Source organism: Delphinus delphis, chromosome 19, assembly GCF_949987515.2.
Source record: "Delphinus delphis chromosome 19, mDelDel1.2, whole genome shotgun sequence".
In the NCBI taxonomy this organism is placed as follows: Eukaryota; Metazoa; Chordata; class Mammalia; order Artiodactyla; family Delphinidae; genus Delphinus; species Delphinus delphis.
In genome coordinates, this window is record NC_082701.1 from 21,541,626 (window position 1) to 21,661,546 (window position 119,921).

The 119,921-nt window shown below is 39.6% G+C and overlaps 2 protein-coding genes across 2 annotated transcripts; one reads left to right on the top strand and one right to left on the bottom strand.

The window, feature by feature from the left end:
• Nucleotides 1–2,527: 2,527 nt before the first annotated feature.
• FBXL20 (F-box and leucine rich repeat protein 20) lies at nucleotides 2,528–118,317 on the top strand. The gene is made up of 15 exons (XM_059996969.1): nucleotides 2,528–2,859; nucleotides 46,449–46,510; nucleotides 82,352–82,406; nucleotides 85,029–85,103; nucleotides 86,800–86,894; nucleotides 87,389–87,457; nucleotides 97,152–97,247; nucleotides 98,881–99,007; nucleotides 100,293–100,367; nucleotides 103,738–103,868; nucleotides 105,799–105,859; nucleotides 107,005–107,049; nucleotides 108,865–108,921; nucleotides 109,926–110,138; nucleotides 111,607–118,317. Exons 1-15 carry the CDS (start codon nucleotides 2,818–2,820, stop codon nucleotides 111,712–111,714), a joined length of 1,311 nt encoding a protein of 436 aa, XP_059852952.1. The 5' UTR covers nucleotides 2,528–2,817; the 3' UTR covers nucleotides 111,715–118,317.
• LOC132414180 (small ribosomal subunit protein eS27-like) lies at nucleotides 34,148–39,202 on the bottom strand. The gene has a single exon (XM_059996555.1). The coding sequence runs from the start codon at nucleotides 34,811–34,813 to the stop codon at nucleotides 34,559–34,561; it is 255 nt and encodes an 84-aa protein (XP_059852538.1). The 5' UTR covers nucleotides 34,814–39,202; the 3' UTR covers nucleotides 34,148–34,558.
• Nucleotides 118,318–119,921: the final 1,604 nt, after the last annotated feature.

Consider the following 119,921-nt stretch of genomic DNA (forward strand, 5'->3'; position numbering starts at 1 on the left):
ATCAATTTCTTTTAAAACAAGTATTGGGGGGGGGAGGCGGTGGGAATGAAGCAGGATATAATTGCCAAAACTAGGCTTGAGGTTGGTGGCTCTTGGAAGGATTTTCCTTAAGGCCTAGGTTTGAAAATTTAGGGCAGCACTATTATGAATTCTCAAAAGAAACCTTCCAGGGAGCCAGTGAGTCATAGTATCCAGCTGAGTCACTTAAAGCAGATTCCAGTATAGGAAACTCATTATTCACAATCCCTAAGCAATCTCATCTTCTTTTACCTTTTTTTTTCCCCCCCAATCTCCCTCCCCCCTGATTTCTACCCTTGAGTTAGTTTTTTGAGGGGTAGGAAGTACTTAACATATCAGAAGCTAGGTTGGGAAACATGCTCAGTTGCAAAAGCTGAGCTTTAAATTTTGTTTCAAAAATGTACATCAGGAGCAGATGGGGAGGGTCTTTTCTAAAATCTTTTCAAATTTGATTTTCTGTGCATATGGCCGTTCTGTAAATACTTGGGGGTTTTTCATTTTTTTGAAAGTAGATAAAAATCTGTGGGATTTTTCCCCCCAAACATTACAAAAACGTGTTTATTTACATGCGAATAAATTTCTTTGATAAAAAGCAACATGCCTATGTGTAATAAATTTTTAACCTTTGAATAATTTTTGTTTATTCAGCTTTTTAAAAGTCCAGTCAAAAAATTTTAACTAACAAAGTAAAAGTCTTTGCTGAGTATTACTTGAAATTAACTGGAAAGTATAATTGAAATTAGGGAAACAGACCCGTGAAAGTTTTCATCTGATTTATCTGCTCAAGCCAGTTTTACTAACTTTTGCAGGCCTTCGTCACTAAATTCATCAGCAGTGCTTGCTGGGAGAAAACTGCTCTTAGATGAGATGCAACTAAAATGCTGTTCTTATTTGGCTGAACTGAAGCAATAACAGTAAAAGTATCTGGGACGGGAGGAGGCTGTAACATCTAGACCTGGCTTTGTGGGCCTGAGAATGAGTTTCTGAAGCTGGGTTCCTTGCTTAGGAAGCCCTTTCTAGGATAAAAAAATTTTAAAAAGTTCTTGAAGAGTTGGTTCATAAGCCTTCCAGCAAAAATATGCCTATTTTAAAAGATCTCCAGCACTAGTTGCTCTTAAATAAGCCCATCTCTTAATCAGACATTCCTAATAAGCCAGTCACTGAATGTGCAAGTGAAAAGAGGTAAGAAGACAAACTCATCTACTTTGTAATACAGTTAGAAGTGGTCCGGCCAGGACTGCTAGAATTTATGATAGTTTCTAATATTTTATCTTTGGGATACAATTCTGTAGTTTGTCGCTCTAAGGGTAAACTCTTATTCGTTAATTCATAGAAATTAGATCATAAGTTTTGAGACCTTGAGGGCTGAGGTTGCTAAAATATGACACAATCTAGCTTCTATAGAAAGAGTCATAATGAATGTTACGGCTGGGCAAGCGCCCCCGCCTGCTACTTCAGACACGCTTGTTTCTCCCGCCAAAGTGGCGTCAGGATCAGGTTCTCACCAACCAGAGCCCTGATTGGAGGGCGGGTAGGCACTAGAGCCCATTGGGTGCCTGCGGCGGTCGGGCGGCGGAGGAGCGGGTGAAGCCGAGGCCTTTCTGCCTCACCCGCCCCCACCTCCACCAAAGCGCGCCCCTCCCCCGGCTAAAGGAATGGTCGCCCAGCTCCTGCACTGCACCCCCTGACCCCAAGGCACGAGGTGCGCCTTGCCGCACGTCCCCGGAGCAGAGGGCAGCACAATTGTCCCTCTGTCCTCCTGATCCATGCACAGGAAGATCCACGCTCCGCAGCGGCCCCCCAAGCCTCCCTGCAACACCCGGTAATGCAATTCACGGGGGCGGGGGAGGCGGCAGCAACGGCGGCGGCGGCGGCGGCAGCAGCACTGCCCCAATCTAGAGACAACCAGAGACGAGGAAAATGGCTCCGAGTAGGGACCGCCTGCTGCACTTTGGGTTCAAGGCGACAGTGAGTGATAGGGGAAGGGAGTTGGGTGGCTGGGAAGGACATGTGCGCCAGCACAGGCTATCGGGGAAGCGACAAGACTTAGGGGGCTGGGAGGACAAGACAGACAGCTCAAGTGCTTAGTGAGTTGGTGCGTGCTGTTTGCCCGCGGAGGAGAGGAGAGTGGGCTCGGGTGCTGTGTGCAGTTGTCCTGCTTTCTCTTCTCTCACCGGTCGGCGAGCACGCGCGCACTCGCATCCGCCCCACAGCCCCTCCCATACATAAATACACACAGACACATAGGCACTTCCCTGCCTCTCCTTCTCGCGGTGGGCTTTCCTGCCTTGGAGGCGAGAGCGGGCTCGTGCCGCCGCCGCCGCCGCCGCCGCCGCCGCCGCCGCCGCCGCCGCCGCCGCGCTCCGGCTGCTCCCGGGCTGATGGTCGCCGGCTGCACCCGGGGGTGGGGGAGGGGTGGTCCTGCGCCGCCGCCGCCGCCGCCGCCGCCGCCGCCACCACCGCCGCCGCGCGCTCCTCCTCCCCCTCCCCACGCAGTTCCGAGGCCCGGGCGGCTCTGCCCAATGAGGAGCGGCGTTGCTGGTAGGTGGGGAGTGTTTTTGTTTTGGGTTGAAGTTGAGGCTGAGGAGAGAGAAGAGCTAGCGACGAGCAGTCGTCGCCACACCGCGGGAGGTGGAGGAGGCCCTGCCGGAGTCGAGAGGTCTCTCCTCCCCGCCGACGGCCCCTGCCCGCAGCTCCTCTGCCTCCTCTCGGTGCCGGAACTCACGGGCCTGCCCGGGGCCCCCAGTCTTTGCACTCCGCACGCCGCAGCGCCCGGCCCCGGCCGCACCCGCCGGCCCCATGAGGAGGGACGTGAACGGAGTGACCAAGAGCAGGTTTGAGGTGTGCGCTTGGAGGGGGCTAGGGTGGCAGGAGGAAGGCGATTCCCTCTCTCGTGCCCCGAAAAATTCGCTCCGCACTGAGCCTCCTCCCTTGTCTGGCGCCGTCACCCCCCGGCCTCTAGGACTGCCAGACTTCTCTCCCCCTTTTCGCGACCCGAAAGCCCAATGCAGCCCGGCTTCCCTCTTCCTCCCGACCGGTCGCCTCCTGCCTCTTCCACCAGCGGGGCCCCGGCGGGGGATTAGCTCTGGCGCCCTAATTCCCCCTCCCCCCAGTATCACTCAGCTTTCCGTTCTTTACACAACCCTTGGCTTGCCTCCCTTCACCCGGCAGAAAAAGCATCACAGCTCCGATCGACCGGAGGGAGCTAGCTTCTTTTCTTTCTGCCACTTTCTTCGTGAAGCGAGGGGGAAATTATGGGCTAGGGGGCTTTTCTCCGAGTTTGAGAGACCTTGGTTAAACTAGGGAAGTGGGGGTGGTAGACTGAGATGATAGAGACGACCACGAGTTTTCGGTGCTGTTTGCTTTGGGTATTGTTCTGATACTTCCTCTTCTTTCCCGTTTAGTCTGTACTTTTGTAGCTCATTGTTTCTGGGAACTCTTAGACGTGTACAGGCTTTGAGGTTGGGACGAAGGTCTGAGAGACTTAAAATCCATTCAAGTCTCTTTGTCTCTAAGAACTCCACCTCTGGCGAGAGAGGTTTATAGTAATGGAATTAAGGAATGGGTGAGGAAATAAAACATCCGAAAGCGTCTTTAGAGAGTAGTCAGTGTCAGGAAGTGGTTCCTTTGGGAAGTGAAGTATCGTAGCTACAGGTGAATTACAGTAGTATAGTAATATACGGGAAGGTGTTTTGAGGGGATAAGAAAGAGAAAGAAACTACAGCAAGAAGAGTAAATGTTGCCTGGCCTTTTTTGGCAGAGAATCAGGCTGACCTGGGATCACTCACAGCTCAGTGTACATCTCACTTGGTGTTTTTCTTCATTTCCATTTGAAGGATGAAATTGTAAGACGGTGAGACAGAAGTTTCAGGAAGCTTGCCAACTAGTTGCAGAGGATGAAATTGTTACCCAAGGTCTTCAGTTTAGTCTATTCCTTGATTTCTTTTTATGCTTATGGGAAAAATATTTTAATTTGCCCGTAAAGATCAAGACAGGGAGTGTTGGGGAGAGTTTAACTGCAGAGCTACAGTGTTACTGTTGCAGGCCAGGAGTGGAGAAAAATCAAGGAATTGGTCTCCTTAGAGTCTTCCTATTTACCTTCATCATGGGAAGGAATTATTATAGTAGATATGTTTTGGTGTTTAATAGAATTTTATGTTGCCCTAGTGTAGAGAGACCCAGTAAACTTAATTTATGATGGTTTCCTATTCAGTACTACTGTAAAAGTCCAGACTGCCATTAAAATTACTGAATAGATATTTAGCACTTAACAGAAATCTTCAAAGGGAAACCCAAATGCTGAAGAATTGAGTGGAGGGTGGCCTTTTGCCATTACAGTCAGCTCTTTATCATTTTGCTATTCACTTTTAGGTTGTGTGAGTAATTGTTGGAAAGAGTTCTTTGTAGTTTGTGCTTTAAAAATGCATTGCTATATCCTGTTTTTGTAATTATCTTATATTTTAATTTGTAGTTTATCTGTACTGGTGGTACTAAAATAATAAGAGAATGTATTGCTTTCTTGAGCATGTCTGGGTCTTTAAAATAAATTTATTTATTTTTAATTTATTTTTATTTTTGCCTGCGCTGGGTCTTAGTTGCTGTGCGCGGGCTTTCTCTAGTTGTGGCGAGCGGGGGCTACTCTTCATTGTGCTGCGCAGGCTTCTCATTGTGGTTTCTTGTCTTGTTGCAGAGCACGGGGTCTAGGCACGTGGGCTTCAGTAGTTGCAGCACACCGGCTAGTTCTGGCGCACAGGCTTAGTTGCCCCGCAGCATGTGGGATTTTCCTGGACCAGGGCTTGAACCCATGTCCCCTGAATTGGCAGGCGGGTTCTTAACTGCTGTGCTGCCTGGGAAGTCCTGCAAGCATGTCTGTTTACCTTGATTGGTACAACTAAAGTTTTCTTAACGTGTCTAAGATAAAAAGGGAGGGAAAACTCCTTCTTCTGCAGTGTTTATTTGTAAACAAAAGGCTACTCTTATTATGAAGTGAAGTGTTCATGCTGAAATAAAAATGAGAAGGGACTGGAAATGATATGTGTTAATGAGTTTCATTGTCTGATGTTTCTTAAAGTCATTTACCCCTTAATGACCTAATTTACAGGTAATAAAGCAATAAACTTTGGTCTCTCATGAAGTAATAAACCTTGCTAATTCGTTGAAAACATTTTAAATGTTTACTTTCAATGGATAAAAGATGTAGATAAGATGAAGCAGCCTTTTCATATCTAAAATATTTACATTATTTTTTTAATTCTCAAAAATCACAGGTTTTTAAAGGACTGATAATTTTATGATTGTAAGCAGATAGCTCTGAAAATTTTTGTGAGTGCGGGAAATTTCTATAGCAAATATATAACAACTAATTTCAAATTGGTTATGGTTAATACAAAAAGTGAAAGATTGTTTTCTTGGCCACATTTTTTTATCTGGGCAGAAGATAACTAAAGCTTATTGTTTTTTATTTAATTCTTTAAAACCTTTTTTAGGGAATGTTCTGTGTATTATGCTTTTGGATGTTGTAAGTGAAGGCCACACACTTTAAATCTCACACTCAGTGGTAGAGTTGTAGAAAAAAAAAATTTTAAGTTAAAATCAAGGGAGAAGAGTATCTGTTAGGCAGCTATGTAGTATCCTGTAGAATAGCCAAGTAGATGACTGTTGGATAAAAGAGTTTAAAAAAAGATATGGAGGTGTGAAAATTATTGTTGTTCTTTGCTGTATCACTTTGGCATTAAATCTGTACTATAATAACCCTTATAAGTTAACGTAATGCGTACTGAATTGTCTCAGTCTTCTAATTGAAATTCATTAAAATCCTTTTTTTTTTTTTTTCTTCGGTACGCGGGCCTCTCACTGTTGTGGCCTCTTCCGTTGCGGAGCACAGGCTCCGGACGCGCAGGCTCAGCAGCCATGGCTCACAGGCCCAGCCGCTCCACGGCATGTGGGATCCTCCAGGACCAGGGCACGAACCCGTGTCCCCTGCATCGGCAGGTGGACTCTCAACCACTGCGCCACCAGGGAAGCCCCAAATACTTTTATATTACTTGCAGTACACTTTGTTTTGTGGCAAATTTTGATAATTTCCTTTCAAATTTAATAATGATTATTAAATATGTCCTGTATGCCAGGTGCACTGAGCTAGATGTCTTACCTTGGTTACTTCTAATTCTCACAATTCTCTTTTGAGGAAAGCTAGGGCCCAAGAAGTATTCAAGTTGCACAGCTAGTATTTTTGGGAGCCAGGATTCCAATCTGCAATTTTTTTTTTACTCCACTCTATCATTCTGCTCTGTTTTTAGCATAACATAGTATAAAAGCCCATAAAATGTGTGGAAAAGAGCTTTCCTAAAGTTCTTCATCCAGTATATTTTATTTTGCTTTTGCTATCGAGAGAATACAGCTATCCTTCTTTTTAAGTGCTGTAGCCAATGCTATCTTAACATAGTGAAATTAATGACAGACATGTGTAAATATCTAAGCTAGCCCTTGAATCCAAGTTTAGATTTTTTTCAGTTAGGACTCTCCACTTGTCATACTCTTAGTAGCTCCATTATGAGAATGTAGTATTATTGGAGGAAAAAATTCTTATTTGGGTTTATTAAAAAGTATAACTTAAAAAAAAAAGTTATAGTGGTAACATTCACTGACATTCACATACCATTTTACAGTTTAATCAGTCCCCGGAGATGTTAAGACTCACATAGCTAGGAAGTGATGAGTTCCAATTTGGGTATTTTGAATCCCTGTTCATTATTGTTTTTCATTATACCTCACTGCCTCTCTGATAAATCTGTAATACTACAGTTTGTATGATTAGGTTGTAATATTTCTTTACCTGCTTCATTTTATTGCTTCAATTTGTCCAAAATAAGAAAAATCATAAACTGTTCTGTGGCAGAAAGAAAATACTTCTTTGGGAGTTAAGAGAACTGGATATTAGATAACCTTGATTTTTGTCACCAACTAACTGTAGCTTTGGTCATCTCTTTTCACTTCTCTGGTTTGGTCATTTACCTCTTCTGTAAGAAAAGGGAGTTAGAATCAATTATTAAGGTTCCTTTTGTTCCAGATCCTATGAATCTGTAATTTTTGAATAAAAGCCGACCTTGGTCCTTTCTTCTGAAATAGCCACTCCAGTATTTTGTTAAAGTTTGTAGGCTCAGTCACACAGTACAGTTAAGACTGCAGTAATGACCCTTTTTCTCCCTTAAGGTTTTATCTTCTAACCTAAAGAACATTCTGCATAGTAAATAACCATATTTTCCAAGTTGGTGCATGTGGAAAATGTTATATTTTCCAGTGGGTGAGAGTCATTTGTGTCACTCTATTTGAAAGGCCTTGCAATGGGAAAGAGTACTAGTAAAACTAAGGAATTTTGTTTTTAATGCTTTAGAGATTGGTTTGAAAGCAATTATCTAACATTACTATAGAAAATCCAAATTAAAAGTCTGGGCTTTTTAGGCCCATTCAGACAATCTGTCCTTTTTTGAATAATGTTACTGATATTTCTTTATTGTATAATCATGGGTCCTTTTGAAGCACAGTACACTGTATCATGTACTTATATTGTAGTCATTCATTATTTAAAATAAACATATGTTTGTGTCTTGCTACAGTATATATAAGATAAACAGTTATGTATTGAAAATTATGCTTTCCATTAAGTCATTAAATTTTTTTAACTTGGCAAAAACTTCACAAGATGTATTGTTGATATTTAATCCTAGTTATAAGATGTGATCTATTTCTTTTTTAAAAAATAAATTTATTTATCTTATTTATTCATTTTTGGCTGTGTTGGGTCTTCGCTGCTGCGTGCGGGCTTTCCCTAGTTGCGGCGGGCAGGGGCTACTCTTCGTTGTGGTGCACGGGCTTCTCATTGCGGTGGCTTCTCATTGCGGAGCATGGGCTCTAGGCGCACGGGCTTCAGTAGTTGTGGCACGTGGGCTCAGTAGTTGTGGCTCACGGGCTCTAGAGCACAGGCTCAGCAGTTGTGGCACACGGGCTTAGTTGCTCTGCGGCGTGTGGGATCTTCCCGGACCAGGGCTCAAACCCGTGTCCCCTGCATTGGCAGGCGGATTCTCAAGCACTGTGCCACCAGGGAAGCCCCGATGTAATCTGTTTCTACATTGAAGATTTTCATTCATTAAAGCAGTATTTCTGTTAGAAGTATCCACACTTTTAAAGTCATGTCTTCATGTTCTAGGCCTTTTGTCAGTTTTAGCTGTTAGTATTGGTGTTGTTTTTTAATCTTAATTTTAAAAAATCCTTCAATTTTCATCCTCAGAGTTGCCTCTTTTGAAATTTTGGTCTCATATTTCTTCTAAATTAATGAGTACTTTTGTTATTGCTAGCCCTTAGATTACTGTTTCCCAACTGGTGACAGATTGGAAACTAAATTAAAAATTTCAGTAATCTAACTAATACTGTGGTCTTGCAAGGGTATTTTTAGATGTCCAAAATAAAATATTCCGTTACACCAGGAAAATCCAAGGGAGGGAGGAAGAAGAAAGAATGCCCTTAAACTGACCAAATTTAGCTGCTTGTGCAGTTGTCTTTACACTGTTTTCCTATTTAATATCCCAGACTTAGTGAATTCTTAGATCAGACCCCTACCCAAAAATTGCCTCAGAAAAATGAAGGCATCCACCTGTGGTTTTATAGTTTTATGTCTTAATGCACTTGAACCCATTTGATAAAAAGATTTTAACTTAATAGCAACTACAGTAGGTGGTGGTATTGAACTATGCAGTAGTATTTATGCTTGATTCATGTTGCTTTATTATATAACTTTAAAAAGAAAGGTATGTATTCAAAGGTAATAAATCCAAAACAGATTTGCATTAGCTTTTGAAGACTATTTCTGTTAAAAGAATGGCTTTGCTGGCTAGTTATTTTCAGCACATATCAAGTAACGATTTAGCAGGCATGTGATTTAAAGCTATAGGTAAGTAACCTATTTATTCCCGAATCATATTTCCTCCAGTTTGATTTTATGATATTCTGTTGGCTTTAATAAGCCTCATATCTGACAGTTGTAATCAGGTGGAAATGTAAGTAATTTAATCCATTTTGCTGTCTTCTAAGTTGCTCTGAGGTAAAAGTCACCTATTAAAACATGGTAGACAAGGGTTTAGTCAGTTATGAAACATATATTGGCAATGTCTTCTGTCATTTTTATCCTTGATCCCAGGAATTTCTAGTAAAAAGTAAAAAAAGGGAAATAGAACACTGAAAGTAAATAGTAAATTGATTTTATGCATTACTTTGGTGCTAAGACAGAAATCATATCTAATAACAAGGAGGTGAAGGTTGGCAATATATCGAATGCCTGCCCAGTTTTATATAATCAAATGTAAAAGCTATTGTGATATTTGTTGGTGAGTGTAACTTTCTGATTAACTGAAGGATGCAGGCAGATATAATTTCACGATCATTTATTTATTTATTTTTGATTTATTCTGCTACTTTATTTTTATATAATATTTCCTACATGACTTAAAGAGTTATAAATTAATTATATTTTAACAAGAGTGGATAATTATGGGTACATGCACAGACAAAACTCAAGAATTCAGAGTCAGACTGTGGTTTATTCCCTATCTTAGAATTTGTAGCCAAGGGTTTCTTTGTTTTTTTTTTCCCACCAAGAAGAAATAGATATCTCGGGGACTGAGAAAGTGGGAGATCTTTGCTGACATGAAAAGAGTTGTACTTTCAGAATGGGTTAGAACAACAAGGGGTGCATATACTAACTCTTCATGATCATTCAAAAGTAAAAAATGGAAAAGCATTCTCAGCTTTACTACAATTTACAATAATAAGAATATGCCATAGGTATAGCTATTCTAAGTACTTTTTTTTTTTTTTTACTATATGCAGTATGAAGGTATTTATGTGGCAGGAGGGACAGGCCAAAAGAAAGCAGTAAATTTCTAGATTAGGGCATGTTTTTAAATGTAGAGTACCTCTTCTTTTATGCTTTCTTTCTGTCATCCTTGGTTGACAGCTTAGGCCCTGGAAAGGTCATCGCCAACTGCCCGTGTCCTGAATTGCAGTTACCAGCGAAGAGCCAGATTTGTTTTGTTCTTTGTTTTCTTTTTTCCTTTTTTGAGGTGGGTGGGGTGAAAGGAAAAAAAAGAGAAGGGATTTGCAGTTTCTTGAAAATTAACAGTTAAAAAAATATATTTCTGAAGAACCTAGGGGCAGGACAGGAATAAAGATGCAGACATAGAGAATGGACTTGAGGACACAGGGAGGGGGAAGGGTAAGCTAGGACGAAGTGAGAGAATGGCATTGACATATATATACTACCAAATGTAAAATAGATAGCTAATAGGAAGCAGCCGCATAGCACAGGGAGACCAGCTCCCTGAGAGCACCTAGAGGGGTGGGATGGGGAGGGTGGGAGGGAGATACAAGAGGGAGGGGATATGGGGATATATGTATACGTATAGCTGATTCACTTTGTTATAAAGCAGAAACTAACGTAACAGTGTAAAGCAATTATACTCCAATAAAGATGTTAAAAAAAAGAGAAAATTAACAATTTAATATTAACTATAAATGTTAGCTGCAAGGTTTTCCAGAGTTTTTTGTTAGAATACGTTATCCATTTTTTTGTCATCTTATTTTTTGAACTAGATCATCTATGTACTTTAATGTTCTAATTTTGAAATTAATTTGAGTAAGGAGAGGACGGAAACATTAAGATGGGACTTCCCTGGTGGCGCAGTGGTTAAGAATCCTCCTGCCAGTGCAGGGGACATGGGTTCGAGCCCTGGTCTGGGAAGATCCCACATGATGCAGAGCAACTAAACCCATGCGCCACAACTACTGAGCCTGTGCTCTAGAGCCCGTGAGCCACAGCTACTACTGAGCCCACGTGCCACAGCCACTGAAGCCCACGCCCCTGGAGTCTGTGCTCCGCAACAAGAGAAGCCACCACAATGAGTATCCTGCGCACCGCAATGAAGAGTAGCCCTGGGGCTTCCCTGGTGGCTCAGTGGTTGAGAATCTGCCTGCCAATGCAGGGGACACGGGTTCGAGCCCTGGTCTGGGAGGATCCCACATGCCGCAGAGTGGCTGGGCCCGTGAGGCACAATTACTGAGCCTGCACGTCTGGAGCCCGTGCTCCACAGCAATAGAGGCCACGATAGTGAGAGGCCTGCGCACCGCGACGAAGAGTGGCCCCCGCTTGCCACAACTAGAGAAAGCCCCCGCGCAGCAACGAATACCCAACACAGCTAAAAATAAATAAATAAAATAAATAAATTAAAAAGAAAAAGAAAACCAGGGCATGGTATTGATAGTTCAGTTCTGTTCAGATTTTATTTAGCACCAATATGTGTCAGATATTGATAGGTGTTAGAGGTACGAAGCTGCTCCAAAGCATTGTCTTTTCCTCAGGGAGTTTGTTGTCTAGTTAAGAAGAAAACTGCATGAGAAAAATAATTTAGTGGGTTCTGGTAAATGCAGAGATAGCTATATGGGAGCGTGATAAGAACCAATTTCATGAAAAGCATTCATACTTTCTGTTATCCTCATACTGCTTATATGAGACGCATTACATTTTACTTAGTGCTTTTAAAAGAAAAAATCCATTGAGGCTGCTTTTAAAAAATATTAGCACTATACTGTCAGGTGTAAGAATTTATTTTTTTAATAAATTTATTTTTTATTTATTTATTTTTGGCTGCATTGGGTCTTCGTTTGCTGCACGCAGGCTTTCACTAGTTGGGGCGAGTGGGGGCTACTCTTCGTTGTGACATGTGGGCTTCTCCTTGCAGTGGCTTCTCTTGTTGCAGAGCATGGGCTTTATGTGCGTGGGCGTCAGTAGTTGTGGCACATGGGCTCAGCAGCTGTGGCTTGCGGGCTCTAGAGCACAGGCTTAGCAGTTGTGGCGCACCAGCTTAGTTGCTCCGCGGCATGTGGGATCTTCCCAGACCAGGGCTCGAACCCGTGTCCCCTGCATTGGCAGGTGGACTCTCAACCACTGTGCCACCAGGGAAGTCCAAAATTTATTTTAAAAAGTACAGGTATGAATTACTTATACTTATCTGTACCAGGGACAACCAAGGGAAAAGAGGTATGTTTTCATTAGTAATTTCTTTGGTTTTACTGGTACATCTTTAGGGAAACAAAACAGTGGGACTACTAATGATAGAGCTAATCAGAGTAACTGCTCTTCTCTAAAGCTGGACATTTCTCAGAGATGTAAGCAGAAATTAAACAGGGTTAGAAGAAGAGTAACAGGAAAGTAACACTTTCACCAGTAATTCCAGGAATTAATTATATAGTAGGTAGTTATATACATATTGTTCCATTTGTTTTTAAAGCAAAGAATAAATTTTGTTAAGGAATTTATGAATGACTGAATAATACTGACCCTCATTTATGGAGGGCATCCTGCTAACCTTCCTTTAGTAGGGCAGATATTTTGAACTGCCTTAAATAACCACTTAATATAGTGTTTTACACATTAAAGAGCATGTTCCCATTTATGATTTCATTTGAACTTAAAAAAAAATCTTGTATGTTAGGTAGGGGATATTTTTCTGCTATTTTATAGGTAGGAAAGCAGATACTCTGGAAGGCTGTTATTTTACCAACATTAAATAGCTGAGTATAAAAGCCGGAACTTTAATCCAGTTGACTTGAAGTTTCTTATACTTGCCTCTAGGGCATGCTGACTGAGAATATTTTTTTTTGCTTGCTTGCTTTCTTTTTCTTTCTTTCTTTCTTTTTTTCTTTCTTTCTTTCTTTTTTTTTTTTTCTTTCTTTCTTTCTTTCATTCATTGGAGTATAATTGCTTTACAATGTTGTGTTAGTTTCCGCTGTACAGTGAAGTGAATCAGCTGAGAATGGGTTGTTTTTTTAATTTTATTAAAAAAATTTTTTTGGGCTTTCCTGGTGGTGCAGTGGTTGAGAGTCCGCCTGCCGATGCAGGGGACACGGGTTCGTGCCCCAGTCCTGGAAGATCCCACATGGTGTGGAGTGGCTGGGCCCGTGAGCCATGGGCGCTGAGCCTGCGAGTCCGGAGCCTGTGCTCCGCAACGGGAGAGGCCACAGCAGTAAGAGGCCCGCATACTGCAAAAAAATAATAATAATTATTATTATTTTTTATTTTTATTTTTGGCTTTGTTGGGTCTTTGTTGCTGTGCACGGGCTTTCTCTGGTTGCAACGAGCAGGGACTACTCTTCATTGCAGTGCGCGGGCTTCTCATTGCAGTGGCTTTTCTTGTTGTGGAGCACGGGCTCTAGGCGCACAGGCTTCAGTAGTTGTGGCACATGGGCTCAGTAGTTGTGGCTCGCGAGCCCTGGAGCGCAGGCTCAGTGGTTGTGGCTCATTGGCTTAGTTGCTTCGTGGCATGTGGGATCATCCCAGGCCAGGGCTCGAACCCATGTCCCCTGCATTGGCAGGCGGATTCTTAACCACTGCACCACCAGGGAAGCCCCGAGAATGGGTTGTTGTGAACAGTTTACCCATTGTTATTCTTTTGATCTATAGCAAGTATTTATAAGATGTTTGGTTAGGGTTGATTAACACTTGAGTTTGTGGCGAAAGAATTGAGCAAAGTTAATTTTGTGGGGACTGCAAAACATGGGCATTGAACCTGTACTTTGGCTTACTAGCCAACTTAAGTAACTCTTGAACAGCCATGAACAAATATTCTGGATAAATCACGCTAAGTTGTAAATTCCTTTCAGATACCTATGTAATAAATTACATTTGTAGCAAAAGCTGTTAGTGTATCATTCATATGTTGAATAAAACTGATTTGATTACCTTCTTTACTATAATTCTTCCTCATGAGAACTAGGAGTGAGATACTAAAAGTTTTATAATAAGTATTTGTAGAATCTTGAATATAAGTTTATAAGGCTTCATGTTCAGCTTCTTTGCAAGTTTTGCTCTTAGGCTTGATGTATAAAGTCTGGGCAGCATTTTACTCAATTTATCATAATATATTATTAAAGATGAAAGGTAGCAGTATACCACTGTTGAGTGAAAAATAGTAAACATTTAGGATATAGTATTTTATGAATAAACAGACATGTCTAGATAAAGATCAAGTAGGTTTAGTAGAATAAAAAAAGTTTAATATCAGAAAGAATACCAAGAAGCAATATTATCATCTTCTAGAGTGTTTAAATTATTTAATCTGAAATTTGCATTAAAAATGATCCCATCCATAAAATTCACGCTGTTCTGGAGTTATGGCCAAGATCTATCTGACCCTTCTAACAGCTATCAAATATATATTTATATGAAATGTGTGATAATTCACTACATTACCTTTTTAGTCTTGTCTATACTATATACCTACCTAGGATCCAGTTTTATTTTTCTATACTTTACATGTTCTGGCTGTTGTCAAGTGACTGGGGTCTTGTCGGTATTTCCAGTAACGATATTGTTTCAGAGATGAATTAACAAAATGAAAAACTACAGGATTCAATTCAACATTAGGCTGGGAACCAGGGGAGAATATATATGCTCCACATTATCCTTTTTATTTTTTTAACATCTTTATTGGGATATAAATGCTTTGCAGTGGTGTGTTAGTTTCTGCTTTATAGCAGAGTGAATCAGCTATACATGTACATATATCCCCATATCTCCTCCCTCTTGGCATCTCCCTCCCACCCTCCCTATCCCACCCCTCTAGGTGGTCACAAAGCACCGAGCTGGTCTCCCTGTGCTATGCGGTTGCTTCCCCACTAGCTATCTATTTTACATTTGGTAGTGTATATATGTCCATGCCACTCCACATTATCTTAATTGGAAATAATGTTTTTCTCTTGTGGAATTAGGCCTGGATACGCATTCAAGTTGAAGGTGCATAGCCAGCCAAATATTATTTGTAAGTAGTTGTTTTGCTTAACGCCAGTGGTACTAAAAAGGAAATGATCAAATTGAAATCTAAGTAAAACTTAACCAAGAATTAGCCTAGTAAACTTTCTTGTAGCTTTTATTTACTGTGGCTGGGTTGGACTATGGCTTATTAAATGGCATGCAGTCTCCGTGAAGTGTACCATTATTTTAGACAAAGTCAGTTTTAGCATCATCTGCTTTGGCCGTCCTAAAGTAGCCTCAGATCTCTCAGTTTAATGTGTTTCAGGGACGTGTCTTTCTTCTGCCTACTTGTATTTTGCAAAAATAAGACAGTTATAGGCCTATGATTTAATTTGGGACTGGTAATGGGGGTTAAATTAAGTTGTTGCTTTAGTATTTGTTCTTGGAAGAGAAGTTAAATTATAATTTACTATGCACCTTAAAGTGAGTTTCAAGTGAAAAGCAATTCCTCCATCTCTCTGTTCTCTAGAAGAACAATTGTTAACTGTTTAATATGTATCCTTTTAAAAATTATTTATCTATTTAATATGTATGGATATGTTCACATTTTATGATCAAGCAAAATTATGCTGGACATACAGTTTAGAAACTCGCTTTTTTCTTCTTTTAAAAAATTATAGTAAGTTTTAATTTATATAAGAAATATGTGGATACATTTTTATTTAAAAATTAAAACATTTTGAGTGTGATAATTCCTTTTTATACTGCTCATAATCCTGATCCTCTCCACCTAAAGAGATAAGGGCCAGATAAACAACAAGATCCTACTGTGTAGCACAGAGAACTATATTCAATATCCTATGATAAACCAAAATGGAAAAGAATTAAAAAAAAAGAATGTATGTATATGTATAACATATACACATTGCTGTACAGCAGTAGCTAACACAACATTGTAAATCAACTATACTTCAGTAAAAAATTAATTAATTTAAAAAGGGGGAAACCAAAAAAAAAGAGAGATAAGGACCAATTTTAAATTTGATGAGTGTCCTTGCAAGTCTTTTTCTGTGCTTTTACATAGCCTTAGTTTTCTGTGTGTGTGTTTATGTAAGTTGCCTCATACTGTATCTGGCATTCGGAAATTTTAACTACGATATGTCTTAGAGGTCTGTTAGATATATTTCTTTTCACAGTTACATAATATTCTATTATATGAATATTCTAGTTTGTATAGCTAGCTATTAATTAACCTTTAGGTTTTCTCCTTTGCATCACAAACACAAATGCAATGAATGTTCTTATATATGTGCAAGTGTTCCTTTATGTTAAATACCAAGAAGAGGGTTTTCTGGGTCATAGGGAATATATGATTATTAAGTTTATCAGATATTGTCAAATTGCTTTCCTAATTTATGTTTTGGCCCATAGTGTGTGAGTGAACTTGTTTCTCCACATCTTTACCAACATGTGATGTTTCCCAACTTTAAAGTTTTTCAGTGATAGAAGGAAAATTGTGTTTTATTGTATTTTGTATTTCCCTCATTACTACTGAAGTTGAGTATCTTCTTGTTTTAGTCTTAATGTTTTAAGTCGGGGGTCGGGGTGGGGTCGGGAGTGGGGAGCATGGGAGAGCAGGGCAGGTCATAAATGGACTTATTGGCCGTTTTGCGCTCTGGATTTTATTCTGACAAGGGAAGCCATAGGGATTTTTGAACAGAAGAGGAACATTCAGGCTTTGAAAGGATCACTCTTGCTTTGTAGAGAAGTGGTATATATATAACTGGTGTTAAGGGTTCTTGGAGTAATTCAGAAAAGTAATAGTGGTATCTTGTATGAAGTTGATTGTGATGGAGGTGTAAGAAGTAATTGGATCCTGGATATATTTTAAAGGTAGAAATGATAGGATTTACTGTCATTAGGAACCTATAAAGTTGGTGTATTGATTTTTGTGTATTCATTTTTGTATCCAGTTAGCATGCTCCGACCTGCAAATAGTAGAAAACCCTTTTAGTGGCTTAAAGAATAAGGTGTTCCTTATCTCACATTATAAGGAGTCAAAAGCAGAGCTTTTACCAGGATTAAGAGCCTTGGTTCAGAGAGGTGGTTTTCAAACTTCAATTTGCTTGGAAATTGAAAACTGGAAAAATTGAAAACTGGAAAACTGGCAAATCACCTGGGCCCATGAACTTGCATTTCTAAGATATATAAAGGTGATGCCTAAATGAGTACCACACTTTGGGTAACACAGACTTGGAGCCTAATAATTAGGAGGACTTTAGGGTTTGAGCAAAACAATGGAACCATACTGACTGGGTTCAAATCTTAGCTCTGCTATTTCCTATCTATTTTAAAATTTCAGGTATATTGATCTCAAGGGGCTTTTTTGTTGTTCTTTTCTAATTTTATTGTGTTACATATAAGTGTATTAGTGGTTTATGATAACAGGTGTTTTTTTTTTAAATTTTATTTATTTATTTATTTGGCTGCGTTGGGTCTTCCTTGCTGTGCGTGGGCTTTCTCTAGTTGCAGCGAGCAGGGGCTACTCTTTGTTGTGATGCATGGGCTCTAGGCGCTTGGGCTTCAGTAGGTGTGGCACGCAGGCTCAGTAGTTGTGGCTCGCAGGCTCAGTAGTTGTGGCTCGCAGGCTCTAGAGCGCAGGCTCAGTAGTTGTAGCGCACGGGCTTAGTTGCTCTGCAGCATGTGGGATCTTCCCGGAACAGGGCTCGAACCCGTGTCCCCTGTGTTGGCAGGTGGATTCTTAACCACTGCAGGCAGGCAGGTGGATTCTTAACCACTGCGCCACCAGGGAAGTCCCGTGATAACTGGTTTTTGAAAGTTTCTTTGTGGCCAAGTACATCATCAGTTTTTGTAAGTGTTCTGTGTTGGAACAAAGTAAGATTTTGTTTATTGAATGCTTGGGTTTGATGTGGGGAAAAAAAAATCACAGACACAAAATTTTAAAATTAGACTGCCTTTTTAAAGGGTGCATTGTAGGAAGGAAGAAGAGAAGTACTTACCAGTCAGAGACTGGAGACCAGAATACCCCGTTTTCTTAACATTTCTTAAAATTATGGTTTTTCTATTTATATCTAAATATGAAATTGTGATGGATCAACACAGGAGGCAAGCCTCAGAACCCTTAAGAAGACTCTTAGGTAGAAGAGGGAAAAGCCTAATGATGAACCCTAAATACAAAGGGGACCTCATATTTCTGACTTACAACATTTTAAAAAGTCAGTTTAAACTTGGAAAACTTCAAAAGGGCTGATGACACTTTTGAAAGGGATCATACTGTTTGTCCAATAAAACATTAAGGATTTATTATTTTATTAGAGTCTTACCAATCCCTAATTACTGACATGCAGTACTGTCGAATTATGGCAAAGCTAAATTTTTATCAGTTCATATTTTGGCTGAGATTGCTATTTAAAGCTGTGTGACTTTGGAATACATTTAATCTCTGCACCTCAATTTTTTAATTTAGGAAATGGAGACAAAATAGAATCTTTCTATCCAGGGTCGTTGTAAGAGTTACATGATATATAAAGTGTTTACAAGGCCGCAAGGTATACAATATACATTCAGTAAGTTTATTGTTACTATTTGACTCAATTCATTACACATATCTCTTAGATCAAACTTGTAATATGTGGTATTCAAATCCTCTAGGTTTTTATTAACTTTTTGTCTATTTTGTCTCTCTTTTGTCCCCTAATTAATTAATTAATTTTGGCTGCGTTGGGTCTCTGTTGCTGCACACTGGCTTTCTCTAGCTGTGGTGAGCAGAGGCTACTGTTCGTTGCCGTGTGTGGGTTTTTCATTGCAGTGGCTCCTCTTGTTGTGGAGCACAGGCTCTAGGCATGCGGGCTTCAGTAGTTGTGGCTCGCGGGCTCTAGAGTTCAGACTCAGTAGTTGTGGTGCACGGGCTTAGTTGCTCCACAGCATATGTGATCTTCCAGGACCAGGGATTGAACCCCTGTCCCCTGCATTGGCAGGCGGATTCTTAATCACTGTGCCACCAGGGAAATCCCTATAGATAATTTTAACTCTCTACCTTATAACTACCCTTATTTTATTTTATTTTTTTTTTGCAGTACGCGGGCCTCTCACTGTTGTAGCCTCTCCCGTTGCGGAGCACAGTCTCCGGACGCGCAGGCTCAGCGGCCATGGCTCACGGGCCCAGCCGCTCCGCGGCATGTGGGATCTTCCTGGACCGGGGCACGAACCCGCGTCCCCTGCATCTGCAGGCGGACCCTCAACCACTGCACCACCAGAGAAGCCCTCTCCTTCAACTCTTAATGATTTTTTCCTTGAATTAATTTTATCTAATAATATTGCTGTAAAGTCATTTTATTTTTGAGTATTGGGCTTACTTTGGGTTCTCACATTCTAGATTTTGGACTGGTAGTTCTTTATACTATTTTTTGCTCATCCGTGCTTTAAAAAAATCTACTATTATTATTGTCATTATTTTTAATATTTCACCAGAGTTTTTAGTGGTCCTTAAAAGGTTCATTAAAATAATCTGGTCCATTACTCCCAAAAGCAGGAGAAGTACCTGGTTCACTTTTCTTCTTCTGAAAGTAGATCCTTTTAAAAAGGTTCTTTTACCGTGGACCTAAGTGGTGAACTTACCTAATTACTTATGTGTGGAAACATCTTTTTTTCCTCCTCATTGCTAGGGTCATCTAGGGTGGGCTGGGTACAAAGTTCTCAGTTGCAGTTATTTCCCCTGAGTACTCTAAAGATATTTCTCCATCATCTTCCAAGTTCTGTTGTTACTGAGGAGAAGTTTCCTGTGAATTTATTTTTATCTTTCTTCTTCAAAGAGCTTGTTGAGTACACATTTTTAAATTATATTTTTTATTGAGATATAATTCACATTACAAGAAAGTTCTCTTTTTTATAGTATACAATCCAGTGGCTTTTAGTATATTCACAGATATGTGCAGACTATCACCAGAGTCAATTCTGGAACATTTTCTGCACTTCAGAAAGAAACTTGTACCCTTTATCCATCACTCCTTATCCCCTATCACTCCCTTGTTCTAAGCAACCACTCATCTGCTTTCAGTCTCTGTAGATTTCTCTTTTCTGACTTTCACATGAATGGAATCATATAGTATGTGGTTTTTTGTGACTGGCTTCTGGACTTTGCATAATGTTTTCAAGGTTCATCCATGTTTTAGCATGTTTACCTTTTTATGGCTGAATAATGCGTTGTATGGCTATACCACATTTTGTTTATCCATTCATTTATTAACAGGTATTTTGATTGTTTCCACCTTGCGGCTGTTGCGTATAGAGCTGCTATGAATATTCTTATGCATAAGTATGTGTTTGAAACCTTTTTTCAGTTCTTTTGGGTATGTACTTAGGAGTGGAATTGCTGGGTCATGTTGTAATTCTATGTTTAACGTTTTGAGGAAGTGCCAAACTATTTTCCACAGCAGCTGCCCATTTTGCATTCCCACCAGCAATGTACAATGGTTCAGATTTCTCCATATTCTTACAGTTATTCTTTTCCCTTCTTTTTTCTTTTTCTCAAATTATAATATCCTAGTGGGTATGAGGTGGTATCTCATTGTGGTTTAGCTTTGTATTTCCCTAATGACTAATGATGTTGAACATTTCATGTGCTTGTTGGCCATTTGTATATCTTCTTTGGAGAAGTGTTTATTTATATTCTTTGTACATTTTTAAATTGGGTTATTTGTATTTTTATTGTTCAGTTGTGAAAGTTCTTTATTTTGAATACTAGACCCGTATCATATAATTTGCAAATGACTTCATTGCATGCTTTGTAATTTTTTGCTGAAAGCTGAACATTTTGAATATTAAAATATAGCAACTCTAGAAATCACATTCCCTCCCCTCCTGGGTTTGTTGATGCTGCTTATTGTAGTAGTATTGTTTGTTTGTTTAGTGTCTTTTTCTGAACTAGTTCTATAAACTCTATTCTTTGTCGTGTGTGGCCACTGAAATCTCTGTTCTATTAGCTTAGTAGTCAGCTAATGATTGTACAGAGATTTCCTTAAACATCTGGAACCAGAAATTCTCTCAGTCTTTGCTGAGGGGCTTCTTGTACATGTTAGGGCATGCCTTCAGCACTCAGCCAGGCAGTTTACAATTATGCCTTAGCCTTCACTTCCTGTTTCTGCAACGCCTCAAGATCAACCAGAAGTGACAGCTTAGGGTCTTCTCAGGTTTTTCCTGAGTGTGTGCACAACCTTGGGCATGCATGTGGCCTTCTAGATTCCCAGGATATAGGAGCTTTTCAGTACCGTTATGGACATCTCATTCTCTAGCCCTTTCCCCTCAACCTCTTTGGTTAGTCTATTGTTTGCCCCAATTGTTATCTGTTCCTTAGGCAGCAGTGACTAAAACATTTGCCTGTAAATGTTTTGAACAAAGTGGAGTAATTTCTTTAGCACTAGGCCCCTTTTGAGTTGGGCAAAATAAAGACAAGCCTTTTGAGCTGATCTTCCAGGGAGCAACCAGACAGGTCAAGACAAATCATTACAATACTTTGAAAATGAGATATGTTCTGGTTCCTCAGTTACCAGCAGTGCGGGCTGTTATTTTCAAGATAGTGCTACTGCAAATGTGGGGATTGGGGTAACTTAAAATGCCTCAAAGCTCTCTGTTCTTACTGAGATTCAGCCTTTGTTCTTGAATATACACTCCGTGGACTGTTGCAAGCCTTCGGTTAGTTTCTGAAGTTCAAAAATATTTGATTTTGTCAGTTTTTTGGTTACTTTTATGGGGAGGTGGGATTTCAAAATTCCTTATTCCACCATTTTTGCTGATGTCACCTCTGAGTACGCTTTTGATCTGAGGTTTTAGAAGAAACCCAATTCTGGCTCCCTAATTTTGAAATACTCCAATTATACTAAAAATGTACTTTCTCAATTTCTAATTTTTATTCTGCAGAAGAGTGACCACAACCACTAGTTTGGCCATGTCGTCTCCTAATCATTTTTACGTACTACTTATTTTTAACCACTACAGTTACTGATGATGATTAATTAATACAGTGAATTTGAGTGGTTATTGTCTTTGTCCTATATTATAGAAAGGTATCTTGAGATAGCAGCTTAGATTCTATCCATTTCATTTGAATTCATCTCCTCAGTGTAAACTGAATTATTTTCAATTTTAGGTTTATAGGATGTATAATTAGCTTTTATTTTTTTAATAAATTTATTTAGTTATTTTTGGCTGCATTGGGTCTTCGTTGCTGTGCAGGCTTTCTCTAGTTGCGGCGAGCGGGGGCTACTCTTTGTTGCGGTGCGCAGGCTTCTCATTGTGGTGGCTTCTCTTGTGGAGCACGGGCTCTAGGCGCGTGGGCTTCAGTAGTTGTGGCACGTGGGCTCAGTAGTCATGGCTCGCAGGCTCTAGAGCACGGGCTCAGTAGTTGTGGCACACGGGCTTAGTTGCTCCATGGCATGTGGGATCTTCCCGGACCAGGGCTCGAACCCGTGTCTCCTGCATTGGAAGGTGGATTCTTAACCACTGTGCCACCAGGGAAGCCCCTAATTAGCTTTTAAAATTCCTAGAGCATGCAGACAAAAAAACAGAACTGGTGATAATGACCCAATGTATTGCAGAGGAAATTTGACAAGGGAAAACAACATCTTAGTTATAAGATTAATTATAATCTGGCAGTCTTTGATATGCACTTGCTGTGACTTTAGAATGAGTAGAACCTGAAATAGCTAGAAACCATAAAATTCTCTTTACTTTTACTTTAAAGAAACATTTAGCCCTTCAGTCAGTCAGTGCAACAAATATTTATATTATGATTTGTCATGTGTAAGGCACTGTGGTTAATCCACTTTCTAAAAGCTTACAGCGTAGTAGGTTAGAAGATTGTCAACACAGTAAGAAAAAATTTAAGATCTATAATAGAACTATAAGCAAAGTTCTGGATTATAGGAAAGTAGGAAAACATTTCCACCTAGAGATTGGGATTTCTGAAGAGGTTTCAGGTAAAGCATCCCTTATCCTTTCTGAAGTTCTGAACAAATAAAGAAAACAAGAGTGGCAGGTAGGGGTCAAAATACCACTTTTATTACTAACAGAGACCAGGTTGGAGGATACAACTTTCAGTACGTGAGCCAAATTGTGCCTTTTAACTGAAGTCCTTTAGGTAGACCAACCTGCCTCCAAGCAGTGCTATATTGACTCAAGCCTCCCTATGCAAGGGAGCGTCTGGCCCTAAATAAGCGGCGAATGCTTGCTCCACACCTTGGAAAGGTAGAAGCACAGAGATGGGCCAAGTTTGCTCTTCACTCTTCTAAGATTAACTAGTCAGACAGGTTCAGATAAGTCACTCTGTCTCTGTAAATAAAGAAGTACAGAGAAGTCAGGAGTGTGTTTAGTGCAAGTCCTTCCTTATGAAAACCTGAAGTGGGAAAAAGGCATTCCCTCCTAGGAGAGAGAATCAGTGAAGCTTTCATGGAGGATATGAAATTGGAGCAGAGCATTTAAAAAATGGATTGATTTCTAGGTAGAAGACATAAAGCCATAGAGATGAGAAAGTATAGGCTTTGTTTGAAAAAGAGGTAGTAGTCTAATTTAACCGAGCATTTGAGTTCTTGGTTTCAATAGTGTTATCCTTTGGGGGTTATTATCAAACATAAACATTTAGCTCTTGAACAGTAGTTGGCTCTATTTCAAGGTTATTTGACTTAAAAGATTACAAAAACCATCCCTTTCAGGTTTTAAGACAGCAAAGTAAAATTATTTCCAGGCTTTTTTGAAAATCACCTAAAGACAGGAATAAACTCCATTTTGAAAGGATAAGACATCTGTAATCCTACTTGTATAGGAAGAAGGAAAGCAAAAAGAAGTAGTAAGTGACCTAACAGAGGAGAGGAAGGTCAAACTCTATAGAGGAGAATACTGGCAAGAGACAGATCATGATTTCTCTGCAAGACCCCTGAAAAGCTCAGTACATGGAAGTACCATGTACCACAGATGGAGGCTGAGAACAGGGAGCATTGTCTGAAAAATCTATAATGGGGGATGGACCCCTCTCTGCCACCACCCCCACCCCCATACTCACCCCATGCACCCTGATCAGTTGAATGACTGCCATCAGACTTACAGAAGTCAGGACATTATTCTTTGGAGGAATTGAACATGAGAAGTTCAGGACCTAGGACACTAAGCCCAGAGGCGAATGAGGCTAAGATGCCACAGTGAACAGTGGAACCTGCTAGTCTCCTTCCCTCACGTAGTTGCAGAATTCCATCAGGCAGGTAAGGGATTAGAGTCTTCCTTCTAGTAAGAGAAGGCTCCAGAGAAAAGGTAGCTGAATTTAAAATTCTGCTTATGTATCAATAGGCTTGTGCCTATCAGTGTTGATTTTTCAAAAAAAAATCTGTAAACATGTTTTTGTTTATTTTTTATGGCTGTTGGCAGACAACCTTGTAAAGTTATTCATGACCAAACTCTTTATAGAACTGTCCCATAAAACATACATTCTAGGAAATCTTCAAAAGCCTTGGATTAGTAAAATGGAGAGAAAAAAAGGGAGGGGGGCTAACTAATAAAAGATTGCCAACATTTTCTTAAATGTGTCATATACCATTGATATTTTAAAACAAAATACAGATTAATTTAAACCAACTCTAAAGGGTATAATCCCAGCATTTAAAAATGGAATGCATGTAGATTTATGAAAAATATCATTGTCCTAATAGTTTTTGTTTTGTCTTGGGTCACCACTGGTTTGGGGAGATAGGGTCAAGCATACTGCCAAAGAACGGAGTTATCAAGCCTGTGTTCTAGGCTAAGTCCTAATTTGTTTGTACATCCGGTAATGACACTGGCTTGCTTTTTCTCAGTCTGTGTTGATTTTAATTTTGATTTTTTAAAAAGATTTATTCATTATTTATTTATTTTTGGCTGCATCGGGTCTTACTTGTGGCAGGTGGGATCTTCGTTGAGGCATGTGAGATACCACGTTGCGGCGCGCGGGCTTCTCTCTAGTTGTGGTGTGTGGGTTTTCTCTTCTCTAGTTGTGGCGCACAGGCTCCAGGGCGCATGGGCTCTGTAGTTGTGGTGCTCTGCTTCCAGAGCGCGTGGGCTCTGTAGTTTGCGGCACATGGACTCTCTAGTTGAGGCGCGTGAGCTCAGTGGTTAGTTGTCCTGCAGCATGTGGGATCGTAGTTCCCTGACCAGGGATCGAACCTGCGTCCCCTGCATTGTAAGGCAGATTCTTTACCACTGGACCACCAGGGAAGTCCTAATTTTGATTCTTTTTTAATGTTTAAGAAAAATAACTAAATGTAAACCTATTTTAGTATATTCTGTATGCCTATGTAAATTACATTTCTTTATTTATGTTGGTTCCCTCTTTGGTTTCTTTCTTTTTTTGTATCCAGCTTTACTGAGATATAATTGACATATAACGTTGTGTGAGTTTAAGGTACACAGCATGATGATTTGACATACGTGTATTTTGCGACTACCACAGTAAAGTTAGTTAACACATCTGTCATCTCACATAGTTAATGATGTTTGTTTTGAATGTGTTTTTATTTTATTTTATTTTGGCCATGCTGCATGGCATGTGGGATCTTTGTTCCCTGACCAGGGATCAAACCTGTGCCCCCTGCAGTGGAAGTAGAGTCTTAACCACGGGACTGCCAGGGAAGTTCCAGTGATGTTTGTTTTGTGGGAGAACATTTAAGATCTACTCTCAGTGGGCTTCCCTGGTGGCACAGTGGTTGAGAGTCTGCCTGCCGATGCAGGGGACGCGGGTTCGTGCCCCGGTCCGGGAAGATCCCACATGCCGCAGAGCGGCTAGGCCCGTGAGCCATGGCTGCTGAGCCTGCGCGTCCGGAGCCTGTGCTCCGCAAGGGGAGAGGCCACAACAGTGAGAGGCCCGTGTACCGCAAAAAAAAAAAAAAAAAGATCTACTCTCAGCAACTTTCAAGTATACAGTATAGTAATTAATGTTCACTATGGTCACCATGCTGTAGATTAGATTTACAGAATTTCTTCAGCTTGTAACTGGATATTTGTACCCTTTAACCACCTTCTCTCATTTCCCCCACTTCTCAGATCCTGGCAACCACCGCTTATGAGATTATACAGTATTTGTCTTTCTCTGATTTATTTGACTTAGCACCATGCCTTCTAGGTTCATCCGTTTTGTTGTAAAAGGCAGGATTTCCTTCTTTTTTGTGGCTGAATAATATTCCATTGTATATATATACCAATGTTTTCTTCATCCATTAATCTGTTGACAGACACTTAGATTGTTTCCATATCTTGGCTGTTGTAAATAATGCTGCAGTGAACATGGAGGTGCAGATATCTCTTTGAAATAGTAATTTCATTTCCTTGGATATATACCTCAAGTGGGACTGCTGAATTATATGGCAGTTTTGTCTTTAATTTTATGAGGAACCTCCATAGTGTTTTCCATAGTGGCTGTACCAATTTACATTCACACTAACACTGCTCAAGGGTTCGCGTTTCTCCACCTCACCAATACTTATTATCTCATGTCTTTTATTTTTTGCGGTATGCGGGCCTCTCACTGTTGTGGCCTCTCCCGTTGCGGAGCACAGGCTCCGGACACGCAGGCTCAGCGGCCATGGCTCACGGGCCCAGCCGCTCCACGGCATGTGGGATCTTCCCGGACCACGGCACGAACCTGCGTCCCCTGCATCGGCAGGCGGACTCTCAACCACTGTGCCACCAGGGAAGCCCCCTCATGTCTTTTTGATTATAGTGATTCTAACAAATGTGAGGTGATATCTCATTGTTGTTTTTTTTAAAATAATTTTTAAAAAATAACTATTTATTTATTTCTGGCTGTGTTGGGTCTTCGTTGCTGTGCCTGGGCTTTCTCTAGTTGCGGTGAGCAGGGGCTACTCTGTTGGGGTGCGCGGGCTTCTCATTGTGGTGGCTTCTGTTGTTGCAGAGCACGGGCTCTAGGTGTGCGGGCTTCAGTAGCTGTGGCATGGAGGCTCAGTAGTTGTGGCCCACAGGCTCTAGAGCGCAGGCTCAGTAGTTGTGGCACACGGGCTTAGTTGCTCTGCGGCATGTGGGATCTTCCTGGACCAGGGCTCAAACCCGTGTCTCCCGCATTGGCAGACGGATTCTTAACCACTGCGCCACCAGGGAAGCCCCCCTCATTGTGGTTTTGACTTGCGTTTCCCTGATGATGTTGAACACCTTTTCATATACTTTGGAAAAATTTCTGTTCAGATCCTTTGCCCATTTTTATTTATTTATTTATTTTATTTCGTTATTATTATATGAGTTTCTTATATATTTTGGATAATAATCCCTTATCAGATATATAGTTTACAAATGTTTTCTCCCATTTTATAGGTTGCCTTTTCATTTTGTTGATTCTTTTGCTGTGCAGAAGCTTTTTAGTTTGATGTAGTTCCACTTGTTTTTTGCTTTACTTCTTGTGCTTTTGGTGTTATATCCAAAAAAATCATTGCCAAGACCAATGTTAAGGAGCATTTTCACTATATTTTCTTCTAAGAGTTTTAGGCCTTACATTTATTTAAGTCTTTAATCCATTTTGAGTTAATTTTTGTGAGTGATGTAATATAGAGGTCTAATTTTATTCTTCTGCATGTGAATATACAGTTTTCCCAGTACCTACTGTTGAAGAGACTATCTTTTCCCCATTGAGTCTTCTTGGCTCCCTTTTCAAATATTAGTTGACCGTATATTCATGGGTTTATGTCTGGGCTCTTGATTCTGTTCCATTGGTCTGTGTGTCTGTTTTTCTGCCAGTACATAATGTTTTGATTACTAAAGCTTTGTAATGTAGTTTCAGGTCAGGAAGTGTGATGCCTCCAGCTTTGTTCTTCCCTCTCAAGATTACTTTGGCTATTCAGGATCTTTTGTGGTTCCATATAAACTTTAGGATTGATTTTCTATTTCTGTGAAAAATGCATTGGAATTTTGATAGAGATTGCATTGCATATGTAGATCACTTTGGGTGATTTGGTTTCCAGTCCATAAACATGGATATATTTCCATTTATTTGTGTCTTCAATTTTTCTCATCAATGCCTTACAGTTTTTATGTACAGATCTTTCACCTCCTTGCTTAAATTTATTGCTAGGTATTTTATTTCATTTTTAATTTTTTTAATTGCAGTATAGTTGGTTTACAGTGTTGTGGCAATCTCTGTTGTACAGCAAAGTGACTCAGTTTTATACATATAGACATTCTTTTTAAAATATTCTTTTCCATTATGGCTCATCCCAGGGGATTGGGTATAGTTCCCTGTGCTATACAGTAGGACCTTGTTGTTTATCCATTCTAAATGTAATAGTTTGTATCTACCAATGCCAAATTCCCAGTCCATCCCTCTCCCTTCCCCCCTCCCCCTTGGCAACCACAGGTCTGATCTCTATGTCTGTGAGTCTGTTTCTGTTTTGTAGATAGGTTCATTTATGCCATATTTTAGATTCCACATACAAGTGATATCATACGGTATTTGTCTTTCTCTTTCTGACTTACTTCACTTAGTATGATAATCTCTTGCTGCATCCATGTTGCTGTAGATGCCATTATTTCATTCTTTTTTATGGCTGAGTAATGTTTCATTGTATATATGTACTACATCTTCTTTATCCATTCATCTGTCGATGGACATTTAGGTTGTTTCCATGTCTTAGCTATTGTGAATAGTGCTGCTATGAACATAGGGGTGCATGTATCTTTTAGAGCTATAGTTTTGTCTGGGTATATGACCAGGAAGTGGGATTGCTGGATCATATGGGAATTCTATTTTTAGTTTCCTGAGGAACCTCCATACTGTTTTCCATAGTGGCTGCACCAATTTATATTCCCACCAACAGTGTAGGAGGGTTCCCTTTTCTCCACACCCTCTCCAGCATTTGTTATTTGTAGACTTTTTAATGGTGGCCATTCTGACTGGTGTGAGGTGGTACCTCATTGTATATTTGATTTGCATTTCTCTAATAATTAGTGATGTTGAGCATCTTTCCATGTGCCTACTGGCCATCTGTATGTCTTCTTTGGAGAAATGTCTGTTAAGGTCTTTTGCCCATTTTTTGATTGGATTGTTTGCTTTTCTGTTGTTGAGTTGTATGAACTGTTTCTATATTTTAGAAATTAAGCCCTTGCTGGTTGCATCATTTGCAAATATTTTCTCCCATTCCATAGGTTGTCTTTTTTTTTTTTTAAATGGTTTCCCTTGCTGTGCAAAAGCTTGTAAGTTTGCTTAGGTCCCATTTGTTTATTTTTGTTTTTATTTCTATTGCCTTGGGAGACTGACCTAAGAAAACATTGGTACTATTTATGTCAGAGAATGTTTTGCCTATGCTCTCTTCTAGGAGTTTTATGGTTTCATGTCTTATCCTTAAGCCATTTTGAGTTTACTTTTGTGCATGGTGTGAGGGTGTGTTCTAACTTCATTGATTTACACGCAGCTGTCCAACTTTCCCAGCACCACTTGATGAAGAGACTGTCTTTTTCCCATTTTATATTCTTGCCTCCTTTGTCAAAGATTAATTGACCATAGGTATGTGGATTTATTTCTGGGCTTTCTATTTTGTTCCATTGATCCATATGTCTGTTTTTGTACCGGTACCACACTGTTTTGATCACTGTTGCTTTGTAGTATTGTCTGAAGTCTGGGAGAGTTATTAGGTATTTTATTTTTTTATATTATTTTAAATGAGATTGTATATTTTCATCTAGTTTGTTCTTAGTATATAGAAGTGCAACTGATTTTTGTATGCTGATTTTGTAACCTGCAGCTTTAATGAATTATTAGTTCTAATGGTTTTATGGTGTAGTCTTTAAGATTTTTCTGTATAAAATCATGTCATCTGCGAACAGAGATACTTTTACTTCTTCCTTCTGATTTGGATGCCTTTTATGTCTTTCCTACCTAATTGCTGTGGTTGGGACTTCCAGTACTGTGTTGACTAGGAGTGTTTAGATTACCTTTGTCTTGTTTCCGATCTTAGGGGAAAAGCTGTCAGCCTTTCACCATTGTGAAGTCAGCTGTGGGCTTGTCATATATGGCCTTTATTATGTTGAGGTACATTCCTTCTATATCCAGCTTGTAGATGGTTTTTTATCAGGAAATGATGTTGACTTTTGTCCAGTGTTTTTTTTTTTCTATCTATTCAGATCATATCATTTTGATCTTTCATTCTGTTAATGTGGTTTATCACATTGATTAATTTGTGTGCATTGAACCATCCTTGTGTCACAGGGATAAATCCCATTTGATCATGGTGTATGATTCTTTTAATGTGCTGTTGAATGTGGTTTGCTGTTATTTTACTGAGAATTTTTGCATCTAAATTCATCAGGGATATTGGCTTATAGTTTTCTTACAGTTTCCTTCTCTGGCTTTGGGTAATGCTGGCTTCATAAAATGAGTTTGGGAGTGATTTCTCCTCTTCAATTTTTGGGGAAGAGTTTGAGTAGGATTGACATTAATTCTTTCTTATGCTTCCTAGAATTTCTCAGTGAAACCATCTAGTCTTGTGCTTTTCTTTGTTGGGAGGTTTTGATTACCGATTCAGTCTCCATACTCATTATTTATCTATTCAAATTATCCACATCTTCATGATTCAGTCTTGGAAGTGTTAAAAAAGAAAAACAAAACCTGTTGCACATTAAAATGTTGAAGAGTTTATTTGAGCAGACATTAATTTCAATTGCATAGCACCAGTCCAGAAGTGATTTTAGAAGTGCTCCATGCACAGGAGCTACGGGCAAGGTTTTTATAGACAAGGCACCGAAGCAAAACAGTTATTTGATTGGCTGTATCTTAAGGAGTTGCCTTACTTGGGATTGTTCTTAAGTTTCATTTTCTCAGATTCCAGTGCATGTATGCTGGCTTAGGTTTTGGTTTGCAACGTGGGCTACCAAGGCATTAGAACCACCTCAGACAATTAAACCCCAATTGCCTCCTTGTTTAATTACCTTAACAGTAAGTGGTCATGCTTCTAGGAATTTATCCATTTCTCGTAGGTTGTCCATTTTATTGGGGTATGATTGTTCATAGTAGTCTCTTATGATCCTTTATATTTCTGTGGTATCAGTTGTAATGTCTCCTCTTTCATTTATAATTTTTTTCTTTCTTTTTTCATTTATAATTTTACTTGAGTCCTCTCTTTTCCCTTGGTTAGTCTAGCTATAGGTTTGTCAATTTTGTTTATCTTTTTAAAGAACCAAGTGTTAGTTTCATTAATCTTTTATATTGGTTTCCTTTCTCCATTTCGGTTATTTCTGCTCTAATCTTTATTATTGCTTTTTGCGGACATTGGGCTTAGTTTGTTCTTTTTCTAGTTCCTTGAGGTGAAATGTTGGCTGTTTATTTGGGATCTTTCTTTTTTCTTAATGTAGACATTTATAGCTATAAACATTCCTCTTAAAACTGTTTTTGCTGCATCCCATAAGTTTTGGTTTGTTGTGTTTCCGTTTTTGTTTGTCTCAAGATATTTTTTGATTTCCCTTTTGATTTCTTCTTTGATCTATTGGTTGTTCAGTAGTGTGTTGATTGAGTTCCACGTATTTGTGAATTTTCCAATTTTCCTTCTGTTACTGATTTCTAGTTTCATGCCTAGTTTCATGATATTGTGATTTATAACACATATATTTTGGTCTTTGTTCTTGGTTCCTGACTCACAACTCCCAAAAACCCTTGTAATTTCCTAAGCAAGCAGTAGGAACATCTTTTGTTCTCAGTTCAAAGCCATAAAGGTGAAATGAGTGTCTTTTTGTTTACAACAAGCCCCTTTCAACCACACCTGAGTTTGTTAATAAGGTGAATTTTTGAAGGCCCCTAGGTAACTGAATGATGGAGACCAGTTGCCAGGGGAGCCAACTATGATTAGAGGGTTGGAACTTTCAGTTCCACTCCCCATTTCCCCCTTCCCCGCCTCTGGGGAGGAGAGAGGAGCTGAAGGTTGAAGCAGTCACCAATGGCCTGTGGTATAATCAATTATGTCAATGTATTGGAGCCTCCATTAAAAAAACCCAAAAGGATGAGGTTCAGAGATCTTCCATGTTGGTAGCATCTGCATGCCAGAGGGGTGGTGCACCCCAGTTCTTATGGCGACAGAAGCTCCTGCACTCAGGACCCTTCCAGACCTCACCCTGTGTTACCTCTTTATCTGGCTGTTCATCTGAATCCTTTAAATAAGCTGAGAGGGCTTCCCTGGTGGCGCAGTGGTTAAGAATCCGCCTGCCAATGCAGGGGACACGGGTTTGAGCCCTGGTCGAGGAAGATGCCGCGGAGCAACTAAGCCTGTGCGCCACAACTACTGAACCTGTGCTCTACAGCCCGCGAGCCAGAACTGCTGAACCCCTGAGCCTGTAACCTGAGGACGAAGAGTAGACCCGCTCACCGCAACTAGAGAAAGCCCGCACGCAGCAACAAAGACCCAACGTGGCCAAAAATAAATAAAAATTAAATTAAGTAAATTAAAAATAATAATAATAAACTGAGAGACATACGTTAATGTTTCTCTGAGTTCTGTGTACCACTTCTAGCAAATTAATTGAACCTGAGAAGTGGGTTGCAGGAACCTTTAATTTATAGCCAGTTGGTCAGAAGCACAAAGTAACACCCTGGACTTGCAATTGGTGTCTGAAGTGGGGGTAGTCTTGTGGGACTGGGCCTTTCACCTGTGAGATCTGATGCTATCTCCTGGTAGATAGTGTCAGAATTGAGTTAAATTTGTAGGACACCCATTCAGTGTCTGCTAAGAAATCGGGTATTGCTTGGGTGTTGGAAAACACACATCTGAATACCATTGTGAGCAGGAAAGATACTTGATATGGTTTCTGTCTTACTGATCTTGTTGAAATTTGTATTGTGGCCTAACATATGTTCTGTCTCGGAGAATGTTCTGTGTATGCTTGAGAAGAATGTGTATTTTGCTGCCACTGGATGGACTGTTCTGTGTATGTTTATTAGATCATTTAGTCTGTGATGTTGTTAAAATCTTCTGTTTGCTTATTAATTCTCTGGAAGATCTGTTATTGAGAGTGAGGTGTTAAAATCCCCTGCTACTGTTGTATTGCTGTTCGTTTCTCCTTTTAGTTGTTATATTTGCTTTATATATTTAGGTGCTCCAGTGTTGGGTGCATAAATATTTACACTTGTTGTATCTTCTTGATGAATTGACCCCCTTTATCATTATACAATGACCTTCTTTGACTCTTGGTTTCTTTATTTCTGTCTTCCTTTAGTGGAACCAGGCTTAATGTCATCTAGTTAAAGCTCCTTCAATGGAACAATCTACTCTATGACATCGCTGATATTGGAGAGACTGGCTGACCAGTAATGGGGAGAGCTCACAGCTTTACACAGTTATTTAAGCCAAATCTGTCTTAAACACATTGTCTCCGCTTCTCCTAGGTTGGTTATCTTGAACAGTATAGAGCTACTTGATTGTAAAGGACAATTCTTCAGCTCTTCAATAGCAGCTATAATGTTCTTCCATTGAACATTTTGAGTATTCCTCTTATCTTTACCATCTTCCACAAAACTTAGCTTTAGAACCTCTCAGTATCCTGGGATCCATTTTCTAAATGATATTTAGTTGATTTCCTTTCTCAAATGTGACGTTAGAGTTATTGACAACCACTCAGAATATACAGTAGTTTTGTCCCTTGGTCTGGTCTGCTTTCCATTAGTGTATCCTAAGATACAGTTTTTCTTTTCTTTTAAAATTTGTTACAGGAAGTCACATAAGTAACTCATGATAAACTAAAACTCCCTGTTTTTTGTGAAACTAGGTTTCTAGTTTCATATTTATATAACTGGTAATTGCTTAATTTTAGTGAGAGATTTAAAAAAAATTTACCGTTTAGTTTCCTCATTTTTTAAAATTAATTAATTTATTTATTCATTTTTGGCTGTGTTGGGTCTTCGTTGCTGTGCGCGGGCTTTCTCTAGTTGCGGCGAGCGAGGGCTACTCTTCATTGTGGTGCACGTGATTCTCATTGCGGTGGCTTCTCTTGTTGCGGAGCACGGGCTCTAGGTGCATGGGCTTCAGTAGTTGTTGCTTGCAGGCTCTAGAGTGCAGACTCAGTAGTTGTGGCACACAGGCTTAGTTGCTCCGTGGCATGTGGGATCTTCCCGGACCAGGGCTCGAACCCATGTCCCCTGCATTGGCAGGCGGATTCTTAACCACTGCGCCACCAGGGAGGTCCCTAGTTTCCTCTTGATACAGTCCTTTTAAAACCATGTTGAACCCTGATTCTGTTATCCTAGGTTATTATTTATCCTAATGAGTTTCATGGTATCCAGAAGTTTAGTAAATATGCTTATGACTTTATTCAAGATATCTAAAACTATTGCATGGGTATTTTGGCTAAACATGGGAGTTTGACTTTAATACATTTATTTCCTTTCTTTTCAAATAGCACTAACATTATAATAAAAGAATAAAAAGGAGTATAAGATCACAGGCACAAGAATGACAAAAAAAATTTTAGAAGATAAAAAAATTAGTAGAAAAGTGTTAAATAATTTAGCCAAGTAGAGGGAGGTACACTCTGGGTTGTCTGCAGAGACTAGCAAGCAAGTTTACAAAACCTCCAAAAAGACTCAACACTTGGTAGTAAAAAGTGAAAATATAAGAATGAGGCTTGAGATTAAAAGTAGGTACTGGTTGAAGAAAGTCTTTTTTTTTAATCCAAAATGTGTTTATTGCGATGGTTTCCCGTTCATCTTGATTCTGGGGGCTTTTAGTGCTGCTTCCGTCTGAAGGAGCATCCTTCGGTAAGCCTTGCCTTTCCTCCTGTGGGCTGGCAGAGGACAGTAGAGCAGCCAACACACAGAACTACTGTTTGTGCATGGCCAAAGACAGTGGTGGTTTTATAGCATCCTGAGCATTTCACATCCATGAAATAGGAATTAGGGCACTGCACCAGGCTCTTCTTCTTGTGTTTCCTCTTCTCCTCTTCTGGAGAGTAACGAAGGAGATCCTTTGGGAGAGGCATGTTCTCATGGAGAGGTCGTCACCGTCGGAAAGGCTGAAGAAATCTTAAATTAAGTGGTTGAATCCTATGTAAACTACTTCTTCCCCCTCTAGGAAACTGGGCATTTTTTTCTTCAAGAAAATGGAGGCTGAGGGTTCTGGATCCAGGAATATCAGATGTATGAAAAGGATAGGGATATGGAGCCAAACAGTGAACTTACAATAGCTTCTTAATGCCATGAAAAGGAGTGGACAGCCAAGGATAACCTGATAGTTGAGGAAAGCCTCCAAAATGAGAGGCCAGACAAACACATAAAAGAAACAAGGTAGAGAGCAGAGAGGAAAAAACTGCGGGTAGGGCAGAGGGGAAGAGGTATTAATCTCTAAGAAATGAAATGTTGCATCTTCAAAAAACAGAATGCTCTTTTGAAACTCTTTCAATAAATAAGAAATAACTCTTGGAAATAAAAAATGATACCCCCCCCCAAAAAAATTAAAGATTGGAAGTAAAGTTGAAGCAATTTCCTAGGAATTAGAAAGAAAATATTAAATGAGGAAAATAGGAGACAAATAATTCAAAAAATTAAAGATAGACCAGAAGGTCCAATATTTGACTAATAGGAATTTGAGCAAGAGAGGACAGAGAAAATAGTGGGAGATGATACCAACAGATTTCCAAAGCATTTTCCAAACTGAATCATAGATTTGCAAGTTGAAAGATCTGATAGAATAATAAAAAAGACACAGACCAAGAGGACTGATTATGAAATTTCAGTAAACTGGGGATACAGAGGCTGTACTAAAAGCTTCCAGCAAGAGTAGCTAGAGGTTACATTCAAAGGACTAATCAGAATAGCATTACATATCACAGTAGTAACATAGGAAGACAGAATGCATTAAGCAGTATCTTCAGATATCTTCAGTGGAAAGGATTTCCAACCTATAATTTTATTCAGTCATATTATCAATCAAATGTGAGTCTAGGATAAAGATATTTTTAGACGTGCAAGTGACCAGGATTTCAGTTCTCATGAGCCTTTTTTCCCCCGTAAGTTACTAGTGAATGTACTCTTAAATAGCAAGGGAAAAGAAATCGGGTCCAAGACTCAGAATTCAGTCAAAGAGAAGAGCCAGGGGAGAGCCCAAGGTGACAGCTCTGTACCTAGTCTAGAGAGTCCCCCCACAGAGGGAAGCAGAAGAAAGACCAAAGGGTTCTGGGAAGTTATGGCTCTGGGAAAAAGCAATATCTGGTGTGTTTGAGCATATGGAAAATATTGATAGACGTGACAGATGCTGGAGCATTTGAGGAAAAGTTAAAAATATATAGAAAGTAGGAAAAATGAGGTTGTCGTTAATTTGTAGGGACAAAGAGTACATGGTCCTATTGTTCTGCTGGCTCAGCACTCAGTAGTATCTGTCCAGTATTACATTCACACTCACTCTTTATTTAAACAAAGATTGTCATAAAATTACATAGGGTATGGAGGCTAGAGGTAGAGGTTGATGTCGATAGGTAATATCTAAATTTGATAAATCAAGCATATTTAGAAAAACAGAGGTAAATATCAAAAGAACCCCCTAGAAGATTCGATAGGGTATAGGGGTAGGGCGGACCCTACTGTTTTTCCAATGTCCTTTTGTCTTGGTTGAATTTTTATATAAAAATTCAGTTAAGTTATATGGTATATTATAGAGACCTCTTTCTAGATATATATATATCAATTAATAACAGCCAAATATTTAGCTATATCATGCATCCTTTGTTTAGCTATCTTGTTCATAATAGCACCACTGTCTTATTCATATCATGGCCTAGGAAGTCTAATAGATTTCCTTTGTTAATTTGGTATCACTTTTCCTTAATGACTTTCTTACAAAGTTATATCTTCCCTTCCTTTTTAAAGAATCTTTGTTCTGATTTAACATATTGTTTCTTTTGGTTCCTTTTAAATCTAAAATATAATTTCTGGCATGCAGTTAGGGTATCTAGGGTACTGTGTACTTTGTTTCTTACATTATCTAAAACAGGGGAATGCTTTTTCTACAAATAAGTAGCATGGCTGTATTAAAATACCATTGCTTTGGAAATATTTCCATAGCAGTAAGATGATTTAGAATGTGTGTTTGTGAGTGAGTTGTAAAATTACTATCTGACATATGTCTTGGAAAATTCCACAGATTCTGCCAGTTTTCAGTTTCTGGCACATCGACTAGAATTTGTACATGAGGAAGTCAAACCCTACTTTCCTCTGATTTACCACCCGCTCTGGCATTTTGGAATATGAGATTCAGTTAAATGCTTGCTAATCCTGAGTCAGATCCCATCATGGCCTTGTTGTATCTACTAGTAGTTCTTTTGTGTGTATATAGTGTGGTGGAGCTGGGGTAAGTGGAGGAGAAAAGGGGAGGACATATAATTATATTGCCACCTTGACTTTAAAATTCTTTCCTTTCACTTCATAACTTCAAAAGAAGTTTTCAGTAGGGCATGGAAGATTTCCAGGATTGAGCAGTACCCAAAATGAGTTCCAGTCATATCCAGTAGTTCATCGAAGTTCATGGAGTCGTTGGTGCTCTGGAATGTTGCTGTGGATAGTTAATACTGATTAAGTGGAAGAAATTCTCAACAGAAAACAGAATAAAAGTGTATACTTATTTTAGACTGAGAGCAATGAATTGGTAGTGGATATTGATTTCGGTTAAAGAAACAGAAGTCAGGATAAAAGAAAGCTTGTAATATTGACTCAGATATTAGAAAGTGTCCATAGCAGAAAGTTTGATCTATTAAGTAATGTATCTGTTTTCTAAATGTATCCCTTCCTTGGTGTTTTTATCTAGGGATTTCTTTCTTAAGATAAATTTAGTCATGATATGGTAATGCACTGACAGCAGTTTGCTTCTAAAAAGCAATTATATTTCTACTAGGGACAAGATGTTGGGTGGAGGAATTACAAACTTACTTTGTTTTAGGTTTATTTAGGCATACAAAAATGTTTTCCTCTTAGATTTTGGCGAGAAATCAGTTGGAAAAACATCTGGTGTTGGTTGAGTGAGGGAATGGCATAATCAGTAAAAACTACTTATAGGAAAAAATCGTTTTAAAAAAATCTCTGCAGCTTCAACTCTGGATTTCTTTATGATGGTTCATTCTTAATCTCTCTCAGAAATTTTCTTCCCACCAAAGATTTTACCTGTGTTGGGCTGCTTCAGTATGTCTCAAATTTTATTCAAATCTATGAAATTTAGATCACAAGTCATGAACTTTTAAAATGTAGAATGTTTTCATAGCTTTTGCTGTCTAACAACTGCTCTAAAACCTAGTGGCTTGAAACAGTTATTCAGTCTGGCACTTCTTCTAGTCACCCAAAAAGGTTGCCCGTGAGGCTGCAGTCCTCTGGTGGCTTGACTGGGACTTGAGTGTCTAAGATGGCCTCATTTACAGTCTGAGACCTTGGTGTCACTGTCAGCTGGTACTCTTTTTCCACAAGGCCTGTCATCATTCACAAGTTTAGCCTGGGCTTTCTTACATGGTGGCAGGAATGTTTGAAGAAGGTAAAGTTTTGGTTAAGGCTTAGCTTGGAAATTGCAGTGTTATTTTCACCACATTCTTTTGGTCAGATCAAGTCATCATATGAACTCAAATGCAAAGGGTGGGAAAACAGACCCCCACTATTGAAGGGAGGTGCAGCAAAAGCCCACTGCAAAAGGGTATTGTAGCAAGGAGATAAGATTCTTCAGAAGCCCTTATTATAAGGTTCTACCATGGTCTGCCCTCTGGCTCCAATGGTTCGCATTCTTGTCTCATGCAAATCATTCCCTCCCAAGACATCTGAAAGTCTTATATCCAAAAACAACCTGTATAAATACACAAATAAATAATGGTGAAAACCTGTAACTTGTTATCTGCATCTGATTTAGAGGTAGATGAGGGTCCTCACCTGCAGTTCCTCTTGATCCAGAGACCTATGAACTAAAAAGAAAAGTTATCTGCCCCATACACTCAACATATACCGTTATTCACAGAGATAGAATAACGGCAATATACATTCACCCTAAAAAGGGGAAGTAACAGGAGGCATATAGCATATATCGATTCTGAAATATAGCATATATCAATTCTGAAATATAGCAGACGCATTGTCAGGTCACCTACTCCAGGTGAAATGGAACAGGACCCTATGGTCCTTCTCCACCATGTCCTCTGCCTCCTTTTGTCTGTAGAAAAACTTTAGCTAAAGAGTTTAATCAGAGAATTGAGAAAATGCAGAAGCAAAGGAAAACAGTCAAAAAGACCAAATATTGATAGTTCAGTTATTAAACAAATTCAAGGACCTTTAGTTCCTTCTCATGGGCTGTAGGTAATATTCTGTCCTTTGAGCTGTTTTGTAGATATTGCAACCCCCACCAGGTGGAAGAAGTTTACTACATGATGACCAGACTGTAGCCATGGCATGAGCTGCCATAATTCTGAGAACTGTTCTCAAGGAAATGGGAACAAACCGACCCTGGAACTGAAGATTAACTGTACTTAAAATCAGGATGACGCTGATCAGACCACCGCATGACCAATTTCAAGATGACTGTCAGAGCTGACTATTTGGTTCCTGCATGTAGCCCCCTACCTCCGCCTATACACACCTGAAACTCCCCTTTAAAAGCTCTTGCCCACTGATTGTCAGTGGGGAGTTGGCCTTTGGGCATGAGTCCACCCTCTCCCCTCGTTGCCGGCCTCTGAAATAAAGCAAATTTTACTTTCCACCAACCTTGCCTCTCAAGTATTGGCTTTCGAGCAGCAAGCAGCTGGACCCTACTTTTGGTAACCCAGAAGCAGGAAACGTGCCTTGATTGGGGCCCATTTCTGCTTCCTGGGAATGGTTCCCTAATCCGTTGTTCTCTGTGATTCTTGGTACTGCATTATGAGCTCTTAACACTGCTTTCTGAGAGGTCTCTCCTTTTACATAAGAAATACCTTATGAAGCTAAGTAGCTTTCTCAGGGTACTTCCTCCCTATAGAAAGTTGGGAACCCAGTGGCCTTTTTTCATTTTAAATAGTTTCTGTCCCTTGTTGTACCCAGCAGGTACAACTTCCTTTAAAATTTCTGAAATTTTCTGTGAATCTGGTTTGTGTTATTCCATGTCCCAAAAGCTACATCATTATAACTCTTTAAAGACAGTCCTCTCCTGACTTTGGTTGTGTCTATCCGCTGTGGCATAAGTTCCCTTTAGCTTCTTAGAGGCCATTATGTCTAGTCAAGAGAGTCAGCTAGGTATGGCTTTAAAAGTTTCTGAATTAAAAGACAATTGTATAACCTTTCGTTAGGCAGAGTTCACATGTATGATATTTAGAAGCATGATGTGTTAAAAAAGGATAAATTGGACTATATCAAAATTAAAAATACTTGTTCTTCAAAAGACACCATTAAGAAATAGAAGTGATGACACACAGAATGGGAGAAACTATTTGCAAGTCATAGAGTAGATAATGAATGTGTATTCAAAATATATAAGGAGCCCCTAAATCTCAATAGTAAGAAGATAAACAACTCAAAAGGGAAAATGATTTGAATACACATTTCACCAGAGAAGTCTTCTGAATGGCTGAAAAGCACATGAAAAGATGCTCAACAGCATTAGTAATTAGGGAAGTGCAAATTGAAACCACAATGAGATACCACCCCATTAGACTGACTGAAATAAAAAAGGCAACAACAAGGAACGGTAAGATGGGGACAGACTGGAAACCTCGTACATTGCTGGTGGGAATGTAAAATGGTGCAGCTACTCTGGAAAACAATTTAAAAGTTTTAAATAAACTTAACCATAGGACTTCCCTGGTGGCGCAGTGGTTAAGAATCCGCCTGCCAATGCAGGGGATACGGGTTCGAGCCCTGGTCCGGGAAGATCCCACATGCCGCGGAGCAACTAAGCTCGTGTGCCACAACTACTGAGCCTGAGCTCTAGAGCCCGCGAGCCACAACTACTGAGCCCACGTGCCGCAACTACTGAAGCTCACATACGTAGAGCCCATGCCCCACAACAAGAGAAGCCACTGCAATGAGAAACCCGCGCGCCACAATGAAGAGTAGCCCCCACTCGCCGCAACTAGAGAAAGCCCATGCGCAGCAACGAAGACCCAACGCAGCCATAAATAAATAAATAAATTTATTTTAAAAAAAACCAAAAAACACTTAACCATATGATACAACCCAGAAAATATCCACCTTAGAATTTATCCAAGAGAAATGAGAACATATTTCAACCCAAAGACTTGTATGAGAATGATCATAGCAACATTATTCATAATAGTAAAAAAAATTGTAACAATCCAAATGTCTGTCTGCTAGGAATGAATAAACAAAATATAGAATTCCATACACTGGAATACTATTCAACAATAAAATAGAATGAACAACTGGTACATGCTATAACATAGGTGAACTTAAAAACATGCAGAGGGCTTCCCTGGTGGCTCAGTGGTTGAGAGTCCGCCTGCCGATGCAGGGGACACGGGTTCGTGCCCCGGTCCGGGAAGATCCCACATGCCGCGGAGCGGCTGGGCCCGTGAGCCATGGCCGCTGAGCCTGCGCGTCCGGAGCCTGTGCTCCGCAACGGGAGAGGCCACAGCAGTGAGAGGCCCGCATACCGCAAAAAACAAAACAAAACAAAACAAAAACATGCAGAATAAAAAAAGATGCAAAAGATGACATATTTTATGATTCCATTTTTTTTTAATGCCCAGAAGGGAAAATCTACAGAGACAGAAAGCAGATAAGTGGTTGCTTGAGGTTGGGGATCAGCACAGGGATTGATTATAAATGGGCATAAAGGATATTTTTGGGATGATGGAAATTCATCAAAACTGAATCGTAGTGATGGTTACACAGCTTTATAAATTTACTAAAAATTATTGAAGCGTATAATTAAAACCAGTGAATTTTACGATATTTGCATTATGCCATAATAAAGCTGCTAAAATTGCTGTATACAGATGAAATCCCGTGATGGTGAAAACTTAGGAATTATTACAACTTTTTTTTTTTTAAACAAGAAATGTATCATATCCCTTGAAATAAATGGGCCATAAGTTGAATCTTCAAACTTTTTTCCTCAGGTATTTTAATCGTTATTTTTGTAATGTAGTCAGTCTGTTGCTGTGTTGATGTCATTTGCATGTTATTTGCTGAATTTAGAGTAACATTCAGTTTATTAAATTTCTTTCTTCCTCCCCTCCCCTCCTCTTCCCTCCCCTCCTGAGATACAAAGTGAAAAAACCATGGACACCTGCTGGGAATTTACAGTCAAAAAGTATTTCCTGATCTATTTAGTAAAAATGACATTCATTGGTTGAGGAATTTCTAGGCATTGTGTTGCTTACCGACTATACTGGGTTGAACTAAACAGACAAGGCCCCTTTCCTCTCAGAGTTTACACTCTGATGTAATGGACACATCATCCTAGAGGAAGGAGTAAAGAAAGGGCACACTCTCTCTCATTAAGGATCCTCCTGATACCACACACATCACTTTTTCTTACATTCCATTGGCCAGAACGTAATGAGAAATAAAGTCTTCTTTCCACACAGCCATGTGCTAGCTAAACATTGGGAATTCTGTTACTCTAGATGAGTAGAGAGGATATGAGGGGATACTAGTATTCTATTGCCAAAATACATATATTAACTTTTGTATTTCTTCCATAATGCTTGAATAACATAGGTCAGACCTTTTAATTTCCGTTTTTGGAGTTGGTAGCTATACTTTAATCAGCAGGGGTCACTGTTGCGAAAGTATTTCTTTTCCTGTTTCCTTTGTTCAACCCATCTGCATTTCCCACCCAGATCCTGTATTTAAAGCCTCTTGAATTGGTTTCCTGTGTCTTTTTTGTGTGCTAAGCATTTAAGTTTACTATGTTAGTAAACTAATACCCAGAATGTGCCAAAGATTTAAAAACTGATCAGAAAGGCTAAAATAATAGCCAAAAAAAAAATGCTTCTTACTCTTCAGGAACTCTATGTTGTAATTACAGTTTGCAACAAGTGGTTTCACAGTTATATTTCTCAGCTAGGTTATTTATAGAAAAACGATTACAGTTTTATACAAAACAACAATAAATGCTAATGTATGACAAAACAAATCACTTAGTTTTTTAAAAACCTGAATATTTAAGAATGTCCTATCCCTGTAAGACAGGGGGGCTGTTTCAGTGTCTGTTTTTGTTTGTTTAGGGGATGATGTCCTACCTTGAAAGAAATAATCAAGAGAGAACAATGTAGTTGTTCTCATGTTCCCCCCCACAATATCCTTGTAATTTTTTGTGGATAGATTATTAAAATATATAATAATCTATCCACACATTAATATGAAACCAGATAACCTAAGAATGTCAAATGTTTGAACAGTGACTTTCTCTACGATTATATCTAAAACCTTCACAAATTTGTTATAATTCATTATATCCTTGATATAATTGGATTTGACACCCTTTATATTTTGTATGAGAAACCTAGAGTTTGGATTCAGCTGAAATAGTAAGATATCTAAAACATGTGTTCTATTGCTTCTGTGAAACATTTATTTTACAAACAATACCATGGGGACTTCCTTGGTGGCACAGTGGTTAAGAATCCGCCTGCCAGTGCAGGGGACACAGGTTCAACCCCTGGTCCAGGAAGATCCCACATGCCCTGGAGCAACTAAGCCTGTGTGCCACAAGTACTGAGCCCACGTGCTACAACTACTGAAGCCTGCACACCCAGAGCCCTTGCTCCGCAACAAGAGAAGACACCGCAGTGAGAAGGCCATGCACCGCAATGAAGGGTAGCCCCCACTCGTCACAACAAGAGAAAAGCCCATGCGCAGCAACAAAGACCCAATGTAGCCAAAAAATTAAACAAACAAACAAAAAAACCCAATACCGTGAACTGGAGCAGAAACCATTTGGTTTTCCTAGAAAACATCTAAAATTAATGTGTGTCTACCTCTAGGATTATTTTCTAAGCTCCATTGCTATGTTACTTCAAATAATAAAATATTCTGATTATGTGTTATAACTGTAATTTCTTAAGTCCTGAGATTCTCAATCTATTTTATCTGTTCCATTGGTTCTCAAACTTTAGGAAGCATCAGTATAACCTGGAGGGCTTGTTAAACTACAAATTGCCCGTCTTTCCCTCCACCACCCCTGGCATCCTGTTTCTGATGCTATAGGTCTGGAGTACAGCCCAAGAATTTGCATTTCTAACAAGGTTCTGTTTGATGCTGATGCTGTTAGTCAGGTGACCATGGTTTGTGAACCACTGATCTTTTTCTTGCAGACTTGGAGTAGGATACATATGTGCAGAAGGAATTGGAGGGAAATATAAGCCTGGACAGATATCCTATACACATGATGTTTCCCAGATACTCCCAGGACACTGTCTATTCCTTTTTTTCTTTTCTCTTTTCATATACCTCGTGTTCTTACAGAGACAACATTTGGTCTATTTAGAGTGACTTAGGGGAAGAAATTGCTGCTGGGTGTGACTTTTTTTTTTAATAAATAAATAAATTTATTTATTTATTTTTGGCTGAGATGGGTCTTTGTTGCTGTGCGTGGGCTTTCTCTAGTTGTGGTGAGTGGGGGCTACTCTTCGTTGCGGTGCGCAGGCTTCTCATTGCAGTGGCTTCTCGTTGCGGAACAGGGGCTGTAGGCATGTGGGCTTCAGTAGTTGTGGCACGTGGGCTCAGTAGTTGGTGGTGCATGGGCTTATTTGCTCTGCGGCATGTGGGATCTTCCCGGACCAGGGCTCGAACCCATATCTCCTGCATTGGCAGGCGGATTCTTAACCACTGCACCACCAGGGAAGCCCCTGGATGTGATTTTTGTTCCTTTTTGTATCTAGAATTGCACAAATCATGTGAACAACACATAACAGATTTATATTTTTTATCAATTTAATTACCCTGTATATTCAAGTGAACAAAGTGCCTTGGTGGGTGAGGTACGTAGCATTCAATTAAATACTTTGAATATACAAGATAAAGAGCTTAGTATTTCTAGTATAAAAATGATTATCTTTTATATTTTGTGGATTTGAGTTGGGCATAGTCTAGTATATTGGGTGCTTAGCTTAGTGATATTGTTTTATACTTACTAACGTGATTTTTCCCCAAGATCTCAAGCTTAAGATATATGTTGTGTGCTAAGAAGTCCCCCAGGCAGGTCTCAATTTTGGATACATTAGCTGTCTTTGCTAATGTTATTTATGTCATCATAAATAACATAATGTTATAATGTTATCAACAAATAACATTGTTATTTATGTCATCAACCCTAGATTATTCAGGGTATACTTTATAACTACTTCATGCATTCTTTCCTATAAGTGTACCTGAAGAAGAATGATCTTAATGGTGTAGAGTCTTAGAAACCGTGGAATTTGAGAACTTGTTTAGGAGGAAATGTGATGGCTTCATTTTGAAAGTCTGCCTTACAGAAAAGGGATATGATTTTTTCTTAATACCTTCCATTAATGGGTAGAGAATTTAGGGAAGCAGATTATTCTTTGATGTCAGGCAATTTCCAAAAACATGTAATTGTCAGGCAGCATTACTTTTATTTTAACATAGTGTGTTTGTTGCACTGAAACTTGGTAGATGATCCAACTTTCCATCAGCAAGTCCTGTAGCTTCTTTAAAAATCCTTTTGTCTACTTTTTTTATTTTCCACTTCCACCACCCCTGTAATCTTACCTGCATCATCTTTTACTTGAACTATAATTTTAATATATTTCTAGCTTATCTCCTTGATGCCAGTCCAAAATTAGTATTTGCTTATTTCTGTGTTCTTCATTGTAGAGCAGGGGCTCCTTAAGTACAGAGATAACATCTTACTGTTTTTGTATTTCATTGCCTAGAAAAGTGCCTAACACAGGGTGTTCAGTAAATGTTCATTGTATGAAGTCAAGAGGCATCTATGTAATACCTAATAGCAGGGACTGAACATATTCCTCTCAGCTTCAGTGACATGTGTATTGTTTTTAGTTGCTTTTTATTGGATATATAGATATTTGGTTTTTTTATGTAGCTTACTAGACGGCTCTGTTAAAAGTACCCATTGTGAGTGATTTCATTAATTTGTTAAATGATCCTGCATTCATCCAGAATGCATGTGGTGGTGGTTATGAGGCATTATTACTCTTCTGCATGATATATAAAACTTGAAAGAGAACATTTCCTATCCTAGGTTTCTGAACATCTCTGTGAACAAATAAATGTGAGTTAGATTTGGAGAATAACCTTACCTTAATGGCATTTTTAAATGGTCACTCTGTACTGATATGCAAATAAACCTTTTGTAACTCAGTTTCCTTATATGTACAATGAAGATTAAGGGTAGTATGAAGATTCAGTACACTAATACATAAAATACACTTAAAATAGCATCTGGCACATAATGTCATCCTTCTGACTGCTATTAGTTCATTTTTTTCTAAAGACAGGGAACAAATTAAATGTCTCAGACATTTTTTAGCCTAAAGAGTTTCTGAAAATATGACTTTGGCTTATAACACCCACTGTACTTATTCACCTCTCTCCTAAGAGGATTACCTCTAAACTGTTGAGTTGAACATAATAAAATGTTAAGTGACACTTGACACAATGATTTTGTTTTTGCAGATGTTCTCAAATAGTGATGAAGCTGTAATTAATAAAAAACTTCCCAAAGAACTCCTATTACGGTAAGTCTAACTTTATGCTGTTTTTGTGTGTGTGTGTGTGTATCATATTTGCCTGTTTAAAAAAATTTTAGACTTGTTGCTAATTTTCATATATGTATAGGATCTGGATTATGTAGATTTTAAAATTTATTGATTCTTTTGTTAAACAATCTTATTCTAGGGGTTATAGCCTTTTAAAAATTAAAAAGACAAGTTATTTGACACTTTGCTCTGTTAGACTTATGATTTTACCATCCTTATTTTTAATGTGTAGAAACTACATTTGGGATCACTTGTAACATAAAACACACAGCTCCCAATTTATATACCTCTGACTTAGGAATCACCTGGAAAGAAACAGGCATCCAGGGAAGTTATTTTCAGTGCCCATTATTTGGGCACATAATCATACCATTCTTTGTTCACTTTTGTAGAATATCATGACTGAGAAAGGCACATTCTCTTTGCAAATGTTAGAAGTTAACAAGATACTGTGCTCGGGACATTTTTTTCTTGCTCATAGCTGCTACTGCAGTCTAGCCCATAACCAGCCCAGTCCCTGCTTCAGGGTGAAAAATTCTGCACTAGTGCTGGTAAAGAGTATTCCTGGCATTCCTAAGTATTTGCATGCTGAGTCCTCCACTAGATTGCAAGATCCATGGAAGCAGGGACAAAATCCTATAAATCTTTACGTAGGACTTACACTTTGAAGATGCTAAGAAAAAGGAACTGAATTGAACTTGGAATGAATGTTTTCTGTGAAAGCAAAACATACATATGTGCTGGTTGACTATAGTGTAAAGAACCTCCTAGACTACCCAGAACCATTGGAAAAATGTATCCTGAATATCTTGGGTATCCCTCAAATTTCAGCGAAATTTTAGCCATCTTAAAGAAAGATATTTTTAAAACAGGTTATGTTCTTCACTGTTACCATAAACTGAGTACACTAAGACTAAGACACACTTATTTTCAATATTAAGCATTATTTTGTACTGCAGTAGTTTACCTTGAGACTCAGAAAGATATATGGAAGTTATTTGACTCTTTGGTAACTGGCTGCATCCTGTTGTGGTTATATTTTTATATTTTATTAGAGTTTTTCTGTTTTTGCCATGAAACTCAAATTCCTTACTGTGGCCTACAAGACCTCTCATGATATGGCAGGGGAATAACATGATCTGGTGTATATTTTTAAAGAATTAGTCTGGGTACTATGTTCCAACCAGATTGGGGGATTGGAATGGAAAGCAACAAGAAAACTTTTAAAGAAATCCAGGCAGGAGATAAGAGTAACACAGATAACATTTTCTGTAATTTTTTACACTGCATTGCCTGCCCTGGCCATTTCTAGCTTTAGTCACTGTTTCTTTCTCTTTTCCCCTCCCTTCCCCTCCTTCCTTCCTTTTTGAGATATAAATTGACGTATAATCTATTAGTTTCAGGTATACAACGTAATGATTCAATATTTGTATATATTGCAAAATGGGGGCTTCCCTGGCAGTCCAGTGGTTAGGACTCCATGCTTCTACTGCAGGGGGCACGGGTTTGATCCCTGGTCGGGCAACTAAGATCCTGTATGCCATGTGGTGCAGCCAAAAAAAAAGAAAAAAAAAAGATATATTGCAAAATGATCACAACAATAAATCTAGTTAATATCCATCACCACAGGACTTCCCTGGCAGTCCAGTGGTTAAGACTTCGCCTTCCAATGCAGGGGGTGTGGGTTCGATCCCTGTCGGGGAGCTAAGATCCCACATGCCTCGTGGCCAAAAAAACCAAAACATAAAACAGAAGCAACATTATAATAAATTCAATAATGACTTTAAAATTGGTCCACATCAAAAAAAAAAATCTAAAAAAAAAAGAAAGGGACTTCCCTGGTGGCACAGTGATTAAGAATCCACCTGCCGGGCTTCCCCGGTGGCGCAGAGGTTGAGAGTCCGCCTGCCGATGCAGGGGACAAGGGTTCGTGCCCCGGTCCAGGAAGATCCCACATGCCGTGGAGCGGCTGGGCCCATGAGCCATGGCCGTTGAGCCTGCGCGTCTGGACCCTGTGCTCCACAGGGGGAGAGGCCACAACAGGGAGAGGCCCGCGTACCGCAAAAAAAAAAAAAAAAAGAAAAAAGAATCCACCTGCCAATGCAGGGGACACGGGTTCAAGCCCTGGCCCAGGAAGATCCCACATGCAGTGGAGTAGCTAACCCCGTGCGCCACAACTATGGAGCCTGCGCTCTAGAGCCCGTGAGCCACAGCTACTGAGCCTGCATGCCACAACTACTGAAGCCCATGCACCTAAAGCCCATGCTCCGCAATAAGAGAAGCCACCGCAATGAGAAGCCTGTGCGCCGCGATGAAGAGTCGCCCCCGCTCACCGCAACTAGAGAAAGCCTGCGCACAGCAATGAAGACCCAATGCAGCCAAAAAAATAAATAAATAAACAAAAATTTATGAAAAGAAAAGAAAAATATCTATCACCACACATAGTTATAAAATTTTTTTTCTTGTGATGAGAACTTTTAAGATCTACTCTCTTAGCAACTTTCCAAACATATGTTACAGTATTAACTATAGTCACAAAGCTGTATGTTACATCCTGAGGACTTACTTATAAATAACTGGAAGTTATGTGTAACTTTTGGCCACCTTTACCTATTTCACCCACCCCCCACCTCTGGAAACCACCAGTATGTTCTCTGTATCTATGAGTTCCATTTTTTGTTTTTTTGTTGTTTTTAAGATCCCACATAAAATGGGATCATAGTATGTGTCTTTCTCTCTCTGACTTACTTCATGTAGCATAATGCCTTCAAGGTTCATTCATGTTGTGGCATATGGCAAGATTTCTTTCTTTTTTAGAGCTGAATAATATTCCATTGTGTGTATGTATACGTATATATATACACACATATACATTCACACACATATCTCACATTTTTTTAATCCATTCATCCACCAGTGGACACTTAGGTTGCTTCCATGTCTTGACTATTATAAATAATGCTGCAACGAATATGGGGGATGCAGATATCTTCTCAAATTAGGGTTTTTGTTTCCTTCAGATAAATACCCAGAAGTAGAATTGCTGGATTATACGGTAGTTCTATCTTTACTTTTTTGAAGAACCTCATACTGTTTTCAGTAATGGCTATACCAATTTACATTCCCACCAACAGTGTATGAGGGTTCTCTTTTCTCCACATCCTCACCAACACTTGTTATTTCTTGTCTTTTTGATAATTGCCATTCTGACTGGAATGAGGTGATATGTCATTATGGTTTTGATTTAGTTGCTGTTTTGACTTTACTCTAGTACCTGTTGATGAGCTGTAAGGTCTATAGTTGCCAAAACAGGTGGTATTTTGGGGAAGATTGGATAAAGAGGAATTTCTGTATCAACCAGTTTTTGTTACCACAAACAACTCCTAAATCTCAGTGGCTTTTTCTTACCATTACATGAAGCTATGGGTTAGCTGAGGCTCTCTTTCAGGCAATGGGTCAACTTTTTGTTTAAACCATTTAAGCCAAATAGGAAAGAGGCTTTTGTGGTATCTTTGAAATTACACTAAACAGATAACAATAGTTTAGTGTAACTATTAATAAATTCTATCCAGGGCATTTGTAATTTTTTGAAATTCGTTGAATGTAATATTTCCTTAAGAACTTTGAATACCTTGATAAATATCTTGTGGGGAGACATGTGTTGTTAGACCTGTGTTATCTTGTGGGGAGACATGTGTTGTTACAAGACTATGTGTTGTTACTCATTTTTGTCCACTAATTTTAGCATTCATTGCTGTTACCTGAAACAGTTACCACTGTTACGTTTGCCAAAGTTTTATATTTCTATAATTCTTCCTGCATATAAATTCTATTTCTATTATTCTAATTAATAATAATTAGACTTCTACTGTAAGGAAGAGACTTCAGTTACATTTACTTATTTATTCAGTTATTTATAACAGTATAAACTCATGGATATTTGTTTTATTTTATGAATTATATTGTTACTATCATGACTTATTGTTCAGCCTTTTTATGTCTTCTGAATTTGTGTGTGTGTGTGTGTGTTTGGAATTTCATACCATGTCTGTGTATTAGCTATTTTATTTGATTTTTTTTAATATTGTAACAAATTCAATAAAGACTTTTTAAAACTATGTATTTATTTGGTTGCACCGGGTCTTAGTTGTGGCTCATGGGCTCCTTAGTTGCAGCACGTGGGCTCCTTAGTTGCGGCTCACCTGCTCATTAGTTGTGGCATGCATGTGGGATCTAGTTCCTTGACCAGGGATTGAACCGGGGCCCCCCTGCATTGGGAGCATGGAGTCTTATTCACTGTGCCACCAGGGAAGTCCCTGTATTAGCTATTTTAAAAAATACAGATTAATAAGTAGCATAGAATATTTGGTTTGATTAGATTTTAAGTTACATGTTAACATTATTTGATCCACCATATATCAATCTACAAGCAGAAAAGTTGTGTTACTAGGGCTGTACTATTTTCTTGCAAACCCGGAGCCACAACCAAGTTACCAATGAATTAAGGAAGTGTTCTTATTTTTTCTTAACTGTAACTTACTTTACCTTACTAATTTTTCTCCTTCCTTTTTGAAACAAAGTTTATTAGTAATGCTCTAGCAAGCTGGAATCCACTGCTTGCATAATGTGAAATTCAGTTAGCAGGATTGACAGTACTTCCTTTGAGAGAAGAACCATATGCATTTATTTAGAAGTACCTCTTGAAAAATGAATGTCAGTGTTTATAAGATAGAGACTCTTATGTGTTTTCCAAGAGCTAATGTAAAGTGAAATTACATTACATTCATTAAAGTGAAATGCAAAGTGAATCTTTGTTTCTCGAAGATTCCTTCTGAGGATGATATTGATAACTGTGATAATAGTGTGAGTGGTAAGACTGCTTGAGCCCACACATGCCCTTTTGGCTATAAAACAAAGTGCAGTTTCAGAATGAGGATTATCATTGCTTATAAGAATCTGAAACTTTTTTCATTAATTTTTCAACTCTTGGGGTGTTGGGTCATAATTGTCATGCAATATGTAATACGTACGTGTGAGTTGGTAGATGAACTTTCTGAACTTAGATGGAAAGAATGAATTGGCTGGGATTTTTTGTCTAAAAGAGATAATCATGCTGTGTTGGGGGTCCCCAAGACTACTCCTAGGTTTGGTGATTTACTGGGAGGACTCAAGGCTATGAGCATATAGTCATACTCATGGGTATGATTTATTACTGGGAAAAGATACAGAGCAAAATTAGCAAAAGGAAAAGGCACATGGAGTGAAATAGAGAGGAAACCCGGTGTAGGCTTATGAGTCCTTTCCCAGTGGAGTCACACAGGATGTGCTTAATTCCTCCAGAAATAAATTATAACAAAAAAAGTAAAATGTTGTCTACCAGGGAAGCTTATCAGGGAATAGTGGGAACCCTCCCCAATCCAAATTCTCAAATGCCATCCAAGGGTCAGCACTGCAAGCAGGCCTTTCTAATAAGGATAGGCCTGCTATGTGAACTCTTTTCTGTACACATGCTATCTTATATTCTCTTCCAGGAAGCTTACAACATTGATGCTATCTAGTAGATTTTCATTCAGTGTATTTGCCAGGAATTTAGGGCAGATAGGGGTTTGTGTGTTTTCTTACTTTTAAAGGCACATAATGATGAAGAACATGGACTCTGGAATCTGAACACCTGGATTCTGTCATTTACTAGCTGTAAATTGAGGATTTTAGTGCTTACCTCTTAGAGTTATCCTAAGGATCAAAAGGGTTGATAAACGTAAAGTGCTTATTAGAAGAGTGCCTGGCACATAGGAAGTGCAATAAAAATGTTATGTATATTACTATTGATTTCTATTTTTTACTCATAGACCATAAAATGATGTGATTAGATGCTAAGACTGCCAAAAGTGATCATCTGTCAACTTTAAGGTGCATTGGCAGATGTTCCTGAATGAAAGAACAGAAAACCAATATTGCTCTTACTGAGCGTTTAGTTTTCTAGCCTTCTCAATTGTCCAGAACAAATCAAAGAAACAGGAAGCAAGCTGGAAGAACAAATGTGCATTTTACTCAGCGGATGCATGCCAGCCATTTCTCAGGCCCTATGTACTCCTTTTCTTTTTTTCTTTAGACACAGTTATTACAAATTTGATTATGAATAGCAGTACGTAAAAATGGGATCAGAAGAGTTATGTTAGTAGAGAGTCCACTGAGTTTTAAGAAGTAGCAATCTGATAGTAAGGGAGAATATATAAAAACTAATTTTAAAAACAAAAGCAGGGGATTTCCCTGGTGGTCCAGTGGTTAAGACTGCACGCTTCCAGTGCAGGGGGCACCTGGTCGGGGATCTAAGATCCTGCGTGCCCCGTGATGCTGCTAACAAAAAAAAGAGAAAGGAGAAAAAGGAAAAAAAACAAACCAACAAACAAGTAGGATTGAGAACAGAGCAGTGGATCCCAGGTGGGAAGGGGTGGTGGGGAGGGTGAAAGGTGTAAAGGGGGTCAGCTGTATGGTGGATGGATGGAAAATAAATTTTTGGTGGTGAGCTTGTTATAGGGTATACAGAAGTAGAAATATAATGTTGTACACATGAAGCTTATACAGTGTTATAAATCAGTGTTATTTCAATTAAAAATAAATAGTAACATTCAAAACCAATACAGTACAGGGTTGCTTGTTTAATGAGGAGACGTTTTAGTCGCTTAGTTACCCATGAGGATTTCACTGTATAGGATGACAAGTGATTTTCTTTATGAAAGCTATGCAATATCAAGAAATAATTAAATTATATTCCCTTAAACCTTTTGGGGAGGAAGTGGCTCAAGTGATAAATTTAATTAAATACCAAGAAAAATAAGTCAGTACATCTTGTTCTTTACTGATTTTTAACACAGTAGTTACATATATGACTATAAACGTATATTTAGGCTGGTTTTTTCCTATACCATGTATGCATGATGCATTTTCATTTGAGTTTGCTACTGCAATTAATCGATATGTTTTCTTGGTGAGAGAATTTTGCATTAGCAGAATGGCACAGTTTAAAAATTACTACAGACCTCATTCTTGTACTTTGTATTCCTTCAACTTTCTTTCTTTTAAAGAATTTGTAGAGCGGTTTTAGGTTTACAATAAAATGAGAAGAAGGTGCTGAGATTTCTCACGTACCCCCAGCCTCACACATGCATAACCCCCCCACCCCCAGTATCAACATAACCCACCAGAATGGCACTTTTTTTTTTTGCCGAGGATGAACCTACGTTAACACGTCATAATTATCTAAAGTCCATAGTTTACCTTAGGGTTCACTCTTGATGGTGTAGATTCCATGGGTTTGTACAAATGTGTAATAATATATCCATCATTACAATATCATACGTAGTATTTTTACTGCCCTAAAAATCCTTCACGCTCTGCCTATTCATCTCTCTCCCTTTTGATCTCCATAGTTTTGCTTTTTCCAAAATGTTACATAGTTGGAATTTCTTTCAACCTTACTATAGGAGCAAACATGCAGTGTACCAGGCATTATGTTAGATATAGAAATAAACAGGAGTCGTTGTCCTCAGAAGCTCAGCGAGTAGTAGAAAACACCAACAAGAAAATAATCAATATAGAGCTATAATGGAGGTTTGCCTAGACCATTACAGCAAGCTCACATGTAGGACTTTACAACCAACCTTGGAGAGTTCAGAAGATGCTTTCAAGGAAATGAGACATGAGTTGAGTCGTAAAGGGGTAAGTAGTGATTAACTGGACAGAGAAGAAGAGTGAGGGAGAAGAACATTTCAGATGTGAGATTATTGTTTCCCCTTCGTGGACAGAGGCAAAGGGTCTTTGATTCAGCTATACTACAAGATTTGAGGCTCAATCTCTTTTGCATAATACACAGTATTGCAGTTTAGGATTTTTTTCTCCTAAGGTTTGCCTGGCAAGCAAACTGTCATTTGTGATACTGTTTATATTGGAGAATTTACAAACTTTGCACATACAGTCCTTTAGTAAATTGGATGCTGCCTGTGTATAGAACTTCATCTCCTCCCTGGTTTGCGTGTTTCTTCATAATTGCCATTTGCTTTTTTTTTTTGGCTGTGCCACACGGCATACAGGATCTTAGTTCCCCGACCAGGGATCGAACCTGTGCCCCCTTCAGTGGAAGCGTGGAGTCCTAACCACTGGGCCACCAGGGAAGTCCCACAATTTGCTATTTTAATATTTCCAAGCCTTACACTTCATTGCCTGGAGGAGCAACAACAACAAAATATTCTGAGGAGTAAATTGGATGTTTTATTTTAGGTCTGTCAGGGAGAGACTTCAGCTCTTGTTTGGCTCCAGATTTTCTTAGCCAGTAGCAACTCCTGTGCTGCCTTGATAGCATGGTAGTGATGGACTATTAATAAGATTAGACACACTGCCTTTGTTTAGGTCGTGTATATATGTGGACACACAGAGCTGTTTGTGTTTTGAGACTAAGAGCCACCTGGCCATGGGAAGATACTATTTTTTTTCCAAGTCCTTTTTGTCTTCCTATCATTAAACATCCTAATACCGTGAACTCCCACCAGGCTCAGCTTGATATTGTGAAGCTAGTTTTTGTTTTTTGGGGGGTTTTTTTGGCTGCATTGGGTCTTTACGATGGCTTCTCTTTGTTGTGGAGCACGGGCTATAGGTGCGCAGGCTTCAGTATTTGTTCTATCCCATTTTTTCCTTTATTTTTTAATATCAATATAGACTCATGGATTCCTACTTTATTCAGTGTGTTTTAATCCCATTTGGGTTATCCTTGTTTTCTGCTCAGAATGTTTCAGACTTAGCCAGTGGGAGCCCCTACAGTTATATTCTGTGTTCTTGGAATATGCCCCATCGTTGTTTGAATATATCCTCGTTTTTTTTTGTTTGTTTGTTTTTGTTTTGTTTTTTGCGGTATGTGGGCCTCTCACTGTTGTGGCCTCTCCCGTTGCGGAGCACAGGCTCCGGACATGCAGGCTCAGCGGCCATGGCTCACGGGCCCAGCCGCTCCACTATCCTTGTTTTTTGACACAAGATATTCTAGGACCTTCTTGTACTTTTCCTGACCCAGTCCTGGAATCAGACATTTTTGCAAGGAGCTCAGGGATGTTTTTTAGTGGAGAATGGTATTTAGAAGCTAAGATCTCTACCCTAGCTATGCTTATTGCTACTGGAGCATCATTGCTCGTAGATCTTCTCATCAGGTAGAGCTAAATACATGTTTGGGGGTGGGTGGTACGTAAACATATCTTTATGCAATTTTATGTCTGTCTGTATCTATATATAGGTGGATAGATAGATTAAAAATGACAATACTCTTACATAACTAGTTTATACTAACACCCCCAATCCCAGTCTAATACCATAGGGCTCATTTTAGCTCTCATCCTTTCCATATTTATAACTGTCTTCTCTAAGGGAGAAATATGACTCTATCCACAATATGTTTACTTATTTACTCAATCTTAGAATGCACATGAAATAATTAACCCATAACGTTGTGAAAAAAACCTAATTAGAGTTCATTCATTATTTATAGTTTTTTGGTGTGACTTTTGTTTGTTTTGGTCTTTTGCCTGGTGATATACAGAAGATACTGAGTTCAAAATTTACATTGGAAAAAAAAAGTTACATTCTCTTTTTTTACATTATTCATTTAAAATATAGTTCAGGGCTTCCCTGGTGGCGCAGTGGTTGAGAGTCTGCCTGCCGATGCAGGGGACACGGGGTCGTGCCCGGGTCCGGGAAGATCCCACATGCCGCGGAGCGGTTGGGCCCGTGAGCCATGGCCGCTGAGCCTGCGTGTCCGGAGCCTGTGCTCCGCAAGGGGAGAGGCCACAACAGTGAGAGGCCCACGTACCAAAAATAAATAAATAAATAAAATTAAAATAAAATAAAATATAGTTCATTTTATTCATCTCTGTTTGTATTCAGTTTGGGGTTTTCCTTTCCATCCTTATTCAATGGATTTATTTGTTTGTTTTTAGCAGATAGGTAACTTGGCAGTTACCAACCTACAAACTTTGTGTCCCCTGTGGTGGTTGGCCCCTGAAATGTAAGTTCAGTTCTTCTAACTTTAGCAGCTTGGAGTCTGCCCCACACACGTAGTATTCAGAGGTCACTCAGAGGTTTGGACAGGATTTGTGTTCTCCTCACCTCACTCTGGCTCTCTCCCTTCTCTCCTCACTTCCCATTGCCTGTGGTTGCTCCAAACTTTGTTCTCTGGTTCTCCTTCACAGATTTCTATCCAAGTTCTAAGGGCCCCAAGTATAACCTGCCCTCAGGATAAAACCCATGAAAAAACAAAACAAAACAACTGGAAAGTCGCTTGTTCTTCCCTTTTCCTCTTTAGTAGCTACCTGCATTTGTTCACTCTCCATTGCCTTCAGATGGTTGTTTTGTTTTTTTAAATTAATTAATTAATTAATTTATGGCTGCATTTGGTCTTCATTGCTATGCACGGGCTTTTCTCTAGTTGAGGCGAGTGGGGGCTACTCTTCGTCGTGGTGCGCGGGCTTCTCATTGTGGTGACTTCTCTTGCTGTGGAGCATGGGCTGTAGGCGCACGGGCTTCAGTAGTTGTAGCATGTGGGCTCAGTAGCCATGGCTCGTGGGCTCTAGAGCACAGGCTTAGTTGCTCCGCGGCATGTGGGATATTCCTGGACCAGGGCTCGAATCCATGTCTCCTGCATTGGCAGGCAGATTCTTAACCACTGCGCCACCAGGGAAGCCCCAGATGGTTGTTTTTATATTTTGTTCAGAGTTTGAAGTTAGAAGATTAGAACAGTGAAAATTTACTCAGCTGTGACCAGAAATAGAACCGATTTTGTTTATTTCTGACTATATAAAACAGACATGGTTTCAGAAGTCAGATCTGTACAACAGGAGATATGTTCCTCCACCCCCACCTTTCTACCCCATCCCCATCCTCCATTTTGAATCATTTAACAAGAGTTCTGACGGAAGAACGATTCTTTTTTTTAGTATTTATTTATTTTATTTTGGCTATGCTGGGTCTTAGTTGCGGCATGTGGGACCTTTAGTTGCGGCATGCAGACTCTTCAGTTGTAGCATGCATGTGGGATCTAGTTCCCTGACCAGGGATCAAACCCAGGCCCCCTGCACTGGGAGTGTGGAGTCTTACCCACACCACCAGGGAAGTACCTGAAGAATGATTCTTGACCTTTACTTCTCTTGAGTATTAGATTTCAAACTGAGGCAGATGCCATCTTTGACATCCATTTTTTTTGTCAGTGGTTATGGATTAACTAAAAGATTGAGCTTCACCTAGAGATGTGAATTTGTAAATTAATGATAAAACTTTGCTGCCATGCACTATTGTCATCCCTCTAGCCTGGTATATTTCAGTCTGTGATCAGGTGGTTAAAAACATGAAGGTGTACTTGTTTTGCAGTTTGCTTTAAAAATATCTGAATTGTTGACCTCAAAATTCACATCTTTTATAAATGTTTTTGAGAGTGATAAATTAGTAACCTTTATAATGTTAGTAAGAATCACCTGGAGAGTGGTTTTAAAAAAATATTCTGCAGATATCTGGGCTCCACACTCAGAAATTCTGAATCCGTAGGTTTGGGCTAGGAACCAGGAATTTATATTTCTATTAAACACTCTAGGTATTGGGTGGGCCAAAAAGTGCCTTTGGCTTTTTAAGTAAAAATAAAAGACACATTTTTCATTTTTACCAAGAACTTTATTGAACAGCGTATTCACCCTTTTGTTCCACTACCTTCTGCCATTTTTCAGGCAACTTCATAATTCCATCTTCCCAAAACTTTTTATCTTTTTGAGCAAAGAACTGTTCCGGTTGCCTTTTACAGTCTTCCATGGAATTGAAATTTTTTCCATTAAGAGAATTTTGTAAAGACGGAAATAAACGGAAATTCGAAGGTGCAATGTCTGGTGAATGCGCCGGATGAATCAGAACTTCCCAGCCAAGCTGTAACAGTTTTTGCCTGGTCATCAAAGAAACATGCGGTCTTGCGTTATTCTGATAGAAGATTTTGCGTTTTCTTTTGACTAATTCTGGATGCTTTTTGTCGAGTGCTGCTTTCAGTTGGTCTAACTGGGAGCAGTACTTGTTGGAATTTATCGTTTGGTTTTCTGGAAGGAGGTCATGATAGAGGACTCCCTTCCAATCCCACCATATGCACAACATCACCTTCTTTGGATGAAGACCGGTCTTTGGTGTGGTTGGTGGTGGTTCATTTCACTTGCCCCGTATCTCCCTTGCTCCACATTGTTGTACAGTATCCACTTTTCATCACCCATCACAATTTGTTTTAAAAATGGAACGTTTACGGGGCTTCCCTGGTGGCACAGTGGTTGAGAGTCCGCCTTCCGGTGCCGGGGATGCGGGTTCGTGCCCCGGTCCGGGAAGATCCCACATGCCGCGGAGCGGCTGGGCCCGTGAGCCATGGCCGCTGAGCCTGCGCGTCAGGAGGCTGTGCTCCGCAACAGGAGAGGCCACGACAGTGAGAGGCCCGAGTACCGCAAAAAAAAAAAAAGAAAGAAAAAGAAAAATGGAACGTTTTCATTATGTTTCAGTAGAGAATCGCTTGTGGAAATATGGTCAGGAAGGTTTTTTCGCTTAATTTATGTGGAACCCAAACATCAAAGCGATTCACATAACTGAGCTGGTGCAAATGATTTTCAGCACTTGATTTGGATATTTTGAGTATGTCGGCCATCTCCTGCGTGGTATAACATTGACTGTTCTGTTATTGTTTCGATTTGATCGCTGTCAACTTTAACTGGTCTACCTAACCATGGAGTATCGTCCAGCGAGAAATCTCCAGCACGAAACTTCGTAAGCACTTTTGACATGTTCGATCAGTCACAGCACCTTTCCATTCGCTGCACAAATCTTTCTTTGCGTTTCAGTTGCGTTTTTACCTTTCTTGAAATAATAAAGCATAATATGCCAAAAATGTTGGGTTTTTTCTTCCATCTTCAATATTAAAATGGCTACACAAAAATTCACCAATTTTGATGCCTTTTTTTTTTTTTTTTGGCGGTACACGGGCCTCTCACTGTTGTGGCCTCTCCCGTTGCAAAGCACAGGCTCCGGACGCGCAGGCTCAGCGGCCATGGCTCACGGGCCCCGCCGCTCCACAGCATGTGAGATCCTGGACCTGGGCACGAACCCGTGTCCCCTGCATCGGCAGGCGGACTCTCAACCACTGCGCCACCAGGGAAGCCCGATAAGTCTTTTTTTAAACACACACTGATATGACAGCTATCACATACAGTCTAACAAAATTCTTTCAAATGAAGTTAAAGACAACTAAGTGCTACTAGAGCCACCTTACGGAAAAAAATGAACAGACCTTTTGGCCCACTCAATACATTGGTGCAAGTGATCCATGAACCGCACTTTAGCAAACAGTAAAGCAAAAGAATACGAACTAAACCTTGGGAAATGCCTTCATTTGAAAACAGAAGTATAGTAAGTGGCAATTACAAGATGGTATCTGAGAAGCCAGAAGAGGAGGTTCTTAATAAGGGAATGGTCAATATGTTTGGAGGGATAAGGCTTATTGAAGACTGATAACGGCCTTTGGATAGCACAAGAAAACCATTAGTGTTCTTCAAGGTACAACTGCAATTGAGTAGTAAAGATAGAAATTAGATTGTAAAGTGAGAAAAAAGGAGTGATGACAAAAAACCCTTTTCTCTTTGACTGTCTCCACCCATATTGACCCCATTGTTTTTTTACTTTCAGCAGCACTTATATTTTCAGGTCACACATTATATCGGTTAATCATAAGCTGCCCTGTGTCTACATGTTTCTTTTTACAAAGGCTATATGCTTCTGGAAGGCAAATACGTTGTTTTATATTATTGAATTTCCTCTCTGCCTAATAGAGTGCTGGTTATAACTAAGAACTCTGTGAACACTTAATGACTTAACCTTTTTTCTTGTGTGACTGTGAATTAACAAGATTAACTTTTTTTTGTTTGTTTTGCTATCCAAGAACATTGTGTGTTATTAATTATTTTTGTCTTGATTCATGTCCTTAATGATACAGTTTCTTAATAAATTTCATTCTGTTTCTATTATTGCTAGTTGTAGGGAAAGCTATCAATTTTTCATCTTTTAGCCACATCTTTAATATTAATTCTAGTAATTTTTAGTTGTTTCTTAGATTTTCTATATATTTGTCTCCTGCCCAAAAAAAAAAACTCTTCCAATTATTTATAGTAATTTTTTCATCATTGCTTTAGCCACAACCTCCAAAATAAATGTTGAATGAAGGTGATGCTATCAGTCATTCTTGTCTTGTTCCTAACCTTACCTAGTTTTCAAAATCCATTCCTTGTTAGACTCTAGGTGTTTCCCCAGTTATCTGCTATCATTGCACAGCTATAATGATCTTTCTTCTTTTGAGTATTTGAAACCATCCTTTATGATTTCATTAGGATAGAATCCTAGACGTGGATTATTAAGGTGAAGAGTATTTTCCTTGACAGTCTCAAATTTACAGAAAAGTTGCACTATGGTACAAAAAACTTTTCTTCCTGAGCCATTAGAATAAATTGCAAACCTGATACCCCATGAGTAGGTCCTTAATATTTTATTTTGTATTTTCCAATCCAGCACCATATAAGTCTAATTTCCTCCCTTTCCATATTTGAATTCCCTTCTGTGACAAACCTGTCATTATCCTTAATGTATTTTGTTATTTACTCAGACTTCCTGATTGTAACCAATCTCCGACTGCGGCTGCTCCCTTTCACAAGGATTCCATCTTCACCCCACTGGGTTCACACAACTCGTGCCAGACCACTCCCCTCCTCTTGCACGGACACCCTTCTACTCTGCTTGGGTTCCAAAACCCATGGTGGATTTCTGCTCCATGTGGTTGCCCTCTTCATATGGCCCAGGCACTGACACATTATGGTAGGTCACCCCAGTGTATGGATGCCCTCACTTCTTTTGGGCTTCAACTCGTCATGTGAATCACCTACACGGACATCCTTCTCAGCCCCCTCAACCTGTGACACCCCACACCAGGCTTCCCCTTCACCCTGCTTGTCCAATATCTCACTAGGTCACCCTCTTTGTGGATGCTGTCCTTCCTCATATAACTCAGCATTCTACTCCTATACTCAAATATATTCACACAAAAACTTACACGTGAAAGTTCATAGCAGCATTATTCATAGTAACCAAAGTGGAAACCATCCAAATGTCCATCAACTGAAGAATGGATAAACAAAGTATGCTATATCTATATAATGGAATATTATTCAGCCATAAAAAGGAATGGAGTACAGATGTGTGCTACAGCATAAATGTATGATTAAAAACACAGCAAGTGAAAGAAGCCAGACACAAAGGCCACATACTGTATTAGCCTATTTATATTAAATGTCCAGAATAGATAAATCCATGGAGATAGGGGTTGTCAGGGGCTGCAGTAAAGGGGCAATGGGGAGTGACTGCTAATGTGTACAAGGTTTCTTTTAGGGGCGATGAGAATGTTCTGAAATTAGATGGTAGTGATGACTGCACACCATTGTGGACACACTAAAACTCACTGGATTGTGTGCATTAAAATGGTAAATTTTATGGTTTGTGAATTTCCTCATGTGTATATAACTTGTATATAAACTTAATTTATAGTAAGTAATATAATTTATAATAAATGTGTAATAATAAATATAGTTGTGGTAAAATATACAATTACATAATACATTTTTACTTATATAAAATTTGAAACAAAAAATTCTGCCCTTTATTGGGAGAAAGTGATGGCCTGAACCTCATGATAGTGATAGGCTAGAGAGAAAATAGACTCAATCAAGAGATTTTTAAGAGTTAACGTTTGGCGACATATTTGCTGGTTGATTTGACGCATTGTCAGTGGGGGTATGTATTGGAAAGGAGTGAAAGATGATGCGCAAGTTTTTTTCCTTCTACTAAGTAGATAGTGGGAATACTCACTAAGATAAAGAAAGTAGGCGGAGAAACAGGACTAATGGGAGGAAAACAATGAAAATAGTTCAGTTTTGATAATTGAAAATATCAAAGTAGAGCTGTCAAAAGGCAGATGTATATACAAGTCTAAAGCTTAGCAGCATGATTTAGAAGTCATCAACATATATATAGTAACTAAAGCCATGAGACACTGTATTATATTTAGCTCTTTTGGATTTACCAGTACCCGTGGGAAATAAGGAAACCAGAAGGAAACACAAGGCCTCTCAGACACTGAAATAAAGAGCTTTGGGGCCAAAACATCATATATAGCCTAGTGGTTGTCCTGTAGATGGGCAGCCTTTGGGTCAGGTGTCCAACCAGGTTCAGACAGATACCAGCTTGGCATCATCACCTGGTAGTTGATGTGGAACTCTTTAGAAAAGAGCTGTACATGGTAGATGTTGAGGTTTGGCCATACGTCCAGACAATTGTACTCTTACATATTCTCTCTTGGCTTAAATATTTTATATTAAGGTGATTGATGTCTTATGAGTTAGCAATATTTCATGTGTATCTTAATCTAATATATGTAAATCAATATGTCAGCTATAACTGAAACCTATTTGATTTTTATTTATTTAATTTGTCTCCAGAGCATCTGGGGTAGCTTAGATCAGGAGCAAATATAATAAATACAAATAAATAATCAGAATCATGAGAAATGTAAAGAAAAGTAGAAAACCAAAGCCAGAAAGTAAACAGATGCACCCTTGTACGAGCCTACGTAGTTGCTATAGATGGATCTCAAATTTAGCTTTAAACTCCTTGATAGCATAAATGAAATGTCATTCTTAACAGAAAAGAAGAAAAATACATATTATTCCATAAAAACAGAGTGCTTCCTAGCACTGGTTTCTAAGAGAAATTTCTCAAATGGGAGTTTACTTAGATTTGGTAGTTAAAATTCCATGGCTAAATCAGTCACAGATTTCATATGGTCACATCTTGTACATGGGATTACCAGATATGGATAGATTAGGTTTGCATAATTTCTGCTGAATATAACCTTGGTTAAAATAATAGTTAAGGACTTCCCTGGTGGCACAGTGGTTAAGAATCCGCCTGCCAACGCAGGGGACAGGGGTGGGAGCCCTGGTCCAGGAAGATCCCACGTGCTGTGGAGCAACTAAACCTGTGTGCCACAACTACTGAGCCTGCGCTCTAGAGGCCACGAGCCACAACTGCTGAGCCCACGTGCCACAACTACTAAAGCCTGTGCTCCTAGAGCCCGTGCTCCGCAACAAGAGAAGCCACCAATGAGAAGCCCGTGCACCACAACGAAGAGTAGCCCTGCCTCGCCGCAACTAGAGAGAGCCTGCACCCAGCAATGAAGACCCAACACAGCCAAAAATAAAATGAAATAAATAAATTAAAATTAAAAAAAATAATAACAGTTAACTGTAAGTAACTGGATAACAAGACCCATTGTCTGATGTGTCTCCTCTTCGTATTTTCTTATTTGAAATAAGGTCATTTCAAAAGTGAGTAGGAGACGTAGTTTTCTCTCCTTTATGGCCAGGGTTGTGCATCTGGTTTATTTAAGAGTGATTTTGCATTGATGTTCAAGTTTAAAAGGAATGGGGGACCAAAGCACAGTAGGAGGTTGAAGATTATCTGATGTAGCAGATTATGTGTACCAGCTTTGATTCAGTTAGTAATATGGAAGATGTTATCTTTGTGTTCACATTAATAACTAAGCAAGTACAGAGAACTTTTATAACTTAATATATAACAACTCATTCTTGTCTAAAGAGTCAAACTCAAATAAGTCCATTATAGCTACAGGTAGCATACGTTGCTTTTGGCAGAATTCTTCACAAGATCATGGTTAATTACATAATGTCATAATTATACCTGAAGTCCTCTTATCAGTTGTCTTAAATGGCATCATGCTCTTATTCAACCTGTGTTTTTCACTCATCCATATGTCAGGAGCATTTTCAAGAATGCCAATGATGAGAAACACATTTTCCCTTTCCTAGAATGTAAATTATATTCCACAGGATTCTTTTTTTTTTTTTTCCACGTGGCATATCTGCATTTTTGCTTCTTTGGAGGCAGAGACTTTACTCATGTTCCATTTCCCTCCCATAGTAGTAGACCACCCATTTTTAGTTGAGTGTCCAGCCACTACAACTAAGATGATACATCCCAGTAAAACAGGAGCGTAGCAAACCTACATCTGTAGTCTGCTAATGAAGACACTAGCATATCGTTGTTGGTTTTTTTTTGCGGTACGCGGGCCTCTCTCTGTTGTGGCCTCCCCCATTGCGGAGCACAGGCTCCGGACGCGCAGGCTCAGCGGTCATGGCTCACGGGCCCAACCGCTCCGCGGCATGTGGGATCTTCCCGGACCGGGGCACGAACCCGTGTCCCCTGCATAAGCCGGCGGACTCTCAACCACTGCGCCACCAGGGAAGCCCTAGCGTATAGTTTTAATGAACAAGTCCTGCAAACCGATGGTCTCATGAGGAATAGGTTTGCAACTTTGAAAATATAGTATAGTTTCTGTCAGACAGTAGACAAGTATCAGAATTCTACATTCGGAGCAGGCTTTAACACTCATGTGGCCAAAGATCTGCATCCAGTGCCTTAAAATTTTTTTTAACAAATAAAATATAAATCACTCATGAGCCCAGCACTTTTTAAAAAAAATGAAAAATCATAAACAAATGGCTTCCTTGTTCCTGCTTTCTCAACACCCCCCCCCCACAAAAAGCCTCTTTTCCCCACAAAGCTAACATATATCCTCTTATATTTAGATATATAATATGCACAATGCTTACATGCATGTGTTCATGTGTACCTATTATATTTTTCAAAAATGAAAACATATAAAAACTGTTCTACAACTTGTTTTTGTTTCTGTCATTTAATAATCATTGACATCTTTTTAGGTCCGTTCATGTAGCTCTGTCTCATTCTTTTAAATGGCTGCAAAGTGCAAATTTTTTTTTGTACCATAATATATTTAAGCATTTTTTAATTGATGTATGTTAAGGTCATTTTCGAACTTTTTGATATTTCAAATAATGCTGCCATAAACATTCTGATAACTATCTTTACTCATACTTTTGCTTCTACAGGATGTAGTGTCTGTGTTTTTTATTTTATTTATTTTTAAATTTTATTTTATTTTTGGCTGTGTTGGGTCTTCGTTGCTGTGCGTGGGCTTTCTCAAGTTGCGGCTAGCATGGGCTACTATTCGTTGCAGTGCGCGGGCTTCTTATCGTGGTGGCTTCTCTATTGCGGAGCACGGGTTCTAGGCACATGGGCTTCAGTAGTTGTATCGTGCGGGTTCGGTAGTTGTGGCTCGCGGGCTCTAGAGCGCAGGCTCAGTAGTTGTGGTGCACGGGCTTAGTTGCTCCGCGGCACGTGGGATCTTCCCAAACCAGGGCTCGAACCTGTGTCCCCTGCATTGGCAGGCGGATTCTTTCTTTCTTTCTTTACTTATTTACCTATTTATTTATTTATGGCTGTGTTGGATCTTCGTTTCTGTGCGAGGGCTTTCTCTAGTTGCAGCGAGCGGGGGCCACTCTTCATCGTGGTGCGTGGGCCTCTCACTGTCGCGGCCTCTCTTGTTGCGGAGCACAGGCTCCAGACGCGCAGGCTCAGTAGTTGTGGCTCACAGGCCCAGTTGCTCCGCGGCATAGGGGATCTTCCCAGACCAGGGCTCGAACCCATGTCGCCTGCATTGGCCGGCAGATTCTCAACCACTGCGCCGCCAGGGAAGCCCTGGCAGGCGGATTCTTAACCTCTGCACCCCCAGCGAAGCCCTGTGTTTTTTATTTTAATGGGTACTATTGAACTACTCTCCAAAAGAGTCGTACCCATAGATATCCCCATGATATGAATGGAGTTACTGATTTTGTTATACCTTCTCCAGGATCATGCTATGCTTTTTAAATTTATTTAATAAACAGAACTATATTAAGAGGTATTGCTCAAGAAGGTTTGGGACTTTTGTCATAAGACTGTCAAGCCAAAGGAAGTTGGGAGTAAATCTTCTTTTGCAGAACCATACCATGGGTAACCATATCCCCAAATCTATTCTCGGTATTTACTTTAGCAGCCAGCTCCATGTTCTCCAAGAATCTAGTATTAAGGGTTTGGTTTTTTTTTTCTTTCTTTCTTTCTTTCTTTATACAGCAATAGATTTATTTATAACCAGACCCCGTCTTCTTCCACATAATGTCTCAGAAACCTGGCCAAAGTCTTTTTGTGTGAGTGGGGAAGGTGAGGCCCACTTTGCCTCAAAGCTAGGCCGGTTTTTCAACAATCTATTGATAAGAGAAGGAGGAGGACTTTTATTGAAGCAGTCAAGCAGGATCCTTCAACAATAACAGACCTTTCATTCTGCGTCAGTTTTCTTATCTCTTTGATCATAACCATTCTGGTTATGGATAATAGGTGTCCTCAAGAAGGAATTATGTAAAGGGTTAAAGTGTAAGGTACCAAGCCTGAAGATGATGAAAAGCAGGAACGTTCTAAGTATAATGTTTTATTGTTCTGGCCTATCATATAGAAATGTCACTGTCGTTTCCCCTTGATTTATCCTACAAATACATACTTATAGTGATGTTTTTTATTTAAGTTAATGTTACCATATTTAGAAGAATAAATGGTCACTGTGAACCTCCTCCTCTCCATCCTCCATCCCCACCCCCACCCCCCCAATCACTGTAACTAAAACTCTGGCAGCTTATCCCGTCAATCCTTATATTTGGGTTTCTAAAGGTAATTGTCTCTATTGTCAAGTACGTAGAATAAATAGAAGTCAGAAGCTACTAAATAATAGCAGACATTTAGACAGACTGCTTGTGGAGTGGTAGAAGGGATTTAAGCACAGAGGCTTATCACATACCAGGGAGCCAAATCAGGAGTGGAGAGTCCAAGCTCTTATTGCTTGATAGAGGAGCACAGCGACTGTATTTGTCTTCTCTCTCTCTTTTTAATGTATCATAATGTCAAACCCAGGTGAAAAGCCAACTTATGGGAATTTTGACATTAAGTACCCCAGGCAGTACATTCTAAGAATGAAATTATGATTGTTGGGGCATGTGCTTCAGAGAGTCTCCTAGGTCTGCATTTGATCTATAGCCTGAGGTTTCATGTCCATCTTTATTTTGTAAAGAATCTATCTGTTGAAAGTTTACTAAAGTCTAACTAGGATCGTTATCTAAAATTTCTCTCCTGTGCCCCCGCCATGTGTAATATTATATTTATACAGATTGCTCAGGGATTAGTGGTAATTTGGCAGAAGCAGGATCTTTAGACCATGAAGCTCCACATAAAGGTAGTATATAGTGGATGACAGGAAAAAGCAGCAGCATTTAAGCAGTGTAAGAAGGTTTGTTGCATTAGATAAACTTACTGTTTTAGGAATTGAGGTACCTGGGGGTATATATATTTATTTGGGAATGATTTGTAATCAGTATTTTAAAAGGTGGGAAATTTATTTTATTTATTTATTGAATTTTATTTTATTTTTTTATACAACAGGTTCTTATTAGTCATCAATTTTATACACATCTGTGTATACATGTCAATCCCAATCGCCCAGTTCAGCATACCACCATACCCACCCCACCCCCCCCCGTGGTTTTCCCCCCTTGGTGTCCATACGTTTGTTCTCTACATCTGTGTCTCAACTTCTGCCCTGCAAACTGGTTCATCTGTACCATTTTTCTAGGTTCCACATACATGCGTTAATATATAATATTTGTTTTTCTCTTTCTGACTTACTTCACTCTGTATGACAGTCTCTAGATCCATCCACGTCTCAACAAATGACTCAATTTCGTTCCTTTTTATGGCTGAGTAATATTCCATTGTATAGATGTACCACGACTTCTTTATCCATTCGTCTGTCGATGGGCATTTAGGTTGCTTCCATGACCTGGCTATTGTAAATAGTGCTGCAGTGAACATTGGGGTGCATGTGTCTTTTTGAATTATGGTTTTCTCTGGGTATATGCCCAGTAGTGGGATTGCTGGATCATATGTTAATTCTATTTTTAGTTTTTTAAGGAACCTCCATACTGTTCTCCATAGTGGCTGTATCAATTTACATTCCCACTGTTAGACCTGCGCGGTCTCCTAGGAGTTTCGACTCGCCCAGGAAACAACAAGAGTCGGAAGTCGATGCAAAACGCAAGAGGTTTATTGAAGGCCGGTGCACCGGGGTTCCTTGGTCCTCACGCAGGAGGTCGAAGAAGGAACCCTTTTGGGCGCGAATATGTCAGTTTTATAGGTTTCCACTTCCCCGTATGTAAATTATAGATTTGGTTGTGTTCTCCTGCTGATTGGTCCCGGCTTAGGCTCGGACCAGAGAGGGAACTTGTCCCCAGCTGCCTGATTGGTCTTTGACAGACACCTTTTTTACATTTTGTTATCTCCCTCCTTCTCCCCAGCTGCCTGATTGGTCTTTGACAGACACCTTTTTTACATTTTGTTATCTCCCTCCTTCTCGGAAGGGGGCCGGACATCCTGGAAATTCACCCATTGTCTAAGAAGCCCCTATTGTCTGGAGAGTTCTTAATCATTAGCTGGAACAATGTCCCTCGAGTCCCACATTCCCCCCTTTTTCTTGTGACTATTGATTCCAATCATGGAATCTCAACCTTCTGTATCCCAATAAGGTGCTCCTATAGCCAATTTACAAACATCAGGAAAAAGATCTGGCCACCAGGTCCAGGGGGGTGCAGTATGACTAATGGACCAGGTTACATCTCCAGTCTGAGAAATTACCTGCCAAGTTAAACGTTGGGGGAGGTGAGGGCTAAAATCACTTACAGTCAGTAAAGGCAGTAAAACCAAAATTATAAGTCTTAGGTTCGTAGAAGCTTGAGTTTGAGCGGGTTGTCGGTTCTTTGGGCCCGCCATCCTGATGATGCCGTCGCTGGTGCAGCCTTCACATGTGAAGCATGGATCCAGGCAGCGATGCCGTCCACTTTTATGGCCGTTGGGGTGGTGAGGAGGACGGTGTATGGTCCTTTCCATCGAGGTTCCAACGTCTGGGTTCGATGCCGACGGACGTATACGGAGTCTCCGACTTGGAAAGGATGAGTTTCTCCCGGTGTTCCCGGTTGGTAGGCCTTGGCGAGTTGGGACCATATTTCTTTCTGGACCAATTGGAGTCCCAGTAGCCTAGCATATAAGTCAGTGTTATTTTGACAATCAGGTTTTATTTCTTTTCCTAAAGTGAGGAGGGGAGGCGGGGCACCATATAATATTTCAAAAGGAGTAAGATGGTATCGGGAAGGTGTATTTCTAACCCGGAATAGGGCCAATGGAAGGAGCACCGTCCAATCGGTACCGCCAGTCTCCAAGGACAATTTAGTTAGGGACTCTTTTAGAGTCCTATTCATTCTTTCTACCTGACCTAAACTTTGGGGTCTATAGGCACAATGTAATTTCCAATCAGTCCCCAAATATCTGGCCACATCCTGACTTACCTGGGCGACGAAGGCTGGACCATTATCAGACCCTATTACCTTTGATGCTCCAAATCGAGGAAAAATTTCTTCTAAAATCTTCTTGGCTACTACAGCAGCTGTTTCTTTCTTTGTTGGGAAAGCCTCTATCCATCCTGAAAAAGTGTCTACAAAAACTAAAAGGTATTTATTACCGTACCTTCCAGGACGCACTTCGGTAAAGTCCACTTCCCAGTAAGTTCCTGGGCGGTCCCCCCTGAGTCTCTTTCCAGTTTCAAGTTTCCCTTTGTGAGCATTTACCTGTTGACATGGGACGCATTCCTGCACAATTTGTTCAGCTAATTTTGTCATTCCAGGGGTTTCGTACCCGGCTTTTTGTAACAAGGCTACCATCTTTTTAGTCCCCAAATGTGTCCATCTGTGCATCTGTTGTAACATGGATTCTGCTTGCTGAGGGGACAAAGTTCCTTTTGTTGTGGCCGGGATGATTTCTTCATCGCGGCCTGGTTTTTCAGGAACTTTATCTGACAGTCCTAAAATGACTTCTCCCGATGCTATTTCTCGGGCCACTTGGTCAGCCATATTATTTCCCCTAATTATTGGGGTATTTCCTTTTTGATGTCCAGGGCAGTGGATGATACTGACTTTAGTAGGAAGCATGAGTGCAGTCAACAAAGCCACGATTTCATCTTTGTTTTTAATTTCTTTGCCACCTGAAGTTAGTAGCCCTCTCTGTTGGTAAATGGCACCGTGGATATGAGCGGTAGCAAACGCATATCTACTGTCTGTGTAGATGTTTACTTTTTTATTCTCTGCCATCTCTAATGCCCTCATCAGGGCAATTAATTCAGCTCGTTGGGCTGAGGTCCCTTGTGGTAGCGCCGCTGCCCATATGACTTGATTTCCGTCTACCACGGCTGCCCCAGTTCGACGCTTACCTTCCTCCAGGAAACTGCTCCCATCCGTGAACCAGGTGAAATCAGCATCAGGGAGGGGCAGGTCCATCAGATCTGGCCTACTGCCGTGTGCTGCGGCTAGTACTTCCTGACAATCATGTATGATGGTGGAGCCTTCCAAGTCATGATCAGGTAGCAAGGTGGCTGGATTGAGTCCTGTGGCTGGAGCAAACTTGATGCGATCTGAGTTTAGCAACAGGGTTTGGTAATGGGTCATCCTGGCATTAGTTAGCCACCTATCCGGTGGTTGACGGACTACATTTTCCAGGGCATGAGGAGCTGTTATCGTTAGATTTTGTCCTAAAGTTAGTTTGTCAGCATCTTTGACTAGAACGGCCACTGCAGCGATTATCTTTAAACAGGTGGGCCATCCTGATGCCACAGGGTCCAATTTTTTTGACAAATAAGCAACTGGGCGATTCCAGGGACCCAATTTCTGAGTCAATACTCCTTTTGCAATGCCCTTATTTTCGGCCACATATAAATGAAAAGGTTTGGTTACATCTGGCAGTCCTAGGGCTGGAGCTGAAAGTAAAGCTCGTTTGATTTGGTCAAAAGCCCGTTGTTCCTTATCGCCCCAAACGAAAGGAGTGCTGTTTTTGGTTAGGGGGTACAATGGGGCTGCCAGCTCAGCAAACCCTGGAATCCATAGTCTACAGAATCCGGCCGTCCCCCAAAATTCTCTAACCTGCCTGGCGTTTTTGGGAGCCGGAATTTGGGCCACCGTATCCTTTCTGCTCTCCGTGAGCCATCTTTGCCCCCCTTTTAATAGATACCCCAGGTAACTGACCTGTTGTTGGCATATTTGTGCTTTCTTGGCTGAGGCTCTATATCCCAGGATTCCAAGTTCCGTTAACAGTTTTTCAGTACCCTTGATACAATCTTCTTGGGTCTCAGCAGCTAATAAAATATCATCAACGTATTGGAGTAATGTTACCTGGGGATTTGATTCTCTATATAATGCCAAATCCTGATGGAGAGCTTCATCAAAGATGGTCGGGGAGTTCTTAAATCCCTGAGGTAGCCGTGTCCATGTCAGCTGACCAGACATTCCCGATGTTGGATCTTTCCATTCGAAGGCAAAGTAGGGTTGGCTCAGGGGAGAGAGTCTTAAACAGAAAAAAACATCTTTAAGGTCCAAAACAGTATACCACGCATGTTGAGGTGGAAGAGTGCTCAGGAGGTTGTAAGGGTTTGGAACTGTGGGGTGGAGGTCTGCCACCCGTTTGTTTACCTCTCGTAGATCCTGCACCGGCCGATAATCATTTGTTCCTGGTTTCTTTACCGGCAGGAGAGGGGTGTTCCATGCTGATTGACATCTTATTAAGATGCCCAAGTCTAGTAGCCTCTGTATATGGGGACGGATACCATCTTTGGCTTCTCTACTCATGGGGTATTGACGGACTGTTATTGGGGTGGCAGTTGCCTTGAGTTCCACTAGCACCGGGGGCCGATTTTTGGCCATCCCCATTCCGGCAGTTTCTGCCCAGGCTTGAGGGAACCGAGTTACCCAATCAGTAACATTAACTCGTGAGGATGAAGGCTGCTCGTATAATTTATATTCATCTTCTAATTTCATAGTCAATATTTGAAGTAACCTTCCCTTATTATCAGTTATGGTGGGACCTTCTGGCTGAAAGTGGATTTGAGCCCCTACTTTGGAGAGTAAATCTCTTCCCAGCAAAGGATAGGGGCATTCCGGAATAATCAAAAATGAATGGGTTACTCGTCCAATCCCAAGATCTACTGTCCTTCGTGTGGTCCATGAATATTGTTTATTCCCAGTGGCTCCTTGTACCCATGACCTTTTAGCTGAGATAGGACCTTTTGAGTGGAGAAGGACGGAGTGCTGGGCTCCGGTATCTACCAAAAATTGAACAGGTTCCCCCTCCACTTTAAGAGTTACCCGGGGCTCGGGGAGAGGGTTCGAGCCCTGACTTTCCTAGTCTTCTTATTTCAATGTTAAGATTTTGTTTTTGGTTGGCCTTCCTCCATTCTTTTTCTTAGGGCATTCTCTCGCCCAATGCCCTTTTTCTTTACAGTAGGCACATTGGTCCTTGTCTAATGGCTGCCTTCTGTCTGCCGTTCGCCCTTCCTGCCTATTTCTATCCCCTATATTTCTTCCTCCAACCACAGTGGCCAGTATCTTACTTAAATTCCTCTCCTGTCTCTTATCCCGTCTTATTTCACGGGCTTCCTGCTCTTTCTGCTTTCTTTCTTCCTTCTCTTCCTCTGTTTCTCTTTTGTTATATACTTTATCTGCCTCTTTTACTAACTCCTGAAGCGAAAATCCCTGCAAGCCATCTAGCCTCTGTAATTTCTTCTTAATATCAGGGGCCGCTTGATCTATGAAAGCCATTGCTATAGTAGCCCTATGTCCCTCCGAAGTTGGATCATAAGGGGTAAAGCATCTAAAGGCTTCCATTAAACGTTCCAGGAACACAGTTGGCGATTCCTGGGGCCCCTGAGTTACTTCCCTTACCTTAGCCAAATTAGTGGGCCGTCTGGCCGCTCCATGGAGACCCGCCACCAGAGCCTGGCGATACATTTTCAGGCGCTCCCTACCTTCCGGGGCATTGAAATCCCAGTTTGGCCTGACGAGTGGGAAACCAGCATCAATCTCGTTAGGCAGCTGGGTAGGTTGCCCATTGGCGCCTAATACATTTTTTCTGGCTTCCAAAAGAACCCGTTGCCTCTCCTCAGTCGTTAGGAGAGTCTGGAGCAGCTGCTGACAATCATCCCATGTGGGCTGGTGGGAGAAAACAAGAGATTCTATTAAAGCGGTAAGGGCCTGTGGATTTTCGGAAAAAGTTGGGTTATGCATTTTCCAATTATAAAGATCTGCAGAGGAAAAGGGCCAATATTGGAGAGGTCTATTCCCTTGGCCATCGGGGGGGCCATATTCTCTAAGAGGTAGGGCAGTGGAGTCCGGGGAGATAGCCCTCTGGCTCCTAGTGCCCACTGAGGGACCCCTTTCTTCTTCCATCATGGATGGTTCCCTTGGTGCCGAGGGCAGTGGAGCTGGGGGTCCTCTAGGTGGTAGGGGATTCGGGGCCGGAGGATAAGGGGGTGGGGAATCCAAAAGAAGCAAATCGGACTGCGGGTCAGGATAAATCGTCTTCGGTAGATCCGGGGCGTCGGGTAGCTTCTCCGTGTTGGGGTTTTTCTTTAAGGCTAATATCTCCGACGCTGCTGATGTATGCGCGGACGTACCTGTTGAGGAAACAAAGGGCCGGACCCACGGAGGTGGGGAGAGAATTAAATCTTCCCAGACCAAGACATATAGTACTTGGTCTGGATGTCCGTGGGGATCTATATTAAATATCTTAGACTTCAGCAGCTTAATCTTGTCTAATAAAAAGGATCCTTCGGGGGGCCATCCTATCTGAAATGTTGGCCATTCAGAGGCACACAAAGTCTGCCACTTTCCTTTCTTTACCTCTACCGAAAAATTATGGGCTCTGGCCCGAACTTCGGTCCAATAGCTTAGGGTAAGGGAAAGAGGAGTCGTCATAGTTTGTCCCATTGTCGTCCGTCAGAGAAGAAGAATAGACCACAATACAGAAACAGTTAAAACTCCACGAAACACATATACGTATGGGCCACCGCGAGCTCGCTTCAAAACCGAAACTTCTTCAGATGGCAGTTACCACCAAGGGAACTGCCGAAACCGAGTGAAGGGGAGACAGAGTTTGCCTCTCCTTCCAGATGAGCCACTAGGGCGTCCCCTAGGGCTCATGGACGCCGGCTATTAGCACGTCTGCCTAGCCAGAGGTCCGATACAGATTCCATAATAAGCCGATTCTTACGGCTTTCCTCCGATAATGGCCCACAAAGAACAAGGGACAAACAGACAATCAAGCTCGAGCTTACCTGGTACCTCCAACTCCCGATGTTCTTGTGGTCCGGGGCGAGTGGAATCCCGGACGAGCCCCCAAATGTTAGACCTGCGCGGTCTCCTAGGAGTTTCGACTCGCCCAGGAAACAACAAGAGTCGGAAGTCGATGCAAAACGCAAGAGGTTTATTGAAGGCCGGTGCACCGGGGTTCCTTGGTCCTCACGCAGGAGGTCGAAGAAGGAACCCTTTTGGGCGCGAATATGTCAGTTTTATAGGTTTCCACTTCCCCGTATGTAAATTATAGATTTGGTTGTGTTCTCCTGCTGATTGGTCCCGGCTTAGGCTCGGACCAGAGAGGGAACTTGTCCCCAGCTGCCTGATTGGTCTTTGACAGACACCTTTTTTACATTTTGTTATCTCCCTCCTTCTCCCCAGCTGCCTGATTGGTCTTTGACAGACACCTTTTTTACATTTTGTTATCTCCCTCCTTCTCGGAAGGGGGCCGGACATCCTGGAAATTCACCCATTGTCTAAGAAGCCCCTATTGTCTGGAGAGTTCTTAATCATTAGCTGGAACAATGTCCCTCGAGTCCCACACCACCAACAGTGCAAGAGGCTTCCCTTTTCTCCACACCCTCTCCAGCATTTGTTGTTTGTAGATTTTCCGATGATGCCAATTCTAACTGGTGTGAATTGATACATCATTGTAGTTTTGATTTGCAATTCTCTAATAATTAGTGATGTTGAGCAGCTTTTCATGTTCTTCTTGGCCATCTGTATATCTTCTTTGGAGAAATGTCTGTTTAGGTCTTCTGCCTAAATCCATTGTTGGATTGGGTTGTTTGTTTCTTTAATATTGAGCTGGATGAGCTGTTTATATATTTTGGATATTAATCCTTTGTCCGTTGATTCGTTTGCAAATATTTTCTCCCATTCTGAGGGTTGTCTTTTTGTCTTGTTTGTGGTTTCCTTTGCTGTGCAAAAGCTTTGAAGTTTCATTAGGTTTCATTTGTTTATTTTTGTTTTTATTTCCATTACTCTAGGAGGTGGATCAGAAAAGATCTTCCTGTGATTTATGTCAGAGTGTTCTTCCTATGTTTTCCTCTAAGAGTTTTATAGTATCTGGTCTTAAATTTAGGTCTCGAATCCATTTTGAGTTTATTTTTGTGTATGGTGTTAGGGAGTGTTCTAATTTAATTCTTTTACATGTAGCTGTCCAGTTTTCCCATCACCACTTATTGAAGAGACTGTCTTTTCTCCATTGTATATTCTTGCCTCCTTTGTCATAGATTTGTTGACCATAGGTGCATGGGTTTATCTCTGAGCTTTCTATCTTGTTCCATTGATCTATGTTTCTCTTTTTGTGCCAGTACCATATTGTCTTGATTACTGTAGCTTTGTAGTATAGTCTGAAGTCAGGGAGTCTGATTCCTCCAGCTCCGTTTTTTTTCCCTCAAGACTGCTTTGGCTATTCGGGGTCTTTTGTATCTCCATACAAATTTTAAGATTTTTTGTTCTAGGTCTGTAAAAAATGCCATTGGTAATTTGACAGGGATTGCATTGAATCTGTAGATTGCTTTGGGTAGTATAGTCATTTTCACAATATTGATTCTTTCAATACAAGAACATGGTATATCTCTCCATCTGTTGGTATCATCTTCAATTTCTTTCATCAGTGTCTTATAGTCTTCTGCATACAGGTCTTTTGTCTTCATAGGTAGGTTTATTTCTAGGTATTTTATTCTTTTTGTTGCAGTGGTAAATGGGAGTGTTTAATTTCTCTTTCAGATTTTTCATGATTAGTGTATAGGAATGCAAGAGATTTCTGTGCATTAATTTTGTATCCTGCAACTTTACCAAATTCATTGCTTACCTCTATTAGTTTTCTGGTGGCATCTTTAGGATGCTCTATGTATAGTATCATGTCATCTGCAAACAGTGACAGTTTTACTTCTTCTTTTCCAATTTGTATTCCTTTTATTTCTTTTTTTCTCTGGTTTCCGTGGCTAGGACTTCCAAAACTATGTTGAATAATAGTGGTGAGAGTGGACATCCTTGTCTTGTTCCTGATCTTAGAGGAAATGCTTTCAGTTTTTCACCATTGAGAATGATGTTTGCTGTGGGTTTGTCATATATGGCCTTTATTATGTTGAGGTAGGTTCCCTCTATGGCCACTTTCTGGAGAGTTTTTATCATAAATGGGTGTTGAATTTTGTCAAAAGCTTTTTCTGCATCTATTGAGATGATCATATGGTTTTTATTCTTCAGTTTGTTAATATGGTGTATCACATTGATTGATTTGCATATATTGAAGAATCCTTGCATTCCTGGGATAAATCCCACTTGGTCATGGTGTATGATCCTTTTAATGTGTTGCTGGATTCTGTTTGCTAGTATTTTGAGGATTTTTTTATCTATATTGATCAGTGATATTGGTCTGTAATTTTCTTTTTTTGTAGTACCTTTGTCTCGTTTTGGTATCAGGGTGATGATGGCCTCAGAGAATGAGTTTGGGAGTGTTCCTTCCTCTGCAACTTTTTTTTTTTTTTTTTTTTTTTTTTTGCGGTACACGGGCCTCTCACTGTTGTGGCCTCTCCCGTTGCGGAGCACAGGCTCCGGACGCGTAGGCTCAGCAGCCATGGCTCACGGGCCCAGCTGCTTTGCGACATGTGGGATCTTCCCGGACCGGGGCACGAACCCGGGTCCCCTACATCGGCAGGCGGACTCTCAACCACTGTGCCACCAGGGAAGCCCCTTCCTCTGCAATTTTTTGGAAGAGTTTGAGAAGGATGGGTGTTAGCTCTTCTCTAAATGTTTGATAAAATTCACCTGTGAAGCCATCTCGTCCTGGACTTTCTGCTTGTTAGAAGATTTTTAATCACAGTTTCAATTTCATTACTTGTGATTGGTCTGTTCATATTTTCTATTTCTTCCTGGTTCAGTCTTGGAAGGTTATATATACCTTTCTAAGAATTTGTCCATTTCTTCCAGGTTGTCCATTTTATTGGCATAGAGTTGCTTGTAGTAGTCTCTTAGGATGCTTTGTATTTCTTCAGTGTCTGTTATAACTTCTCCTTTTTCATTTCTAATTTTATTGATTTGAGTCCTCTCCCTCTTGATGAGTCTGGCTAATGGTTTATCAATTTTGTTTATCTTCTCAAAGAACCAGCTTTTAGTTTTATTGATCTTTGCTATTGTTTCCTTTGTTTGTATTTCATTTATTTCTGCTCTGATCTTTGATTTCTTTCCTTCTGCTAACTTTGGGTCCTGTTTGTTCTTCTTTCTCTAGTTCCTTTAGGTGTAAGGTTAGATTGTGTATTTGAGATTTTTCTTGTTTCTTGAGGTAGGCTTGTATAGCTATAAACTTCCCTCTTAGAACTGCTTTTGCTGCATCTCATAGGTTTTGGATCGTCGTGTTTTCGTTGTCATTTGTCTCTAGGTATTTTTTGATTTCCTCTTTGATTTCTTCAGTGATTTCTTGGTTATTTAGTAATGTATTGTTTAGCCTCCATGTGTTTGTGTTGTTTACATTTTTTTCCCTGTAATTCATTTCTAATCTCATAGCATTGTGGTCAGAAAAGATGCTTGATATGATTTCAGTTTTCTTAAATTTACTGAGGCTTGATTTGTGACCCAAGATGTGATCTATCCTGGAGAATGTTCCGTGCGCACTTGAGAAGAAAGTGTAATCTGCTGTTTTTGGATGGAATGTCCTATAAATATCAGTTAAATCTATCTGATCTATTGTGTCATTTAAAGCTTGTGTTTCCTTATGTATTTTCATTTTGGATGATCTGTCCATTGGTGTAAGTGAGGTGTTAAAGTCCCCCACTATTATTGTGTTACTTTCGATTTCCTCTTTTATAGCTGTTAGCAGTTGCCTTATGTATTGAGGTGCTCCTATGTTGGGTGCATATATTTTTATAATTGTTATATCTTCTTCTTGGATTGATCCCTTGATCATTAGGTAGTGTCCTTCCTTGTCTCTTGTAACATTCTTTATTTTAAAGTCTATTTTATTTGATATGAATATAGCTACTCCAGCTTTCTTTTGATTTCCATTTGCATGGAATATCTTTTTCCATCCCCTCACTTTTTCTGTATGTGTCCCTAGGTCTGAAGTGGGTCTCTTGTAGACAGCATATATATGGGTCTTGTTCTTGTATCCATTCAGCAAGCCTGTGTCTTTCGGTTGGAGCATTTAATCCATTCACGTTTAAGGTAATTATCGATATGTATGTTCCTATGACCATTTTCTTAATTGTTTTGGGTTTGTTTTTGTAGGTCCTTTTCTTCTCTTGTGTTTCCCGCTTAGAGAAGTTCCTTTAGCAAATTTGTTGTAGAGCTGGTTTGGTGGTGCTGAATTCTCTTAGCTTTTGCTTGTCTGTAAAGCTTTTGATTTCTCCATCGAACCTGAATGAGATCCTTGCTGGGTAGAGTAATCTTGGTTGTAGGTTCTTCCCTTTCATCAGTTTAAGTATATCTTGCCACTCCCTTCTGGCTTGTAGAGTTTCTGCTGAGAAATCAGCTGTTAACCTTATGGGAGTTCCCTTGTATGTTGTCATTTTTCCCTCGCTGCTTTCAGTAATTTTTCTTTGTCTTTAATTTTTGCCAATTTGATTACTACGTGTCTTGGCGTGTTTCTCCTTGGGTTTATCCTATATGGGACTCGCTGCGCTTCCTGGACTTGGGTGGCTATTTCCTTTCCCATGTTAGGGAAGTTTTTGACTATAATCTCTTCAAATATTTTCTCGGGTCCTTTCTCTCTCTCTTCTCCTTCTGGGACCCCTATAATGTAAATGTTGTTGACGTTTAATGTTGTCCCAGAGGTCTCTTAGGCTGTCTTCATTTCTTTTAATGCTTTTTTCTTTATTCTGTTCCGCAGCAGTGAATTCCACCATTCTGTCTTCCAGGTCACTTATCTGTTCTTCTGCCTCAGTTATTCTGCTATTGATTCCTTCTAGTGTAGTTTTCATATCAGTTATTGTATTGTTCATCTCTGTTTGTTTGTTCTTTACTTCTTCTAGGTCTTTGTTAAACATTTCTTGCATCTTCTTGATCTTTGCCTCCATTCTTTTTCCGAGGTCCTGGATCATCTTCACTGTCATTTTTCTGAATTCTTTTTCTGGAAGGTTTGCCTATCTCCACTTCATTTAGTTGTTTTTCTGGGGTTTTATCTTGTTCCTTCATCTGGTACATAGCTCCCTGCCTTTTCATCTTGTCTTTCTTTCTGTGAATGTGGTTTTTGTTCCACAGGCTGCAGGATTGTAGTCTTCTTGCTTCTGCTGTCTGCCCTCTGGTGGATGAGGCTATCTAAGAGGCTTGTGCAGGTTCCCTGATGGGAGGCACTGGTGGTGGGTAGAGCTGACTGTTGCTCTGGTGGGCAGAGCTCAGTAAAGCTTTAATCCACTTGACTGTTGATGGGTGGGGCTGGGTTCCCTCCCTGTTGCTTGTTTGGCCTGAGGCAACCCAACACTGGAGCCTACCTGGGCTGTTTGATGGGGCTAATGGCGGACTCCGGGAGGGCTCACGCCAAGGAGTACTTACCAGAACTTCTGCTGCCAGTGTCCTTGTCCCCGCGGTGAGCCACAGCCACCCCCTTGCCTCTGCAGGAGACCCTCCAACACTAGCAGGTAGGTCAGGTTCAGTCTCCCCTGGGGTCACTGCTCCTTCCCCTAGGTCCCAGTGCGCACACTACTTTGTATGTGCCCTCCAAGAGTGGAGTCTCTGTTTCTCCCAGTCCTGTCGAAGTCCTGCAATCAATTCCCACTAGCCTTCAAAGTCTGATTCTCTAGGAATTCCTCCTCCCGTTGCCGGACCCCGAGGTTGGGAAGCCTGACGTGGGGCTCAGAACCTTCAGTCCAGTGGGTGGATTTCTGTGGTATAAGTGTTCTCCAGTCTGTGAGTCACCCACCCAGCAGTTATGGGATTTGATTTTACTGTGATTGCACCCCTCCTACCGTCTCATTGTAGCTTCTCCTTTGTCTTCGCATATGGGGTATCTTTTTTGGTGAGTTCCGGTGTCTTCCTGTTGATGATTGTCCAGCAGCTAGTTGTGATTCTGGTGTTCTTGCAAGAGGGAGTGAGAGCACGTCCTTCTACTCCACCAACTTGGTTCCTCCTCCGCCATTTGAAATTTATTTTATTAAAGAGAGCCATCAGGGTGGTAGCAAGTCCGCCTCAGGGGAACAAGAAAGTTTCAACGTTTCCGTCTATGGACAGATGTAGAAAATGTGGTATACAGCTTTAAAAAGGAAGGAAATTCTGATACTGCATGCTACAACATGGATGGACCTTGAAGACATTGGTGCTAAATGAAATAAGCCCGTCACAAAAGGGCAAATACCGTGATTCCGCTCATATGAAGTACCTAGAGTAGCCAAATTCGTAAAGAATGAAAGTAGAGTGATGGTTGCCAGCGGCTGGGGGAGAGGGAAACGGGGAGTCATTGTTTACTGTGTCCAGAGTTTCAGTTTGGGAAGATGAGAAAGTTCTAGAGATGGATGGTGGTGGTGGTGGCACAACAGTGTGAATGTACTTAAATGCTCCTGAACTATACCCTTAAAAGTGGTTAAATGGTAAGTTTAATGTTATGTATATTACCCAAATTTTAAAGAGTAAAAAACTTTATTTACAAAATGCATATAACTTTGTCTGATGTAATTATTAACTCAGTTTATTCCAAGTTCTAAAATGTGATTGACAGCCTCTAATCACTAAACAACAAAATTTTGCTCTATTAAGCTAACTCAGAGTAATAACGGAAAAGAAAGTGTAGCTTTCATTCGTCTCCAGATTAATGCTTCCTGACCTCCATTTGGTAACACTCCAGCTATCTCAAGGAATATCATCTTTAAAGTATACGCTATGTTGTACCTTTTGCCACCTGCACAAGAGCTTTACTTGTTATTCAGATCAAAATGATCTTTAAGGGCATTCATGAGTAAGGAGAACTGTAGGCACAAGTAACCCATTCACTTTATTCCCAGGATGCTCTGAGCTGTTTTTACAGGTGGTTTATGGTATAGAGAGTTATCGTCCTTTAGGCAAATTAATTATTTCAAGTAATAACGCTACAAAATAAATATTTAGCCTCTCTAAGACTGAGAAGAATTTTAGGTGGTGTGTCCTGACATTGATGTGTTAACTGAGTTTTATAATTTCCCAAATTGGAATTAAATATATAGAGATTTAACATTTTATAGTTGCTCAGTTTTAGGTTTTACCAATATTTTATCTTTTTTCCTTCATAGCTGTAAAATTCTTTATAAACATAACCATCCCCTAGCCTGTTTCTTTTGATAACCAGAATGTGGAAATTGGTTTTTTACTTTAAAAAGTATCAGAAATATTTTATCATCCCTTGATGTGAATAAATGAACTCGTTATGGTACTTACACGTACATTATCAAGTAAAAGATTACCTTTTCCCCCTACATTTTTATGGGCAGTATTGTAAATTGCCCCAGCTTTTAGTGTTATTGTTTAAAGAACATCTGCCCTTTTGTGCATGTGTTAACATCGCCAATTATTTATAAGCAAAAATCAAGAGAAAGTAATTCATCATATAATAAAGTTTTCCTCTGTCTCTTTTTAGGATATTTTCTTTTCTGGATGTTGTAACCTTGTGTCGCTGTGCTCAGGTCTCCAGGGTAAGAATGGCTGACATGATTACAAGAGCATCCCTTCCTGACATTAATGATAATCAGCTTCTGTAGTAGACCGACTATTTACTTCAGATGGTAGTTGTATGTTATGTTTCCAAGGTTGTGGTTTCACCCATGGGATACCCAAACCCATGTTAATTCTACAGTGGAATTCTACTATATGTACTATCTCTAACTTTAATTTTTTGAAATTCTTGACTATTTGTGTAATATAAACAGAAGAAACATTTTCAAGGAAAAAGCACTAAACATGCAAATTAAAAGAATAGGCTTTACTTAGAACTGTAATAATATAGTATTTCATTATGTTTCCCTTATTCATTTTATGTACATACATGGAAGGCTCTTGATATCTCCCTATATTTTTTTCTCAAAAGGTTATAGCTAGAATTTAATTTTTAAGAAATTGTAGAGCAAACCAAATTCCATTCTCAAAGTCAGTTTCTGCATTACTCTTACTTATCCATTTTTGTCAATTGACATTACTATGACAAAACAGTGAGACATAATCTTATTGCTGCCACTAATATTAAGAATAGAATCTCTGTTGTGGGAAAATTGCTTTATGAATCATTCATAGTCTCTTTTGTAATACAGATATATAATAATTAATAAGATGAATGAGTACATACAGTTATCATCTTTTTATAAACTGGACAATGGCTTTTTGATGTTTAACAGATACTTATTGAGAACCTACTATGTACCAGGTATAGTCCTAGGTGCTGAGTATGTAATATGGTTATATCACAATACTCAGCATCAGAGTATTGTGTTTACCTCTGTTAAGTGGACCCAGGTTTTCCTTCAAATTTCCATCACCAATTTCCTTCAAAAAAAACCCCCACAAAACTTGCCATAGAAAATCCACCTCATCTTGCTAACTTTAATGTAATTTCTACATCCTAAAAGCCATACTAAATCTGTATCTCAGCTATTTAAGAAACAATCAGGCATATTTTGATGATTTCTATTCATGACAGTTCTGTTCCTGGTACCTGAGTGGTTGCCTTAGTCATGGCTGGTACAAATGAGTGGGGTTTCTTTTTTGTCTCCATATGAAGCTGAGGTCATCATTGAGAAACAAAATTCCCAGACCAGTGTCTTAACCTGTTTGGTTGCAGAGTCTCATCTCAAGAATGTTGATTTGAGTGAGTTTTAATTGTTGTTTTCATGTTCAGGTTCCTCTTCCTTCTTAATGTGTTTTAACTTAAAAGGAAGCAGAATGCCAATTTTCATTACATCTGTACAATTGGAACATGGGTAGTTAGCCTGTTATTCTCTGTACTTGAAGTATTTAGTTAATTTGCTTTAAAAAAAAAAAAAAACAACAGCAAAAACTCTAGAGAGGAACCTGTCATTCCTAATTTTAGTCTCACTTTAGCATGTGTCCTGCTTGCTGAAGAAAATAGTATAAGGAAATGAGAAGTATCAAATCAGAGATAGAGTTAGCCTAAGAATCTAGTAAACATATGATCTTTAAAGGTTTTATCTCTTGTCTCCCATGGAGCCATTTAAGAAACTGTTGGAAAAATATGAAGCCACAAAAAGAAAAGTAACATCGAAATCCTGAGAAAACCTTAAAGATTTCTATAATAATAACTTTGTTAACCCTCATACCCCTGACATCTTTCTTACTGATTGTGTGATAGTTACCTGGGGCTTATAAGGGTATCTTTAATTTCCGTTTTAGAATTTCAGTATCGAATCTGTGTTTTGAATTGTTGTAGTAAGAGATAATATTCTAAGTTTATAACTTAACAGTGTTAAGACTTTTGTTTACACTTTAAATTTAGTAGGGAAAACGTTTAAAGGCTTTCTGATTAAAATACAGAACGATCCGCAAAAGGTTAACTCTTAGTGGAGTCATTTTTCACCTTATCCTGAAAGGTTGAAAATCTTGGAAGCTTTCTTGCCTCCCTTTAGGTAATTAAAGAAATGTATGAGAAGTCTTAAAACTTTCAGTGTTTAAAATTACCACTGAATCAAGTTGAAGGAAAAGATGACCAATTGAAAAACATGCCTGAGTGAGCAAATTGGTAATGAGGAAAGCATTAAGTCTCTGTCATGTATACTGAGAAATGATAGTGTCTTTTGTAAATCCCAGGTCACCATATCACAGTTTTGGGTCCAAACAAGTGATGCTATGAATAGCATATTTTTATTGAACATGGCATATGTATACACACTACATTCAGAGTGCCATCTTCTTTCTTTGGTTTCACACTCACCTCGTTCCTAGTTGAGGGATAGAGTAACAGACTTGCTTTTCATTAGCTGGATTATCTCATTTTGAGATTGGAAACTCAAGTTAGAAAACAGTTTCCGGCTGTGATACTTATCACAACCTGTTCTTTCCCCAGCCCGCTAATGTAAGATCTTTCGTAGCTACTAATTTCTGTACCCACTCATTTATGAGATAATCTACTTGGAGAATAAAGTATGAATCAGAAATAAGACTGACTTTTGGGGAGTTAATGGTGGAGGTGCTAAGAAATTTTTTGGTCAATTTCAATCATTAGTAGGTTGAATTGTGAACTTGAATTTTGCTAGCTTTTCCCCTTCATTTCAGCTTCTGTTCATTCTGTCTCTTCTTCTTCAAAATAGGCCTGGAATGTTCTGGCTCTGGATGGCAGTAACTGGCAGCGAATTGACCTGTTTGATTTCCAGAGGGATATCGAGGTATGACTGCGTGGTGTGTGGCCCCATCTCTCTCGTTAGAATGTAATTGCAGCATATAGGACAGATTAGCCCCAACCACATAAATCTCCTTTCCCAGGAGAGAGAGACTGTTCATTTCAGCGCATCTGAACTTCATGGGAGCTTGCAATTTTCCCAAGAACTGGTTCAGTTTTTGAGAATGAGCAGAATTATTTTACTGAAATAATACTGAGTTATTTAGTTTTAATAGGACTCATTTTTGTTTTTATTTTTGTGGTGGAAATGTGAACCTTTGTTTGCTCTTTTTAAGGAAGTCTTTTCATATTTGTTTATTTAAAACTAAGTGGAGTTAATTTACTGGAGCATGATATCTGCATAAATTCTTCTTGATGAGCATTCTGGGTTCTGGGGGAGCCTATAGATAGTTTTTGTAGAGAATGAATTGGATTACTTTTATTGGGGAGAGATTTTTTCCCTTCTCACTTCTCCCCCATATTTTATCTCTTAGTATTGCCTATTTTCTCTAAAATGGAGAAGAATGGCTTAAGCTTAAATTATTTTAACCTGAATTTGAGCTCTGTAGTCCTTGGTTTTCTCATCTGGAGAGTGGAAGTAATAGCTTCCTCACTGTGTTATAAGGATTAAATTAGATTTAGATGTAGCTATTTTTTCTGTTGGGTTTGTTTTTTTTTTGAGTTCTAGTGGAACTTAGTGGTCTTGAGAATCCATGTAAGAAGTTAAAAAAACCTCACATGAACTTTATATTATCTTCATAAAGTACTTTTATTTTATTTTATTATTATTTTTTTTGTGTGGTACGCGGGCCTCTCACTGTTGTGGCTTCTCCCGTTGCGGAGCACAGGCTCCGGACGCGCAGGCTCAGCGGCCACGGCTCACGGGCCCAGCCGCTCCGCGGCATGTGGGATCTTCCCGGACCGGGGCGCGAACCCGTGTCCCCTGCATCAGCAGGCGGACTCTCAACCACTGCGCCACCAGGGAAGCCCAGTACTTTTATTTTTTAATATGTTTTTTAAAGACTTTTTTTTTGATGTGGACCATTTTTAAAGTCTTTATTGAATTTGTTACCATATTGCTTCTGTTTTATGTTTTGGTTTTTTGGCCACGAGGCATATGGGATCTTAGCTCCCCAACCAGGGATCAAACCCACACCCCTTGCATTGGAAAGCGAAGTCTTAACCATTGGACTGCCAGGGAAGTCCCATAAAGTACTTTTAAAATGATACCCACCGACGTGCTGGATTTTTCTGTTTTTCACAATTCTCTGATCTTCATGGATGTAAATATTTAAAGCAGCCTGGCCTACAAAACCATTCAGCAAGCTTTTGTGAAGTGTTCATTGAGTCTGTGCTGTATTTAGAGCACTATAGTAAATACACAGAAATAATAGAGAGAGTTAATGTCCTGTGGCTGCAGGAGGGGAATCTACATTGATGTAGTGGCATAAGAGAACTACAGAGCACCATTTCCTCAAATGCAGGGTATCTTACAAGAGGAACAAAGTAAATAACAATATAGGGTTTAGGTATGTTTCAAGTGGATGGGTTAATCAGGAAAGCTTTCTCCCAGTAAGTTGAAATTTTCATATTGATTTAATTAGGTCTTTAAAACGAGTAGAAGTCTCTTAAAAATGAGGATGTGGTCTTTTCAGAAACGATGTGGTGGCTTACCTTTGTATACCTGTCTTCTTTTTTTACAGGGCCGGGTAGTGGAGAATATTTCAAAAAGGTGTGGGGGCTTTTTACGAAAGCTAAGTCTTCGTGGGTGTCTCGGAGTAGGAGACAATGCATTAAGGTAAAAACATAGCTATCGATTAACTCATCTTCTTGACTGAAGTGAAGAACAGCACCAAACACAGCACTGTCTCACCCAGAAAAGGCTGGAATAGTTTTCATATTCCTAAGCTATTCTGAACCCAAATACACGTTCACTGCTTATAACACAAATATCCAGTAGTGGAATGTGTGGTTTTGAGAATAAAACAAGAACAAGTGCTCCCCCCAAAAAGCCAGATTCCCCATATTATAAATGGTTCGTTTGGAGCTTTGAGTAAATTTTTTTAAGTTTGCTTACTCGAAGTTAGGATAATTTTAACTTTGGTTGACAAAAAGATTGATGTTTAAAAGTTTATGGTTGAAAAGTAATTTATTCGTAATTGTGAACAACTTTTTGTACCATTTTGTACCAGTAATATCCATTATTACCACTATTGGTATCTTCTGTTATTTTTTTAATGCCGAGAATTGTGCCCGTTTCACCTCAAACCCTTCACTTTCTTTCCTGTAAAGGACCTTTGCACAAAACTGTAGGAACATTGAAGTACTGAATCTCAATGGGTGTACAAAGACTACAGATGCGTAAGTATTTTATGTTTTAGAAGGGTAAGTCATAGCCTCTTGTGTCCTGCCTATACTAGCTTTTAATGCAGACTACTAAATATATTTAGCAAATTTCATTTTGGTTTTATAGAGGAAAGATGTTTAAATTTAGAAATAGAATAAGATACTTATCTTAGAATTTGGTTCAAATTCTGTTTTGATTTTTAAAAGAAAACTTAAAATTGTAGTCAGTGAATGTGCAGTAGGAAATACTAATATAGGACTACTTACATTTCAAAAAGACACGAGTAGCTATCATTCAAAAGACACATAAACAGGTGATGCTATAAAAAGATGTAAAATCTTAAACATAGCTTAGAGTAATCAATATAGAGAGTGTTTATTAAATGACTCTTTAAAAGTACAGTGTCTTGTGTCAGTCACAATATAAAAGAAAGAAAGCATAATCCTCCATCCTTCAGAGTTTACTGTCACAGACCCAATAGGCATAAGAAGGTAGACATAAAAAACATTCAGCCTAAGGATCTATTGGTAATAACATGTATCAAATAACATTTAAATATTATGTAGGGAAATTGTTGCCTATTGGAAGGTGAAGAAGATGTTTACACAGGGAGTGGCCAGGATTAGTCAGTGGATCCTCCTGTTTTTCAAAAAGGCCTCATGAAAGAGATGGGCTCTTTAGAATTGCTTGAATGAGGGAAAGTAGAAGACAGTCCAAGCACAGGGTACACATTGTTTATTTTATTGCTTTCTTTGAGGTTACAACTGGTTAACTTTTTTGTTTTTTAATTATTTTATTTTATTTATTTTTGGGTGCGTTGGGTTTTGTTGCTGCACGCGGGCTTTCTCTAGTTGCGGTGAGCGGGGACTACTCTTCGTTGCGGTGTGCACGCTTCTCATTGTGGTGGCTTCTCTTGTTGCGGAGCACGGCTCTAGGCGCACAGGCTTCAGTAGTTGTGGCACGTGCGCTCAGCAGTTGTGGCTCGAGGGCTGTAGAGCGCCGGCTCAGTTGTGGCACACGGGCTTAGTTGCTGTGCATCATATGGGATCTTCCCGGACCAGGGCTCGAACCCATGTCCCCTGCATTGGCAGGTGGATTCTTAACCACTGTACCACCAGTGAAATCCTGTAGATGCTTATCTTAAAAGAAAGGTTTAAAATCAAATCTTCCACCTTTGAAAACTAGAGAAAGAAAAATAAATCTACATAAGTAAAAGGAAGGAAATAAAAAAGATAATGGTGGAAATCAATGAAATAAAAAATGGGCATAGAGTAGAGAAAAATCCATGAAACCAGAAGCTGTTTCTTTGAAATAAAATCAATAAGCTTGATCGACCTCTGTCGAAATTAGTCAAGAAAGAAGACACAGGGGCTTCCCTGGTGGCGCAGTGGTTGGGAGTCTGCCTGCCGATGCAGGGGACACGGGTTCGCGCCCTGGTCCGGGAAGATCCCACATGCCGTGGAGCGGCTGGGCCCGTGAGCCGTGGCCGCTGAGCCTGCGCGTCCGGAGCCTGTGCTTCTCAGCGGGAGAGGCCACAACAGTGAGAGGCCCGCGTACTGCAAAAAAAAAAAAAAAAAGACACAAATCACCAGTACCAAGACTGTAAAAAGAAATATCACTAAAGTTTGTACACAGATTCAAAAGTTAATTAGAGGATGTTGTGAGCAATTTTATGCCAATAAATTTGACAGCTTAGATGAAATAGATAATTTCCTTGAAAGACACAAATTACCAAAACTGTAAAGAAATAGAAAATCTGAATAGCCTTATATCTTTATAAACTGGATTGGTGATTAAAAACCTTACCACCAAAAAATAAAAACAAAAACCTATAGGCTTGCACAGTACTGAATTCTATCGAATATTTTAGAAAGGAATAATCTTTCAAAAAAATAGAGGAGGAGGGAAAACTTTCTAATTCATTATATGAGATCATCATTACCATGATATCAAAAATAAAATAAAAATTACAGGAAAAGGAAACTACTGGCCAATATCCCACATGCACTTGTAAAAATCCGTAACAAAATATTATCAAATTGAACCCAGCAATATATGAAAAGGGTAATAAATCATAATCAATTTGGATTTATCTCAGAAATGTAAGGTTGTTTTAACATGCAAAATCAGTCAGTGTTATTAAGTTCCAACTTAATAACAGATCAAAGAAGAAAAATCACATGATCATCTCAATAGATCCAGAAAAAGCATTTTACAAAATTAAACACCCATTAAGGATAAAATCTCTAAACAAACTAGGAGAAGGTAACTTCCTCAACCTGATAACTTGTATATATGAAAAACCTAATTTTAACATTGTATTTAGTCATAAAATACTGAACATTTCCCCCTAAGGTCAAAGCATGGATATTAGGTCTACTACATCTATTCAACATTGTACTGGAAGTCCACCTAGTACAATAAGGGAAGAAAAAGTGGGGGTCATACAGATTAGAAAATAATTTTTAAATGGCATGATAGGGTTCTAGCAAGTTCACGGGAAACATGGCCAATATGCAAAAATTAATTCTGTATCCGTAAACCATCAACGAACAAATGGAAAATGAAATTTTAAATATAGCAACATTCGTGGTAACATCCAAGAACATAAAATACTTAAGGATAAACTTAATAAAAATATGTGCACGTTACATACACTGAAATCAGATTTCTAAAAATTGAAAGTAGGTCTTAAAAGTTTTCATGGACTTCCCTGGTGGCGCAGTGGTTAAGAATCCGCCTGCCAATGCAGGGGACACAGGTTCGAGCCCTGCTTCGGGAAGATCCCACATGCCGCAGAGCAACTAAGCCTGTGTTCCACAACTACTGAGCCTGAGCCCTAGACCCTGAGAGCCACAACTGCTGAGCCTGAGTGCCACAACTACTGAGCCTGAGTGCCACAACTGCTGAGCCTGAGTGCCACAACTACGAAGCCTGTGCGCCTAGAGCCTGTGCTCCACAAGAGAAACCACTGCAATGGCAATGAGAAGCCCGTGCGCAGCAACGAAGAACCAACGCAGCCAGAAAGAAAGAAAGAAATTTAAGTTTTCATCACGAGAAAAAAAAATTGGAGCCGTGCGTAGTAATGGATGGACTTATTGTGGTAATCATTTTGCAATATATGTGTATATTGAATCATTTTGTTGTACACCTAAAACTAATATAATGTTACATGTTAATTATATACCCAATTTTCAAAAGCAAAGTATGATAATAATAACTTGTTAAATAGAGAATATCAATTAAAAGAAATTGTAAAATATGAGCCAAATGGAAACTCTGGAATTGGAAATACAGTATCTAAAACATACATAGCATGATGGCTATAGTTAACAGTACTGTATTGTATACTTGAGAGTAGATTTTAAATGTTTTCACTGTAGCAACAACAAAATGGTATTTATGTGAGGTAAACAGTGTGTTAACTAACCTTCTTGTGGTAAACATTCCACAACATATATGTGTATCAAATCATCACATTGTATACCTTAAACTTACATAATGTTATATGTCAATTACATGTCAGTAAAGCTAGGGGGAAAAAAACCCCAGAAAAACAGGTAATCAATCAATAAATTTAGAGATCTGTAGGGCTTCCCTGGTGGCGCAGTGGTTAAGAATCCTCCTGCCAATGCAGGGGACACGGGTTCAATCCCTGGTCTGGGAAGAGCCCACATGCCACGGAGCAGCTAAGCCCATGAGCCACAACTACTGAGCCCATGTGCCACAACTACTGAAGCCCACGCGCCTAGAGCCTGTGCTCCGCAACAAGAAAGGCCACCGCAATGAGAAGCCTGCATACTGCAACGAAGAGTAGCCCCCACTCGTCGCAACTAGAGAAAAGCCCTTGCGCAGCAATGAAGACCCATGCAGCCAAAAATAAATAAATAAATATTAAAAAAAATAAATTTAGAGATCTGTAGCAATTATCCATCCAGTCTAAAGAACAGAAAGATTAAAGAAAAATGGACAGAGCCTCAGAGACCCGTGGAACAACATCAAGAGTAGAATGTGAATGAATCCCAGACAAGATAGAAAGAGGCAGGAAGAAAAGAAAAAGTGAGAAATTAATGGCAGAAAACCTCCCAAATTTGATGAAAAACGTTAATCTACAGATCTAAGAAGTTCAGTGAACCCCAAGAAGGATAAAAATATCCATACCTAGACATGTTAGGGCCAAACTGTTGAAAATTGAACACAGAAATTTTTGAAAGCAGCAAAAGGAAAATAATTCATGTATACAAAAAGAATATTTGGTTAATGGGTGACCTAATCAGAAATAATGGAAACCAGAGCCATGTGACATACTCAGTGTGCTGAAAGGAACAAAACAAGAATTCTGTATCTAGCAAAACTGTCCTCTGTAAATGTAGGCAAAATAATGACATTCCCAGATAAACAAAAAGGGAGAGAATTTGTCCCTAGTAAATATGCCTGGCAAGAAATAGTAAAGGAAGCCCTTCAGGATGAAAGGAAATAAATACCAGACAGTAACTCGGATCCCTAGGAATTGGTAAATGAAAAGCATCGGAAACGGTAAATATGTGGGTAAATCTAAGACTCTGATTTTTTCATATCTTCTCTTAACTTCTTTAGAAAATAGAAGATTGTATAAAGCAATCATTATAACATTGTATTGTTAGGTCTATAATGTATATATAGAGGTAATATATGAAATATATTTGAACATATGAAAATAATAGCACAAAAGAGAGAGGAGGGAACCATTATGTATTGAGGCAACATGCTTGTGCTTTATGCGCATTAAGTTATTGGTTTGTTTGTTTGTTTTAATTTATTTTATTTTTTTGGCTGTGTTGGGTCTTAGTTGTGGCATGTGGGATCTTTGTTAAGGTGTGCAGGATCTTTAGTTGTGGTGCGCGGGCTTCTCTCTAGTTGTGGTGTGCGGGTTGTTGTTTTCTCTCTCTAGTTGTGGAGTGTGGGTTCCAGAGCACATGGGCTCTCTAGTTTGCAGCACACGGGCTATCTAGTTGAGGCTCATGGGCTCAGTACTTGTGGCGCGTGGGCTTAGTTGCCCCGTGGCATGTGGGATCTTAGTTCCCTGACCAGGGATCGAACCTGTATCCCCTGCATTAGAAGGCAGATTCTTTACCACTGGACCACCAGGGAAGTCCCTAAGTTATTGTTTTGAAATAGATTATGGTAAATTAAGATACATATGGTATTCCGTGAGCAGACTATAAGAAAATAATTAGAGAAAGAAAAAGGTAAAAAGTCAACAGAGGAATTGAAACAGTACACTTAAAAACAAGAAAACAGTAAAGGAGACACAGAAAAACAAATTCGAAAAAAGCATGAAGCAAACAGAAAAGGATTGCAAAATGGGAGGGAAAATCCAACCATATCAATAATTTTATTAAATGTAGACAGACTGAACTCTTCACCCAAAAGACAGATTATCAATATGGATTAAAAAGCAACACCTGGGGCTTGCCTGGTGGCGCAGTGGTTAAGAATCCACCTGCCAATGCAGGGGATGTGGGTTCGAGCCCTGATCCGGGAAGATCCCACATGCCATGGAGCAACTAAGCCCGTGCACCGCAACTATTTAGCCTGCGCTCTAGAGCCCACAACACAACTACTGAGCCCACGTGCCATAACTACTGAAGCCCATGTGCCTAGAGCCGGTGGCCCACAACTAGAGAAGCCACCACAATGAGAAGCCCATGCGCTGCAACGAAGAGTAGACCCCGCTTGCCACGACTAGAGAAGCCTGCACACAGCAACGAAGACCCAATGTAGCCAAAAACAAAAAGCAAGATGCAATTGTGTGCTGTCTACAAGAGACATGCTTTAGATTCAAAGCCGCAAATAGGTTGAAAGTAAACAGATGGAAAAATGCATACTATGCAGATAGAGCACTCCACCCAATGATTACAGAATAGACATTCTTTACAAACATACTGGAACATTCTCCAGGATAGAGCATAGATTGGGCCACTAAACAAGTCTTAATCAATTTAAGAAGATTAAAATCATTCAAAATATGTTCTCTGACCAGAACTAGAGAATTAAACTAGAGATTCATGACAGAACAAAATGTGGGGAATGCTCAAGTATTTGGAAATTCAGCATCATGCTTCTAAATAATTTTGAACTGAATGAAAATGAAAAGCTACCAAAATTTACGTGATTCAGCCAAGGTAATGATACAACTCTGCATTCCTATATCACAAAAGAGGAAAGAAAGAAAGCTCAAATCAGTAACAACCTTCAACTTTAAGAAAATAGAAGGGCAAAGCCCAAAGCAAAAAGAAGGAAAAAATAAAGATTAGATTGGATATCAGAGAAATAGGAAACAAAAACAGTAATAAAATCAATGAAACCAAGAGCTGGTTCATTGAAAGAAGTTTTTTAAATTGACAAACCTAGACTGAGAAAATAAGAGAGAAGACTCAGATTATCAAAAGCATGAATAAAGGAGAGAACTAAGTAGCCAAAAGACAGATGAAATGTTTATCAGGTAATACCATAAATAACTTCATACTAACAAATCAGACAACCTAGGTGAAATGGACAAATTCCTGGGAAGGCACAGATTACCAAATTTGACTCAACAGAAAAATAGACAATCTGTATAGATCTATAGCAAGTACATTCAGTAATTCAAAATTGTCCCACAAAAAAAGCCCAAGCCCAGATGACTTCACTGGTGAGTCCATCAAATATTTAAAGAAAAAATAACACCAATACTCAAACTCACTCATAAAGTAAAAGAAGAAATACTTCATAACTTGTTTTCTCCGGCCAATATTTTTCTGATGCCAAAAATATCTGATGTCAAAGCCAAACAAAGATTTCACAATAAAAGGAAATCTACTGTATTCCTCAGGAACAGAGATGCAGAAATACTTAACAAAATTTTAGCAAACTGAATCCAGCAACATATAAAAGGGTTGGATCTTAACCAACTGTGATTTATCCCAGAAATACAAGTGTGGTATAACATCTGAAAATCAGTTAATGTAATAGTTCATAATAATTAGTAGAATAAAGCAGAGATCAACAAACTTTTTCTGTATGGGGCTGGATAAGGAAATATTTAAGGCTTTGTCGGCCATATGGTCTCTGTCACAGCTACTCAACTCTGCCAGTGTTTTACAAACATTGCCAATGTTTTACAAAGTGGCCACAGACAATACATAAACAAATGAGCATGGCTGTGCTCCAATAAAACTTTATTGCATGGTGCTGAGATTTTAATTTCATTTAATTTTCACATGTCACAAAATAGTATCTTCTTTCAACCATTTAAAAATGCCAAAACCATTCTTGACTTGTGGCCATATAAAAATAGGCAGCTGGTGAGATTTACTGCCCTCTGGAATAAAGGACAGAAACCACATGATCATCTCACTATGATAGGCAGCCTCTAAAATGACCCCCAAATAATCCCTACCTCCTCATATTTGCACCTTTGTGTAATCTTTTCCCCTTGAGCGTGGACTGGACCTCGTGACTCATTTCTAACAATAGAATGCTGCAAAAGAGATTGGATATCTCTTTGGAGATTAGGTTACAAAAAGACTGTGACTTCTATCTTGCTCTACTTTCTTCTCCAGCTCTGGGGAAGCAAGCTGCCCTGTTGTGAGTAGCTCTGTGGAGAGGTCCATGTGGCAAGAAACTGAGGTCTCTGGCCAGCAGCCAGCAAGAACCTGAATTCTATCAAAAACCAAATGAGTAAGCTTGGAATTAGATCGTCTAAGGTCTGCCAACATCCGCCTAAATGAGCTTGGAAGGGAATCTGTACCTAGTTACCTTTGAGATGATTGCAGCTGTGGCCAGTAGTACCTTGATGGTAGCCTTGTGAGAGACGTGGCGTCAGAGTCGCCCTGCTAAGCTGCCTGTGCCTATTTTCGTGATCCATGAAAACCATGAGATAATAAATAATTATTGTTTTAAGCTGCTCATTTCTGATGTAATTTGCTGTGCAACAGTAGCTAACTAATACATTTTTAGATACAGTAAAAGCACATGACAAAATGCAACATTCATTCGTGATCAGAATTTTAAACAGGGAATTCCCTGGAGGTGCAGTGGTTAGGACTCAGCAGTTTCACTGACAGGGCCCGGGTTCAGTCCCTGGTTGGGGAAGTAAGATCCTGTAAGCCTCCAGGCGCAGCCAAAAAAAAAAAATCAACAAACTAGGAATAGAAGGGAGTTTCCTTAATCTGATCAAAAGCTTCCATGAAAAAACTACTGCTAACAATGTACTTAATGGTGAGAGACTGAATGCCTTACCTTAAAGTCAGGAGCAAAGTGCGTTTCTATTCAACATTCTGCTGGGGATTCTAGCCAATGCAATAAGTTTACAAAAAAAAAAAAAAAAAAAAAAGAGCATACCAATAGGAAGGAAGGAAGACTGTCTCTTTTGGAGATAACATAAATCCAAAAGAAATGCCAGATTTCGACTCTGAAAACCATAAAACATTACTGAGAGAAATTAAAGAAGATGTGTATCAAGAATATATAGAGAATTCTTACAATCAATAACAAGGCAATCCAATTAAAAATAGGCCTGGGACTTCCCTGGTGGTCCAGTAGTCAAGACTCCATGCTTCCACTGCAGGGAGCATGGGTTCAATCCCTGGTTGGGGAATTAAGGTTCTTTCTGCATGCCGTGCTGCATGGCCAAAAAAATAAATTAATTTAAAAAAAAAAAGCCTGAGCATTTAGACATTTCACCAAGGAAAGAGATGAATGGCTAACAAACACAAGAAAGAGTGTTCATTACAAAATTGCAAAATAAAACCACAAGAGGCAATTTGACAAAGGCATTTATGAGGCAATTGAGGAAACTTGAACACAGACTGGGTGTCAGACATTAAGGAATTAAAATCCTTATTTAGAAATATGTCCTGAAATATTTACAGGTAAAATAATATGTCTGGGATTCGCTCTAAAATACTGAAACAAACAAAGGAGAAAAATAGATGAAATAGCAATAGTAGAATATTGATAAATGTCAGAGCTTAATGATGGTACATGTGCATTCTCTGTTATTCATTCTTGAGTATATTTGAGATTGTCTGTAATTTAAAAAAATTTTAAATGAGGAACTTGACCACTGTGGGAAAAGAGCCTTTAAGGAATTCATAGAGGAAAGCAGGCAGTAATTTACATAACTTAGTTTGTTTCAGCCCAACACTGGTCCATCCTCTGTATACCTTGCAAAAATCCTATTTTTTCATTACTGCCATGCAAAAGGTTATCTGAGCAGAAAGAGATTTAAGTGAAAGAGCAGAGACAGAGGTTTTGGGCTTCATGTTTCACCACTTGCTGGCAGGTACTAGCTATCTTTCTGGTGTTCCAGAATTTACAAAATGCATGTAGATCTCTTATCAGCACAAATGTAGTTTGCTGTCAGTAGCTACTAACATTTCCAAATGTGAATCAGGCACCATCTTCCCCTCATGCACATTCTCATAAACAGCACAGCTTTTTTTATCCTTCGTAAACCTGCCTCTTCCTCAGCATGAAAGGTCCCTGGATTTATAACTGCTTTTATTTGGGGTATGGAAATTTTACAGTTCTTGTAACATGTGAGAGTCATGTATGATATTCCAAGGATGTGTTCGTATTTGTTTATTGAGAATTGTGTATGATATTGGTATATCATACTAATATCCTTAGTAGGATGTGTTCTTATTTGTTTATTCATTATTTTCTCCTTTTTCCATTTTTCAGTACATGTACTAGCCTTAGCAAGTTCTGTTCCAAACTCAGGCACCTTGACTTGGCTTCCTGTACATCAATAACAAACATGTCTCTAAAAGCTCTGAGGTAAATTTCTTACAACAAGAATGTCCAATAATCAGAACAGATACTTATTTTTTTATTAACTAAAATAAAGTTGGAATTGAAGGAAACTATGTTTTATAGATACGTACTGTAGTTCAAAATAGATCTTTTGTTTTACTACTTGCCCAAATTACAGGACACATTCAGGTGAAATGATAGAGGTAACTAGGGTTTCTGAACAGAATAGTACAGTTTGTACATGAATGAAGTGCTTAGCAGGATTCTGTATATATAGTAAGTGCTCAGTAAGTTTTCATTGTTTTAATGTTACTGTATTTTTTAAAAGTGCATTACAAAAAGGTATATCTTAAAAGGAGGGTGAAATGCCCAATGTCTTTGTACTTTTACTTTTTTATCAGCCTTTTATAAAAGATCATGGTGCCATGTATTAGTTACATTTATGAATAGTAAGAATTAAGCCATTAAAAGATGAAATGTAAATTTAGTTAAGTAGAGTGTAAGTAATCTGAAAATGTGTCTCCTTCTATACCTTCCTTATGAGCACTGAACACATGTATCTAAGGCTGGTGTAGGATAATAAATGAGATAGTATAACAGTGTTTATAGTTCATAAGTAATTCACATAAATGATCTCATTTATTTTGAAATCTTGCGAGGTAGATAGGACAGACACTTTACAGATAAGAAAATCTAAAACATTTTTGAATGCCGGGTACTGTGATTCAACCATGGGAGGTAACTGAATAAGATATTGTTGCTGCCCTTAAGTTGCTCAGTCTCGTAGAAGAAAAAAAAAACTAAATGTGTTGCCATATTACAGCGGGATAAGTGCTATGGTAGAAATGAGTGCATTAGTTTGGGGAGAACATAGAAGGGCTACTGCTAATCTTGATTTAAGAGAGGTTCTGTCAGGCTTCCCGAAGTGACTTGCCTGAAGTCACACTATTAATGTTGAAGAATAAACTTGAACTAAGATCCCCTGGCTTTATTTTATAAAACAATTAAAGCAGTATTTTCCAAAGAATGCCACAGAGCTTGGGATTCTTCCATAGTTTAAATGTGAAATCAAAGATCAAAGATGAAGCTAGTGTTTGATAGAAGGCAGAGATCTCATAATACAATATATCCTAAATTCAGCCTGTGGAAACTGTACCCTAGATACTTCCCAAGAGAGAGAATTTACAGATCCTTTGTAAGTTTTTAAATAAAAGTTTAAATGGCCTCATTATTACTTTGATAAGTACTTGAATTATTTGATAGAGAATTTGAGTTTGAATCTGACTCTTCATTAATTACTCTGTTAACTTGAACCAGTCGCTTAATTTCCATTTCCTATATAGAGACCGTTACATTTGTGATAAGTGCAAAAAGAATATACTTTGAAAAGTATAAACCTCCATAAAAATCTGATGTATCTGAAAAACAGCATTGTGCCTGAGCTTGTTAGTTAAGGTGGATTTGAGCTAGCCCTCCTAGTGATGTAGGACATGAACACCATGAGCGTTGATAAATGCCCCTTTTGTTACAGAATTGCCTGTATTCTAAATCTACATTAAGTAAATATGTCCCCAACTAGATGGCCAATAAAATGAGACTTTGGTGCCTTTGGAATTGGATTTAGTCATATGTTTGTTTCATTTTGTTTTATCCTAAGTGAGGGATGTCCACTGTTGGAGCAATTAAACATTTCCTGGTGTGACCAAGTAACCAAGGATGGTATCCAAGCACTAGTGAGAGGCTGTGGAGGTCTTAAAGCCTTATTCTTAAAAGGCTGCACACAGGTAATACTCCCTGTCTTACTTGTGAATGATAGAGGCACCATGAACTTGGTGGGCAGCCCAAGATGTTGGCTTGAGAGATACGTAGTAGTTGTGTATTACTGACCAAAGACCCATGCTTACCAAAAATTAAAGGGTTTTCCCTAGAGTGAAAAAATAGAAGAATTAACATCTGCCTGACCAAAGATAAATTTTTGAGGGGAGGCAAGGTGGGAAGACAAAATCATAATACGGAACAGGTGCCACAGGCAAGAAGGGTTTCATGTAATTTAATCTGAAAAGACAACTTGTCATGTTGTCACTGCCTGAGACCTTGAACTGGATAGGCAAGGAAGACAGTCTTGGCAGTTTCCACTAGTTTAACTACCAAGAGCTTTTCTTAAATGTGCCAAGTATACAGCAAGCTACATTTTATAGTATTGATGCTAATTTCCTGCCAGTCACATCACAAATCCAACATATTTTGTCATTAAAATTTTTAATATCACAGTGTTTTACAGTGGGAAAAAAAAAGGAGTTGACATGGTAACAACACCTGGAAGGAAATGATCAAGAGTGAGTTTAGAAGTGACTGACAAAGTAGGGCTAGGCTCTTATTACCTTATTTTATTAATGGTTGCTAAAACCATGCCTTGTATTCTATTCAAAAATGCCCTCATTCTTTCACCATGAAGGGAGGATTTCCACGGTTTGAAACAGAGCTTTGAAAGTATGACCACCTTAAAACAACAACTTGAGCTCCTGGTTATTTATGGAATCCTGAAAAATATTGATTGGGGTGCGTCATTATAGTCAATTACTTGTGATCTGTTCTCCGCACTGTACGCATAGCACTGATCTTCTAGCAGCAGATAAACTACAGATTTCTTTCTCAGCTCCTGTTCCCAAAAGTTTGTTGTTAAGAAACTTTACAGGGAGTGTAGCAATGTGAAAGTTATTTTAGTTTCAAAATCCCTCAGCAAAATGCTGCAAGGCATCTTTAATTTATCAGAAGAAAAATCCATAAACATTAGGCAATGTTTATTTTATCTTTCCCTTGATTTGGTGATAATATGAATTTGACGTGGTCAGAACTGATAACAAATACTGATAACTGTACTAATCATTTGAATTACACGTTTATATGATCATAGTTCATTGTTTCTGGTTCATTTGTTCCTTTGAAAGTTGGTTGGCTATACTTAGAATGTGTTGATGAATGTGTACACTCTTAAATCTTTAAGATTTAAGGTTTTAATATTTTAAACAATGTCAGTAATAATTTCTTCTCTCTTTTTAATCTTTCTAGCTAGAAGATGAAGCTCTCAAGTACATAGGTGCACACTGTCCTGAACTGGTGACTTTGAACTTGCAGACTTGCTTAGTAAGCAGTCCTTCCCACAACTCTTCTGTACTAGTAATTCATTTCAATAATATTATTGTAAGAGTTTCAGTCATAAAGACCAGTAGTTTGCTTCAACCCTGGGGATGCAGTAATCATAGATGACTTTTTAAATGCTCAACAGTACTCGCCCCTAGGGGCTTTGACGTAGATGAGATAGAGGGTAGCTTATACAGAATTCCAAATAAGCTAAACTGTAGCTCCACCCCTTTCTCTTCTACTTAAGAAAACTCTACTTTTTAGAAGTAAATTTTTCACAGACTACGGCATTTAAAATATTTTTGGTAAATTAATTGCAGTCACACCGACTAACATTTATCAGGGAGTAATGACTATTGGGAATCATTGATACAAGCAGATGACAAGCAAAATGTACCCTTTAAATTATTTTCAAGTAGTATTTGTAGTTCACATTTGGCTTGTTTAGACTATCAGCTTTTTTGTGTCTATCCCAAACCCCCTGAATTTTGTTCAGAGAATTTGCTGAAACTATTCAGGATCCTAGAACATTGACAATACACCTTTAGCTTTTGCCTCTTGCCTTGAAAATTGCATATATGTGTTGCCTTGGAGTGAGAGCCTCTCATAGCAATGAAAAAAGTTGGTGAGGGTTTTCTTTGTTTTTGCTAAGCCTTCTGTGTATAATACTCTCTCCTTCTTGTTTGGTCACCTGAAACTTTAGAGCATAGTGGTTGTTTAGTTTAAAGGTGACACATATAGGGCCACGTTTTGTGCAATTTAAGCACCCTGCCCTCCCAGCCCTTAAGGGATGGTGCTGATAGCGATCTGTTTCAGAGGCTCCTAGAGACTGAGTTAAAGGAATGATATTTTGATTTCCATAGTTGCTAACTACCAGAATTTGCCTACTTTCATTTATGAAACAAATATTTGGCCTGAAAGAAAGATCTTACACAGCTATTGTAAACACGAAACCGTCATCTTACAGTGGCAGGAAAAAACTGTTCTTGCACATCTTCAGATTTTATTTATATACATACATATACACATGTGCACTCTGTATATGTGTGTGTATATGTTACGTACGTACACACATACATACATATAAATACATGTATACCATACCTACCGTTTGCCATTTTAGTTTCATTTCCTTTACCCTTCCAGCAGACAGAAACCAATTAGTAAGCATAAAGAACCAGCTCTGTCATGTTTATTTTACTGTTTACCTTCACCCAGATCATAGGGCATGAGTCATTCCTTCTGTCATTCTGTACAATGTGATGAAATGATTCTCAGCATTCGTGACACTTCTTGAAGTGTCTGCCCAGAACTATTGAAGGGACCAAAGTACACACTTAATGTAGTCTCTTTTTCTTGACTAATTTGAAAACACAAAAGTTTAGTAGATTTTGCTCTTTTAACAATTTAAAGTATTGGTAATATGACTTTCTTCCTCAGTAATCCCTTGTAGATTTCAAAACATTAAGAAAGAAAAGGCAGCACAGCCCTCCCAGTATTTTGTTAATAATGTGTGACGCAAACTCCATTGGCCTGCTAAATATGCAGGTTTATGGATTGCTGCTTCTCTCTTTATTTACATTTCTTTCAGTTATCCTTGTTTAGTAATAACTATACGTCACATTTGTGTGGCACTTTTTTTTTTTTTTTTTTTGCGGTACACGGGCCTCACACTGTTGTGGCCTCTCCCGTTGCGGAGCACAGGCTCCAGACGCGCAGGCTCAGCAGCCGTGGCTCACGGGCCCAGCCGCTCCGCGGCACGTGGGATCTTCCCGGACCAGGGCACGAACCCGCGTCCCCTGCATCGGCAGGCGGACTCTCAACCACTGCGCCACCAGGGAAGCCCCTGTGTGGCACCTTTTTAAGGTACTTCTACATGTGTATATGCCTCATCAGTTTATTCTCATGACAGATCTTGCATCTGCCTTAGCATCCATTTTTCATCTGTATGTTGTTTCAGTTCTATAATACTGAGAACATACTGATTTAGGCAGTGAATATTTAAAGTTTGATTTCTGTTTCAGTTGTCCTTGTAACCTAAGAATACTGTTTGATTAAACAGAAATGACAGGAGAGCTTTATTCTGAGGCTTACACAAAATTAGCAAATCTATCAGGACAAATTAAAATGCTGATCATATCCAACATGTTAAGATTTTTATATATGACATCTTTTTTTTAATGTGACATCTTTTGTGTTTTTTCATTTTAAAATAATATAAAATAATAATTTAAAACATACAAAATTATATTTGAGTTGGATACAACTATTTATCTCCATTAAATTAGGATAGTCTTTTTTTTTAATACATCTTTATTGGAGTATAATTGCTTTACAATGTTGTGTTAGTTTCTGCTGTACAACAAAGTGAATCAGCTGTATGCATACATATATCCCCATATACCCTCCCTCTTGAGCCTCCCTCCCACCCTCCCTATCCCACCCCTCTAGGTGGTCATAAAGCACTGAGCTGATCTCCCTGTGCTATGCAGCAGCTTCCCACTAGCCACCTATTTTACGTTTGGTAGTGTATATATGTCAGTACCACTCTCTCACTATGTCCCAGCCTCCCCTTCCCCCACTGTGTCCTCAAGTCCATTCTCAACATCTGCATCTTTATTCCTGCCCTACCACTAGGCTCATGAGTACCAATTTTCTAAATTCCATATATATGCATTAGCATACAGTATTTATTTTTCTCTTTCTGACTTACTTCCCTCTGTATGACAGACTCTAGGTCCATCCACCTCACTACAAATAACTCAATTTTGTTCCTTTTTATCGCTGAGTAATATTCCATTGTATATATGTGCCACATCTTCTTTATCCATTCGTCTGTCAATGCACATTTAGGTTGTTTCCAGGTAGGATAGTCTTTATATTATAAAACTAAAATTTAGAAATAAATGGATTTATGGTTGATATGAGATTACAGCTGTGATCCACAGGTTGTTTCATTTTTTTAAAGTACCTTAATATCAGTATCAATTTTGAACTTGTAAATGCATTTATACTATTAAAATACTGCTGTTTTTATCTGTTTTCTAGGTTTTAAAATCATTTAATTGAACCTACACCATGATGCACCCCATCTGTTCCCAGTCTTGTCAGTCCCATTAGGTTAAAAGAACCCTGTTATAGCTTCTTCCCTTTGCACCAGAAATGAGCACAGATTCTCTTGAAAGCTAAATCGAAAGGAACTGGAAGGAAGAAACAAAGTGTATTCATTTTCTTTTAGGTCTGCTACATGGTTAATATCAAATCTGCTTTTATTTCTTTTTGGCACTTGTTTCACAGAGGTAACTTTTTTCTGTCTTTATCTTCTGCCAAGTTACTAATAACTATGGGTTTTTCCCTCTTGTTTTTTTTTTAGCAAATCACAGATGAAGGTCTCATTACTATATGCAGAGGGTGCCATAAGTTACAGTCCCTCTGTGCCTCTGGCTGCTCCAACATCACAGATGCCATCCTGAACGCTTTAGGTCAGAACTGCCCACGGCTTAGGTAAACATTTCTTGGTTATCTCAAAAAATCAGGGGAAAGGAGCAGTGGCCTCCTTCACTCATGTTTATTCCTTGGAACCTTGAATTTTTTAAGGTAGACACTACAAGGCCACTACTACCCTTTCAGATGCGCACCTACTTGCTTTGTACCTCATTTGATTCCATGTAATTGGCCTGAACCAGGGGGTAATAGTCCTCATTTTCTGCTTCTTGGCTATCCATACTAGAAAAATATCAACATTTTATCACATTACTTGAGAAAAGAAATAAAGGCATTTTCTCTTATTAATGCTTTCATATAATTCCTTTCTGAAGAAAGTTTTGAGAAGCCCACCCTGTGATCATTTATATTGTAGTAATGATGCCAGGTACATAGCAGGGAGTATTTAAAGAGAAAAAACAGCTCTTCCTTTGTGCTGATGGTCTTTTAAAGCAAGCTTTATTTCTCTGTGGCTCCTCTTCTCTACCTAAATACAGGATTGGCTGACTATTCACTAAGAATGCAGTGTTAGCATGCACATGGTATCAAGCCCATATTGATTTTGTAAGAGCACACAGCACACTATTTGTAATAAATAGGGATAATCCCCGTATACCTTTTTTGTTCTTTAAAACAAAACTTATATTGTATTTACTATATAGTAAACATGTCAGCCACTGTTTTAAATTATTTACAAATATTACTTCATTTAATCATCATAACACCATACAAGCACTGTTATTATCTCTATATTATAGGTGAGAAAACCGAAGCACAGGTCAAGTAACCTGTTCAAGGTCTCACAGTTAGTAAGTGCAGGAGCAAGTGTTCCATCTCAGGCAGTCTAGCTCCAGAACCTATGAAACCACTTGTCTTACACATAAGAATCATTGTAAACCAATAAAAACTTTCTTAAAACTTTTTTGTAATCACCTGGCCACGGGCCTTCGTAATCTCGGAAGCCTAGAGTAGAATACTCGCCAGGAGCTGAGGAGGTAGCCAGTCTTCTCTCTAAAAAACATTACGTATTACCTTTTTCTGTTTTAAAGACAGGGATGTTCAGCTCCATTCTCCTTCATGGTTTATTTTATTGTTAGAAAAGAAAGGCTCTCAAATGTGATACTTAAAAGTTGGGTTCAGTCAGATCATACTTTCCCATTAGATACAGTATTTTAATTGATTGTCAGTTGATAATGATTCCTTATACTTTAGCTTTATGTTTTTTTTCAACTTCTATAGTAATTTGTAAGCAAACATACAGTGTTCTTTGGTACTGTCGTGCAGACACCACCAGACTTTTCACAAAGAAGAGCTACTATTTTTGATTCCCCAGCCCTGTGGTTGATATTTAGGGTGGTGTTCAGCAGTTCCGATAGGGGCTCAGCTGCCCTCTCCACTGGGCCTCCCTGGGAGCCTGTGGGAGGAGGCAGGAAGCTTAAGGGTATTTTTTCATAAGTATGGAATTTCATATTTGGGACAGGTCTATGATTAACCAGTCCCTTCATAGTATTTTGAAAAGCTATTTAAATCTTAGTGAGCCTACATGTAAAATAGGGAAAGAGAATAATTTACTTTAGCAACAGATTAACTGAGACAGAGTATTTATCTCCATCTCCTTTGTTTTCTAGGAGCAGGCTGCCCTCTGGGGGTAAGCAGTATGCCATCAAGAAGGCTTTTAAATGCGTTTCTCATGCATTTTGGCATTAACTACAAGCTTCTATTATATTCTTCTGATTGCATCACCCTAAAATGTGGTATTTACAGGACCACTTTATGATGACTCCATGAAAATGAATAGCAAGATCTGTATACAGACTTGCTTAGCTGTGAATGTAACTCCGTGTTATATAGTCCTTAGGGAATAAGAGGTTGTTTTCTTAAATTCTTGCTGTTTTAATAAACCCAGTTTTCAGGGACCAATGGGTTGACTTTCACTTTGTTTTTTTAACAGAATATTAGAAGTCGCAAGGTGTTCTCAACTAACAGATGTAGGCTTTACCACTCTGGCCAGGGTAAGTGTTTTCTTCAGGTTCTGTAGGTTTTGTTCAGGGTTTGTTTTATTTCAGAAGAATGAGCAATGAGGGAAATGTGGAATGGCAGCAGAATTGAGGGTGTAGGATGTGGGGGGACGTCTCTGTGGCTGGTGTTCCTGAGCGTCCTTGGGCTGCAGCTACAGGCAGCTGCTCTGGAAAGGCAGACGTGCGTTGGAGACCATGACATTCCTTCGTGAGACTTGATTTTCCGCCTCCTTATAAGATTATGTTAAACTAAGTGGGAATTTCCTAGTGCTTTTGAAAGAAGCTTATTTGGTTATTTGGTATGCAACTGGTGGATGAGAGTAATGTTGAAAGAAACATATAAGCCTGATTTAAATGGAGAGGTTTTAAGAGATTTTCTGTATTCTCCACAAGATTTTAATACATGGAGTGGTTTGTAAATCACTGTATAATAATAGTATTTAAAATTATACCATCTTTGACGAGTGTAATGGAACATGGGAAGGGCATTTGCTTTCAGGCAGATCAGTGGAATACTAATGGGGGCGGGGGCAGCCCATGGCATAACTAGATGAGGACATACAAATTCCCCTTCTGTGCTTACAAAGAAATCATTTTCATTAAATTATTTTTCGTTGAAAGGATCTCTGTATTAGTTCAGTATCAATGTTCAGGAAATTTATTCCCTTGGACTTTTAAGACGTTAGATACTTTTAAGTGTGGAATAGTTGAGAAATTTCACGGTGATAAAGGCCTTTTAAAAATGTGTAATTAGGGACTTCTCTGGTGGCGCAGCGGTTAAGAATCTGCCTGCCAATGCGGGGGACACGGGTTCAAGCCCTGGCCCGGGAAGATCCCACATGCTGCGGAGCAGCTAAGCCCCTGCGCCACAACTGCTGAGCAACCCCTGCTCGCCATAACTAGAGAAAGCCCGCACACAGCAATGAAGACCCAATGCAGCCAAAAATAAATAAATAAAAATAAATTTAAAAAAAATGTGTAATTAATGGAATAAGGCAGGAAGTGATGTAAGAATGATACCAACACTGAAGCTCTTAAGATTTCATCAGTCTATTTAATACTACTTCTTAGTTTTCTCGCCTTAATTTTTTCCCAACTTTAAATGTTTGTACTGTAATGTTTGGGTTTATATCTTATAGAATTGCCATGAGCTTGAAAAGATGGACCTGGAAGAGTGTGTTCAGGTAAGATTGTGGATTTTTACTCAGAAATATAGTACGGTAGAGACTTACACAATACACGCACATCAGAACATTCAATTCCCTACCCTAGTATAGTGGGGAGCCTGCAGCACTGCTGACTCTCCATTTATTGAGGTGTCCTCCAGGCATACCAGCAGAGGTGCTCATGGTATTTTTGCTAAGGAACTAGGAAAATACATGCCATCGGTAAGATTGCCATTGGAAAGAAAGATGGCTCAGGCATTTAGACCATAAAGATACTAAGATATTTCCTTAGAGCTACAGGGTTATGATGCTAATAAACAATTAAAGGCCCAGCACACTGATAGATATCACTGCCCCTTTTTAGCTTAACTGGACCCAGTGCCCCTTACATCATTAACCCTGGAGACCCAACTCTGTATGGAACCCTGCCCTTCAGGCAGGCAGACTTAGCTTCTTATCAACAGTTTTTTTTTTATTACCAATTTTAAGAGCTTTCAGCTTATTAGTTGGCTGGGGAGAAATTTTAAAGAGGGACTCCTAAAAAGAAGATAGAACAGTGAATTTTTTTAATGGTAAAAATAAAGAAGAGAACATACTTCAATAACTATAGACACCAATTTTTCTAAATTACTTGTTATCCGGACACTAAGTCCCTATTAGTTCTTATTAAAGTAAAACTTATTCACATCCATCTGTTTCTTGCACATGCCTAAATGTCCTGTGTGTCCTTTCCAGTGTTAGTCCTTCTGAGTGATGTGCACACGCCTGCCCACTCCAGTCCCCCACCCCTGCCATTTCTTAGCCCCTGTGAAATTATGTGTATTATAACAACAATCTCAGAATTGGAGAGAAATTTGAAAAGAAATGCTGATTTACTCTCCATCCTAAGATAACTATAAAATACTGTTCTTCCTTCAGGAGTTCTTCCTACTGAATGTTCGTAGTTAACCCAGCAGCAGCCTCTTTCTGCCACCCTTAGGGAAAATAACTGACATGCCAATTATCAATCCTGAGTTATGACATGGCTTATAAAAATATGGGCCAGAAAAAAAAATAAAAATAAAAAAAAAAAAATAAAAAATAAAAATATGGGCCAGATATCTAAAAATTTGAGGATGTTCCTACATTAATTTTTTTCATGGAGCAGCGTCTTCTGATTCACTTCTGTGATGGTTCTAAGGAGGTCAAAGTCCAGTGGGTGGAAGTTATGAGGGAACACCTTTTCATTTGTTTCAAAAACAAACAATTTTCGACAGACCTGTTCAAAGATGACTAGATGAGTTTAAGCCCAGCCTGGATAGGTTCTCAAAGAACAGGTTCTGGGGCTTCCCTGGTGGCGCAGTGGTTAAGAATCTGCCTGCCAATGCAGGGGACACGGGTTCGAGCCCTGGTCCGGGAAGATCCCACATGCTGCGGAGCAGCTAAGCCCATGCGCCACAACTGCTGAGCCTGTGCTATGGAGCCCACGAGCCACAACTACTGAAGCCCGTGCACCTAGAGCCCGTGCTCCGCAACAAGAGAAGCCACTGCAATGAGAAGCCTGTGCACCGCAATGAAGAGTAGCCCCTGCTTGCCGCAACTAGAGAAAGCCCGCATGCAGCAACGAAGACCCAATTCAGCCAAAAATAAAATAGATGAAATAAATAAATTTATAAAAAAAAAAAAAAGAAGAAGAACAGGTTCTGGTAGCTGATGGGGTTTCAACCTTACGATTCTGTTATTTGATGAGTGATATCAGGATATCAGTCTAAAATACTAGTGTAGTCAAGAATGACGTATGACCTATGAGTTTTTTGGAATTATACCTAAAATAAACTTATATGTTTCTTTCAGATAACAGATAGCACATTAATTCAACTTTCTATACACTGTCCTCGACTTCAAGTATTGGTGAGTTTCACTGTGGAAGTTTTATGTATCTATTGGATTTAATCAAAACCCAGCTCTTACTTTCATCTTGGTGCCTGGCTACCATTAGGGGAAAGCATATTTCTCCAAATTGTCAACTTACAGAGGACCAAGGGAGGACCTGCGTGAAGGGAGAAACTGAGATAGAAACTGGAAAAGTTAAACATTTTCTGTATCAATGCTTGGAGCTTGAAAACTGACATGGAGAGTATGAGTTCTCGCTCCCACATGAATTACACTCCAGCCTGAACAGTGCTTAAATTTCCAGAGATCCAGGAGATGAGATGGCCTGAAATACGGCTTGCTTCCCATTGGGACCAAGTGTTCCTATAAAATAGAACCAGTCAAGGCTTTACTAGGGGTCGGTCTCTGCTACTGCTTCCAGTAACACTGTGGGAAAGCATTCTGGTTGACTGTTCTGTACCTAGCCTTATTTTGGTGTTTTGTGGCACTTTAAACTATGTTTCGGTCGAGGGTTCTGAGTTTCGCATGGAGGAACCAGGGATTTAAGGAAAACTTGTAAAGTGAAGAGATGACCACATCTTACAGCTGTAAGAGTTATCTTAGGTTAATTAACTGTTTGGGCATGCCCCTGCACCAGGTATTCAACATTTAGTCCAAATGCCAGAAAATTTTTTACAGGAAAAGCTTAAGCCCCACTTGTCCCTGTAGAGAAGAAAAGTATCAATAATTTGTGTGTGGAGAGCGTGGGGGGAGATATTTTGTTTATCAACTATTTCACAGTCATTATAGGAATTCACAAAATATATTTAGAATCACACAGAGAAATGTTGATCATTGATTGTCAAAAGCAGAACCCAAGCAACTCCAGTATGCGTTCTTTATTTCACCACATGGCTCCAGTGATGGCTCCGTATACTTCAGACTCAAACCAGAAAATTCTCCTTTTTGGTTGCACACAGGCCTCTGGGTAGAAGAATGCCATTAAATATTTCAGTGTCCTTCCTTGCTCTGTTTGGCTGCAGAGTCTGTCTCACTGTGAGCTGATCACAGATGATGGAATTCGTCACCTGGGGAACGGGGCCTGCGCCCATGACCAGCTGGAGGTGATTGAACTGGACAACTGCCCCCTAATTACAGATGCATCCCTGGAGCACTTGAAGAGCTGTCACAGCCTTGAACGGATAGAACTCTATGACTGCCAGCAAATCACACGGGCTGGAATCAAGAGACTCAGGGTAAAGATGGTGGCATCACCCTCTGGCTCTAGTGTTCTCAGCACGCTTTCCTTCTTTCTTTATTTTTTCCCTCCATTTCCTTTTTTTAGATTTAGATTCCTGTGATTATTTATATTTATGTGGACATTCAGCAAAGAGAAAAAAAGATGGAGAGCAAACCTAAGGGTAGATAGTTCTTACCTGTTGTTCCAGATATTTGGTAGGAAAATACCCACTGAAGGGACGAAAAGTAGATCTCCTCCCAGCAGAGTCTCTCTGATAACATGCCCAGAGTCAGAAAAGCAAATGTCAGATTTTGGTTCTAAAGGAAAAAAAGGAGTAACATAAAGAAAATATTTAGTTAAATGGGATTTAAATTTTTAATTTGTATTTCCTTTCATATCAAAGTGTTTTGCTGCGGTTCATATTTTTTTAAGGCAACAAATGGATCACGTAGTTTTTTACCTTTTCCTTTTGCCCCATCCTTCATAATAGAGAGACCCATGTATAGCCAAATGACTAAAAGACAGATTGCCAGCAAGGAGCTTATAAAAGACTGGATGAATCTATATGTTGGATTATTCAGCTCAACAGACATTTATTGGAACATCTGCCTGACGCCTGTTGTGGGAAAGGCACTGTGTTAATTTGGCCCTTACAATCAACCTTTAAAAATATCCATGTTGGCCTTATGGCATCTGAGTGCATAAAGGAGCAGCACACTTCATCTTGAGTTCCAGTTGACCTCAGTTCCGCCTCTCCCTTCAGACCTAGAGGACTGAGAACATAACTGCAATGGGGAGGCCTTGTACCCATATGTCTTCAACACCAAAAGAGGAAGAGAGCCACAGGTCAACCAGAGCGTCTTCTATGGCCTACGTACATTAGGGTTTTTGGACCTGCCTGGCTGTCAGGAGTCTCTTCCACCTCTGAATCCTCAAGAGTCACTTAGCACTTTGACACTCTTAATTTAGCTATTTATGTGCATGTCTAGACTATAAGTCCCCTAAAAGCAGGATCTCCATCTTGACCATCTTTGCAGCCCTTTTACATAACTAGCACAGTGCCTTGAACATAGTAGGAATTTAGAAACTATGTAGTAAAAATTAGAAGCATGTTGTTAAAAGAGGATAATGAGGTTTTTTTTAAATATCAGAAGAAACATTGTCCATAATGGCTTGGAAAAAATTGAGTTTTTAAGCTTATATAATTTCTTCCAGCTCTGGGAACCCCTTTGGGACAGGTTAAGAGATTAGCATGAATTTTTTCCCCAGTTTTATTATTATGGAAGCAGTTATGTGAGCTTTTTTGGTCTTTTAGAATAACATGGGATGGTACAAAGTAGAACCCAGGTCTCTCAACGTCCCGTCTGTGCTCAGCTTCTGCCCTGCCCTCATGTACACTCAGTCCCTCAGTGGTTTTTCTGAAAAGCAACATTGCTCTTTCTGTTTAAGCCCTCTCTCTTAGTAATGTTTCTGTCTTGTTTCAGACCCATTTACCCAATATTAAAGTCCACGCCTACTTCGCACCTGTCACTCCACCCCCATCAGTAGGGGGCAGCAGACAGCGCTTCTGCAGATGCTGCATCATCCTATGACAATGGAGGTGGTCAACCTTGGTGAACTGAGTATTTAATGACACTTCTAGAGTTACCATGGATCTCCATTGGAAGCGACCCCAGTGTTCCGGGCAAAGGTTACAAAGTGAGGGCAGCGTCCAGATCCCCAGAGCCACACATACATACGCATACCCACTCTCACCCCCACCCACTCTGTCTCTGTGACCAGGGGATTGGGTTTGTGCTGGCTTTATCATGCGGATTGGTAAAACTTCACCATTCCTGTTGGATGTGCCCAGAAGAAAATCAGAAGCAAGGTAGACGGAAGGGGGCATTCCAGCAAACCCAGTGTTACTGCTACTGTGGTTTCTTTATTTTGTTAAGGGGTTTCTTTGGCAGTTTTGGAACGGCAGCTGCAGTCCTCCAGGGTCAAGGAAAGCATAGAAAAACAATACATGTTGTATCCAGGGACCAGAGAGAAGATTTCTTTGCATCCTATCAATGGTAGCCATCCATTGTAAGATGACTGCAGAGCTTCTGTGCTTCCTTGTTCCCATGCCAACATGCCGAGCGTGCTCACAAAGAAGGCTTGTCCATTCCTCCTCCTGTGTTTTAGTATTTGGCCCAGAGGTTTCCTAAATGGTTGCATTGAAATCGCTGTGGTCCAAAAGTGATGACGTATTCACTCAAATTGTCACTCTCTGTAGCACACTGTGTACCTGTCTTTCACTCTCTGTTGCTCCCTCCTGCACTCTTGCTCAGTCTGTCGTCTGTGCACAGTCTGCTTACTCACACTTGTTACTCCTTCGCTGTTGTTATGTTTACAGTTTGCATTTTGGATGATTAGTTGGGGTTACCAAACATTTTTAAGAGAGACATTATCAATAAATATTTTTTTAATTCTAAATTTTACCATTAGGGGACCCTGCCTGAATCTTTGCCAGTCTAAAGGGAAACTATAACAAAAGCAAGAAAAATTCTGAGAAGAAATTGAGCTAGGACTATTTTGATGAAAACAAACTTTGCCTTTTGGTTTCTGTTATATCTTGTGATAAATGATAACATGCATGATATGCCCGGTATTCCCCCTGCACATTTTTCCTTCCATCTGACTTAATAAGGAGAGAGAAATGCATTATTAGGAAACGGTGGAATGGCAAATCCCAAAACTGAACCTGAAAGCTGCCGCCACCCAAGCTCAGATGTGTTGTGTGTTCACCGAAATCTAGGTGTGATCAGTGGCATCTAAGATTTGTGTCTCTGAGGTTTGTTCTGCGTTAGCAGGAATGCTGCTAGAGGAGTTGTGCGGTTGAGCCGGGTAGTTTCTCTTTTTCCCCCCCATTTCAGCCTATCAGGGGTTCAAGAATGACCCTATCACAGCTGGTCAACTGTATGTCATTGTTGATGGTATCGTATCTAATGTTGGAGCCTCAAAGGACCAGAACCTGTCAGCCATATCTCTCTTGTGCTCCAGAGTTTCTGTGAATGAAATACTGTAGTAGCCAGGTGAAGGCATTGGGGCAGCAGAAAGAGAACATTGAGAGGAAGTAGGGGGTTCAGTGTCTCTTCCCAGCCTGGTCACCAGAGCTGAGGGCAGGGAATTTAGTGCCCGTGACTCAGAGTCAAAGAAGAAGCTCCCCCCACTAAAAAAAGAAAAAAGAAAAATCATGGAGGATGAGGGAAATATAATGAGTTTCTGAAGTACGAGAAGTAGACTTCTAAATATCAAGGCTAGAGACCTTGTGTGATTTTTAGTAGGGTGACTTTTTGTCTTTTAGGACATTAATGTCCAGTCCACTATAATCTTAGGTCATCTTCTGCATGATCCAGGCTGTTATCAGGCTTGTTTTAATGCTTGTAGGTGCTGGTTCTACCAGCATATGTAAGAATAAAGTGTGATTTGTTTTTCCACAAGCGATCAGTTGAAAAGGTCCTAGGAATCTGTACTATCCACCATTATTTAGCGCTTAATTTATTTTAAATCCCATTGTGCCCTTTTAAGCTCAGATTATGTGTGTTTTTCATTTCCCTTCCCTTATCCTCTTTTCAGATTACCATATAAGGAATATACTTTTTAAAGTGAGACCCACTCTCCTGGCTATACCCCACATATACAGATACACACATGTGCACACACACTTCCAGATGTGGTTGATAATATTCAGATCCCTGGGTCCTCACTCAAATAAAACTAAAAAGAAGAATATTTAGGGTGCAGGTGCTCTAACGTACAAGTTTAAAAAAAAAATAGTGTCTGAACAAAACCCTGATTTATTAGTGAGTGTGGATTCGAATTTCCCAATAGTTGAAGCTCTTGAAGTACTTCTTTATTTAAAAAACCCTATTCACCAGTACATGAAGATCTTAGAAATGCTGTTTCTGTTCTCAAAGAGTGTACCCATGTGCAGGTCCATGTGGAGGCGAGCCCTGCCTGTCTGGGCCAAGAACAGAGTCAAGAGAGGGAATAAAGGCCCTGGAGTGTGCAGCACTGGCATGTATGTGGTCAGGCAGGAACCTTGCTCCTTTCTGAAGCAAACTTCTGGCCCACCAAGCTTGGAAGGACATGTATTTTTTATGCCAATCTAAAACCTATGTCAGCTGATGAAATGTACCAGGACTTCGAGAACGCAGAACATGGTAAGTTTTGGTCAGGTGGAAGGGCCCTGCCGTCTGAACGTAGTATTTCCTGTCTCATCTTCAGGGACACTCTTGAAAGTCCAATAAGGCTTTACTGATGTAGGAGAAACTCTTCCTTAGGAAAAACTTATTGGTCCATTTGTCTGACTCCAGAACCACTCCACAATATGCCTTCAATAATAAAAAAAAAATACAGAGCGAACGGAGAGAAGAGATTTGGGATAAGTAAGAAGGTGCCCTCAAAGTTATTATGCATCTGGATCATCTCTTTCCTAAGCAGCCTTTTCCCCTTACATGTTTTAGCATCATCAGTATCTTTTACACCTTCATTGGCCCCATCAAGGTGATGATTCCAGCTTTTTTTTTTTTTTTTTTTTGCATTGACTTCTCGTATGTCCTTTCTATACCCATCCTTGCCCTCTATTTGGAAAGCTTCCATCTCACTCCCAGCAATGCTGCTAATTTATTCTCGTGTCTTCAGTTTAGCTTCCTCTTTGGATCCTTGTCCTGATCTGGGCAAACTATCCTGGGCAGCCTTGAATTCAGTAACTGTCATGTAGCTCAGGCCATTTTTCACTGGGTGATCTTTGATGTTTGCTTACTGGATTTGAAATCAAACTGTTAGACATGAGGAGTAAGAGAATCTACCCTCATCCTTTTTCCAATATTTGGAATGTGAAAGCACATCGTGCTTTATGTAAAAAAATGTTTTCTCCTCCTATTCTGCTCTTTAGTGGATGTAAAAGTATTTCAGATTAAGTGGTTTTTATAAATTTCCACATCCATTAAGTTGATTTAGCAGACATACAAGTCAGAAATTTTTCATATGCTTTATATCACATTTTAGAGGGCAACCTGGTAAATATTTTTATGAGGCTTTATTTTGGGCTTTCCAAACTGTTTGAATGGTTCAGTATAGCTACAATGCTATATAGCAGTCAAGTTCTTTTATTTCTTCTAATTGCCTTGTAAAATGCATTGTTACTGGTCTGATAACCCACTAATGCCATGGGGGCGCTAAACAAAGTATGAGTTGGAACCTGTCTTGGTTTGAAGTTGTTAGGAAGTGTGAGAGTGTCCCTGGAAAGAAGAGGTGGTTTCCTGCCTGCCTGTGGGCAGCGTATCCTTGGTGACTGTATTGTTTAGAGGGGAGGAACACTTGATCATGGTGGACCCTTGCCCATTTAATGTTTATTGGAAGTCAGATTGCTTATGACAGTTGCCACTAGTGAGAGAGGAAGGGTTTAAAGAAAATTGGACTGTTCTGCTTTTTCCCTCCTTGTGTACATGATTTAAGGTTAGATTTCTATCCTTGTTGTGCATCCTGGCTGACAGACTCTTTCAGTGGTATGCTCTGAGCTTCCGGAACATTTTATACAAAGATTGCCTTCTCTGTCTGCCCACCAGTTCTAGGATTTTTAACCACCTCAAATCCAGGCCATGTGAATTAGTCAAGTCTTGTTTGAGAAGACGTGTAGGATGTTTCATTGGAGGTCTTGAGGCAGAACCCTCCCGCTTACAATGATCTTGGACCAAAGAATGCTAAAGTGTCAGGAGGGTGAGGGGAATTAATAGTCTCAGCCTCTCCTCACCTTTATTTCTCTCATAAATTTTAATTGTAAGATTGGAAGATACAGAGAGCTGTATACAACCATGTCGATAGGGTATAATTAACCCAGGTAATTTGGGAATAAAATTTGGCTTATATTTGCTATATCCAGATGCCCAGACTTAACATCTTGGGTCTCCAGCAAAGAACGTGCTGCTCTAACCTTGCCCTCTCACTTGGGACAAACTTTCTACCTACCAGAAACTACCATTTGAGGCAAGTGAGTTTTCTGCGTGAAGGGCTTCTGCAGCACCGCCCCCGCCACCCCACCCCAACCCCGTGCCCTCCCAAGGCAAGTCTACCTATTTTGCCCATTTTTATTCTTAAGAACATCAGTTCTGCATCTCTGAAGCCTTTGATCCTTTGGAAAGTCAGTAAGACCTTCTCAGCTGAGTCTGAGTGAATCTTTGGAGCCCAAGAGAGTTACCCTTAATTTTCAGCAGAGAAAAAAATTGTTGGACAAAATCATGTGTGTGTTAAGAAAATTCCCTAATGTGCTTCCTCCGTCTCTGCCTTCTGTGCTTGTTGAGTAACCCCTTAATAGAGGTTGGTTCATAGGTGTTGAGACCTAGTGCTTCCTCAGCCAGGGTAGTTCACTGCCCTTTTAGGAAAAAGAACCATGAACAACCAAAACTATATCAGTTGACATTGTTTATTTTCTGTGTTTTTCAGTGTCTTGTTTTGAAGTATTGGGGTGGGGAAATGGTAGTTGACATTCAAAGTAGAGGAGAGGATCAGTTCTGGAACTGGGGTACTTTGCTTCAGGTACAAGCATCTGTCCTGAATATATAGAAACAGCTGAATATGTAGAAACATGTGAATAGGTTTACTTTCCTCTCCATGTAATGAACTCCATGCCCTTCTTAGTGGCAAGGAGGGCTTCTACTTTCTACACACCTAACCAGTGTCATCCAGATGGGGATTGGCACCACTGAACACCACCAGTGCTTCCCATCGGCTTCTGGGCATGATTTTCACCAGGGCAAGAGCAAGTAGGCAGTAAATGAGAATCCCCACCCCAGGGAGAGATAAGAGAAGAGAGGTGTTCAGACACATACCTTTTCTCTTCTGCCATATCCCCAAGAACCCAGGGAAATCTTTGAAGTGATTTTTTTTCTTTTTTTTAATTAAAGTGGATGAAGAAAGATTTACCCCACTAAGTTTTAGCTTGTCACTGTCTCTTATACTACTTGTTGTTATTCATTCAAATCTGTACTACACTGCTGCTCACATACATGTATGTGTTTCTTACCTTAGCCTAACCCTTCTCAGCCCCTGAAGTCATTTTTCTGTTTTGTGTTTTCTTTTTTTTATGGCACTAGCGAATGAGAACCTAAAGTCTTAGAAAATCCTAACTTGAAAAGGAGTCTCTAACTGGCATGGTTTGATTAATTACTTTACCTTTTCCCCCTAAAGACTTGAATGATTTTCTTCCCTAGTGCTATATAATAGATCTGTAATAAGTGAAACCTTTGCTGCTACTTTTCTGGGTTTACATCAGTTTTTTCCTTCCCTTAAAAATAATTTCTTATCTGTGCTTCTCTTATGACTGTTAATTTCTAGTAAGTACAGGAAGAGGTGAACCTGAGATTTCTTCTCTTACTCCCCTCCTCACGCTACCCCCAAGTTATACACTAACCTCTAACATATATAAGATCCATGAGATGGGGCTCATCATAAGATGCTTGTGGGGTTTTTTTCTCATCATGCTGCAGCTCTCAGAGCTGGCCCCTGAGGATCTGTGACTACCCAGTCCGAAGGGTTACTACAGGCAGAGAAAGGCTTTCTTAATTTTGTCTTTCTCCATTCCTGTTTTATGATCACCCTTCAGATGCCTCCCATTCTGGCGGCCTCCTTTTTCCTCCCAGGAATTGTTTCCAAGTAACCTGCCTCGGTCATTTCCCAACTGCTCTCCTCACCTTTGCCCACCTTCCAGTGACCCTGAGAGCACAGACCTGAGAGACGGGGCCTGTGCAGAGCTCAGAGAACTGTGAGGACTACCCCTGCCTTTCAGACTCTACTTGGGGACAGAGATGGATGGGTAAATGGTGCTGCGGGAGCAACTTTTATCTTCAAACCAGGCTGTTTCGCCCTTTGCACTGCCCCGCCTCCATCCCCACTCCCCTGAGGAAGGGGTAAAGTGCAGAGGATGGTTGACTAGCAGGGTCTGATCCCCAACATTGCTGTCTGGCCTAAGCCTTGTCCAGCCATTCGGCCTGCTCTGGAGTGAGAGCTTCAGTGTGTGGGAGCTGCTGCTTGCTTGTTTCTCCACCAGGCCTGCCCCAACACTTAGCCGGTCCCTGGGGCCAACACAGTTCCCTACATGATGACTTAACACCAGCCTCCATTAGCTGTCCAAGCGACTGCGTTTCCACCCAGTACTTTTGGCGCTTGAGGATGGGGGGAGGGAGGGAGGGTTATTTAAAATAAATAAAATCCAAGGTGGCAGTAGAGGATTCCTTTTGCTTTAAAAATCTTTGGACTAAAAAAATAAAAAAATTTAAAAAAATGTTTTTTTATATATGAATATATAAAGTAAATTGTTATGTAACTATTATTGTTTCCTGTATGTTCTAATTTTTGGTTTATGATGTAATTAAAGGAAATAAGCTGTGAAGACTTTTCATTTTACTGCGGAAATAGCCTGACTTGGAGCTGTGATTCTTAACTTCCTTGAACCCTTGATCTGTAAAGGCTCCTGAGGCTGAATGAAGGGGCTTCTTTTTGGCATCTTTATTTTTTTTTAATATCCTTTAGTGAGTACCCTTTATTTATTTATTTATTAATTGTTTAATAATCTTTATTTAGTACCTTTTCAATAGCCTTTATTTAATACCCTGCACTCCACTTGCTTCTAAGAAAAACAGAAGACATAATATAAATCAGAGTTTCTAAAAAACTTTTGTCTTAATTGGATAATAACAATTCAACCTGAGTCCCTTATCTGTGCAAAGCATTGCCCTTACCTGGACTAGGAAGGAGTGAGGGAGTGGTGTAATGGTTAAACAAACTCACTGCACGTGACCTTGGCCAGTTAACCCCTCTGTCTCAGTTCTTTGTTGGTAAAGTGGGGATAACAGTACCTGCTTTAGAGTTGTGAAGATTAAAAGTGATAAGAGTGGCACATGGTAAACGCTCACATTTACCTGCTTTTAGTCGCTTCATTTCAGTATATTTCAGTATCTAATCTGTGCCAGAGGCTCCTAGGTTGAGAGATGCACAAAGGCTGATGCCTTTGGTCCCTGTCCTTTTGGTGGAGACGAGCAGTGGAGCCAAATCAGCAACCTCGATTTAAATCTCAGGGTATCTACCGTGCCCTGAAACACCTTTGGGGAGCCCTGTGGAATCGGAGGCCTCACTCGAAATCCGCTCATCCTGCATGAGTTAAATTCCTAATCTGGATTGGTCATCTGGGGCCAGCGGGGTCCCACAGTCCCTTCCAGGGGTGCAAGGAAGCAAGCCTGCTTCCTTGTCCATATTGAGACAGCCTTGGCTTTTGAGGGAGGCAAGTTCGAGGTCTTTGAACTTCAATAAGCAGACTTTCCCTTCCCCTGTGCTTTAATCCTGTTAATTCAGCCAGTGTAGAGCCTTCCTCCTTCCTACCTTCCCTAGCCAGAGGCCACCAGGTTTAGGACTCAACAAAGATGATCAGTAAATGATAAATGGGGTAAATGATTAATAATGGCATCTTGGCCTATCTCCCAGTGCATGCAAATGGGTTTTCTCTTTTCAGTATGCTTGAAATTTTCCATAATAAAAATTTTGAGGGAAGGGGATGAAAAAAGAGGAGTGGAATAAAATATGGCCCCAAATCACTTACCTTTTTTTAAAGTACTTTAATATAAAATTGGTTTTCTACACAGAAAAAAAATACACAGAGAAAATCACTTTCAGGTAGATTATAGGCCTAAAAGTGAAACACAAAATTAAAGTTTGAACTTTGAAAAACATTCATAGGAAATTATATTTACCTTAATGTATGGAAAGATTTGTTAAGACC

Coding starts and splice junctions, on each gene's coding strand:
- FBXL20 (XM_059996969.1), top strand. CDS start 2,818: ATGAGGAGGGACGTGAACGGAGTGACCAAGAGCAGGTTTGAG. Junction 97,248..98,880: donor ATGTCTCTAAAAGCTCTGAG/GTAAATTTCTTA, acceptor TTTTATCCTAAG/TGAGGGATGTCCACTGTTGG. Junction 103,869..105,798: donor CAGAACTGCCCACGGCTTAG/GTAAACATTTCT, acceptor TTTTTTTAACAG/AATATTAGAAGTCGCAAGGT.
- LOC132414180 (XM_059996555.1), bottom strand. CDS start 34,813: ATGCCTCTCCCAAAGGATCTCCTTCGTTACTCTCCAGAAGAGGAGAAG.